At 43.9% G+C, this 144,179-nt stretch overlaps 2 protein-coding genes and 1 long non-coding RNA gene across 4 annotated transcripts in view; 1 reads left to right on the top strand and 2 right to left on the bottom strand.

The window, feature by feature from the left end:
• The window catches only part of MID1IP1 (MID1 interacting protein 1), a 2,525-nt gene extending 1,629 nt beyond the window's left edge, over window positions 1-896 (bottom strand). Inside the window, exons 1-2 of one of the 2 annotated variants that reach the window (XM_061378045.1) lie at window positions 707-896; window positions 1-296 (exon numbers count right to left, since the gene is read on the bottom strand). The exon at window positions 1-296 is cut by the window's left edge and continues 1,629 nt beyond it. In XM_061378045.1, the coding sequence (XP_061234029.1) occupies window positions 1-139 (139 nt within the window). In that variant the 5' untranslated portion in view covers window positions 140-296; window positions 707-896. The remainder of the gene's footprint in view (window positions 297-706) is intronic. The other variant, XM_061378044.1, reaches the window with a different exon arrangement.
• Window positions 897-2,023: 1,127 nt separating this feature from the next.
• Window positions 2,024-3,016, top strand: LOC133225553 (uncharacterized). The gene is made up of 2 exons (XR_009729189.1): window positions 2,024-2,199; window positions 2,465-3,016. It is a non-coding gene; the product is annotated as an uncharacterized LOC133225553 (long non-coding RNA).
• A 27,953-nt stretch (window positions 3,017-30,969) lies between these two features.
• Window positions 30,970-126,076, bottom strand: TSPAN7 (tetraspanin 7). The gene is made up of 8 exons (XM_061378058.1): window positions 125,928-126,076; window positions 47,371-47,559; window positions 45,130-45,204; window positions 43,479-43,574; window positions 41,766-41,921; window positions 37,280-37,363; window positions 32,439-32,511; window positions 30,970-32,113 (listed from the first exon to the last, which is right to left on the bottom strand). Exons 1-7 carry the CDS (start codon window positions 126,006-126,008, stop codon window positions 32,443-32,445), a joined length of 750 nt encoding a protein of 249 aa, XP_061234042.1. The 5' UTR covers window positions 126,009-126,076; the 3' UTR covers window positions 30,970-32,113; window positions 32,439-32,442.
• Between the last annotated feature and the right edge of the window lie 18,103 nt (window positions 126,077-144,179).

Below are 144,179 nucleotides of genomic sequence, written 5' to 3'. Positions count from 1 at the left end.
CCTCCAGCAGCAGCGGCACGTCGCGCAGCAGGCTGGGCACCATCACCGTCTGGTCCATGTTGTTGACGGCGCCGATGAAGCGGTTCATGGCGTTGAAGAGGGAGTACTTCTGGCTGTACGAGTCGCAAATCTGCATCATGAAGGCGGTCGAGCCGGAGGACGAGCGAGACGAGGCCAGGCCAGGCAGCTCGGACCGCGGGGCTCCTCCAGCGGCGACCTCCTCCTCGCTACCGGCACCGGCCGCCCTCCTCCGCTGGCTCGGGTTGACTCGGCAGCTGCTGGCGAGCAGAGATCTGCTGGGAGGCGGGAGCGACAGGCGCCAGGGTTAGGGGCTGCTTTTCCTCCGTTCTTCCCTCCCTCCTGGCCCGTCTCCTCCCGCCAGTGCCCTCTCCGCCTCCTTCCTCGGCCCTCTCTCCGTTTCCCGGCTTCCCCTCCCTGTCCCTTATCCTCGCCCCCCAAACCCCGACAGCCTCCCGGTGCGCCCGGTGCAGCCGCGGCGCTCGCTGCTGCCGCTTTCCCCGTGCAGAAAGAGTGAAAACGCAAAAAACACCCCCAAATCCACAGCTCCTGCCGGAGCCACGCGTGCCGTGTGCTGGGGCCGGCTAAAGGGAAAGCACACCGGCAGCACGCCGGTAATCAGGAACTTGAGCAGGCCCCGGGCGAAAAAGCACCGATTGGCGGCGGAAAAAAAGGTGGGGGCACCCACCGTGGTCCGGAGCCGGTCTCTGCCGCGCCGTCAGTTCGCTGCCGCCCGTGGCTGTGCTCCCATCCCCAGCTCCGTATTTATAGCGTCCATCTTAAAACAAGGTGTTCCCCAGTGCCACCCCCTGTGCCGCCACCATAGATAAAGGCGGTGGCCGCGCCGTCTCCGCCCCTCGCCCCGCAGCGGGGGAGGGAGGGGGCCGGGACTGGCCGGGCTGGCGGCACAGCACTACATAACCTATCCCACACCAACCCTCCCCGCCGGCATCCCTTGCTGCGGCGGCAGCCCCCTCGTCCCCACCACAAGAGCGGGGACCGGTAATCTCCTTCGTTACAGGGCGCCGGCAGCGAAGGGCACGGTGCCGAGACCGACAAATGCTTCATCACCGCCCCATCTCACACCTCCCCCCCCCACGTTAGCCCCTCCACGGCCGGGTGGAAGGCGGGGCCACGGCGGACCGGGCAGGGAGGGCGGGAGCGGAGGGGGAAACAAGAAGGGGAGTGATTGACAGGGCAGGCGGCGGGGACACGCGGGCCCCGCGTGCCGCTCGCGTTCGCCCAGCCCTCCCATTGGCCGCTGGGAGCACGGCGAGCGTGACGGCCGCACCGCCCACACTCCCCGCTTCGCGTGCACCCAGCGGCAGTTGAGGCGGCGGAGAGGGTGCCTGGTGGTGCTCGGCCAGCAGCACACCGACCGGCGGCGACGGCGGCTCCTCCGCGGCCCTCCCGTGCTGTTCCGTGCCGCGCCGTGCCGTGCCGTGCCAGCCCTCCTCGGGCGGCCTTTGTGTGCGGGCCACGGCTGCTGAGGGTCTCCTGGCAGAGGCCGCCGGGCGGCCGGCATCACCCCACAGCCTCACCTCCGGGCCCAACCAATCGGCGGGTCGGGCTCCACCGCCCCCTGCCAATCAGCGAGCTTGGGCAGCAGCCAATCGGAAAGAACAAGCTACTTCCCACGCAGCTCAGCCCGCCGGCTCGCGCGGCCCTGGTAACAGGCGAGCTGGCGGGGAGAGTCGCCGTGGGTCACGTGGGGCTGGGGGGGGGGGAGTGCGCTCGTTGCCGTGGCAACGGATCAACCAACAGGCGGAGGCGGGTGGCCGGGGTCTGCGCGGTGCCAGGGGGTGGAGCCCGCGGCCGCGGCCTGTAGGGCGCTGCGAGGCGTGGGGCCGCGGTGTTAGCGCTGCAGCGAGGCGAGGCCTGGGCTGTTAGGGGAAGTGTGCTCAGCCTGCGCTTCTCCAATGCGTGCCCGCGATTTGGCCTGCCGTGCCTCCCGGGCTGGCTGGCGGTGCGCTCCCGCCGCCTGTCTATCTGCTCCCCGGCTGCTGCAGCCTCCTGAGGCCCGACCACAGCCCGAAGGGAGGAGTAGGCCTGTTCCCTGAGCACTGAGATACAAACCGGCGGCGTGAGCGAGGGGATCGCGACCGGGCGCTCTCCGTAGGCAGCGCGGGCGCTGCCAGTGCTTGTGGTGAAGCAGTAGCAAGAGATACGGGCTGCTAAAAAGTTATCATCTGTTCGCAGAGAATTAACAATGGGGAAAAAAAATAATCATCTCACCAGGCCAGAAAATTGGCCACAACACATATTTGTGTCTTTATATAGTCATAGTGTGTCATTAATAAACCATTAACAATTTTGCTGCCTTTAGTTGAAATACAGTGTGTGCTGAACATTCAATAAATTGGAAAAAGACATAAATCTTGAGGAACAAGAAGAATTGGTTCATTATCCAATTTTCCTGTCCAGATTTAAAAAAAAAGAAAAAAAGAAAAAAAAACCCAAACAAATGAAAGCGGAAGACTTTACCTGTGATTACAACGTACTGTTGGGGGAGGAGAAGAACGTGACAGAAATAAAGCAGCCTGGAGCTGCAGCCTGGAGACGTGGGAAGCATGTGGCTGTAGCAAAAGCACTGGATGAGGAAGCGTTTGTGTCTTCAATGTGATGATACTACACAAGTTATGACCTGAGCATAAAGTAATTTCACCCTCATCTGCGCTCATCCCAAAATGTCCTTTCGTACGGTCTGCTCCCACCTCTGACTGTGAATGTTAACCTCATTTCAGTGCAGCGCTAATGCAGCACTGGAGCCTGTGCTGGCATGTGTCTGAGCCATTAGGCTGGGGGGGATCATGCTCGAGTCAAACTTCACAGCATAAGGCAATCATCTTTTATTTTTTTTTTTACTTCCTTATGTTCTGATCGATTTTGATATGCAGTGTAAATGTCTCTGGTATGTATAATGTATATCATTAACACAAGCCTGAGTAGGTTTGATTGCTCTTTGGTTGGAACGAAATAAAGGAGCATGTATTTCGAACACGAATGGTGTGGAATTGCAATGGCTGGGCACACAAGAGAAAAAGAACAACACTTTTCCTTCTCCCCCTCCTCTTAAGAAAAGGTGATCCCATTTGAGGCACAAACTTTTATGTGCAAGCAGCATTTGTTTAAAATATTTCCTCTTGAGAATGATCTGGTTATCGTGGCCTTGCAGTGCCTGGAAGTAGAATCAGCTGGAAACCCCTTATCTCGGGTCCTGAGCAATAAGGAAGCATGCATATTTGCTATCTGCCAGGCCAGGAAGGGGTAAACGTTCACCTTCACCCAGCACAGGGTCCTGGATAAGGAAACCAAAATGATGGAAGTCCTCATCTAGCGCCTCAACGGATGGAGTGCTACTGACTATGAGCCCAGCAGTGTGGGGGTAAAAATGACTTTCCACTTGAATAGATTTGGTGCTGCTACTCAGGAAAGGAGGAGTCACATATATGTTACTATATTAGCTAAACCCCTTTCATTTTCCCTGAAATGAATGAGGGCTGGTGGTGTTCAGCACTTTCTGGATGAAGGCCTTCTTTCTGTGGCTGACTCCTGAAGAGTATCAGGGGTGAACTATCGCTGTTACTATTTATCTGCTGCCGTTACAGAGCTATTACTAATATTAGCTAGTTAATTTAGATATACATCAGTATTAAGTTGCAGTATCACTAAGGCTGGTGCTACAAAGGCTCGCTGTAGAAACAATACTGCTGGTGGCCCGTCTCCTCCTGCGACATCAGCAGCTGCTCAGTATTTTCCAAGAAAAGACAGATGATTCTGTCAGCTCGTGTGGGTTTGCATACCATCTGCAAGGCCTATCTAAATTCTCTCTTCGGTGGCAACAGGATAACAAACCGCCTTTGTTAACAGTTTTCCCAGGACACATGCTGGCACAAAATAGGTGCCACTGGCACATTGCAGACCAGCGATGGCTACACTTTGGCGGTTAGAAAGTTGCTCTGCTGCACAGTGTTTGCAAAATAAGATGAGATATTGTGTGGGCGAAAAGTGATAAATATGTGCAAATATTTAGTGTTGCATTCCGCAGCCTGGGAACACCATTTGGGCCGGCCTTGTAAGAGCAACATCTCTTGGGAATTTCACTTCCTCTTTTAATTTGTTGTTGATGTGACATGGCAGATTAGAGTTCAGCCTTGGAAACTGAGAGTTCTTTCCTTCTATTCCTATCTGACATACATTTTTCTTCAAACTTGTGAACTGCTTCCATCATTTTGGGTGGCAGTACAGATGCATGCATTTAACACTTCTCTCTTCTTCTTTCTCTTTCTGAAACTGAGTCCAGTTGTACCAAACGCTGAACCAAGGAAACCCGTCATTTCTCATCCAGAAGGAATGTTATGTGAATTTATCGTCTTAATTGATGCCTCTTCATAAGTTTCATGTAATCAGCCCTTGTAGCTTAACTTGCTAATGAACAGGCTAAGTGGAAATCTAATACGTTAAAGGAATGCAGACTAATTTGTCAGAGTCCTGCTGAGACCTGCAGTATATGTTTTACAAAGATTTACTCATCTCTCTTCTATCTTTCATTTAGCTGCCTTTTATTCCTCTTTATATTGGTCTTCTGTGAGAGGGGTGATTCTCCAAAGTGGAGAGAATCCCCTGGGAAGGCGTGCAGAGGGATCAGGAAGATGATTGGAGAAGGGGGCAGGGATCGTAAATCCCCTTTCCCTCTGGCACACATGCAGATCTGAGCGAGACCACACACTGGCAGCAGCAGCACAACCAGAGTGCTGCAGCGGCATGCCTTGGTGCAGAGCAGCAGTGTTTTGTGTGTATGGTGAAAGCATGGGAGTCCAACAGGGTCTTTGCTGGGAGCAGGAGCAGGGAGCAGTGCTGAGCAGGGAGGTGACCGCCTCAAGAGGTTCCTATGAAGCCTCTCTGAGTCTCTGGGCTCTGCAGGTTGCACTCAAGTCTCTCCAGGCCTGCAAAGCCCTCACTTCCGTAGCAACATTCCTGGAAATCATTGCAAGTTCAGCTTCAATCTGTTCACCAGGCCCTGGGATCCCTTCCAAGAGGTGCTCAGCTAACACCAGGAGGTCAAAACAGGCTGACCCCCCCACCCAAATAGGGGCCGATGGGATAAATACTGCCACAACATTGTTCACATGGTATGTCTGTAGCATCCCTCTTCCCTACCTTTTGGCAGCCTCATTCGTCTCCCCTGGAATCTGGTTGGAGCAGGCACTGTGCAGTGCCTGGGACAACAGCGGCCCTTTTCAAATGACTCCTTAGTGCTGCCATAATAAGCCTGATAAATAAAACATAGCTTGCAGACACGGATTTACTGGAGAGGGCTAAGGGGGCTGTAGCTCCCTCATTAGTATCTCCCGGTGCAGCATGTGTGCTCCTCATTAGGTGGCACAGTGGCGGTTGTCTAGTCATCCATGATGAGGCTGCAGCCACTCTGAGGATGTGCCGGGGATCCCAGGGATTTTTTTTTTTCCTCCTGTGTTAGTAATAGGAATTTACAAGGTGGGGGGGGGGGCCCCCCCAAGACTTTGAATATGAAGAGGATGAAAGAGAAAGACGGACTGAATCCGATTTTCTCTCCCCCTTGCATCTCTGTAAGTCATCAGCTATTGCAGAGAAGAGTGAGTAGAATCAAGACCTTTGCACTGCAAAAACTCTTATTTTGGGGAGCTTTGTATTGCTTCAGTCTAAAATGCTGCTTGTAAACTTCCAGGCAAAGTTTAAACTTCATCCTCTCCCATTTTCCTTCTTTTGTTCAAGGGAAAAGAATCAATTTGGCCAATTTCAAGTACCTCAGAGCAGGAGACTCAGGAATCTGGGTTAATCTGCACAGAGTTTGTGGAGGTTTGATCCAGCTTGTCTTTCTGGCCATCATTTAAATCCCTCCTTCTTCCCGCATACAAGCTTGCAACTGCATCATCGTAGTAACCCTGTGACCGAGAGGCATGAGTGTCTCCTCCGAGACTGTAATCTCACTCTAAACAGCTCTCTGGTGGGTGCTCCTGAGTGGTGATACATCATGCAATTTTCTCCTTTAGAAGCTCTCTGTGTCATCTCCACTGTGATCCCTGCCCTGCCTGGCCGGTGCTGGTGAGCCAGAGCCCTGGGCTGGTCTCGGAGCAGGTTCCTGGCGCAGCACTATGTGGCTGGGGCACATGTGGGGTCATGAACACCCTTAGCAGAATCTGCCCCTTCCTCTTTGGGGCAGAAAATAATACCTGTTAGGATGGCAGGAGACTTTACTTGCATAGCAAAATAATCCTCAGTAAACTCGTGACTTTCTGTAACTGTATTTAATATGCAGATAGCCAAATGAATGCCACCATGATATATTTTTATGGATAAATATTATATATTAAGCCCTGATTTATATATTTGAGCATAATACCTGGGGCTCTGAGGAGAGCCTTTAATCTCAGTCAGCAAGGCAGCATGCATGCTAAAGCACTGAGTAAATCTGCACAGGAGCGGTGAGCTGAGCACAGCATATATCAGAGTTCTTCCACCTGATAAAATTAAATACACAGGACCACCTTTCTATGACATTACTGGTTTGATACGCTGGGCTGACATCAAGAAATACTGACCTGCTCTGCCCACTCTGACCAAAATCTGCAGTGTTCTGCTGCTTCTCTGCTCCCTATCCCAACATGTGGGAAGGGTGCCACCTAAGCCTCCTGGAAGAAGGTCCTGCTTGAAGGAAGGTCTCTGTCTGTGACTTGCTTCTTCTCTTCCCTTTGCCCCACTGCACCTTGCTTCCCTGTGACTGTCGGGGTGCAGTCGGGGGGGTGTCCATGCCCTATTTCCCCATCGTCAGCATGTGTAGTAAGATGAGCATCATCTCAGCATGGGGTTCTGCATTTACTAATCTCACCAGCTCAACTGTTTTTATCTGAATCTCCCTTCTGAACTGATAAATCTAAATTGCACATTTTCTAAACCGCTTAGCTTAGGGGTAAATCTTGCAGGTATCCTCAGATGACTAGCTCGTGTCTTCTGCACCTGTCTAGCACCATCTACTGTAGCTTTTTTATACTGTTTTCCTTTCCCTTTCCGATCTGCAGGCTTACGATTCCTTCGGGAGCTGCCTTCATCCAGAAGAATTTGTGGAAGAACGGGAACTCTGGTTTTGTCTGAAAGGCCTGGAGCTGGCATGATGGTGGAACAAATACAGTACAAGTTCATCCTATAGATAATATTTCCTCTTGTTAAACCAGTGACCTGATTTTCAGTGCTTAGCTTGCTGTTGAGCTCTCAGTGCTCAGAAAGAAAAGAAGATGGAGCAGAACAAAGGTGGCCCACCTTCACTGGAGCTTTCCATGGTAGCTGGTGGAGCAGGAATTGGGGACATGATAGGATGAGGGGCTGGAACAGAGCTTTTTGTGGGGAGGCGAGGGCCTGCATGGGAACAAATCTTCTGGTTGCTGCCAGAAGGTGCCAAGGGGGAGACATTAGTTACGATTTCTACCATCTGTTGGGGAGTTATGGGGTGGGTACTAGAAGCAGCAGGGTTTTCCCGTGGAAGTCCTACCTCTTCTTGTTATATTCAGTATTAAAAGGGGAGCTACTCTGAAAGAAATCCCACTTTCCCCAGCTCGGCAGTTCAGAGTTGACATGGAGGCGTTATGTGTCCTTATTATATGCACTCCTATTAGAATGTGGGTTTGGCTGGCAGATGTTGCATGGTTAAAGATGAACTATAACAACCAAAAATAGAATGAGAGCTTTCTGACTGCTGTGACTATTATGGATTTGTATGATTAATATTTAGTTGCTTTACTGAAGCACCAAAAGCTGGAAGACAAAATTAGAAGAAAGTTATGCTTAGGATTGCATATGGCTTTTTTGTTTTAATAATAAATCTGTTCATAATGAGAATTTCTGTAGGTGAAAGACTGACATAAAAATACTGCCAGTCTTTTCCAGGGCTGTAAAACATGAAACAAGGTACATCGTACTTTTTTATTATAGATATTGAAACTCGAATTATCTGTTTGATACTAACTTGTTCCAATGGCAAGTAACATCTTCTTCCACAGGCCCTGTGAGAACTGGAAATGAGGTAGATTTGGCAGCTTAGGCTATGATGTTCTGTGGCAAATCTGCAAATCGAAAGACCACTGGGTTTTGTCCTGGCTTTGTTTCTTGTTGAAGTTCTGAAAAGAGCTAAATTAAATCCATGCTCCAGCCATATGTGTAATTTTGTTCTACTGCAATAGCTTATAGCTGTCAGTGAATTTCTCCATACTCCCAGCATTGTGTAAGGGATGATACAAGCACCTGAAGATTACTCTCTCCAGTAGTACCATGCGTTTGAAAGCTTGAAATTATTACAACAGCATTTTTTCATTTACATGGCTGGAGAGAATCTGGTTTTGCAGTAAAATTGTATTTCAAAGCAGATTTCTGTGTCCGTCATTATTGGTGGTTTACAAGATTCCTCATTTTTTTCTCCCATTTGGGGATGTGGGAGCAAATGAAATAAACCCATCATAAAAAATAATTTTGTCCAGGTGGAACATAAATCAGCCAAAAAAATATTATTCTACGTGGCAAATAGAAAGCATATGCTGTATTATTTAAAGCACAGCCTCCATATTCACATACAAAATTAATGCTACAGTGGGAGGTAAAACTGATGGAGGCAGACAATGAAAATATTAGGAGTAAAACACGATGCCAGGAACAATTCAAGCAGAGCCACTTGCAGGGTCATGGTCGTATTCCATTTCAAATGGGCATGGAAATACACTGTGGGTTATTCTTCTCCAGAGATGCACAGATAATAAGCACCTGCTCCCCATGTCTACTCGTCCCTTTTAACTGTTGATTTATTGGATGTTTCTGAAAGCTGTGGTCAGGCTCGTGTGGGATATATAGTGTGGTGCCTGCAGGAAGAAATGGGAGCGGACAGACAAGCCGCCATGCTCCCCCATCACTCCTGTATGGTGAAGGGCTGGGTGGGGTTCAGAACAAAAGCCAGATCCTCTTCAGCTTCCAAGCAGAAGGATGCTACTGAAAGGTGGCTCAGCAGTCTCCCTGTACTCACTGTGCCTGCGTTGCACCTAGGAAAGGTAGTAAAAAACCCTGAACTATGTTCCTCGCCTCAAACTAGGGTAAATGGTAGGTTCAGAGGAGACACGTACAGTGTTCATCAGCCTGAGGCACCTAAAGGGGTCTTTTCCATCACTAGGTATTGTATTTACACAGCATCAAGGAAACTACCAGAATATATATATCTATAAAACATATTATTGCATGTGCTTTAAGGTCACTTTCATAACAGCATTAAGAATCCAATGTGCTTGCATGCATAAGAAGGTATGTACCACATACTACTACTCTGTCCTCTGCTGTAGAGAGTGCCATCAGCATCATCTCAGTTCTCCCAGGATCAATGGACAGGGTTTTGCTCCGTTCCTCCCCTAAACTGATAAATAGCCTCACTAAATTAGGGATGAACATAATCTTCAGATAATGTTGAAGACGGGTCGCTATGGAGAGACTTCAAATGGATGTTTTTTCCATGTAATTGTGCAGAGAGCTTGCCTGGTTTAAGTTATGCTCTTTCAATATTCTCGTATTTTCCTCTCTGCAGCATGAGTGGAGCTTTCCAGCTGTGGAGTCTCGAGATGTTCCAGTCATGGAGGTCCTTGAGATTTAAACAACACTGCATGCCCATTTAAGAAACAAAAGAAAGAAAATACTGTTTAATTAAAAATGTGAATCTGGAAATGTAGGGCTAATGAGGATCATTCTGAACTGCACATTTTACATAGATGGCTACGAAAAAGGTCCACTATAGCAACCAAAGTAATGTATCATTCAGTTCTCCTGTGATGGTAAGCAGTTTATTAACCTAGAACCACAAAACCATTCAAATTCACATTTGGTGATTCTGAATTTCTGACACTAGTCCCCCTTTCCACTGAGTCCTGCTGTGTCTTTAAATGGCAGGAAGAGAGGTGCACAGGGAGCCAGGGTCAGAAAGATGAAATAGCAATGTGGGAGCAGCAAACTCTACTCTTGCATTTTAACCCTGGCTTATTGACTCCTATTACAGCCCTGAGCCAGTCACCTTGCGGCAGAGATTCAGGCGTTAGGCAGTTGCAGTGAAGGCCAGGCTTTAAATAGAGCTCCCTGTGCTTGTTCCTGAGACCCTTGGACATGACTTAAGACATGATGGTAGACACCGAGGTGTTTTGAAATAGGGTCCTTAAGGCCTGATCTTGCAAGTTCATGGTGGAGTTGTGAGCATGCCTCACTTACAGCTGTACTCATGCTACCCCTCAGGCAAGGCACGCCCTGACTCTTTGTTTACTCTCAGCTGCAAGATAACACATACCTTGGCCACTGCATTTGCATCAGGGACCTGTTGGGGCCCTCTTGCAGGAGCAGATCGCAATGACCCTTCTCCTTGGTTAGACTCTGCAATGGGGAGCAACAGAGCTGCATCAGCATGGGGCTTCACCCTTGATGTTATGGTGCGAGCCACTGCGGTAGGAGGGCTTGACTGCTTTTGGGATGCTAGCTCTTGTCTTGGCATGGCACTGCACTACATTGAACAGGGGTGCCAGCTTGCCTGGGACTAGATCAGGGACCTCTGCACCGTGATCCATCCCACACTGTTCATGTGTTCTCTCTCCATTTTATATCTTGTGTTTTTCAAAATGAATTTATGAAGAGTTCCAGGGAGTACCCATGACTGTGAGGCCTCTCAGGAGATTTTACAGCCCAACAATTGTATTTTATTTTGCATAAAGCTCTCCTCTCCTTCTCAGTGCCTCTTGCAATCTATCCTTGACCGTTATGAACCAAAGACCAGGTTTTTCACTTCTGCATGTACCAGATCTTAACCAAAGGTGAGATCTGAATGACACAAAATTACTCACGTGCACAGCGAGGCAGAAAAAGATCATCTCTTCCCCCACAGGCTTGCTGACCCAGGCCCAGATTCGTCAGCATGAACATTTGCCACATAATGTGACTGGAGGGCAACTCTGTCCTCTTCGTGTTGGACCAGATGATCTCTTGAGGTCCCTTCCAACCCTTGGGATTCTGTGATTCTACAACCACTGCAGGCCTGGTAGGCAAAACTCTTCGGCTGATTTCCAGGTATGCTGCTGGGCAGATGAGTGTACTGGCAGAAAGGAGAATCAGGCAGACCTTATCGCTTGCATGGCAGGTTGGTTCCTGGTCATCAGAGGATTTCTGACTCCATGTGAATCTTTGGCAGACAGTCTCAAGGAGGACATGTTTCCCAGCCTGACCCGCACACATGCATCACATCTATGTAACTGGAAAGGAGATTTGGGGCACAGGTCTGTCAGAAAGCACTGCCAAAAGTGCAAAATAAGCATACCTCCCAAAATGAGGAGAGGTAAATTTACTCTCTGATGTCTTTCAGCATGACTAATCTCAACTGGCCCAGTCATCGCAATTGTTATAAATAACACTGCAAATGCTCTCCAGCAGAAACATTATCTTTCAGCTGATAGGGTCCCTTTAAGCACCAAGACGCTGTTGTGCAGAATTTTTGCTATAGCCAAACGGACCTAGATTGAAATAAACAGCCCCATTTCGCTTGTCACTTACTTAAGCTTGATTTGAACCCATGTTTGTAAAGCTGTAAGGCTTTTCTAGTCCATCATTATTGTGCCTCCTGCAGCCAGCCCACCTATGGGAATTTCACATTCCTACATTTAAAGATAAATATGATAGACAATGAAAACACATCTTTGTTTTGTTTTAATATGTTTAATTCAACCTATTTTCTGTTATTTCTGGGCTGAAATGAGACTGGAAAGACACATCTGCTCAGAGAAGAGATTTTCATAACTCAGAGTTATTGGTCTTACACACAATATTAGTGATAAAAATTGATTATTCATTCCCACTTGCTTCATGATCCATAGATTCTTTTTTTTTTTCCTTCATTCATATTATATGTTGGTTCATACAGAGCGGGACAGTGTTATTTAAATAGCCAAGGATAAGCATAATACATCTTACTTGCTAAAAGACCACACCAGCAGAAAGCAAGAGTTAATGTTAGTCATGTTAGCTCTGTCCTGTCCCAGAGGCAGAAGTAATCTGGACTTGACAACTGTCATAGCTTCTTTCAACTCTGAAAACACCCTTCAGTTAACGTGTGTGCACTGCCCACTCAGACTTACTGCTGCCTTTTTATCCCCATGTGCAAAGTTTAGGACTCAGTAGGGCCCTGTCATTTGCTGAACAGTTATGCTGAGCTTCATAGGGGAAGGTCATTTTGAGACTGTCACCAGGCAGGGAAAGGGATTGAATATTGCAAGAATGGAGAAGAAAAATTAAAGGGAGGGATATAGTTCAAAGCTTCTGCTGAACCTCTGAGTGAAAGCTCTGTTTTGGAAGTCACGCTTCAGCAATATGGGCTCACCTGTTCCCGAGGAAGGGGACCACACATTAGACATCTCCAAGGGGGTCACATCATGACCATTAGAATCCAGAGCCTTATACACTCTCTTTCAGTGTATAAAAGCAACTCAGAGTGACCTGCTTTTGTAGGGTAGAGGAGCAGAGTTCTACTGTCAGCTCTTTGCATTCTCAAGCATTCAAAGAGCAGAGCAGTTTGGGTACCACCTTCAGATGAAGCTGTAAAAGCTACAGTCTCCAACTTACATTGATTCTTTGGGTCCAACAGCAGATATGGTGTGGGAACAGAGGTTATCCCTAAAATGGGATAAGCTATAGTGTTGAAGTCGTGAGGGTGAGTTTATTGACATGACCATAACCTTAACTGCCTTACAAAAAATATAAAGGTAACTTACTAGAGGGCCCAGAGATCAGTGTTTTTGACTTAAACCTCAAAGATTTTAGTTATTTGATCCCAAACTGGATCCTGGAGACTTCACCTTTCCCTATGTAACATCTTTTAGCATAAATAGAAACTGTCTGCACACAAGGGAGAACAGACTCCTAAGAAATATACCTTGCTGCTTGACTGCATAGGTGGTAGCTTCCCTCACATAGTAAACCAGACAATTCATAGACTGACATAAAATTGAAAGGAGATGTGTTTCCTCTTGGGACTATTAAATGTAAATCTTTTTGTTCAATAAGTAGATGAGGAGTTTTACACCCAGTTGCTGGGTAATCTCTTTCAGAGTGAGGACTGCTCATCTTGCACAGGATCTAGAGCTCCTGAGGGCAGCTGCAGAGCAAACAACTAATGCCAGCAGCAGGAAGAAAAATAGCGACCTATACATCCGCACCAGACTTTATGGCCTCCTCTCTGATGCTATTCAAGAGCTGCACCCAAGCTCTTAGGCACGATCTCTGTGGTCGCAGGATACTGCTGTGGTTTGAAGGTGGGAGGAGGTCAGGAGACCGGACAGAGGGGTAGCCAGCCACTTTCTGCAGGATGCCAAAGGGCGGGCTGCGCCCACACGGGCCTGGTTTTGGGGGCTCGTGCGGACCGGGAAGCACCAGCCCGGGCTGCGCTGCCAAAACTGACGCTGTTTTGCCATCTAGTGCCGCGGGTCCAGATTGCAGGAGCCCATCACTAAATGGCCAGGCTCTCAAAGAAACCCCGTGCTACGGCCCCGTTAGAATTACAGGAACTTCAGCCTTTTTTCTTATTTTTAATGTATATTAATTTTCATCATTAGTTTTTGTGCCACAATGGCTGAATAACCCTGGGCTCAAAGCGGTGGTATCTCATGTTGCTGATAGCAGCGTGTAGGGGATAAATTGCCAGTGACTACGCTGTGGCTGTCTGGGAAACCCTTCCCTTGCCAATTAGCTATCCCCTAAAAGTAGACATTTAGTGTCATTTGGATGTCCTGATTTAGAGCTGAAACTGCGACAGACACGAAGCCATTATCCAAGCGCTGCTGCCGCAGCTCGACTTGTTTGGCAAATGAGGCTCCTTCGGGTTGTGAGGGGTGTGATTTACACGGGCAGGCTTGGGAGCAGAGCCAGGTGAATTGCTTTCAGTGACAGTGAGCAATGAGTCTGATCAATTCTGCAAGCCCTCCCCCTCCCCTGGTAATCGTCCATGAGGAGGTCATGATTTTCTCACATTTATTCATTCTTCTGAATTGCCTGGTGAATAATTTCAGTGAACGTAGGGTGTCCTTAAAGGATGTACAAGCAGTTTATTGGGAGAGTCCTGGAGTCAAAGGGATTTTAGCTGGTTGACTGGAAGCACAGAAACACTTTCCTAAGCCTTGTGGTGCAGACACACAGGGGTTACACACGTGTGTGAAATTACTTTCTGAAATCATTCTCCCCTCTATGTTTAGAGTGTGCTGTGTCTACAAACTTTGGAGCTGTGACATTTTTAAGACTACAACTAGATATGAAAAAATGCAGTCCAACCTAGTTTCTTATAAAATACAAATTAATATTTGCTGAACCTTTTAGTTTTAGGTGTAATTTCAGCAAATTTTAGTCACCTCTGAAATGGAGAGGGCAGAGACAAGTGAGTTTGGCGGCTCCACAATCAGTTCCAGCACACAGAACTAAAACGTCTCATGCTTCATGAAATGAAGTCAGCAGGGAGGGGAGGGATGTGGGGGTAAGGGACTGATCTGGACTTTGAATGCTACACCTTTAGAGAAAAAATAATATCTTTGTTGGTAACCAATTTCCAGAGGAGCTTAAGAAATTATTTCTGGTTTTGTTATATAAAACTTCCTTTTGCAGTTGAATCCAACACATATGTCTTCACAGGCAGAACTTGTCATAGGGGGTAGTTAGCATCGCTTGGGTAACAGGCAAGAACATAAACCATGTGCCAAGCATGTTAACCAGTAGATGATAATGGGGCAAAGCAGAAAGAAACTGATTTGAGCTGAGGACTGGGAGGTTCTCAGAGTGAAGACATTAATAAACTAACCATCTGTATTCAGAACACCTCTATCGCTCCTCAAGAAAACAGGACAACAGACGTACCATCACAAGGAAAACTTGGCAGCTTTCAAGTAAAGCCATACCACACCCCACACCCTGTAGGCTTGGTGAGCTATGAATAATACCAAGGTTTAATTTTACATGCTAGCACAGGCTATATTGTCATCTACAATTCAAATCTTTACTTAGGAGGTTATTGGGTCTGCTATCAAGAGAGAATAACAAAGAAGTGTTTGAAGACAAGATCCAGTGAGACCTGGTTTTCTACAGATTCATGGCTTAAGGCTGAGCACCTAAAAGGACTTTCTATTGCATAATAGCAGTTATGCTCACACTGTACCCTTTCCCTCAGATGAGAATGTTAATAGGGTCTTTTACGTCCACCTTCCTGCCCACGGGAAATTTCTGCCTTGGACATCTTTGGCCCTCTGTCACATTTGGTTAAATTGGTCTATGAATTTAAAAACCGTTGAGGTTACCTGGACTGAAAATCCGATGGAATGAATTAGTCTTGCTTCCTGAGCAGACTCAAAGTTAATCAACACAGAGATGGAGGGATAAAAAGTTTAGTCCTCAAAATGGGATTGAATCGCAGCAGAAAGGATGACCTTTTTGAAGCCGGGCAAGCATTTGCATCATTATCAACAATAATGACTAATAAAACAGTAACAATAACGGCCGACCTTTTATGTAATTGCTTACATCTCAAAGTGCTTTTCAAGCTTATTTCTTCTGCTTTTAGTGTAATTCTCTCAAAATGCATTACGTTTTTGCAGTGTTGCTGAAGTGCAGTCCCTCCTCAGATAGGACAAAGGCAATCACTTGGATTGAAACACATTGCACGTCAGTGGAGGGAGAGAGAATTTTAGACAAAGGCATTAGGATAGATTCTTGCTCCAACATAAAATGTCAGGATTTCTTCATAATGAAGCAAGGAAGCCAGGACTCAAACAGTAGATGTCTTATTCAGTGTTTTCTTGGCTAGACTAGGCAAACTGTGAGCATTATTGTAGATAAGTCACCCCAATGCCAACAATGCCAACCTCCTGTCAGTACAAGGAGCTGAGTTTGAATCAGAGTTGTGCAATAAATGCATAAACACAGCAGACCTGATTTTATGAGTGCAGTGACATGAGATCATACTGATCCTAAAAGACAGAGCACACATCAGATGAAGCCTCAGACCCAAACTTGTGAATGCCCCTCTTCCAAGGACCTGAGTGTGAAAGATGTGTTCAAAGGCAGAGAAGAAAACATTTGAAAGCATTGCTGCTGAGCTGCAATCCAATTTATCTTTTGGGGCAGGATGGGTTATATTTGTATTACAAATATTACAGAAATATTAGCTATGGAGTCTTCGCATATATGAGGATATATATACAAAGAGGCAGAGAGAAAAAAAAACCTACTGAATGCTTTATATTCTTCTCCTTACAAATTCTGAAGTTTGTGGTAGTTACATATTGAGAGAAGGCTGAGCTCCCATTACTCACCTGCCATGAGCACACAGACATGAGTGCTTCCTCTGCAGTTTAGTGAACACACAGAAAGGGTTCTGTAATGATTACTAATTAATTTCCCTTTACAGTATTTCATTAAGGTATTATTATTATCGTTGTTGTTGTTATTGTTACTATTTTTCTCACAGGGAGTGTACACAGAGAATGACTAAATTGGACAGACACAGCATGACTGGGAAAGAAAAGGGTTTCTAAGCACTTCATTTTCCCCCATCCTGTTCCCTCCAGCAAGAAGAATAAAATCCCATGGTTTTCATGCAGAACCTTGTGCAGGAGACAGGCAGCAAATAATTAAGTTTTTCTTTCTGACAGCCCAGCTTAGGCCTTGTCTGGAAACACACAGATAATGCCACTGCAGAAGCAAGGTGTTAGAGGCTATGTTACCTTACTGGTATGCCAGCAAGTGTAGAAAAGGGATATACGCAGTCAGTGCTTGCTCACTGACCTTGTCTCTGTCAGATGGTCAATGCCAAGCACTGCTAAAGCCTGATGGATGGGCATCAACAGCAAAGTGCAGTGGGCTTGTATAGGAGTCAACATCTGGATGAGCTTGACAAGAATTAGATGGAGAAAGGAGTGGCACATCTTTCCTTTGGTTTATATCAAAGCATGTTAATGATATAACCCATGTCCATCTTCCTGAGTTAGACACAAGGACATCTTGGAGGTGCTGGGGCAACCTCATATCCAGCTGCTGGTGTTATGCCAGCTGCAATGTGCTGAGCATGAAGCTGATGTGGAGCAATGTGAGTGGGATCCTGACTAGCCAGGTCTCGATTCAAACATTCCCCTCTGATAAAGGAAACTTGTATGGCTTCTTTAGTCCTCCTAAGAACTGCAGAAGCTCAGTTATTTTTTGGAAGGGCATAAGGTAAAATAAGGGATGAGGCTGGAGGTGGAATTGAGACGATAGAAGGATAAACTAGATCGAGGTTTCATTCTTTGTTGATGCAAGCACCAGAGATAGCTGAACTGAGGTGTAGGATGAGGGAGACAAATACAGATAAGAAAAGGGCTGAAGCAGTTTTCAGAAGGCCTGAAACACTTTTCCACATCAGTACCACTGTGTTAGCAATGTTCTTCCTTTTTTTTTTTTTTTTCTCCCAAAATAACAGTATGTGGAGTTGTATGAAGAATGTTTGGTAGGAAATACTAATTGTGTGTAAAGCTACTTCTGAAAGTTCTATAAATGAGCTTTTCAAGCAACTTACAGGGGTAAGAGGTCAATTTTCATTGAATTTCAATGGGATTTGTGCAGCTGTTGTTTCACAGTCTTGAACAAAATTCTAAAACTGTTGGTTTTCAGAGAAACAATGTTTAACTGCTTTCTGCACACTGTGGTGAAACCCATCAAACTCCTTCAGCTACAAATCAATATAATGGGAAAGATTACCATTTGAAAATTGTAGGCTACTACACTCATTTAAAGAAAACATTCTTAATCTTGCTAATCCCTGTTCAAATAAAGCCAGCAACTCTTAAGTAAGAGACATATAATGGTCTAATATACTCAGCCAGCTCTGCGTCTCCTTGAATAACTCAAGGGGAGAAAACAAAACAAAACGAAACAAAACAAACTCCAGCCAATTGCCAGATGGGGATATGGCACAACTTAGTAAATTAAAGAAATATGGGAAACAGATGGAGGCCCTTTCAGAAGTCAGATTTTAGTAGTTAGGAAGGACAAGGATTCTCAGCCTGTGATAAAATCCCAGCTACCGATCACCGGGAGCAGATTGGACCTAAAAAAGCTGTGGATATCCAGGAGTCACAGGGTTACACTGAAAGTCTGTAAATAGTTTAGTTAACAACACAGCTCTCCTATGCTTGAGGTATGAGTTATTTACTTGGGAGCATTACTGGGGTACTTGGGCATGAGAATTGCTTTAGTACTCGGGATGCCATGAGGAACAGCAAGGATTTGACAACACTGATCTGACCTCCTCAATCATCGGCCTCATGGGGAAGAGCCCCAACTTGACTGCCTTTCGGGGTAGACACAGAGGTCCTTCTCACTGCCCATCCTGGGACTTCAGGCTGTTCTCTTTCCATTTCAGTGAGTGGAGTCATTGCAAAGTGCTTTCGCACACTTCCCTTTGCAGCATTGTGGGAAATACCATGTCCACGCTTTCCATGAATACTTCCTAAATGACTGAATGTTCATGTTGGGAATATGCAGAGGGATTGACTACACCATCTTTTACTTTGAGGCTTTGTTGCTGATTACAGTATTTCCTCTGGCTGAGTTTCTTTTCCCACTCTCTTGTTTTTGATGGAGATACAGCACATCAGGCTTTATCATGCTCAGGTGGGAGGCTTCTGCTTTCTACAAATCATTTGACTGTGTTTCGTCAAGCTGAGCACACTGACTATTACCGGGTGGCACACTGGCTGCTATTTTGAATTGACGTTATTCTTCTTCCAAGCTTTCAACCTACTTCCAAAGACACTCACAGTTATTTTCCAGGGTGCTACTCCCTGCTTTCTCCTTTTCTGTGGCAATACAGTAGTTTAGGAGCAATTTCTACTAGGATGCTACAGAGTGAGGGGACTACCATCAAAACCCAGCAGTAACCTACATGGCCTTGCATGTCTTTCCAAACTGGTTCCCCATCTTTGCTGTGCCTCCTGTGAAACTCACTACAGGTTACAGCTACTCAAGCCTGTATTTCTGGGGTGACAAGCTGCCTCTCCTCTCTTGAGCTCTCCCTGTGACCATCATATTCTCTTTCAATGACTCTTTTTTTTCAGTTTAGCAGCTTTCCAGAAGCAGAGACACTTGATCATCATCTCAACTTCACTAAGCATGTTAAGTCTGTGCTGTACATCAACAAATGTCACACTGTTTGATGGATTATAGTTTAAGAGTGAAAACATGGCCATCCTAGTGAAATAGACACTTGTGAAGTGCCTATTGTGAAGGAAAGAAGAGACCATGGAATGTTTTACAGCCGTTGCCATAGCTTGGGAAAGTCCTATTATTTATTTATAGCTACATTTTGGCCTGTAGCATGAGCCTGATTGTAGTGGGTAAAGGAGAAGGAAATACTAATGGCAATGCTGGTAAATGCTCCAGGTCCTTGGTCTCACCCTTTCTCTATATCCACCACTCTAGCTGTCACACTTATTCTGTACCTAAGCAATGCAGTTTCTTTAGTAAGTGGCTTGAGCTGCACTGCTGGGCGTGAACACTGACCTACTTCAGCCTCCTTTGCAATTTCTAGATTTCCCTGTTTACCCTTTCATTGTCAGCTTGTTCACTGTTGCTTATAATCGGCAGGCTTTACCCCCTTTGCGGTTGGTTTCTCCAGACATAATTAAATTGCCCGGGATTGACACCCGGCTCTGCTGAGATTGGGATTGTATCTTCTTGGCTGCCTCAGCACCCTCCTTGATTTGGGACTCTGAGCACTGTCTGCCCCTGCATGGCACATATCAATGGGTGCTTTCATTCCTGCAACTCTCTTGTGCCTACAATAACTCTGTGAAGCATTTCTGGCTCTCAAAGGACTCCGGAAGGTTATTTCAAGACTCAGCTGTGGTGCCTGTTGTGCAAGCTGGGTTTCAGGAGGACTGCATCAAGCCAAGGTACCCAAGGGTCCCTGTCCCTTAGTAGGAGGGCCACAGGCTCTCCAGGGCTGACCTCTTCACCTGCCCACCCCCCATGGCAGGAGGTTGGAACTAGATGATCTTTAAGGTCCCTTCTACCCAAACCATTCTATGATTCTGTGACCTTCACAACCAGCCAGAGCTCTGGTTTAGAGTGTCCTGATAATAACTCTGCCAAATAGCTGATTTGAGAAGAATTGGGTGTCTTCCTACAGTCTGTGATCTTGCCTGAGGGTCAAGGTAAGACCTGGTACCTGTCCTGTGCTGCTTCCTTTCCTCCACTGTTACAGAGACTTGTTTTGTATGCTACAAGCTATGATATCTCACTACTCTTCTGCAGTGCTTCTTGTAATCCCTTAATTTCAGGTTTGTGAAACATTTCAGGTGGCAACAAGAACAGGGCTCGTCTTTTCCATTATATACATTTATGTCCCTGGGTGTCAACCCTGTGCCTTTTGTAAGGATACAGGTAGTCCCCTTGCTCCTGGGAAGGCATTTTTCTGGTTCCTGTAGTAGGTTTTGGTGATGTGCATGCTTTTGACCTCAGGCCTAACTGCTCAGGTGTATGCAGTCTTATGACCTACCGCTTCTCTTTGTCAAGTTCATTGACTTTAGTGGATTTAGTGACGGGTACCCAATCTAGAAATGTCCACCATACATTTTTACCTCAAAAGCTGGCAGATTGTCTTCTCACTCCACTTGTATTTGCTCCTATCTTTCCTGTAAAGACCCTTTACATTTTACCATCACCTTCCAGCTTTTCCTACGGTGAAGTTTTCGTGTTTGTTTCTAGTTGGAAGCTCTTCGACATATGCATCCAATCTGTCTTTTCCTCCTTTTCCTTGGATTTTGTATGTACTTCCCTCAGCCACGCGCTTTTCAACACTTTCTAGACATCACCGTTACAGTTGCCTTTGTTCATTTCTGTTGTGCATGCATGGCTTTTGCCAGTATGATCTTTGTGCACGTGACAAGTATCTCTATTTCAATAGTCCAACAAAGAGACATTCTGCATCCCCATCGGGTGATAAGTAAGGATGTGTTGCGAGCTGGCAAGTTTGGAGTTATGGAGTTTACATATGCCAGATTAACAGGGCTAATAATTTAAGGCTGTTTTAAGTATGTAGGACTTTTTTCTTCTTTCTGAGTTCTTATGCAAAACACTGATCTTTGGTAGACCATTTGTGTAAATGTGTCACCTCTTAAGTCATGTTCTTCCCTTTCTACCCTCACTCTCAGCTTTGCAGCTCTCACCAACACCAAAATCAAACAAAAAGTACCACTGACTGTGTTGTTTCCTGGTTTTCCTAACAACAGGCGGGCCTTTATCTGAATTGTTTTCCACACTACCCTTCCAGTTCCCTATATTTAATCTGATGGCTGGTGTGTAGTAAGAATTCCAAAACAAGCCAACCTAATTTGTACCGCCAGCAGCCCTCCAAGTCACCATGCTCTAGTCTGGCTGTATTCTGGATCCGCTTCCCAGGTCCATGCTCAAGGCTCTGTGGAAGTCAGCTGGAAAACTGGTGCTACACAATAATCCACTGGGGGATACAGTCAATCCAGATTTGCTGCTGGGCTTCACGCTTCACTGGAGACACTGAGCCTCACAGCACACAGCCTCTTCCAACTTGCACTAAATGAGACATCCTTTACCTGTGACAAAGTGGGAAATTGTATTATTAGCAAGATTAGTTGCTCTGATCTGAGGCATGAGGGCAATCCATTAATTGTTCATTCCTTGATTAGACAGTCTTCTCCCAAGCACCTGAGCTGCATGAAAGCTCAGGTCCTGCATCAAGAGCCCTCAAGGATCCACGGCTGGATGGTATGATGGGCAGAGCTCTTCCTGGGAGAGACTGGAGTTGCTCTGAGCTTCAGACACTGGTGAACAAGCTTGTTTAACAGAAGCAATATGTTAAACTGCAGTCTTGTGCCTGTGGTCATGACTGTATAATGAGAAACCTGTGGTTTTGGCTTTGGGTCGAGTCCGCTTGATGACTGTAGTACCTAGCTGTGTTTCAGCAGTACCTCCTTTATGCCTGGGCTCATTAGTAAGAGGTAGATTTACAGAAACAACCACTGCAGGATAATGGGGGTTTCTGTCTTCCTGCATTTATCTCCCTGGCTCTTAACCAAAGGCTCTCCTGGGATGAACAGAGTGGACCCACAAATACCTGACATCCCATGTAACTTGCTTTCCTGCAGTGGACATGGCAGATTGCTCAGCAGAAACCAAACTGGGACCGGTTTCAGGTGGCTGCCCTTTCTTTCCCACTGGTTTCAGAGCTGCCTCTGTGAAAGGCTGATGAGGGCCATGGGGTGCCCAGAAGTGCCACTGTGCATCCTTCCCTGTGACTGAACCACCACCGTCTCACAAAGCACTGAGATCAACCTTGATGTGCTCCAGAGGTGAAATGGCAAGTACAACTGTGAAGCTTGAAAGGGAAGCACCAGAAAGCAGGGTACAAGCTACTGATTGTCATTTAGCTGAGACAAACATAAGTGCAACCAAAACAGCAATGTTATCTGATTAGCAAGCACCTGCAACCTGACAGGAGGGGATCTGCAAAGGCAGGGGATCTGTCAGCTGTCATTGCAACACCAGTGCCCGTGCCACAATACAGTAAGTGGGGATAAAGAGCGGTGGTGTAACAGATGTAACTGCAATAGTGCTGAAAGGGGCACTGTCAGAGCTTGCAGGCCTGAAATGAGGTCTCCCCGTCTCCTGTGTGGGTGTGCAGGAGAAGCAATGTTATACTGCTGCCCAATGGCTCCATGCTTGCATCCAAGGGTGCAAAAATCCTGTGCTCAGGCACAGAGCTTGCAAAAGTCAGCATCCCTTTGGCTCACGGTCCAGAACAAGCAGAGAACAGCTGCTACTGGGAATCATAGATTCATAGAATGGTTTGGGTTGGAAGGATATTAAGATCATTTAGTTCCAAACCCCCTGGGCAGGGACACCTTTCACTACACAATGTCACCCAAGGCTCTGTCCAACCTGGCCTTGAACACCTCCAAGGATGGAGCATTTACCACTTATTTGGGGAACCTGTTCCAGTGTCTCACCACCCTCACAATAAAGAACTTCTTTATATCTAACCTGAACTTCCCCTGTTTAAGTTTAAACCCATTGCCCCTTGTCCTGTCACTGCAGTCCCTGATGAAGAGTCCCCCTCCAGCATCCAAAACCTCAAAGAAAGCACCTGGTATGCCATGGGGAAGAGGAGGTGCTGGATGTGCTACCCTGTGGCATCCTGGGAACGACAGTGACTACCCTGCAGGCTGCCACGGGCTGCCAGACCCGGCCCAGGGGCCACTATGGGGCAGCCTGTAGGTAATAGCCACTCAGGCTTTACATCTGCTATGACTACCTGGGATACAGGTTCCTTAAGTGCTGGATTAATGGGAGTTTTTCAGGGCAGGTAGTTTATAGGGAGGGTTTATGAGCATCTCCTACTTCAGTAAGTGCACCTGTGTATTGGGTCACAGCTCCTACCCAACCAAAACATACTCACCCCGTAACTCCACCTGTTTTCGACCTTGTAGCTGCCTTTACGTCTCGGAATCTGACCTGTCCTACCTGCAGATACCATCAGCTAGTGTTTTCATGGCACTGTGGCTATAATGATGTTAGAGGATAGTTTCTTTTCCAAGCTTCAACCTTTCCTGCAGAAATTTCCTGATATTAAAAGAAAACGACTGTTGGAAGATACACACTCCAGTGGGCTGTATGAGTCCATAGGAGACCTAGGCTTGATTTTCCTTGGTTCTATAGTATGATCACACCAAGTCTTCATCCATTTTGTTTACTGAAAAAAGCAAAAATTAACCAAAAAAAGGGGCAACTCTCTAAAAAATGAAAACTGCAAATACAAGCACATTAAACCACTGTTATGTTTCCAAAAAATGTAATCCTTGAGCACAGATATTTTAAATGTGGCCATTCAGTGATTCGTATTTCAAAGCTAATCATGGCTAGCTGAACTTCTGAAAACATCTAGATTGGATTTATTCTTTCCCCCCTTTGCAAAACTTTCCCCAGAGCTCTGCCAACCCTTCCGGCAAAAAAAAGGGGGAATAAAACTCTATGTTGTATTAAACTGAGGGACCTTTTTTTTTCCCTTTGTACTAAAATCATAACACAGCATCGGAATTAGCCTACCTGGGGGACGGGATGCTCTGTGTGAGCATCCCCTGTATCCCCACTCTCTGCATCCCAGGCCATCAGTGAGTGATCAGTGCTCAGCAAGGGGGCTGATGTATGGTTTGCAGCCCTGCTAAGGGTACCTCAGAGGATGGCGAGGGTTCCACATCAAAAAACTGTTTTCCCCCATGTACCTTTTCCTGAATTTAGGTAATTACATCAGAACAAATGTGTGCTCAAAGCATCTTACAGCTGTGAAATTTGGCATCCGTAATCTACGAAATGCCAAAATTGAGATTGCCTAAAGGAACTGTAACGCAGCCCTGTGCTCACTACACTGATCCCAATAGCCTGCACGACACCTAATTCTCTTCTCCTTATTTTCTGCCCCTGTTTGTTCCTATTCTTACACCTACAGCCTTAGCTCTACAGCATGAGTATATTTCCTTGACATATCCAGTGAGATGATGCTCTGATACCGCACTACCGCCTCCAGGCAGTACCACAATGCAGGTTTAACAGGCATTGCATTTACTGCTCATCTGAGTGTTCTGTCTCTCTGCATGCAGTGTAGAGCAGCAGTGGAGATGTGGCCACCACAGAGGCATTAGGTAAAGCTGGCTATTGAAGTTTGTGTTGGCTCCATAGGCAGCTGCCGCTCTTGCCCCCAGTGATCCCATATTGCCCCGTCCGGCTGCAGCACCATCTCCCAGGAGTGCCTTGTCCTCACCATGAGGTGGAAGATCCACTGCTCCCTAGGAGAGTGCAGGGAGGGTGGGAAAGGAGGAGAGGCTGGAGGCATCTTTTTGCCTTGGTGTAGGAACAGCTCCCAGGCAAGTTAAGTGTGAGATGGCAGAGGGAGAAGTAGGCAAAGAAGCTCTTACTTGCATCATGTAAATTAGCTGCTGGCTTCCTTAATTAGACCTCCCATTATCTACTGTCTCTCCATGGGGAAAACCCTGAGAGCCAAGTTCCCCAGCCTCATCCTGATTGGACAGCTGAACTTGAAGGGAAGATTCAGCTTTTCACTTGAATCCTCAGGTCTGTAGATGTAATGGGGAAGCTTTTAAAGCCTGGCTGCAGGAAGCTATTGCAGCAGCCCACCAGTCAGCAGTGGCAGCATGGGACCTCCACCAGACCCAGGCTGAGCAAGGGCCACATGCGAGTCAATGAATCACAGAATCATAGAATAGTTTGGGTTGGAAAGGACCTTCAAAATCCATCTAGTCCACACCCCACACCCCCCTTTCAAGAACTGAAAGACTGACATGAGGTTCTCCCTGGATCCTTCTCTTCTCCCGGCTGAACAAGCCCAGGTGTCTCATCCTGTCCTCATGGGAGAGGTGCTCCAGCCCACTTATCATTTTTGTGGCCCTCCTCTGGACCCTCTCCAGAGGGGATTGGCAAGGATGGTCCCAGGGCAGAGGGAAGGGAACTTATCATCTGCTTAGTCTGTGAAGGTATTCCTCTGACAGAGAGCACCTCCTTGTGCCGTGCTTCCAATCTGGAGAAGAACCAGTCAGATGGGCTGTCAGAGCAGGACAGCCACTGAATTTAGAAGTCAATGTGATTTTTGTATCTGTACCAATGCATATCTTGCTGAAAATGCCAACAATCAAATCGGAGCAATAGGGAAAAAGGATGCTGTCACTTGGCAACACCCCTGTGGTGCCAATGGGTAAAGGTGTGAAGGGGAGACAACAGTGGGACACAACCCCCTGCCACTCAGCTGCCAAACACCCCTCAGGCAGTGAAATCACCACATCCAGACACATTCAACAGCCAAGTCACATTCCACCCTGTCAAGCTCTCTGGACCCATTGAGCAAAAGGCAGTAGCCAGCACTAGTGCATCTCCAGTAGCATCCTAAGCTTTGCACCCAGGGACAAATGAGGCACTGGTCTTTTTGAAGACTTTGCTTCTTCTCAATGAATAAGAAGTCGAGTCTATTGCACTAATCCAAGCAAGTTATTAATGGCCTTTTATTTTGAAGCAACCAACTCCAGCATTCACCAGGGCAGGACTGCCTCCTGTTTGTGACTATCCTGCTGCCTGCATTGTCAAACAACGTTGTTTTAGACCAGCATTCATCTGAAGTGTATTATTACTGGGTTGGCTACCCCTTGGGGTGTAATGAAAAGCATTCATTAATTCTCAGGGCAGGAGAGCTAATTACTTTTTTTATAAAAAACACCCTATGCTAATTGCCAATAACTTTTTTTATTGAATGGGTCTCATAGAGATGATTTTGATTGGCTTTTTGATTTCCCTTCCACATTGTAGTACTTAAAATGCATCACCCAAACAAGAGGGAACATCTAGGCTATCCAGATAAGCACTGGGAGGAAACCCCACCATTACAAAGGGCGATGGACTATGCCAATCTAAGCTCAGTTCAGCTTGCTGTGGTGCTGGCCAGGGTTTTCCAAGTCTCATCCTTCACACTGCCTCCACAGAGCAGATGGAGCCCTGTTTTCTGTACTCTCCCAAGGCACAGCATTGATTTTGGCAGGCTTTGGTGCTGGTGGGGCAGAGGCAGAAGACAGGGCTAGGGCTGGTTCACTGTAGGGCTGAATTCCACCTCGACTGAAGGGAGCAGTCCCTGACCCCGTAACTACCAGGATGGTATGAAAGTAAACGGAGCAGCCCATAACCCACGGGCTTAATGTACCAGTTCCTATACCTGGGAGAAGGGCTCATTCATCTGACATACGGGTCACACTGAACTCCAGGATGTAGAAAATTCTGAGCAACCTTTTGTTTGATTTTAATTAGAAACGACTACAGGGCTGAAGATACCAAATAATCAAAATAAGCACAAACCAGTTCCTTTGAACAAGCAATAACTTACAAACACGACATTCAAAGTAAATCCCACAGGAGCACAGTAACCCTAGAGTAGGAAACTACCAGTGTTGCTCTAGCAAAGCTTCAGGTAATGCCATTGATTGATGCTGCCCATGAATTTCATTGCATGTACACCATGGTAGTTTCTATAAGTCTGATGCCCAAAGGCTTCCACAAAAGGCTGCTCTTACCATCAGGAGGATGTAAGAGGTGTCCTGGCAGGCAGCAGTTTCCTCCAGACTGTTCTGCAGACCCCCCTACTGCAGGCCTGAGCTACTGAGCCTGCTCAGCTTGCAGCTGGAGACGCTGCACCACCGCGTTGAACACGCAACCACGTTGAAATACTTCCTATTGCAAACCTTTTTGACTGAAAAAAAAAGTTTATATGTTTTTTTTTGCTCGTTTTTTCACCCCCTATCCCACCCCAGTAGCTCTTCTGGGCATCAGCCTTCTCTCACATCATGTTTTCTGATTCTTTACTCAAGAAGATAAAGCACACAAGCCATGGTTTCAGCCATGCAAGTCAGAAAGCTGTCCTTGCTTCCCCTCTGGAAACAATTGCAATTTAAAAAAGATTAATAATGTCCATTTTAGGAACAGCTAGGGCTTTCAAAATTTACTTCACTTCTGAGTGCCCTGAGAAGTTTGAAAGGACTGGATTCCCAAAAGGCAAATCACTGGGCCCTAGAACATTTTGGAAATACCTCAAAGGTGTGCCTGTCATCTACTGCTTCTGAAGGTCTTGGCCAAAACACTGTGTTATTTGAGCATGGTGAGTGAAAAATAGCATTCTGGTGATTTGGTAGTTGCATTGGGAATGTACACTGTTACATTAGGACAATGTATTGTATTGTAATGTGTTGTATAGCACACCAGGGATCTTCCACGTGTGTGTGTATACACCCCCCACTTATTGATGACACAGAAGGACCACAATCTAAAATAAGCAGTTGGTGTCACCTATATATAGCTTCAGCAGAGACCAAAAATAGCCACACTGTGGTTACAATGGAGCAGAGCAGACTCTAGAGCTTGAGGAGCTGCTGCCTCAGCACGGCTTGCTTTTAATACGCTCGCGTGTACCAAATATCTCTGGTCATGCCAGACAGAAAGGAGACATCCTTTGAGTAACATGTTCCCTTGCTGCAAAAGGAGCAGGTGCAATGACTGGCAAAAAGCAAAAGCATCAGATTTTTCCTTCAGAATTAGGCCAAGATGGTGGAAGCAGCTGGCAAGAAGTTGACTGGATTTCACAAGTTTGGGGACCAGAACACTTCCACTGATAAAAAAGCAGAAGTGTCACTCATATGTCAAATCATGACAATTTCTATCCTTATTGTAGAGGTTCGTACTGAAGCAGCCCCAACTCAGCCCTGGTAGATGTCTGACATCTCAATCCTGCCCCTACAGTAGGATGCCAAGTATTTCATGCAGGGGGCTCGGCTGGCAGCAAATTGGTTTGCTAAAGTTAGAGTTATCTTAAAGAGTAACGAACCACTATAGTACAGGGGAAGAGACATGGAAGACAGATCATTTTAGCCCCTGTGCTGGGTCCTCTGAGGAGCAACAGGAAAAAGTTCCAGAAGCAGTCCTGTGAAGCCAGTCTCCTCTCCAGTGATGCTCACCCAGCCAGGCCCTCCAGCATAGCCCCCTGCTCCACACTTTGATGCTACCATGAACAACCACCTTCACAGCAGTGTATTATCTTCTCAGCAGTGCTTAGGGCTGTGCTCCAAAGCTAAAGCAAGACCTGAGAGGCAGCTCAGGATGGGATGCACATGCCAGCTAAGGTCACTGGTCCACCTTTCAGCCAAACTGAGCTAGCAGCTTACTGGGACCAAAACAAGGTGGTCTCAGTGCCCATTCTTCCTCCTCCCACAGTCCAGCTCCATCTCCCACTCTCCTGGCTCCTCAACCGTGCCCTCTTTGCACCCCTCCTAGGACTTACCCAGTCACCCCATCACCTGCTTTGACTCACAAGCCTGCCCGCCCTTCTTTTGCCCAGCTCTGCTACTGTGATTGCAGTGAACAGAAGTTGCTTGGGAAGGGATCCAGCAGCCAGAGCCAGCCCAGCGCACCAGGAGCTGGTCCCCACTGATTCAGTTCATGCCAGAGGGTGGCCCGCAGCCCCTGAAGCACACACCCCCGATGTACCCTGTGCCAGCTTCACCTCTGGAAGGAAAATCCTGTATATCTGTGCTTGCTGACAGTAACCCACATGTGGCAGCTCTGGCTTTGTTGCCTTCCCACTGCCTCACTTCTCCCTCAAGGAGGAAGAAGGAGAATGCTGTGCTGAGCGCAAGGGATGCCATGGTTCCAGGTAGCACAACCCCCCCCGCCCCCTACAGCCTAAGCCAGGGGGATTTCACTGGGGAAGTCCCTGGCAGGCCCTTACCAGCCTGATCCCCTCCACAGAAACTGTCAAGAGCCCAATTAACACACCTACCCCATAGAAGCCAGAGTGCTGCTGGGCTCAGGGAAACAATTGAGCATGCACTGAAGGGCTTTGCTGAATGGACTTAATCCGGCACTTATGCCTTAAAGCTGAGCACATGCTTTAGTGAATGGGGATGGGCGAGCTGGAGCAGTTTGGGGGCCTGCTGACCTGTCACCCAACATCAGCATCTTCAAAAGAAAGAGGTCTTGGCACAAACAATGCTTTCTTTCAGGAAAAAGATGAAAAAAAGAAAGAAAGAAAGCAAGCAAAGGAAAGGCTGGAGCTTTTCCACTCCGGAAGGTCACTGGTGACTCTGGAGGGAGGAGGTGGAAACCTCACCCCTCTCTCTCCCCTCCGTGGGGTAGGGGAGACCTGCCCAGGGATGAACGGGAGGGAAACTGGGGCAGCTGGTGGACCAGCTCTTTCTGGTGTGGAAAAACATCCCCTGTGAACTTCCTGTGCCTGAGGGAGAAGGGCATCTATCCAGCATCGTGTAGCCCAGCAACCAAGTGAGTGTCTGCGACTGTCCCCTCAGAAGGGACTGCAAATGTGAGTGCTGCAACCTGAGCAGAGTGGATTTGTCCCTAGCAAAGCACACACAAACTGCCCAGCATTTATGCAGGGCCTGTATTGGCATTCCCTGTGTTTAAAGATGGCCAAATAAAGCCTAAGATGTCAGCAGGGATTTTAAGACATGCCACCTTGGCATATGCCAGCAGGTTTTTGCCTGTGCAAGGCCTTTTATAGTTGTGGGTGAAAGCACATCAATTGCACTAGCACCATGCAAAGGCTCATCAGGAGCTGATGCTGGAGGCACCACACAGAGTAGCATCGCTGGGGCAGAGGGCTGCAGTAACTGGCTGGGTGCCACAGATGGATGTGGGGTGGCCTGGGGCTCAGGCAGCTGTATGGGCTGTGTGGACACAGGCACTGTGCAGCAGCTCCACGGCAAGAAGGCTACAGGTCTTCCCTCCTTCAGTCTTCTTTGTTGCAAATGTAAGGGGTTGGTCCAAAACTTCCAGGTTTAAATTTTCAGGGGCTTTCCATGAGATCTTCAACACTTCATGTATTCAAATGAGAAAGAGGTGAGTGCCTGACTTACCATTACCCACCCCCTCAGCCCCAAATCCCTCTTCTTCTCTCTCTCACCAAAATCAGAGAGAAATGTTCAAGGCCAAAATCACACTCAGCGCTAAGGAAGGGATGATTAAACACTGCAGATCATTATCAGTCACAAGAAGCAAACCTGCAACACAGAGGGCATGTATTTGGCACGTGGTGAAACCAGCTGTGGAAGGTTTTTCTAGGAGTTCTGAAACAATTCCAGCTCTGTCTCTTTTTTCTTTTTCCCAGGGTAGTAACGTTTTCCTGTCACAAGCAAGTTAGTTGTTAAAATATGCATAAAGACATGTCACTCCAAGCTGTGCATTTGTGTTTCATGTTCACTCCCCCCTCGAAAGAGTTTTGTTACGACTAAAGAACAAAAAGGAAGCAGCTAGAAATCTGTAATGGTTCCATTTATTAATACGTATATCACAAATACTCACAATATCAATGCATTCTCGTTGGCATGCTAGACAGAGGCATTATTAAAAAAGTCTTATTTTTTTAAAAAGGTTTTAAACTTTTGCTTTCCCCCAAAAATATTTCATATGCCTGTTGGGTTGGTTTTTTTTTTTTGTGATTTTTTTTGTTTTTGCATGTGTGTGTTTTTATTTCGGTTGGATTCAATGATGCATTTGGTGGCTGCAACCTCAATGCAAAAAGAAAGAAAAAGAAAGAACAGGAACAAAGTCTGAAGGCCGCAGTACAGCACAGTTCAATTAGTTCATAACTACCTAGTAAAAATAAAGGGAGCAAAATTCCTGCCTTCACAGTAAGCAACAACACAGCTTAATAACAGTATTACACAGGGTCAGGTTCAGAGGCAAAATGCACTAGACAAAGCCTACCGGGATACGCACTAGGCATACAACACTGAGTAAGAATCAAAGATGTAAAAGAACATCAGGAATAACAGTTCCCTTCAAGCACAACATTTTAACATCATTTTCAAGTATCTTTATGTTATGTTACTGATTCCTTTGTTTTGTTTTGTTTTTTTTGGGGGGGGAGGCGCAGGGAAGAGGGAAAGGATGAAAACCTTAGTGAAGCAATAAACAAAACAAGAAATTAAGGTAAAACCAAAAGAATATATATTTCATATATCGGTTTATATGAACGTGTGCAACACTTATTAACCATGGTGAAAGGCTTATTACGCCCTCCAGTCACTACATGCACAGCCCGATCACTGCTGTTAATGAATTACCTTTGTTAACTTACGATGCAACTACTGTGTGACCAAGAACAGACATACGGTGCCGTCCTACGCCGAGCCGCGGGGATGGGGTCTGGGTCTGGAGGCTGAGGGGACCCGGCTGCTCTCGGTGGCACCGCGGTACTTCACAGAATGGTTACACTACGCATGGGACAGAGTTCGGGAGGTGGGGTGCGAGTGTGCGCGCGCACGTGCTTGCTCGTGGGGTGTGGGTGTGCGTGCGTGCGTGCGAGAGACAGTGTGTGCTATAACATTCATTTCAGTCTTTCTCCAATGCTGCAGCTCCTGGTCTTCAGACAGGCTCTGGACTTCTCACTTCTGAAAGACTAGAGAGCAGGGTGGGGAGTAAAGATAAAGAAGGAGGTTGCTTTGGCTGCTAACAGTGTTCATGGCAGGTATTGCGCCCTCTCTTTTCAAGAAGGAAACTAAAATGATAAGGCATTCAACAGTGTATCTCCTCCTTTCTTTTCCCCCACCAGACAATCAGGGTGAAAATCCCAAAGCAAAGAAACCCATGGGAGGACTTAATTCTCAATGGACATGCTGAGCATCTAAAACCTGCCTGCTATCTTCAACAGAAGCAGCACAACCATGCTAATACACCAGGGTGTATATAGCATACATACTGCATGGAAAGTGGGCAAAGCTCACCTTGTTACACCATCTCGTACTGGTTAGCAGTAATAAACCGGGACAGACAGCATGCCAGCAGCATCCCAATCAACTGTGCCAGACAAGAACAGAAGTAGAAGATAATATAAGTTAAATTAAATGAATGCAGAGCAAAGAGAGTCCCTGATAAGCAAAGATTTCATGTTCTGGAGCTATTACTGGACCCTGTCTGGCTGATCCTCCAACACATTTATGCCCTGTTTCAAGGACTGCTCTAATAAGAAAAACAGTATTAAAATCTCACGTCTTTTGTCAGATGTGCCATTTGACTTTGATCAGAGGATATTTATTTGATAGGCAGAATGCCTTTTTGCTACTTTTCTATCTCGTTGTCACTGCCTGTGGGTAGATAAGCTCTCAGGGTATCAGCATGCTACTGGCTGCGTTTCCCTTGCAGGCTTCACCTGGGTCGCCTGCCACCACCAAGAGCTGGCAGCCCCTGTAGCTTTATTAACAGTGTGCTGAGAAGAAGCTTCCTAGTGCCCCAGAGTGGTTATGCTTTCTTTACAAATGATGCAGCACCAGGGAAATGAGTGCTATCAATCTGGAAATAAACAAAAAAAAAGGTCTTTCATTATTCCCTTGGCTGTCACTCAGATTATTGAAAACAGATCCCTGGCTTCCAGTCATCAATAAGCACTCAGTCATTTCAACATTTTGCCTATCGCAGTTTGTTAGCTTTTCCTGCATATGCCAACAGCTTTAATGTACTATAAATAATTCAACCTTGCTTTTCTCATTTGGGTTGGTCAATTAATTAACTCATGAGCATATCCAGGTCGTTACAGCTCATCCCCGGCAATTGGGGTGCGGTGAGAGGGCTGTCTCTGTAAACCAATCAGCCTTCCACAGCCGGGGCTCCAAGAAAGGGTTATCAGAGTGGCTCCAGCTGCCTTGCCCATGCCCAGAAGGCACCACCTCTGCCCGTTCCATTCTGCTGTTGGCAAAGTGCATTGCAAGGGAGCAGTGCTTGAGAAGGGGGATCACAATTGTTTGGCAGCAATGGAGCTCCTGCAGACCCTGCAGAACATGCATAGATAATGCCTGGCTGGCTACTCCTCCAAACTGGCTTCTTCTAGTTCATGCTTGGGATTGTGTGTCCTTTCCCCAAGAATATCAGTGCTCCCTGTTAACAAGATCATCATCAAAATATACATCTTCTCTACCTGCCAATTGCTCGATTTGGGTTGGCATCAGCCCAGAGCAAGACCAAGCAAGGGTACCTCAAATACAGATAAACTGTTTTCTGTCTCTTAAGACGTCACATTCCTGCTCAGGCCACACTTCATTTGCCAGAAATTCATTCCCTTTCCTGTTTCAGCATCCACCAGAACTGTTCTGGGCATCTCAAAACGGCACAGAGTCACCTTTAAAAGCAGGCTGAATGCCCTGATTTAGAAGCTACCCAGCCTTCTACTAGATTTCAGGTCACATATTGGATCTCAATATGGATTCCGCTTCCTAACCCTGGTGCAAGGGGCAACAAAGGTGTAATCCTGTGCTAGGGCCAAGTCTCAGGAGTTGCAGCAGACACAGTGGGTGATGTCTGCACCAGAACTGCTTCCACTGCCAGGCAAAGCTACTCACATTAATGCTGACAGTAAAGAGGGCAGGTGGATGTTGCACTGTAAAGAGTGACTACAGCCACATGAGAACGTATCTTTGAATGATGGGAACCCTGCATACTACACAACCTGTTTTGAGCATGTGGAGAGCATCTTGCTTTGTGTCCTTCTAGAAGAGGTAATAATTTGGCCTTAACATTATACTGAGACTTCCCTACTCAGAGTCTTTACTGCAACCACAATCTGTAAACCCGTTCAGACTCTGTCTCTTGCATCCCTTAAGCCAATGCCTGCACTACAGTTTCATCTAGGCAAAACTCTTCATCATCTGTGCCGCTTGCATAATTGTATTCTCTGTTGGGCACAAGGCAGTGATCATTTTGTTGCTCTGAGGAGCACCTGCTAAACTGAAATTATTCCAGCTGGAAGTCAGCATTAGCATCTGAGTCCAAAACCAACCCAACTGCTTTTTATTGTTACTATTTCAAACCCGAGGAACAGCATAGACAATGTCAGCAATGCAGCAGGTTTTTAAAGCTCTGACTCTGACTAGGAGGTGTGTGCCAGGCCTGTAAGATGTGCAATGCCAGTACATCAAGTTTCCCTATTTCTGGGAATCAGCACATTCCCCATGCTAGTCAACACCTAACAAATCACATGAAGGAAAGGCCCTTGAGCATGCTTTACTGTAGAAGAGCAACATGATCTAATTTGTCTTTTATTTAGATTAAATCTATTCTCAGTAGGAACAGCAAAACCTTGCCTACAGCTGGAGCGCTGCCTAGCATGACTGCCAGCTACCTTTAACCTGAAATCAATCTGTAAACGCCACCCCTAATTGTGTCCAGCAAAACAGATTAGGCAGTAAATTATAACTGGCCACCTCCTATTCTTCGCAGCCCAGGAGAGCCGCACTTTCCTCCTCTATATCTCCTCTCTTCTCCCTTTTACACATTTGCAAACACCCCAAGCAGCTGGGTGTCTACTCGGAGTGCCAGAGCCCTGTGCTTAGGCAGGGGAGCGACATCCCCAGCTGGCAGCAGGGTGCACGCTGCCATCAGACAGCTCGAGCTGCCAACACCTCTTCAGAACATGCCTCAGTTTGCACTTGGAGCCACAGCAGCACAGCACCTTCCCCCGCGTGCTGCCTGCAGCCCGTCATGCTGATCTTGCCTCGTGCAAAGGGCTCCCATTGCAAGGGCCACCCTATGCCTGTACTGCTTACCCACCTTTCTGCATGGAGCTCACAATCAGCCAGTGACCTAGAGTAAACATCTAGACACATGCCAAAGTACTAATAGTTTCAGCTGCACTCTTCCTACAGTCTCCCTCTCAGCTGCAAACAACGTTCGGGCAAGTAAGTTGGTGCTTTGCCTAGCACATGTACAATACACTGATTAAAGGCTCTCAGGTAGTATTGGTCCTGACTGAGGCATTTGCCCCAGCAGCATATGAACTATAAAATTCTACTCATCCCATTTTTCTTCTGGATAGTTTCACATGAGGCACTTTAAAAGATGCTTTATAGCCTTCTGGCTGTCTAGAAATCAAACTGAAATAACAGCTCAGAGTCCTATAGCAGTATTCAAGTCATAACCACAGTGGAGAAGAGTATCAAGACAACCATGGCCATTCCACAAAAACTAGAACAGCTTATTAAACAAAACCCCCAAATTCCCCCTGATCTATGCACCAACAGCTCCAGACTGGTAGTTTCACCACTTCTGGATCCTGAAGTCCTGACTCCAATGCTCTGGGTGGCTAGTGGTACGATGAACACCCACATGAAACAGGCTGACAGGCCAAATCATGGGCTTCTCACATCTAACATATAGGCTATAAGGCATCAGGTTTCCAGATACCCCCAAGGCAAGGCAGTGAGCTCATCCAAGCCCAAAGTTAAAACTTCAAGTTGTGCATAGAAGATGTGGTGCCTATCTGGGGACAGTTCTGAAAAATCCTGGAGGCCACTGTAACTACTGAGAAAATTAAACTCAGAGAGATGTAACTAAAACACTGTACAGCCAAGCACAGGCTGATGCCATGGGGCAGCAAGGGCAAAAGGGCAACCACAGCCCTCCCATTACTTGACTTGCCTATGATCAACAACAACACTGGCAAATCGCCTGTTTCTAGCACAGCACAGTATAAACCTACCGCTTGCTAACTGAATTCATGAGGTTTAAGAAGTCAAATAATTTTTCCTAGCACCTCATCTTTTCAAACCACTGGATAAACATAAGTCATTCCACAGATGCATTACTATTTTCAGTGTTGCCTCAGGACCCAAGTTTTTAATATTGTGTGAACGAAACAAATAAAAGTTGCATGATAGTTTTTGAATATAATATTTGCAGTTGTACGATGTACTCTCTGCAGAGAAGGCAGATTGCTTCTCAGGTAGAAGTGATTTAGGCATCATAGATGTTGCCATGTGTTTTGCTGAACAGTTTTGCAAACACTTTTGCATTGGCCCATTGGTGTGTTTCCCTCCCTCCTCTTTTTGCATGTTTCAAAGGCGAGTCTTTTCCATCACATGCAAATGGCTAAAGTAAATGAGCATCTCATTGAAAGGTGTTTACCCTCCCCTTCTTGACCAGAAGATTCTGACCAGACCTGTGGTTTCCCCAGCTCCTGTCTAAGAAAAGACAGTTTGAATATCAGGGAGAGGCAAAAACCTTCTTAGCCTTCTCTTGTCCCTCCCATGACAAACTCCTTTTGGTCCAGGCAGGGAATTGCTTTAATAATCTAATTTGGGCAGATCTCAGCTCAGTGTTCTGTTCTAAAGGGGGAAAAAATATAAAACTACTGGTCATCAAAACCAAGCGCTCCCTCTATGCTCCAGGTCCAGGATGGGGAGGCCTCAAGGTGCACTCTTATTTGAACTCTAGACTCCTTTAAGACAAAATAAGAATGCTTAGAAGGTAGAAGCCTATCCATACAATGGATAAGCTATTTGTCTTCTTAGCTGTTTATGCTCCATTTAAGCCAATGTTTTATTGGGTTAACCTCTATTTGACCCAGTGGAGGGACAAGTTGTTTTCCTTGAGCTAGTCATTAGCTCAACCGTAACTGATATTCCCAAGGAGAAACTTCATTTAAGTTGAAAAAAAGAAAATCAATGAACAGATGACCTCAGGACTAATGAGCATGCTGAGTTCAGTCCCTTTCCATAATGCTTCCTTCCTTGAAGTCCAGGGAAAGAAAAAAAGAGAGGGGACAAAACAGGGGTAAGGGAAGCATTTATGCACCTACCTGTGAGAACGCAATCCCAAAAGCCACTCCAGCTATGATTCCCATATTCGTCTCCATAAAACTGGTCACCAAATCGTAACAGCCCTAGAAAACAAACATGATCATTCCTTGTATCGACCTTCCCTGCCACGAACATATACATACAAATATCTCATTTTAAATGGACTTGGACTAGACAATATTTCTGCTGTAATTTCCAGCAGTGACACCTTTTTATTTAATAGCAATTCTCAGTGAATGATGGAAAGTGGTGGAAACACCGATCGTTTTTAGAAACAAGTGTATTTCAGTACTTTTAAAAGCTAATTGTGAGATTACACTCATTTTTATAGGTCTTAGTAAAGAAAGTCAGTTCGCCCTGTTTTAAAAAACATTAAAATAGCTTTGACCTGAAACCAAACAAGTAACTACATAGGGTAATGTTATAATACAGTAAGGGTGTCAAAAATGAATAAATGGTGCAGATTTCTTATTACTCCAGATATTTAATACAAGCATGCTTCAGGCATCCAGTGAGGCATTCTGCTTGCCTTCACCTGTCAAAGGACACCAGGCAAGGTATTGAGCAGTATATGAGTTTAAACCATGTAACAATGTTACCAAGGGGTTTGTAGGAAGTTTCTTCATTCATTTGCCCTTGGACAATAAATTCCTTGTCCTGCTTCCCAAATCCAATTTTCTCTCTTTAGCTCAGACACCGACTCCATCAGCTGACTTGATTCCTTGTGCCTCAATTCACAGTCCACTCTGGGGCCAGCAGGTTCATACACGTTTCTGCCCTTCTCTTGGACAGGCTTTTTGAGGTGTTCCCCTCAGTATGACAATTTGTGACAATTTTCTGCCCTCACCTACTCTGCCCCTCAAAAAAGCATTTGAAATTAGCTTTCCTTGTTTGTGGTGCCTATATGAACCTAAACAAGGGATACTTGAAGAAAAAGAAGAAAGATGACATCTGTTTTTTCTTTCATTACTAACCCATCTGCTCACTCAGTCCAAAGCCATCTCTCAGCCCCTTTTGCCATGCTTCCTCAAATGACCATCACCACTCCCATCTTAAGGGTAGTCCCAAGGTATTTTATGCAATGCTGTAACTTTATCCACTTTATCAGAAGTTGGAATAAACAGATGTAACAGGGAGTTCCTTTTTCCGGTTTAGACTCCTGTTCTGTAAAAGAAGTGTCTCCATGTTGTCCTTCTGTCCATATACCCCTTACTTTTGCAAACACTGTAGAAGCTCTTTACATGACCTCAAAGCATTAAATGCTTGTGAGAAATAACAGTGAGAAGGACAATGTCCTTTGTTAGAGACAGGCCATTTGTGAACTAAATTGTATAGTTTCTTTAAACTCTTTTATAATATAAGAAGACATTTTATTTAATCCTGAGAATAATGAAGTGTTAAACCTAATAGTAGCTGAGGACCAGCACAGATGTAATTCATTTCTGAAATGTTTAAGGTGTACATGTTTATCCTTTATTGCATCTTACAACAGTGTACAGTATGTCAGATTCAAGCCTGCTTATTTAACACATCAAGCAACTATACTTGTGTGTGTTATGAAATGAGATTAGGTTTCTCAAGCAGCACTTTCAGTCTGCCTGTCACAGCTTAATGTTTCCCCAGCAATTCTGAGATCTGTTCTATTCAACAGCCTTCAAGAGATGCAGCGTCTAATGGTAATTGGAGGGAGACAGAATATCTCGTTAAAAAAACATGGAAGTGAGAGTTTTGATCACTCTCCTCATTTGAAGACTGTTTTCCCAACTCACAATAGTCTCTTTCCTGAATTACACTGCATAAATATGGCTTAATTGCTCAATTCTTTCTGTGCACAGAGTGAGAGTCCAAGAAGCACCCAAGAGCTGCATACACAGTACAGAAGTATGCGAAGTACCATGTGCACACATCTGGGTGCTGATCCAGAGAACAGAAGTAACAATTTAGCAAGTATCCAATAATTCTGGACTCCATGCATCTGTTCCTTTATTAAGATTTTAGAGAGAAGTAATTCTTGAGGTTTGTTGGTAATGGGCTCTGAGGATTAAAAGCACTATATGAACATTAATTAGCTAATCCTAATGACAGCCCTTCAAGTTAGGAATTAGTCTCATCTGAGATGAAGAAACAGACTAAATGATTTACTCAAGGTCACTAAGCAAGTCTGTGGCAGAACTGGCAAAGAAAAACCAAGAATGTTGTCTTTTAGTCCTGGCGTTAGATCATCAGTTTAATCCTCTTTGGATAATTCATCACTGGTCTTCATAAAGAGCTAGTAATTTGATTAGCTCATAGAGAATTTGTCTTACTGACAGTTTTGCAAGATTCACCAAAAGAGATGTATATTCCAAATATACCCATTCACAGGAATGGTAACAAGTGTCTTCCACAACACAGACAATGTATCTTTTCCTTATTCTCCAACACACAGAGAGCAAAGTTCCTGTTTCCAAGATGAGCAGTGGGCTTGTGTCAGAGGCAATGATATTTGCTTCCTACTTGAAGTCAAAGCAAAGGGTCACACAACATTTCATCCTGCTTCCTTTTTATTCTCATGCCCCTTTCAGAAACATCCCACCTTGTTTAAATGTTTGGGACAACTCTGAGATCTCACAACTGCTAAGCAGAAGTCTTTACAACCTTTGATTACAAATGACTATCTCTCTCAGAAAATGGGACAAAATATCACAGGATATCCAAACTTCCCCTAAGTAGTAATTAATCAAGTAATTAAGTCAACTGCTTCCTGAGGAATCATCAGTCCTTTTCTGTCAAGTGACTTGTGCATTTCACAGGGAAGCAAGGAGCAAGAATGGCTGAAAGTGTGCTATCAGCCATGGACTGGCATAAGCTCATTCAGCCCTCAGCTGCTTCTCACAATTCAGCAGGCATCTTTTGCCTAGAGGAATTCACAAGTGGACAGGGATTTCTGTGTGTGTGTGTGACACACAAATGGCACCTGCTCAGTTATGCAGCCAGGAAAGGTTCAGAGTGCATGGACATCCCAAACTGAAAAGCTGGGACCTGCTGGTAAAGTACCAGTCACACTAGAAAGCATTCCTTCTGGGAAGGTGGGCAGAAGCAGGGGATGAGGATGGGCGGCCCATAAAGCACTCTGCCTGCTGTGGATGATGGTTGTACTGTACATCCCCAAGATCCACACTTTCCTGCCTCTCACCTTCTTCCCACTTCTAAAACCAGAATGTTACTACAAGTTCACAAGGCGCAACTGAATGGAGTGGCTCATCCTCCATGCTCATGCAATCCAGCAAGATTACTTTGTTGGTGGTGACTGAGTTTCTTAACAGATGAACACCACTAATGTTCCACATGCCTGGAACCAGTGGCTCTGATTAAACTATTGCAGAAAAGAAAAACTTAGTGGAAAACAGTCCTCTGGCATCTTATTTAAATACATGCTATAAAATGTTGTCCACTTGACTTGTTTTCAAAGGAAGATATTTCAGGCTGTGCTCAGCTATCACTCCAACCTCCTGAGTCACAAATGGCTGAGGTGAAAAAGATAGAAGGCAGAAAGGCATTTCCATACTTTGCCTGTTACCTACTTAGGACTTTTATTTATTTTTTTAAATTCAAGCCTGAAAACAAAAACAGAAAACAAAATAATCCTAAAGTCTTACTAAGCTATGCTGCAACTTAGCACAGTGATTTGGCCACAGTATCATTCCTTTACCAACAAACTGTTGCCTCTTGCAAATCTCAAGTGAGAAAGAAATAATTGATGATGTACTAACACTTCAAGCAATAATTTGAGTTGTATTTCTGCAGTGAAGTGTCTACTATACATGCTGCATTGTTTTCTCTTTATTTCTCCCTTTCTGTTTTCTCTATTTTAATTCCCCAATTATTCTTTTTCTTCCTGTTTTCTCAAACCTGCTTTCCCAACCTTATTCTGTCCTTTTCTCAAATCCTCGTTCTGGTGACCGCATGAGGGGAGTCACTTTGGCTGTGCTATGCTTGCAGCAGCACATGTTCAAAGATTTTAAGTCACTGTAAATGTACCACCCAACCACCACGCCTGTTGTCAGTCATCCATATTTTTTCTCTAGCACTGAAATTACTGTTTGAAGACAAGAGTAAACTCCATCCTTCCCTTCATCCAGCTACATCTTTGTCCTCAGCAAAACCACACAGCATTTAGCAGGAGTGAGAGAGGAGCAGAGAAGTGCTGACCAACCTAACCCTCAAGAGCAGTTGAGCACACAAAGCACTCCTGGTCCTGTGCCTGGCCAGCGCTGCCTCTGTGTGCAGTGTTGTGGTAAGGAAACAAATTCCTTCTCATCAGAAATGTTGCTCACCTGGTCATTTGAGTAAGGCCAGCTTAAAGAATTTGAAAGCTCCTTACCTTAACTCCAGCCCAAAACACAAGTTATCAATCAGCTATTTGAAAACAAATACAACTGTAAGCAGCCACTTGTGTACTGGATGGTTTCATAACAACTGCTTCTAGCACATTGTTACTGGTACCTTCTGGTTTACTTTAGTGGCGGCCACGGTCATGTTGCGCAGATCCTGAGTGTTACAGTCACTGGAGTTCATGCAACAGCTTGTAGGGATGCCGTACTTGAAGAAGTAAGGGCTGGTGCTCCAGTTGGTGTAGCTCTGAATGCCACAGCAGCTCAGCTAAGAGGAATAAGATGCAGATTCAAACAAACAAGCAAACCAGGATTAAAACTAGGATGGAATTGTCACTGTCCACTTAAAAAGCTTATAATCAAAATAAAGATGTGTTGCCTCCAGTTTTGGAAAGAAGATACAACCCCCTGCCCCATTTATTACAAAAGCATCACAAATGCCATTTACAGAAGATTGGATCAGAAAACCTCCCGGGGAAAAAGGTATTTATGAGCAGAGCTGTTCTTTGAAGGTCTGTTGGGTTTTGGTTTTGTTTCCTTTGCTTGTTTATTTGATTAAAGATGATCCTGGAAATTCAAGACAGGGCCTTGCAATGCAGTCAAGAAAGGTGGACTTAAAAACTTCAAAGCATTACTCAGAATTACATGTAACACTAGGGACAAACTAGTACAAATTGCTAAGGTGAAACAAGCCTCTCTAACTCACCAAAATAATTTCTAGGAAAACTCACAGAGCCACAAATAGAAGGAGACCATATGTTCACAGAGTGATTTCATAATCAGCTGAAAACAACTAAGTTGGGAAGGATATTCTGCTCTAGATACTAAGCTAGAAGACAGTCACTCAAAGATATGCACTATGCGTTGAATTTTCTGCATGAAAAGGGCTTATAAATGTAGCTCCTGTAAAAATAAATGAAATGAACATTTTGCTACAACAGAAACACTGAACCATTATTTAAAACCATGTAGTTTAACCAACTCCAAGGAATCAGAAGCTCAAAATACATGTTAACATTAGGCAAACAAACAATTTGACAGCAGAATATACTCAGTTTAGAGCAGTGCAGTAATCTGCTAGGAGAAGACAGGTTAGGGGCAGTTTCAAATATGTGGATGGGTCCAACGTTATAGAAGTAATTTCTAAAGAAGATCTAGAAGTTATCAATACAATTACACTGCAATTTCAGTCATTCAGTAAGTTATAATCACATGAAAAGCAAATTGGCTCATAGAACGTATTTTGAGCTTCTTGCTATAGTATAGTTTCCAGTAGGAATTTAAATAGGAATTTGTGTTGTAGTTGGTGGGCTTGGCTCCTCGTGGTTGGCATCTCCAACCTCAGCAGCACATTTTTCCACCCCCTTTTCCTCTGGAGAAAATACACTCTCTTTCTCCCCTTAGCTTACTAGGTCTCCTTTGCTCGCTTCTTACTGTACTTGTGAACTGCTGCAGTTTATCAGTGATACAGGATGCTAAATTATTGAATCCTGTCTCATCCAGCACAAATCTACATTTCTTAATCCTTTTGACAGATTCCATTAAGAACAAGGTGTGTTCTTAAGGGATAAAACTGGCCTCTAAACATAATTCAAGATCAGGGACCAACAACAAGCAAGTGGGACAGGCCCTGTCTTCATTAGATAGCTTGTTCATTAGGCAAACATACCAGCTGAACCACTCTTCCTTTAGATCAGTTTTGTCAGCCTCTAATTTTGCTTGCAGTATGCAGCTTGCAGATTGAGCTACCCACGCTTCATGTTCTGTGATCAAATCTGAACGTATGCTTTGCTTATTAATTTTTAATATCCAGTTTTAGACTTACACTTTCCTGTACGTTATCCACTGCATGGCTCCGCTCATCATTCTTGTTGTAATTCTGGATTGCTTCGGTATATGTCCTAAGGAAAGTATCCTTGATCTATGAGGATGAGGAAAAAAAAGTCCACGTGAGCAATGAAAAGCTGAAACCTGAAGTAGTTTTCACAAGAAGCAAATGCATTTCCAAACCTAACAAGGCACCCAAACTATCCCTTCCCACTTGTGTGTTTTCAGAGTTGGCAGAACTCCCTCTTAACTCTTAGGAGTCATTCATGATATTTTTCAAGTGGGATCTATCGGGCATAGTTCTTACAGGTTAAGTTTCTTATAGATAAAGTAATTTTCTGTTTCTTTTGGTTTGGTTTGTTTTTGTTGGTTTTTTTTTAATGTAGCTGTTTGCTGGGGTACTTTTATTTTAAACTAAAGAAAAAAAAATCCAGAAAATTACTTAACCTATAAGAAAGATATCATTTGATGTTTTTTCCCCAAACACTTTGTTCCAGCACTAAGTCTGAAGGAGACTGTGTGCTGCTGTCTGCTCATGGATGCCTAGTAGGAGCCGAAGCTTGTGCAAATGCCTTGGTTACAAAAACCAGTGGCACCAAAAGAAGACACAAATCCCCTAAGTAGATAGCAGCCCTTGTCCCCAGCATCAAAAACATTTGGGTAAGGAATGAAAGGTCTCTCAGCTGGAGAAGGTCAGGCACATCACTGGTAAAGGAATTTTGACTGGGTGATAAGGAGCTGGGTATCAGATGATTTGGGCACCCCACATGGCTATGACCTTTACAGGAGACTGCCTTTTCCAAAGGGGAGCAGCAGCCTGACACTGAGGTTGCTACAGGTTACGCCAGATGAAATTCCAGTCCTTAGCAGATGGACTGGTATTTCAGGTCCGAATTAAAATTTATCCACCACTTGCAAGGGTAGACACCAGAAAAGCCTATGACAATAGAAATCTCATGTGAAGAGACCAGAAAACCAGACAATACAAAGGCAAGAGACAAAGAGGGTCTCTGAGGTTGTTCTGGTTCAGCACTAATGGCATGTAGGCCCATGGACTTAAAGCCAGAGGTAGACATGATCACAGCGGATAAAGCACAAGTGGTACTACAAATCTAGACCATCATGCTTTTTTAAAGCTTCTTCCTGTCCCTGTTTCCTACCTCACTCTAATCTCTCCTTATTCTCAGGATAGAAACAAAATCCCATCCCACTCTCTTCCCACCCTCAACAAAAGAAGATTTACAAAACATTGAGTCTGATCTGATGCAGAAGTGCTCTCTGCCTTATATAAACAAGTACTTGCCTGGCTGAAGAAGCTGTTTAAGAAAAGTATTTAATCTATTTTGCAGCCCTCAGCATATGTAAAGGAGTAAAGAAGATCTTACATGATGGACACACAGAAAACGATAGCTCCAGAGTAAATTATCAGGCAGCTGAGGCCAAGAGCTTTGGCTAAATCCCTTCATTTGGAATCGCATCAGTTTTTAAGAGCTGTACATGTTATTGTTGCACAACAGCTGCATCCCCGGAGATGAGTATGGAGCTGCCGAGCTCAGCGACCTACACATTCTCCACGCTTCAGAGAACTTCTCAGCAGCTCCTGCCCAGGGAGACACTGCCATGTGTCAACTCAGCACATTTCCACCTACCTCGTGGCGAAACACAAACCCTGAAATGCCAGCCACTAGCTCAGCCAGGAACACCAGGGACAAGAACATGGCATACTGAAAAGGAAGGAGGCAGGAGAAGTCAGAACATGACAGGCTTTTGTCTCAGCACAGTTGTACTGCTCATTTATCACATAAAATATACCTTTCTGCTCTAGACATCTGTGCACGATGTTAAAAAACCAAAGGTCTCTTAGAAGTCATACATAGGTTATTGCCTGAATATGTGTTCATCCGACTCACAAATGATATGTAGTGTTTAATTGCTGGCTTTTCTGACATTTCTGCTCCCATGTTTACTAGCGTTCTCAGGTAAATTAAAACACACTCACATGCCAGAGACGGATCCAAGTCACTCAGGTTTTGGTGGTGCAGTAAGGAATCCAAACAGACCCCTCATGTTTGCATGGCACTCCGCTAAAGCAAATAGGCTTCTGCAGGTGTTTCGCTTCATATTTATCTGTCTCATTGCTAGACTGTGATTTGCTGCCCCATTCCTGAAGTTTCTCCAATAAATGAACTGCACCACTGACTTCTCCAGAAAAATTATCACAATAATACTAGACAGATGCCTCAAATACTTTGCTGAGATAAGGCCCATGTTTGGCTTCAGGAGCAGCATTTGGATCCAGAGCTAAATAAACCTAGAAAACAAGTGCTTTCAGTATAGGCACTCACAAACTATCAAAAATAAGCCTAATCAGAAATAAAGAAGGTAAAGAAAGCAATGCAAGGTAGAATGGCAAAATTTGAAGTTGGGGCTTAATTTTCTCCGTGTGCTAAACACCAATCTAAAAGGAAACATTTTGAATGAAATTCAGTCCCAGCAGGATTTAGTGGGAAAAGGGATATTTTTTAATGGAAGGTCCTTGGGGAAAGGAGAATAACAGTGAAGGCAGAACTAGAAAAATAATTTCCTCAAATTAATGCAGCTGTCAAATTACTGCCTGCATTCTGTTCAGGAGAGAAAGAAAGATTTTAAATATATAAGTATTTCTTATGCATAAAATGAAAATAAAACCATGTGCTTGAAACAGCACATGCCACTGTTAGTGTCTTACCTTGAAAAAAGTTACGTCACTTAGAAAGCAACTAGCAGAGCCTGATTTGCTATGGATTTATATAATCATTCACCTTTATCCCTTTCCCATCTGGACTGCAGTAGCTCTGACAAGCCTCTACAAGTGCCCTAACAGCAAGAGAGAGCAGCGATGTACCTGCGACGGTGTTAGGTACATGCTGACTGTCCACCAGCATGTATCTGCAACTGGACCTCTCCCCTGCTGTGCCATCAGTTGAAGAAATGAACTCTATTTAAGATGTCCTTTTCTAAAAATCCAGTTCAAATTGGAGAAGAATTGTTCCATCTCCTTAGAAAATCAGCCCCAAAATACTGTAACAGGAGCTGCATTGCACTGTCCAGCCCTTTTCCACTATCTCAGTGTTTCACAAGTACTATTTCCACCCGTCAAATCATTACACGCATAGGCTTTTGCTCCTGAATATTCTCAGAAACACAGTTTACCATATAGGCTTGTTTAACCCTTAGTTATTTTTCCATTTTAATGTAGGCTGGAAAACTCAGAAGAGAGAAGCTTACAGAGAAGTTAAACTGGTCCAAGAGACAGCTGCTGTACCTGTGCTTAGTGTACCTAACATTCATGCTGCTTTTGAGATGAGGACAAACATATCATACAGAGCTTTGTTTCATGAGGTCGGCTTTTATTCTACTGAATATTAGGAAAAAAAGAAAGGCTGGTATGCTTTCAGAAGGTACCAACTATTTTTCTATAGATTTTACATTAGAGTATTAAAATGAACCCTTTAAATATACTTTAAATGAGCTTCACATTTATGATGCTTTGGACATTTTTAAGATTATAAATATACCTATCTCGCTCACAGAAAACCAGACCGACTGTAGAATTACTCACAGAGTAATTCAGCAGCAGGATTTTGCCCTGCTCCCAGCAACACATGGGCTTGCACACCCTGTGGTAGCGAAATTCATTCATACTCAATCAACGACTGGTTTTGGCAAAGATTTTTTTTCCCTTCTTTGTCCAAAAGACACACATGTTGAACATTAAGATCAATAAAATCTAGCTTATGTGCCTAAAAACCCATGTTAACATCTGCTGAAGCTTGGCAGGGGGTGGGGGGAATCCCACTACATCAACAATACCTCTTCCTCTCTTGCTTAAGGCACTTTGGCATACTTACCAGTTTCAGCATCCATGGGCTGCCACGACAAGTGGCAAAGCAGCCGAAAAGCCCAAAGACAATGATGGTGGTACCTGTTCCAATGAGCACATAGGGGGCATTGGTGGAGTTCTCAGCAATGAGAGAGATGTATGTGCCAAGGGTGAGTTTGCCCCAAACGCCAACTGCGAGCAGGATAACACCTGTGATCTGCAAGGAAGAGGAGAAAGCTGTCAGGAGCTAACAGGGAAGGCATTCAAATTCAGTATACAGTGATCCTGAAGAGATTTATCAGTGCTGTTGTGTTGGCAGAAGGAAGCCTCAGGATTTTTACTAACTCCAGAGGGAGGGACAGAGAAAATTAATTTCCAGCAACTGAAGATGCCTTAAGACTGCCACTGGAGGACACATCTAGGACTAATCACTGCAAAGCTGACGACTGCCAAAGGAGGATGCAGTGTACCATCTGCAGGAACAGGATCTCTGCTCCTACAGCACACTGAGAAAAAAGGACCAACTTCATCACTCTTACCAAAAGCCAACAATAACTGCTGCCACCTCACACCTCCCAGGGTTTGCCACAGAAACTGCCTGAACCACAGAATCCTGCTGCTTGGCATCCCATCCTTCTTCATGCTAAAGATTCAGGAATACCAGCATCCCTTGCAGTGCACTGCTCTGGCAAGTGAGCTTTCCCAAGGCTGTACAAGTGACCTCCCTGGCTGTACAGGGTGGGAGGACACCAGTGGGTCCTTGGAGCACCATGATGCACAAGCAGAGGCTGCCATGCCACAAGGCAGATAGGACACACAAGCTCCCACAGCAGCAGGGACATGAGGGAAGCCATGGAGTACTGTACACAGACGCCAAGCAGTGTCCACAATAGGAGTGATGTCTGCACCATCTGCTGATCATCACCTGATGCTGACATGCCTGCTTCAAGACTGTACACGCATAACTCATTCCCATGGCATGACCAAAGGTGAGACATGAAGGGCCAGCCCTGAGTGCCAGCTCTGCAAATGCTTCCTGAATTCCCCCAAAACTTCCTACTGCATTCAGCAGAGGTGCTGAGTAATCAGAAACACCTAAGAAAAATACCAGGAGGAGGAAGGGTACAAACTAGATGCTCTGAAGAAAGATACAGTGAGAGAGATGCAGGGAAAAGAAGAAACAAAAAAGGGGAAGAATAAAGAGAGAAACAGGAGGAGAGGAGGTGAGGTAGACAAAAGCACTTCCTTCTTCCCTTCCTTCTCACCTACCTCACAGAGCTGTGGGGAAGACATGCCCCCACTGGCTCCCACTCCGAGCACACCAGAGTGTAGCACTACCTGGGAAACCCATCATATCCCATCCATCCCTAAACCTTCCCTTCTTCCCCTGACCACCCATGGCAGGCGTCGTCATTTCTGTTACACCCCTGGGACAGGATTCATAGAGATCTCTGCTCTCCTGCCCACGGTGGCAATAGGAATAAATCCAGCTCCTGTCCATCTCACAATGCAACTGAGTGAAAAGTGCTGATTCCTTGCTCTTGAACATCAAAAATACCAGCAGCAGCTTACCTACCCACAGGCAGGAAACGCCCCCATTGAGTCTGATCCCATCCCCACACAACACTATCTTCACCTCTGTCCCTCTTCTCCCTGACAAAAGCGTTTTCAGAGGACGCACATTAACCAGCAAAGTCTGAAAGTGAGCTGTGGGGGACTCGGAAACCCACAGAACAACTTCTGGTTTCTCGCCTCCACTTCGACAAAGGGCTGGTTTCTGTGCCTGAGCTGCTGAAAGTTTTACCACTGTCCCCAGGGAGGCGTAAAAGCAGCCTTCGCTGCCAAAGGGAACAAGCAGCTTCACATCTGAAAGAGAACTCAAGCACGGCAATAAAGAGCATTTTTAGTCGGCTGTTTGAAACAATTACTAACCCTTTACTATGTGTTTTAAGAGTTTAGTTTCCTCCCATCTCAGGGGGGCCTATCCAATTTATGGTGCACACAGACTTTGAAAAAGAGGAACAAAGCCTCTTGGCAGTTTATTCCCCTTCTGCTTCTTAATAGAGCTCTGATTTACATGGATTTATGGAAATCCCTCAGTTCAGTTGGGAGGTCTAAACCCCCAGCAAGCTTGGCACTGTGCAGAGGGGATGGAACGTTCCCACAAAGACACGCTGCAGATGCACCTCAGGTTGCAGCAGCGCCAGCTGGAATTCTGCTTGTGAAGAGGAAAAACCAGAAGACTCCTCTGCAAACCTTTCCATGACCTTTATTTAGCAGAGCGCACGCTGTGGTATGACTAATGCCCACCTCCACCCAAGGGCAAACCTCCATTCTTTATTTTCGAGACACGCTTTTTCTCCCTCTCTCTCTGTTCCCTCACGCAATCAAGGGAACAATCTTGTTTGGGGTTTAGGTTTGTTTTCTTTAAAAGCAGGAGGGATAAGGGCAGACAGCACACCGAGATAGTGCTGGCCTAAAAACAAGGCAGCAGGAACACGTACTGCTCCTGCCACTCACCATCACTGCATGCATCTTCTACTCTATCTCTTGCCCCAACAGCCTGTGGAAATGAGCTCTGTATAGATCTGTGATTAACCAAGCAATTCCTAAAACCATCACTCCAGCCTAATTCTGTGTCCAGCATGACCTGTGGGTCAGGCCCAATAGGTGCAAGAGCTAGGTGATGTGGGTCTATTTGCATCTGAAAGGTCTAAGGAAATCCAGAGAACCTCCTGCAATCCACAATCTCTCCCCAGACATTCCTGCTGCCTTTCCACTGCAATATTTCCATTCAGACCATGAGGATTTCCTTATTTTCCATAAGGAAACCATAAAGATAAACACTGGCAGACAGATAGATGGATATGATCAATACATCTCCTCCTGGACACGTACAAAATAATCCTGGCAGTCAGAGGAGAGTGACCACAAGCCTTTCAACTTTTAAAGCCCCTCTGAGCCAAGATTCACCTTCCAGAGCAGCTTTATTTATCTGCAACAGTCAGCACCCATGGAGCAAGAGAGCAGCAGTCCCACTCCATTGGCAGACTTCTAAAGCAAAGCCTGCCCTTCTTGTGGCCACTCCAGAAATGAAGATTTGTCTTGGAAATGGTATGACAACTACAGCCTGTGCTGAAAGGGAGGCACAGCCCCACTCAAGATTCTCAGCAGACACAGGAGAAAAGAACTGGCAGCTGCAGAGCCTATGATGCCCCATATAAGACATACGGAGTGGTACAGAAAAACAAGCATTAGCAAAGGAAAAAAAGAAAAGACAAGGTTTGCTTCTGAAAAGTGACTGCAGAAGAGATCATGCCCAAATGTACGGAACTGTGGGGAAACCATCAGTAGCTGCTCTTTGGAGGGCTGGGACCCTTTTCTTCCCACAGCTCCTGAGGGGTTGAAGCATCAGGGCCGCCTCTCTGAGCCTCAGCTCCATTTTATGCAACACCAGCTGTGTCAACCACAATGAGCTGAAGTTAACCCTGGCTTTTGCCCCCTCCCTCAAGCACCTATGACTTTGTGGGTTGCTGTGTTTTTAATGATTTCAGGCTCAGAGTCTGATACGCAGAAAGGCAGTTGATCGAAGGAAGGATGCACAGGGAAGGGCTGCCCTGACAGCTCAGCCTTCTCCAGTGTTTACCAGCTGTCATGTACCACACCATCCCCTTGCCCAGAGGCTAGTGAAGGGTCTGTCTCTGCTTCTTTCGCTTGCTGTCACTGCTGGGACCCCTGACATGGAGATCTTGTCCTCTTAAAGCAGGCAAGACCTCTGACCACCCCCTTGATCACAGCCTTGGATCCCACAGATGATGGGGGAGCCCAAGACAGAGCCACTTACACTGCACACAGTTAGAGCCAGGCAGGTGAAACACACTCTCAATGCTCATGGATGTAAAATTCACAGAATGGAGGGAAAAACAGAAGCTGTGATTATCACTTAATGAGGTTATCCAGCTTTTTGTGCTGTCCTGTCCTCTAGTGTGGTTAAGGGAAAGCTAAAGGGTAAAAACCCCCGAACTATCAGGTTTTAAGGCCTGTCACAAACATACCCAATGCTTTGATTCAGAAAAGGGCTCTGAAGTTTTCCTTGGACTTTATACAAACCTTGGATTAAGTAGTAACAGCCCACACCTGTACCAAACAGTAAAGCATGCATCCATTCTGAAACAGATAACACCATTAGAGATGCATGACAGCAGCCAGGGCAGTCCTGGTTTATCCATGCTTAGGGCCAGTTCCTACTGCCATACAAACCCCAGAAACTCACATGGGGTTTGTGTCCATGAACAGGCTCACAAGTGATTTGTCGTGGCTGTTAACAGCTGTTCTCAACGCTTGTGGACTGTCCTGCCTCTCACACTGTTGTGATGAATGCTCCCTTTCTGCACACGCTTCCAGGACAAAACACTTCATTTCACCTCTTCCAGCCTTGCGTATGGCTGCTGACAGGGACAGCCCCTGGCCTTGGAGTCCATCCAGCAAGGAAACATCCTGATCATGAAGGTCTCATGCCCATCCCCACACCCCAGCCACCACCAAAGCAGTCCTTGCTTTGCTTTGGTGACTGCCAGCATTGCTGAAATGCTGCTCCAACACCAGGGCAACCCTTCTTGACATGGGGGGCACAGGCTCCTGTTCCCTGCCAGCACAGCACGTACCAGACTGGGCAGCACAGACATCTTCTGCTTGCCTCTGGGTGTGAGAAGTCAGTCAGCCTCAGCAGAGAAAAGGTTTGCAAGTTACTGGTGCCTGCTCCAGGCCCATGGGCTGAGACATGCCGAAGTGAGGGAAGATGAGCAAAGTAAGACAGCCTTTGACACAGTGTCACTGCACTGACCTTTCAAGACCAACAATCTTGAATCACTGTTTCTTTTGGGGACCAGAAAGGTAAAAAAAATTCCCCAACCAACCCACCTGCAATTTCTGTTTCTTTTTCTGTGCTCTTTCTCCAGCTTTCAACATTATTAGAAAGCTATTTCATCCTGGATTTCATCAAAGGTAGATCATGTCTTCCTTACAAACATTCTCTGAGCTGGAAGCCACTCATATCATGTTTCCTCAATCAGGAAACCCAAGATACGGCATTCAATAAAACATTATTAGGTCTGCCCTTCATTCAGGTCAAACTTCTTAAAGGTTAAAAAACCAAAACAACATAGCAGATACCCAAGCAGGGCAAGGACTGTAAAGACTCCACAGTGCTAGCTGGTCTCACATTTCACAGCGTCTGAACTCGGGCTTGGCAAACACACCCCAGAAACCTTGGACTGATGAGATGGCAGGAAATAAAGCAGGTATGCCACCTGGTGATTCTCTAAGAAAAACTCCATCAACATGTTCCCATGCAGTGCTTTAAACTGGATGAATTGGCATGTTCGGACATCAAAAAATATGTATCTAGGACCCCTTCCCCCTTGCAACCAGCTCTACCCCTTGCCCTGGCCATGTGCATCGTGCCGGAATCTCAATGGCCTCCTAAGCACTGTTACGATCCCCTGCTTCTTCCCAGCTAACATCTCTGTGTATCTCACATCTACTCTGTGTATCTCACATCTACTCTGTGTATCACTGTGTAGCAAACTCTGATTCAATGGATAATAAATTAAACTACTTTCCAAAAGTCTAGCCTGTTTTGTCCTTGATGGTAATTGCTGAGTGATCTCTTCCTGACCTTACCCCGACCCATGAGACTTTTGTTCTATTTTCTCTCTCCTGTCCAGTTAAGGAAGGCAGTGATAGAGCAGCTTTTGGTGAGTACATGGTGACTAGCCAGGGTCAACTCACCCCAATCACCCATTTACTCTCACAACTGAAGGAACTGGGGCTTGTCAGTAGGACAGCAAGGCTGTGCATGGCCCAGCAAAGCATCTCTCCATGCCTTGTTCCTAACTCTCCTCAAGCATAGTATCACATTACCAATCACTGATTTTGGTCAAAGACAGGCTTTCTGCCTCTTTTGCCTTCCTTCAGCAGCAGTACAGATGTTTCCGATCTTATCTATCTCTAGTATTGCCCCCCGTTCTGGAGCTGATCAGATGTGGTGAAGAAGTTAACATGCTGCAGGCAGGCAGAAATATGACTGAACCGAATGCCAGGTCTAATTTCACTTGTCCAATAAACCATGACACAAAGATGTAGCCAACAGTGCTAATACAAGGGTATGGGCTGCAGCTTTATAGGAGGCAGGGAGAGTGATATTCTGATAATATTAGGCATTGCTGAAATCAGAACTAATGCTAAACACAGGCAGTTTTGAAATAAAGAGCAACAAAAAAATGTCTAAGAATTGCTTCTTTTAATAGAGCCATGACAAAGATTAAATGATGAACAGCCCCTCCTTCTGGGTAACAGCAGCAAAATACGTAAATAAGAGAAGAGGATTCAGAGAATAACTTTGAAAGTGGACTCTCTTTAATACTGTTTGAATTAGGCAGGAAATCACTATGTACTCCTTTAAATTGAACTCATACTACATCCTAATTGAGTCTGTTTCCTCCACACCCCACATCTCACAGGGCACTGACAGCACGGTATGAAGGTCGCTGCTGCCCTAAACTGAGATAGGAGACATGAAAGCTCCTACATCTCACACCCACAGAGATTCAAGAGGCCCATATGCAGAGGAACTCATACATACACAGGGCTTCCATATGGAACACTTAAAGTTTATCAGTTACAGAGGTGAAGATAAATGTGCAGCAGTCATTGCTAGCTTATATGTCTACATAATTCATGTCCTCCTCTTCATTACAGATGTCCGCTGTTTTGATTCCTAAGTTCTGACAAAATAAAACTTGGAACCCAGTCCTGATTGATATGGAGCACATAGCAATCCCTACTGCTTCCAAAAGCAGTGGGAAGAGCTGAGCGTTTCCCTGGACTGGTTCTTTATCCACAGTACTGAGATGCAGGAGGGCAGATTCATTAATCAGGATCTCATTTTAATAGTCACTTTTCTACTCCATTTTGTATTTGCAACCTTGCTAAATGAATGTAAAATGTGTGCAACTTAAAAATTGATCTGAAGTGGCAGCAAAGAGTCAGATGCAAAGCAAATGCCCATGTTGCTGGCATTTTCAGCTTTTCAGTTTCAATGCGTCCTTTTTCAAATGCCAGCCTCTCTGCATTTTGGTGAAGGCACACTGTCTCTACACAGCTCTACTGCAATCTTCTCTTCAAACAGCTAGAGAAAGAGTCTGTACATAAAATGGATGAAGCCAGGGCAGGGCAGACAAGAACTAAGGCAGTTCATCTTGGCTGAAGCTGACAGGTCTAGCAATAGGTTTAACAGGCTCAGGACCAAGGCACACAGCTAAGTAGATCTACCAGACATTTCCCCAATGGAGGTAAACTTTCTCACTAAGAAAACGGGTCGACCTTGACAGCATCCAGAATGACTCCTACATTAAAAGCATGTCCAGAGCAGCTTAAAAATAACTGGCCTACCTCTGAAAATTTTATAACTTTCCCAAAATAGGCAAGGGATCACATTCAGAATGTTCTTGCTTTTACAGCCTGCCAAGCAAAGGGAGTGGCTGGCTTTGAATCTTCTCCTGCCTCAGCCACTGGGCTCTCATCATGCAGGCAGGTGACTGAATCAAACATAAATCCTCCTTTGAGCTTCCATGTCAGTTCTTCACAAGCAAGAGAGAAGCAATAAGAAAAGAAATGATGCAACAAGGAGATGCATGTAAGCCAGCAACATAGCTGAGTTCTCTGTGCTCACATCTAGCAATTCTGACTGCATCTTCAGAACCAGCTTCTGCACAGGATCGACCTCTGCTGGAGCTAACGAAAAATGAAGATGCCATGAGCTGTACTTTCGGAAGACAGCAACACTTATCTCCCTTTTGGAAAAAAATTAAGCCAATTGACAGAAAGAAGTCGAACATAAAACCATCACCAAAGGTGCAGTCACCAACAGTGCTGCCAGCATTTCCATTAAAAATGAAGATGCTTGAAAAAGAAATTCTGATTTTTTTGGTAAAACTTCCCTGTTTTTAAATCCACTGTAATTATTCTCTAGTCAGTGAAGACTCAAGAAAAAATTGCAAGCCATCTAATAGCCATTTCTGCACCATTTTCCAATTGAAAGACAGTCTGTAAAGGTCACTGTGTTAGGAGAAGACACCTTCAATGGCCACTCTGGTACATAACTGCTCTAGCACTTTGCAATCCCTGACTTCACCATTTCTTAATACATCCCCTAGTACCTGACATGACAATTGTCTTCCTGCTATGCTAATTCAGGCCCTCCCTTCCTCTTCCTCTCTTTTCTGGCCACAGCTTCCCATCTAAATAATTTCTTCCTAAGAAAATCCAACTAGAAGAATTTAAAGAAAAAATTCTGTATGATTAATTTGTTAGATTACATTCCTCTCTATGATCATTACCTGTCTCACCTGAGTAGGCTGCAACTCTCTGGGCTCAGGGTTGCCTTTTCCTGTTGCATGTTCAGGATGTTCACTGGCCTTGCTGCATCCCTTCACCCCAGCAATCTATTTGAGTTATGATCCCTGCTGCTCAGCATCCATCTAGTACTAGCTGCTGTCACAAGATTGATTATCCACCCTAGCTTGCTGTTTCCATCTGAAACTGCAATTCCTATGTATTAAAACTACTGGCCTATGTTCTGCCTGCAGGAACTGTCATCAGGGATACCAGCATACGCAACAGGGATGCTGCCTCTGCTCTCATGTCACCATCCGGTCAGAGCTGAGTATCTACTGCACCAGTGTTAGGGGACAGCCATTAGATTTGCCCTGAAACACAGTGGAGGAGATTTTGATTAGACACACTGATGTCAAGCTTAACAACCTGCTCTTGCACAGCTACTTCTGAGTGGACTATTATCCTATTTTCTTTTCAAAACTATTGTGAAGGTTCACTGCTTTTCCTTTCTGGGACACTATTACAAGTACATGAACAGTTGTCCTGAGTGATCTGCCACCAGATCAGTATCTTCAGAGGTCAAACTGTAGCGTTGCTAAAAGAAAATTATGGAAAGAAAGTAAAATACTGACAGATAGATGCTGAAGAGAATATGAAGCTATCATTGGCTACTCATTACTAACTTTGAAGAAAACAAAGTGTACATTTAGCCTTAACAGTGCCTATATCAACTACAAGAAAGTTCAGTTAAATGACCTCTGATAGGAACTAAACATTTTATATAAACCCCAGGTTTTTCCCAGCACCCCCACCCATCCATGCACTAATGATACATCAGGGTTTAATAACTCTTTCCATGCAGGCTAGGGCAGAAATGACAAGCAGGGCTGTGTAACTGATTCTGTAGGGAAACCAGGTTAAAAATCAGATAGGTGACTGCAACCTTCTCCTTGTAACCAGAAGAGGCCAGTGATCGTTTAATGAACAGCAGGGAAGAAAACATTAGTCATTTTGTTTGCTGCAGGATGAAGAATTGGATATGGCCCAAGAAGTCCTAAAAGCACTAACAAAGACTGCAGTGTGTGTGGGGACACAACACAAGGGCTTGAAAATACCCTTGTAGTATGGCTCAAAACTAATAATTTCTTGCTAATACAGTAGCAATTACCTATTCTTATAGATTTTTTCCTATAAGAGAATAATTAACTACATGCCTCTTGTAGGAAGATTCAGGAAGAATACTGACGTTTGGGGCCTGATGTCCATATGAAGACCATACACATAATGAATGGTAATAGTAAAAGGTTATATTCTTATGGTGAAAACTCAGCTTTATTACACCTTGCACTTACAGAAAAATACCTGGAAATCTTAGTACAGTTCAATTCTTCGTCATGAGGCTTATGCTTATTTTCATGTGAGACACATCATTAAATGAGAGGAAATATTCTGGTTTTACAGTTTAGTCACCAGTGGCTCTATTAATTGATGTATCTTTCAAGTCAGCTGCAGACAGAAACGTGGTCATTTTTGGATAAAACCAGAATGTAAAAAATGCATCTCTACTGGGAATTTTCAGACCTAATTTCTTGAAATGTAGCTTTAAATATGCATGACTGAATGTCTAAGGAAAAAGAACTTACAGTTTGGAGACATCAAAAGTGGCATCCCACTCTGCAAGCCAAGGTATGCAATTAGAGAAAAGAGGTGCCTTCAGCATCCATTGTTACCTTGTGGAGCATGTTTTAGAGCCCTGTGGCCATTTACACTTCCCCAGTATGGATTATCTGCATGTGCCGTGGCTCTTATGTATGTCAGTTGAGGTCACTTGTGAAGAAATTGCACAGTGGTCCCTGGCCACCAGAACAAAAACTAGGGTTGGGGGCAAGCCTGCTTTGGACAGAGCTTGCAGAGGCATGGGCTGTTTACACAGAGTGGTTGGACCGCTTCAGCTTTGACCTGCTCAGCAGCCAGAGACTCTGTAGAGCTGCGGCATGGACCAGGAACCTCAGGTGTCTAAGGCACAAAGCCAGGACTGAGAACACTGCTCAAGCTTGACATTGCACCAATGGGTGTTTCACATTCCCTGTCTCCATCCCCTTCCAAGAGGCACATGATGACAGCAGAGGCTAACCACACGGACCTGATGCAGCAGTGAGGCAGCATCTTTGCAGCAGGCATCTGGTCAACACACCTCCAAAGTGCTGCACCTGCACAGCTGAAATCTCATCTGCAGCTTAGCTGCTCTTTCCTCTATGTTTATTCAGAATATCTTTTTTTCCTCTACCATGTATTTGCCCTGAAGAAGGCCTGGTCTGTCCGATATTTGGCTGAAGGTATACCTTTGTTACCCAAAGTCTGGATATGGCTTATCTGTGAATGTCTAGTTCAAGATGTCCCTGCTCATGGCAGGGGAATTGTTCTAGATGACCTCTGAAGGTCTCTTCTAACCCAAACTATTCTATGATTCTATGACAACCAAACTCACAGTGTTCAAGGAGTGCTCACTACACTGCAACTGAATTTCAGCAAAAGGCTAATGAATGGGAAAGCAGAGATAGTGTTCCTGTACATGACAAAAGCTCTGACTAGGAGCTGATGGGGCCTTGCCCTGCCCTGCCCTGACTGTGAGCACATGGGATGGCACTAGTGGTGCAGCATCACAAGTCAACAGATTGTCAAGGTGGATACAGACCAATCTCTGCCCCTTCAGATGATTAAAACCTTCACTTTTGCTTGGTTAAACAAACCAGAAGGTCCTTGGCAAAGTCATGAGTCTCTTTTCACATCTGTAATCCGTGGCCACCATGTGGCCTTTTTTTCTGTGTACTTGCTTGTTTAACAAATACTTAATGCAGGCTAAACTTACTTTATTCCAGATGTCTCCCTTATAGAGATGTCTTTCCTTCCTCACTGAACTTCCATGCTTTTAAAAATGTCAAAATCTATTTTGGAGTGACTAACATAGTACCGAAAATTACCAAGTCTTCAACAAGAATAACTTTTAACATGTGTACATTCAGTTCAATATCAATGAGAAAGCACACTCCTAACCAGAGAAACAGTGGTTGTTTTGAAAGTCTATTATATATAGCTACTGTATATAGTACTATATATAGCAGAATAGAAGGAACTGTCTACTATATATAGTTATATATATATGTAACTATATATAGCAGAATAGAAGGAACTAACTGATCATCAGCAAACTGATATAGCCAGAGAATATTTACCTGTGGGACATGAAAGTTTTTGGAAGATTAAATGCAGCAGCTGTCCCTCATTCTCAAACTTGCAAATCCATGAAGTAGCAATACACAAAGATGACACAAATGTTGTTTACAAGGTATAATATAGTTTGGCCTCAAATTTTAAAACAGTTCTCCAATTTTACTGAGATATAAGACTTCAAAAGAGCAAAAAATGCAGGATAATCAAAACTAGATGTTTTGAAACAGGAGTATCCCCTATTTAAATCCTTTATTGTCTTTTACGTGCTCTTGTTGATTGCTTGCCTCCTAATAAATCCATGTAAAACCTAAACTTCTATAATCTCTGTGTGAAGAAAGTAAAGGAAGAAAATTAAACACCCTGAAAAACATCCTCTAATGCTATCCACAGCCATCAGACTAACACTACATTCAAAGCACATGCTGGCACAAGAATAATCCAGAATTCAGTGCATTTGTACCTTAGAATTGACCAGGGTAGAAACCACTTTTGAGTGAGTCTCTGATGAAGGTGTTGTAGAGTCAGCAGCTCAGTCAGTGCAGGAATTCCTACCTCCATGTGTAACAGTCTTCAGACATGTAGCAACACACTACAGCATTGTACTACACCACCTTAAACCCAAGTGTATCATCAGAACTTCATCTCTCAACAGGAATAAAACACAAAACAGAACATGCAGTGAGCACACAGTGACCATGTGGTGCAGCTCATCCATCTCTGGAGAGGAAGAAAATACAGTGTGTGCATCCTGAGCCACATGTACAGGAAAAAACATACTTTCCTGAAGTAGCACAGGTGTTGGATAACAGCAGACACCGTAAAAGGTCTCAGAACAACTCTAAAGGGCAGTTGCCGCAATGCAGATTAGGAGAGGAAGCTCCTCCAGGGAATTTTCACATCCAACAGACACACACACTCAGCACATACAAAAAGGATCTTCCACTGCACCATCACCAGCAGTGTGCCCAGAGGGCAAAGGTAGCAACCAAACCTGTTGGGCACACACAAATTCTTGGGCAGATGCAGAGCTGTATGAGTGCAATCCCACCCTTAACCAGGCATCATTGTGCCCCGTCCACATGGCTATTATATTTCTGTAATTATGACTTTGCTGATCTTACATAGCTTCCTTCTGAACCTAATGAGATGCAGTAATGCAGTCCACAGCAGCACAAGACCCAGAGGGATTTCTCATTTTGCTGGCTGTGGGAATTGGAGGAAAAGCAGAGTTATCAGTTTAGTTATCTCCTGGTCTTACAAAGTTAACATTTATCAGTAAGAAAACTCGAAAAAAATGAAAAAATTATTTACAAACTCATTAGTCACTGCACATAACACCAGTGGTGTAAAACACTCTCAGAACCACTTTGTATTCAAGTGTCTATGCGCCAAATAACCTTCAGAAATAGCAGAATGCAGCTTTGAAATGTGCAATAATAGATATGCAATGAAATTCAATAGTACCAAATGCAAGGTCATGCTGCTGGGACTAATGCCAGAAGTTTCAAGCTCCTAAAGTTGCAAATAATAATGGAGGAAAAGCATTTCTGAATCCTAGCTGACCGCACTGTCTATGAGGAATCACTCATGGCACATACATAGAGAAAAAGGCACGTGCAACCCAGTGATGTATCTCCAAAGGCAAATTACTTTCAGAAGAGGCTGCACATGGGCTGCCACTGTACAAGGCACCTGCGAGATCCATCTGCAATGCTGTAATGCAATCTGCCACGGATGTAAATCTGGTTATCCCCGTTCAGGAAAGGTGAGGTGATACTGCAACAGGTTCAAAGACAGACTCCCAGGATAACAAAGCAATGGAGAGTCTCTCTAGCAGGAGGTGAGACACGTGGCTTTCAAAGACTCACATGAAATGGATAAAGGTGGGTAAGGGGATATGAACCTGCCTGTAAGGAGATTACACAGCAAGGACAAGAGTGAAATACTTAAGCCACAGGACAATTGCACTGGGAACCAAGTGTGCACATGCTGGCCACAAATATGTTTGGGGTGGAAATGAGAGTAAAAAGGTTTGGAGCAGCCTCCTCCTCTTGGAAGAGGGAGATTGGAGGGAAGGAGGTGAAGCTGGCAACACAACCACTGCCTGCAACAGGTGACAGCTGGGCAGCTTTCATCCCTTCACCCGCAGGAGGGGGTCCATGCTAAAATCCCTACCTGGCTGGAGCCTGTGAAGGGGAAGCAGGGGACCGGGGAGGCTGCCGCCTCCACCGCTGCAATGCCAGGCCACTGCTGACAAGAAGGCCATCAGCTGCAGCGTTCATTTCAGTTCAATCCATGCAAAAAATCCTCTTGGGAGCACATGTAATGATCTGATAATGGCTTTATTTAAAGTTTAAAAAGGATTTTATCACAGCAACCAAACCCCTAATGTACTGAGCCCATTTTACAGAAAATCACTGGTTATTTACATTCTCCTAATGATACTAGGAATGAGCTGAGAGCTGCTATTTCTACTGTGTGACTGCTGCTTCTTTCATAATTGAGATTTTTGGTTCTTTCCTTTTCTCCTTTTGCATGAACCATGTATTCCTCTCCAGATCTTCCAGGCACTGTGTTGCAGTGAACTTCTCCTGTAGATACAGGCCTGCCTTCGTCAACCAGTGCACATATGGTGGATCCTCACTATGCTGCTGTACAGCTCACGTGGGCCATCATGAGGAAGCAAGTGTTCCTGTTTCAGCATACCCAAGTCAGTCTTTCAAAACCAGTGATGTTCTCTATAACCATCTGTATTTCCTCTCACCCACACCTTGGCTACTGCCCCTCCTCACAAACACAGGTAGTAACACAGCCAAGGAAGCAAAAAAGGTAACAAAACAAGGCTAAGGAGAGCAAAGTATAGTTTGTTCCAGCCTCCATAACACAGTTTTGTGCCACCCAAGGTCCAACACTCTGGCCCTGTGTCTACACCACAGTTTTTCATACTGCTCTGTTTCTCATTCGTGTATGTCTCTGTTTTTTCATGTGCTTTTCCTACTAAAGAAGCCAAAGTCAAATCCAGAAGTCACTTTAAATACTCGTATGATTTTTTAGAGAGAGAAAGGAAATTTCTGCCCCAAATCCCAACAGGAAGGCATTCCCATGGACCATGGTGTGCAGATGCTCTGTTCACTCTCCTACATTGCTGGGAGATGGATTTAATAACCAAGGCTGTTCTCTCAAGTTTTATCTTCCTAACAGCTAAAAGGAGGAGGAAGAAGGCAGATGAAATTCAGATTTGTCAGTTCCTCCAGGGCCCACACAGCAGACAGGCACCATGTGCATCCAGCTCATAACTTCTACAAGGTTTTGGAAACGTGTTAAATGTGCTTTTTTAGACTGTACAATCCTTAGAATCAGCACCTGCCTACAGATAAATCAGTCCTATGCACCCCTGAAACAGCCACGTGGATGTCAGGGGCCCTCTGTGTGAGACCAACTGCCAGCTACAGTGACCACAGACTCCCTTCTTTGCAGCTTTAACAGGGATACAACATCTTTATCCACAAGCAAGTGGGATGTTCAAGGAGGTGATGCCCCACTGTGCGTGTGAAGCTATATGATCAGAGTATCCTTACCCTCAGCGGAAAAAAAGATGACTGCTCCACAAGCCAGACTGGTAGAAAGGAGCAAGCGACAACATGGCAGCTTTGATGGTCAGCAGAAGAGAAGCTACAATTCCCTACCATGCTCCTACCATTTAGCACAACTCCACAAGCCAGACTGGTAGAAAGGAGCAAGTGACAATATGTCAGCTTTGACGGTCAGCAGAAGAGAAGCTACAATTCCCTACCATGCTCCTACCATTTAGCACAAAGCATCAGTGAGCTGGCTTTGTAGTACACCATCTTAAAAAGATAAATATATTTTCAAGAATCAAACTCAATACTACCACCACTCACACCCAACACACCAGAGCTTATAAATATTATTTCAAAATAGTTTATGACCTGTAACCCTTCATCAAATGTCCCTGGGTTACATTAGAAGAAACAACTGAATTGTGATCTATACTTCTACACATACATACATACTGCTGTTTCAATGGTCGTGATACAGGAGTGCCTGCTTGTGGGTATTGCACTTGCATGCATGTCTGAAAATAGAAGCATATCCCCTCACATATAAGTTGTTTTTTGCTACACTTTAGAGTTGCTTGATGAAAATACTGACACTTTTGGAGTGTGTGTATGACTGTATGCGTTTTCATGTCAAAAATGTGGTTTTATCTAGCCTTGCACTCAAACTGCTAAATTCCAGCTGAAACAAAACCAAAAGAAGTCAGCAAGGGCAGGAACAAAACTCTAAAAATTTAAACCCAGATGTTTGAAGTTATGAAGTTCTGTGGTGTTATTTCTTTTTCTTTTTTTCTTTATTTTTCAAAAGATTGTAGGAAATACCAAATAATCGTAATACCAAGTGACACCAACAGATTGCTGATAACACACCTGTGACTATGCTGCTGGTACTTTGACGGTCCTTTGAGACACAAACTAAGCTGCAACTCTATTCTTCAACAGGACAGTCAGGCCAACAGGAAAGGTTTTTAACCATAGGTCATCCACCACTTAAACTCATCCTACATTCTGGTGTGGATCCAGAAGACAGAAGGCACATGCAGGATTCCCTTGTGCCACCCTGAAGCTTCACCACAGGTCCTGTGGGAGCTCAGGGACTAGCGCCCTTGTGACCCGTGGTTGAGCTGCAGTGAGGCCTTTCAGAAGAGCCTCAGGAGGCAACTGCTGCAGAGTCCATCTGCAGACCACACACCCACTGATGTACCTCCATCTGGCCTGTAAAACGCCCTTCGTAAAAAACAGTAAAATACCTCAAATCTTCTGATATAAATATCCAAAATAGCTCCTACTATTTGAGATGCAGTGTGAGATTTGCAGAAGGTACACATTCTTATTATTTATTTAATCAAACAGATTTCTACATATAATACATGTGGCTCACTTGCCCCTTTCTCCTTCAAGTTTTCTTTTCTTGGAACAACTACAGAGATGTCCTATATGACAGATGGGACAGACTGTATGGGACTTTGCATATCTTATTGCTACGAAAGATCATTAATTTTTAAATACTTTAACACTTCTTTGTTCTTATTCATCTCATCAGCTCTAATCAGGTTTTGATATACCATTAACATACTTACTAACTGAATCTGCAATCAAAGCAGATAAATGGAGTAGATGGGTTGTTTAAAAGAGAGAGGAGAACCTCATTATGATCTCTAGCCCTGGCACACACTGTTTCAGACTCTGACTTGCCAAGCCTTGCTGTGCTGCTCAGAGCAGCCACTGGAAAGGCAGAGGTGAGCAGGCATCCCACTGGCTCTTGGTGCTGCTGTTCAGTTCCCCAAACATGAGATAAATTCCCCACAGTATGAGAAAGAGATGAGCTTTGTTCTGTGTGGCAGCTCCTCTGAGTTTCCCTTAAAGCATCTGTAACAAAGACAACTGGCAAAAGCCTCTCCATGCATCAAGTGCTTGTGCACTTTCAGCTTCACTGGAAACAAGGCTAATAAAAAAAAGCCCATGTTTACATACAGCAAAGAAAAAATATGTTGAGAAAGCAATTTAATTTTCAAGCTTGAATGGAAGTACTGCAATTAATGGAAAGTAAAAAGATAAATATAAAAAAGTTGGCATAAACCCCCCTGTTATATATATTAGAACAGCAATTAAAGGAAATGGTTCAGTGTAGAGCACATGGGAAAAGATTAAAGAAAACCATTGCCTCTTCCTCAAAAAGAATTACATCTCGAAGGGAGGTTTCATGCTAGCATAATAATAGTTTATTTACAGATATTCAATATTTATCTTACTAGCATTCATAATAGCAGTAAGGCAAGCTAATGCTACCATCATTATACACATAATTCTGTTTTATTTCATTTGACTGGTTGTTGTGAAATTCGTGTTTGCATTGTTGCCAGTCAGTCTTGTTCAAGCCTCATCTATGATCTTTAAAGGTTCCAATTGGGGAAGCCACCTACTAACGAGAGAAAACAGAAGGCATTAAAAGGCTGAGCATGAGCCATACAAATTCCTTGTTGATTACTCTCTTACATGTATGTACCAAGCTCTCCTATTTTACATCACCAGCTCTTACTACACCCTGCCAGCAGCTATCACTAGGACTGTACTGTGACTGGCTGCTGGCAGGGACATAGCTCCTGAATTTGCCAACCTATGTGGCTGTAGCTGATGCTCACTCTTTATCTAGGATGACACACTGGCAACACGGTGGCTTACCAAATGGGCAACACTAAGCTTAAGGTGTCAGAGCCTGGCAGCCCAGGAATGAAATAGTAGCAGCATCAACAAGTGTCCTGGAAGGCTACAGCTAATAAAGTTGCTATACTCACCCATATGTAACAAAAAAGCAAAACAAAACCCCTTGACACAAAACTATGGGAAAAGACCAGACATACTTTTTCTATTTCATGTTGCCAACCACTCTATTAACACACATTCCAGAGCTTTCACTTCCAGACTCCAGGCATATGCAAAAGGAAAATGTTCTCCTACTTAATCAGCATAAAAATATAAAAACCTGAATTTCAATATGAATTACATTATCTGATGGACCTTGTGGCATCCAAGCATGCTGGGCTGTTGAGAAGCTATCCTGCTTGAACATTGCTGAGGACAAACTGGGGGACTGTGTACCTTCCTAGGATTCACAGGGAGAAAATGTACAACAGAGGCTGCTTCCAGCTGTGACAGCCCTGACAAACAGCTCCAATGCATTCTGCTTGCTCAGAAACGGGAAATTTACTTCCATCTAAGTGTTACCAGCAGGAAGCACTCCAAGAGAAACCTCTGGAGAAGAAGACACAGCCCAACAAGTGACAGGAACTTCTCTACATCATTGTTGACTTCTTCAGCCTGTAAGTCTTTCTTGGACTTCAAGACTCTGCCTACAGGTGTAGGTTAATGTACCAAGTGTAAGACTTGAATGTGCATGGTGATTTCATTTTATGAAACTAAGTCTGGCCAGGATCACCTGCATGCACACACCACAGGGGTCAGGAGGTGCTAGCTGCCTAGTCCTCACAACATCTCTTGGCTTCTTCTAATGGGACACAGAAAACTGAATGGGTGTCATCTTCCATACCAATTTAGGAGTGAATATTGTTCAAAAACTTCTGTCTCGCTATTTTGTTTAACTCCTCTAAGAACTCTTAACCAAAATTTCCTGAATTTCACAGTTCTTTTGTTTTCTTTATCAGGGCATCTTATGGCTCCAGTCTTGTTCTTGTCATAGCCCACTTACAGTCAGGTTTTTCTTTCTTTTCTTGCCATTTGGTTCCTTGATTGAACCCACACAAAGGGTGCTCCATAGGAAAACATGCTGTTCCTTTTACCCGTGTTATGTTGTTCCTTTTGGAAGTTTCACACATACTTCATACTTCACCTACATTGGTTTTGGTATTCAGTGACAAGTTTCTACACTGACAAGACTTGATGTATTTTGCAGAGCATTTTGCTGAACTGCAGCTGCAGAGATGCCTTCATTATCTGTAGAAAGCATCCCAAAACATGCCACATCAAGAAACACAAAAATCCAGAATTAACAAGCATGATTTCTTTTTTGTTTGTGCCAAAAGGGAAAGAATTTCATAAAGACACTTCAGATACACTTTCAATTAAGCACAGAAGGGCTGAAACTCACCGACCTGTAGGTTACCCAAACACCATGTGTGACATGAATGAAATAGCAAATGAATGCCTTGTCAATGAAAAAAATAGTAGCATTCTGTAATATAGCAAGAAAGAAAACCACTCTGACTTAGAGTTCTTTGCACAATGCAAATCACTTACAACTAAACTCTTCCACCATTATACCATCCCAGCAGACCAGGCAACTAGATTTGTCTCTCAGGCCACTTAGGTTCCTAGACTTGAGGATCCAGGTTCCCAATTTATGCCTTACTAGAGAAATTACAGGAGAAAGAACTGTTTTCATGCCCTAGACATTGGACAGGGAGTAGATGCATCTCCCCCAAGAGCAGTGTAGTACTGTTTAGTAGCCTGCAACAGAAGGCAGATGACTGGGAGCTCTGGATGCTCTCTCTGGCTTGAGGGAGAGGAGCACACTTCGGTTAGAAAGTAACATGACCCAGACTTATTTAAACATTAAAATGAATGACATTCAAAAAGCCATGGCTGGGTACTAAGACACAAATGGACAAATGCGCGTACAGATAGGAACACATCACAAGAATACTTCGTATTGGTTAAACGATGCCACTGCAAGATGAAGCTGCCTACAAAAAAAGCTTAGCAAGTGCATACCCCAAAGGATACCTCTCCTTTAGTCAGAAAATTAGTTTTTCTGACACAGCGCAAGGGTCACAGCTCTGCAAAACTGATGAAGACTGGCTCACGGGAGCCAGAACAAGTAGGCACCATGCAACACTTGCTGCATTACTCACACAGAGCAGGGCAGGGAGTTCAATGTGGCTGCACGGGCATCCCTTTGGCCCACACTAGGAAAAGTTGTTCAGCACATCCTAGACAAGGCTGAACACAAACCTGAAGGAACTATTGGAACAGTGGTCTGTTCTGGGTAGCTGCTCACTGGATACACCATGCATTTAATAAAAGGATGTTAAGTTCTCAAAAGTTAGGTTTTTCATTTCACTGAAATAGCCCTTGTAGATTGGGAAGTCAGGTAAGAATGTTCCACAGTACAAGTATGGTGCTCCATTTTAAGTAAATATTATTTCCAGCACAATCCAAGTCCTGGCTCTAAAGTACTGAATGCCTGGGAGAAGTTTCATCTTGGCTATTTTCTGCTGCAACTGACAGCAGAACAGAACACTGTTACCGAGAGAGCAAGAACAGAAAGAAGGTAAATAAAGAAATATGGCAAAACATAAATAGAGAAAAAAGCATAAGTAAGTGCAAATAAAGAAAATCTTTAAAATCAAATGTGTTCTGATGAAAATTAGCTGAAGTTTATTATCTGGCAGGAGCAGCTTTGGTATATATCTTCATCCACCAGTGAAAAATAAGCAAAACTGTTTTAAGAAGGATCTGCCATCTTTCTCCGATCCTTTTCCATCTTTGTCTGCTATTTTGCTCTATGCCCGTGTTTCATACTCCGCATAGGTGCCTGGACATCCACTTCTAGGCATGGCTGCTTTGCACTTGGGCTTTGCAGCCCAGAAGTAGGCTTGGTCTCTTCTAAAAGCCAGCCCAACACAAAGGGGAAGACAACAAAAAACAGGGGGAAGCTGTCAGATCTTTTAGTGCCTCTGGATCCCCTCCCTCCATGGAGTGTGATTCAAATGGCACTGATGATCTGCTGGGTACAGAACAGTAGAACAGAATGTCTCTTTTTCACTGCACTCTATTACTTACTCTCTTAGACCATATAAAGAATACTTAAAAGTATTCCTCAAAGCAAAGCAATGCTTAAACTACAATGAAATCATGGCCTTTCTACATACTTTGCCCTCTCCCTCAATGCCACTACTCAAACACAGCCAAATTCCGCTTCCTGCTAAACTGACAAAGTAAGCAAAACATACTTGGATCAAATTTGCTGATAAAGTCAGATCTTTAAAGGGCTTCTGAAATACATTTACAGATATTTACACATTGAACACATTTACACGGTGAAGATACGTTGAAGAAATCATTTTCTCATTCAAATGGATATTTTAACACAAGTAAATATACCCCTGCTGCATCATTACAGGAATTGCACTGTTTAAGAAAGCAAATGTAAGAAGAAATAATCTATTAGAAAATGCTGATTATTGTTTTCACCGTCCAAGTGCCTACAGATATGGAAACCCAAGCCTCACCTGCTGAAAAGAACCAATTCTTGAAGCATCTCTGATCAGACACACCCCTAGGTGTGAGCTATTGCCTCCTCCTTTGGAAATGGCTGGCACCTGGTAGAAAGCCATCAGCAAGGTGTTGTCTTGACTTCTAATGCCCCATTAAGATGCAACAACATTACAAAAATGTTGCTTTCAAAACTTAAAACCAGCATTAATTTTCAAATCAAGCTCAGCAGTGCACATCTTCAGCAGCACTCCCTGCCATACTGCTGCTAATGAGGAAAAAAAATGGTTTATTAATTTAAACAGATGTCCTTTTCTAACACTTTTTTTCCTATCTTGCCTCACTTGCTTTATCAAACGAAGGCACAGAGGTAAGTGGGAAGTGGGATAAAGCCATGCAGTATGTCTCACTGAAATTACTGACGTTACAGTAACTTTAATTATTGCAAATTAACCCAAATAACTCCTTCTGAAAAGCTGAATTGCTTTTTATACAACAACAATACTGCTGGAACCATCTAAGTTCCCTTCAGCAAACCTGCTGACAGAGCATCAACGCAGAAAACACAAAAAAAGCTGTACAGAAACAGTCTGATGTTAAAGGAGATGGCAACACAGGGGAAGCTGCCATAACCTTTGCCAATAGGAGTTATTAGAGGAATTCTGGAAGCATTGGAGCTGACTTAAGTGTCACAAAAAATTAGGGATATCCTAAGGAAAATTTATCGGTGATGAAACTGGCCAACACTTTCACACAGAGGACACTGGAGGAAATGAAGGCGTTTCACACAAAAACAGAAGGAACACAATTCCATTTGTAATATCCTCAGCACATGAATAGGGCTCTGCCATATGCTGGTCTGAGTCATTGGGAATTACAGATGACAGACCTGTACCAAATGCTCAGAAGCTACCAATGCAATGCAGGTGTGAAAAAATGGTTGTTCAAATGAGGTACTTCCAGTAGGAGCATGGAAATACGGTGCTACAGAACAAAGTATTGATGAAATCTCCTCTGGAGTAGAGTGTGTTTTTGGCTTTCCCTGTTCAAGTATGGCATAATGATAACATGGAAGATCTAAAGAATAAATGCTCTGTTCTTCCACCTCTGATAAGCCTACTGCATGACAAAAGAACAGAAGAATGTGATTTGCTCTGCTGAGCACAGCAATACCTGAGAACAAGTCCAACTGTCTTTGGACTCAGCTTGCTTCCCTTCTTCTCCCAGGGAACTGCATGGGTATGAAAGTACGTCCATATTGTCTAAGGATAAAATGAGGTGGCTAACCCTTCCTAAAAATGAGCTTCTGAATAACCTTTCAACATGACTTTTGGAGACAGCAGCCAGGTAGGTCTGAGAGAGAGTTTGGTCAACACACGAAGGCACAACGAAGCATCTACTGGTAGCAGAGAGTCAGGTTCTTTCCTCCAGGAGGCGCTTTCAATCCCACATTTCTACAGTTACAAAAATACCTACATACCACAGAATCCATATTCGTGTTAGATCTTTTTCAGTGTTCAAACGTACCAATAATCAGTCTTTTAACCTGGCCAGCTGCCCCCAAATCCCGTCTCTCTGCAAGAGACTTCTGCTCTGGCTGACCTGCACTCAGCACAAAGAAGAACCTCAGCCAAGAAGTGGACTAAAGCTTGAAGTGGTCTGTGCTGCCTAGGAGCCCCTGGTAATCATGTTTTCAAGACGGACAGCAGCAAATGTCCACAACACTACTTGGACAATAAGTCTAACACTTGCATTTCCTGGCAGCAAAACCTAGAAAGGGAACAAAAGTGGTGTGAAAAAGCAAGGTCTTCATATTTTTTCTTTAACATCTTCATCAGGATACTGAAGCTTCTCAAACCCCAGTGTGTGACTCCACACCAGCATCACTGGTGCCTGCAGGGAGCCACTACGAACATCATGACTTGCAGAAAACCGCAGTTTCCCCAGCTGTCCCATGGGCTCCTCCAGCAGCAGCATGAGTCACACTCACAACAGTGCAAGTACAATAGAGTTTCCAGTCATGCTCTTAACTCTTTTTTGCAAGCACGCATGGCCCATGTGACTATGCGGACCAGGCATAAAACTGGCTAAACAGCCAGTTTACATTAGAGCTGGCTGGAATGAAAAGCATGGGTGTCTGTGGGAAAGATCTCATTCTGGTTTACACATTTTATCTTCCAACTTAACAATGCTTGCTAAAATTTCAGCCCCCTGCTCTGAAACATCAAGCATCTGGGTTCCCTCTAAATCCATCCAGCATTACTTCTCTCCCTGGAAGTGTTTAATGCCAAGTTGGATGGGGCAACCTGGTCTAGTGGAAGGTGTCCCTTCCTGTGGCAGGGAGGTTGGAATCTATGATTTTTAAGGTCCTTTCCAACGCACAGCATTCTATGATTCTATGATACTTTAACAGTTTTCTGATCTCACTTCTCCTTTTTTACATCTAAGCAAGTGTTTAGCTGCTTCAAATACAAGTACACCCACACCTACAAAGGAATGCGTGTCTGACACTGCAGAAACACTAAAATAAAGGCTCAGAAGTCTCCATCCACAGAGGCACTTGGTAGACTATAGGCCGCTTACTTTAACAGATTTTAAGTAACTATGCACTAAACCGAGCTATCATAGAACATGAGCTCCCACATCCTCTATTGCCTTCGTCTATCTCTCAGTCCAAAACCCCAGCGTTGACACTTGGCTGTCAACACTGCTAAACCACAAAGACTGAGACTAAGAATGGGCATCATCATAGGACAGAGGATAAAATAGAGAGACAGCAGCTTTCGCAACTACTATAAACCAGATTACCAGAAGTTGTAAGAAGCCCAGCATGTAAATAGGGACATTTTCATACACAGCAAGAAATGCACAAGGGATAATGCAGTAGAAAATAGGCACCCAATTTCCAGATTGCACAGAAGCCCAGCAACCAGACCATCTGAAAATCCCAGAACTCATCTGCACCTTTATGAACCTGAACACTGTTAGAAACCTGTCTTTATGCAAGCATCACATTTTCTGAACACTCTCTTGCCTGCATTAATTTGTATCTTTTCCTACATCCCTTGACATATGTTCCTTTTTTTCATTTACTCCATCTTAGAATAACATGCAAAAATATTTGGTATCTTAGTTCCCTACCTTCAGCGTTTTCATGTAGACACAATATATATAGAGTAGAATTTTAATATAGATGTGTAACTAGAAACACCAGCAGAGATAGTTCCTGTAAGGAAAAGATCACATTAAGTACACTCTGCAAAGATCATAAAATCAGTGACATTTTGACCATCAAGCCTTGAGGAATGAGCTGTACTTCCTGCTCACAGTGCACTGGCTGGTGCTGGGCTGATGCTGAGCAGATGGCTTCAGAACAGTTTTTGTTGGTGTGGAGCCATTGTATTGTTTGTTCTTGCTTCTGAAGGTTGGGTTATTTATTTATTTATTATGTGGCATTTTACACTTGTGATCAGGGCATGATGGAAATGCAAACACATGAACAACACGATGATGTCGCAGTTGTGAGGGGCTATTCATGATTAACCTTTGATTTTCTGCTGTTAATTTTCCATTTACCACCTCTTGCCTAATAAAGCCTTCCCTATTGTCTCTCCAGCTTACAACTGCTAATGAAATGCTTGAGTGTTTCCATGGGAGCTGATATTAATGTGTTTTCCCTGGTAGTTTTCTTTCTTTACAAATAGTACTGAGGATGTCAGCAATGCTCCTGCAAACCATTTTTAAGAACAGAGATTAGGACTGCAAATTAATTGGTGTGAAGACAAAAGAGTCTGTAATTAAAAATCTGTAATAGTGAAAAAGGACTAAATACAGTTGCAGCATTATTAGATGCTATTTTTCATACAGTTCCTTGGAAGATGTATTTTTAGTAACTAATAAGTCATCCATTTTTCCCTTCTAAATCAATTCCGCTAAAAATGGTAACTTTTTAATCTTAAACTCTTTCCTATCACCAAGCTTCTCACAGATGCTCTTTTCACATTATTTTTGAGAAAAAGCAGACCAAGAACCAAAACCACATGAACTAAAGTAGAAATAGAACCCATCTGACTCTGAACAGAGACCCACACAAATTATGCTGCACAGAATCAATAACCATTCTGCTTTTTGCATACATATTTTAACAGACCTAATCCCATACATAAAGGCGGCAGGTTTAACAATTACAAGATAATCATCAGACAGACTTTAGATCAGCCAGATGTCCAGAAATACACTGTTAATCTCAGCTGTAGTTTTACCTCCAAAATTACGATGTATTCTATCTTCTGCCCCCCATGCTTCATTTTTAAATCCTTCCATTATTCACTCCATAGCTTTTTATTATCCTCCCTTTAACTCAGTGTGATCAGTTAAGTTCCAGTAGATGAACACATTCTTCATATAAATAGGAAATCCAACATAGCCACATTGCTGCCTGGTATTTACATGTAAAGTGGTAAATCTTATAAGAAGAATATTAAAATGGCATCAATTTATACTTTACATTAAGTGGATCAGACATGTCCCCTTTCCCTTCTCCTGTTCCCTCCTACTCTCTCCCCCACCTCAAGCTTAAATGACGACAGCAGCACTTAATCTTTTTTGCTAAAGGATGTTGACAGCGCTGGGCTCCTCTAAGTTTCTCAGTTATTAAATACTTTTCATGCTTGGTTGCTTTCAGGCTTAGAGTCCAGTTAAAAATAAATTAACACAATGCAATTATTAATACCCAGTTCTGAATCAACTTTAAGAGTCTGAGAGGTTCTGGGAGAGAGCAGTAAATGTTGAATGGAAGCTCTGATGAAATTCATTTTCTTTATTTTGATTTAGAGGTGGAAGACAACCAAAATCAAAAATTTCTAATGACTGGTGTCATGTAGCAGGGCTATGAACACTCAGGGATACTTTATGTAATGGAGCACCTGCTTCTAAAAATACTTTGATCAAAACTGAACGCAAAGACGCTCCCTTCACCCTATACTAAACCTAGCACATTTTGCTGAAATGCTTTGTATCCTGTGAAACCCCAGATGAGTCTATTCAAGTGGCTTAAGCTCCTGCCTTGGTTCTGGACCCTGGTCTGTAAACTAAGATAGGTTTCCCATCCTCTGTTCCCAGGCCAGCTTCTAAGGGAATTGTGATTTTTCCCCACAAACACCTCTGGGTGGCACAGGGGTAGCGGGGGAAAATGTTCCCACCAAAAATTGCCCATCCTGCTAGTAGCACCACATATAGCCCATCAGTTTGCTTTCTCCACTCTCTGCCTCTTCCCCCTCCTCTCCCCCCTGCCCTCCTGGGAAGAAGAGAGCAAGACAAAAGCAGCACATTTTCTAACTGCACAAGCCTTGTTTCTTGACAGTCTGTGTCTTGTTTGACAACGAGGAGGCAGGCAGAAATAGGACAGCAGGAGAGAGGTTGAAGCTATGCCAGGCAATACCTACAAGAGTGTGTACCTACTACTCCAGCACATCTCGTCATCTCCAACACTGATGGCCACCAGGAACAAAGCAAAGCACAGAGAGACGAGACCAAGGTGAGGGCCAAAACAACCAGGGCCACTATGCCAGACACTGTGGAGCTGCAGCTGGGATGCTTCTCTTGCAAGGAGTTGCCTTCTTCAGGTCATATATAGTCCCTAGGCAGAACAGATCTGACCAAGATCTCACGTCCTGGAAACCAGGGACTTAAATCAGGCCTTGGTGGGTCGAGTGAGCACATGATAAACTCTGTACGTATGGAACTACACTGGATGGCTGAAGGTAGGAAGCTGGGGGTTGCAGCCTTGCTTGGGTCACAGAGGGCTCTGTGTTCCATGGCAAGGATTCAGTGCCACCACCGCTTGGCTGAGCATTGCTCCCACAACACAAACTGCATGGGCAGATATGCCAAAGAAGCCAAGGAAAAGCAGCATGTTAAAGAGAAGGCCGGAGGAAAGGTAACCCACTGTCCACAGAGGATTAGAGGATTAGGGAAGAAGAAAGGCCCTACATAAGTTTTTACCAGTAAGGACACAATGTATAGGAAGAGGACTGTTAAGGCTGTTCTTCCATCAGCCAGAGAACAAGAAACAACAGCTTCTATTCTCTCACTTTTGGGAGAAAGAGGGAGGCAGAAGCATGCAATGAATGATGAGGGCACAGCATGCATGTGGTGTGGATCACAGGCATGTCTCCAATACCATGCAATCCTTAGCCTCACACCAACAACTAGTACCTGCTGTCTCCCTGGAAGAGAAAGCAATATGATTTGTACTCTGCTGAATAAATGAATAAATTCCTCATTTCCTTTTCCAGCTATCTCAAGTGACAATCATTCTTCGTATTGCAGCAAAGCACATTAGCAGAATGAACACGACCCAAGGTAATTGTGTTCATTTTTTCATGGAGGAGGAGCTCACGCCAGAGTAACTAGCAGGAGGGATACTGTCAAGAAGGTATAACATAGCTCCAGGGGTGGCCAAGAGGAACCTGATGACTAAGGGAGTCCCCTCAGGAAAGCTTTGGGTTATTCTGTGCAATGTAGCCCATAGCAGGAGGAAAGCAAAGGGCAAAAAGCTTTAAATTAAGGAGGCAGGTCGGTATATGTTGAAGTGACACATATATAGGCAGTTAGTTGTGCTGCTAATCAGTCATTATCCTTCACCCTCTTACATATGCTGCTTTATATCAAATGCCATCTATGAGCTTTTTACATTATGACAAAGCATGTGGAGAAAGATGGAAATGACAGTAATCTGTACCTCACACCACACTGACATCTCTCCAGTGTGAGATTTGGGCTGAGTCTGTCAGCTCCAAGCACTGATTTTCCAGTAAACATACTGGTCTCACACCACAGTTCCCATGGCTGTAAGTCACCAATAAATCCTTCATTTACCAGGAATACTTAATACAGCATAGACTTGACAAAATAAAGATGGGTGAGATGCAGTTCTGATAGGATCAGAATACATCTTTTCAGAGAATGTGTAGTAAGCATGTTCCAGAGGAGACTGGCATTCACACCAGAAACATGCCAGTGCAATGTGGTGTTCCTGGATGGATTATTATAGCTCTGATCATGTGTTGCTTTTCTTCCTCTTAGGAGTAATTCAAACCTTTCTCACAGCTTCTTTCTCATGCCTGAGCTGAATTTTATCAAAGCTATACCTCTGCAACAGCTTTTCAGCTTAGGTAACTTAAGAAAGATAACCTTTTCATAGCCCTCCTCCTCTTTGCAAGGGAAAGCCTCCAGCAGGTCACCACAGCCACCACTGTCCCTGCAGCATTGTCAACCATTCCTGATACATGATTAGTAACTCATGTTTTTCTGGAGGTCTTTCCCTCTCTGTTTTCTGATACACTGCTTCCTCCCACTGGCATCCAAGTGTCCTGAATAAATCTCTGGAAAAGGATCCACTGCCATAATGACAGCACACTAAATTCTGTCTTCTGGCTTACCTTGTCCTTATCCCTTATTTTATCCCTTATCACTTACCTTATCCCTTGTCCATTTGGTGGACTGCATTTCCTGCAGCTCCCATACAGCCAAGCTCAACCAAGACTATGGGCCACTGGTTTTGAACAATCTGTTCTAGTGTAAGGTACCCATGTCCATGTCCAACCCAAGGGGGGAGGAACTAGATGATCTTTAAGGCCCCTCACAACCCAAAGCATTCTATGATTCTATACTGCATATGCATCACCATGCTGGCAGCTAGTTCCACTTGGAAATAACTTTGCCAACAAGGAACAGAGGAAATAAGAAACTGAGAAAACAAAAAAAGAGGAGCAATAAAGTAAGGCAGCAAATTAAGAGACGGAAGGAAATGAAACAGCAACACCACCACAATGTTTCTATTGATATTTTACAGCCCATCTGTGAAACCCGAAACCCTATATGGTTTACTAGTGCATCTATTTTGGAAGAAGAGAGATAAAGAAAATCAATCACTGTATGCAAATACTTATTTCTATAACTACAACTGGTTAATATCCTTGTTGTACCTTTAACTGGCCCCTGTTCTACTGTGAACCAACACTACCCTCTAAAACAATACAGTCAGCTATTCAACAAAGAAAATTCAACGTTTGGGTTGTAAGATCATCTAGTTCCAGCCAGTTCCAGCCCCCTTGGGCTGGATATGGAGATGGATACCTTCCACTAGACAATGTTGCTCAAAGCCAGTGGCCCACAGTCTTGGTGAGCTTGGCTATATGTCAAGTACACGAGACAGCCCTTTGCCAAAAAAGTACAGAAACCCTGTTGCCCTCTAAAGACAGCACCAGTAATTTGGTTTATGTCCTTAAATGCCTAGGGGATTACAGATAAAGTTAATAATCCACCTTTAAGATGGCTAAGTGACCATTCTGTCCTCAGACATTTGTGTATGATGTAGGATATCATCCTGTGGTGGTCTAATATCTTCTAAGCAAACGCCAAATCCCCTCTTGTGTTCCAAACACCAAGAGATAATACAACCATTTGGGTCTTACATTAAGGTCCAAATTTCTAGCAGTCAGTGCTAGATGCACAGCAACCTGCAAGCCAGTCTTGTTGAAGAAGACTTTCCCATGGCAGCCTCATCACCAGAGCTGGCAGCTCCTCCATCAGTCTGCTCCAGCCACAGGGCACAGAAAACAGTCCAGAAGTACCATGAGCCCTGGTAAGCCTGTGTCCAACTCACTGATTGGGTACCTCCTGTGGCAGGGATGGTGCTTCCCTCCCTTTGGGGTGGCTGGGAGGTGAGGAAGGCAGACCTCAGGAGGCACCACGCCGGGTGGCCTTGGCTGCTTGTCAGATAGAGGGGCCTCTCTCTGCCCATCCATTGGGCTCCCAGGCCCTGTTGTCACAGAAGGCTGCACAAAGCCTCCAGGCAATGAAAGTAACAGCATTTTGTTGGGGCATGTTCAGAACACTGTGAAAATAGAGGGATTAATTAATCCCCATAACCGCAGTGCAAGGTAAGCACTGCTCTCCAGGTGGAGAAAAGTGTGACAGAGGCAGTGCAGAAAAGCCAAGAATAAAATGCAGGTCTGTGTGCCTTGTCAGACTCAATTTCAGTCCCTCAGGCCACGTAGGAAAATATTTGCCTTTAAAGGGGAAGTGATTCACGATCATCTGGATCTCAACCTTGACCTGTTTTAACAATTGTAACTCGACAGGAGAAAATCTTTCCCAAATGTTAAATTAAGGTTTTAGATCAAAATTTTATCTTCCAATGAAGAGAAATTTTCTCTACAAAAGGAAGCAACTGCAAACCCCTCCTGGCTCAGTGGTGGCAGGCTCCTGAGCTCATTTTACCCAGAGAGATGCTAAAAGCAAGCTGGAACATTTTTACAAATAGGCCATGCTAGTGGCTCCCAACTCATAAGCTGTGTATGACAGCAGAGAGCTGTCCTGTCTCTACTTAGACCCAATTGCTAAACTGCAGCAAATGTAGCTAAAGTACAAGAAACCAGCATTTTTGTACAGAAATGGGAGGTGTAAACACTCCAGGGGTGCTACACAACACTGAAGTTCCCTGAAACAACCCCTTTGCTCAGGTGCAGGCTTCACTGCAGAAGAATTTTGAGGCACTACACTACATGAAACCCAACATTTCAGCACACCAAGTTTATTTCACAATCACACGAATTCCAGCTGACAGGAAGGAGAGCAGAAACTACTCTGCTACACAGAGGAGATAGTGATTGATATGAAGGGAACACCACTCTCCAAGGCAGGAGGTAGGCCAAGACTCCCTTGGGGTCAGTGAAACCCCAAAAGCTATGCACTTGCTCTTTCCCCATACTCTCATATGATCACTTATTCACTGGTGAGCAGGAAATTACTGCTATGTACATTAAGATTAAGTCACCTTGAATGCAAGAGATTGCAGCCTGCAGGTTATTGCTAGGGAGATTTAGCGGCAGTTCACTGGCTCATATTGTCCCTTTTGCTGCCTCTACTGCCAACCCCGAGTTTCTTCTCGATTCCTCATTCAAAACATCTGAGCATTTAAACATCTAATCAGGTCTAGCTGTCTTTCACAATGGGAAAACACATATGGTAGATAATTTACCAAATAAGCTATAATGGACTTGGGTATAATTCAGACTACTAAGCATCCTTGTAAAATGCAGGTTTTAATTTTTAGGGGCTTTTTTTCCTACAACATGAGACGCCATACTGACACTATGAACAAGGATGAAATATCTCTTTAACAATCTAGCCAGAAAAAGGCTCTATGCATGTTATCACCAAAGTTCCTGTGTGAAATACTTCTAGAATAATGGATTAAATTCATGGTTTTACCAGGGACAGGACAAAGCAGGAAGTACTAATTTGGGCACCTTCTTATGGTGTAATTCCTGTTAAAACTTTTTGAAGCTAACCACAAAGGATGGGGATGATAAGCTCAAGGTATCCTGATATTACTTGCTTTTTATACCCTGACATCTTTCTCTGGAGCTCTCAGTCCTTTTGGTCACAGCCTGGCTCCATCAGCCAGAGCAAGAGAGGCAACATGCAGCTGCCATTCAAGATGAAATGCTTAGTCTAGAGGCACCATCCCCACTGAGAGGTCGCACTATTCTCATCCGGCAAGAAGGAAGAAACAAGTATTAAAAGAGGAACCTGTTAACAGAAAACAAAGCATTACCAAGCAAGCTGCCCTTCCTATTTACAACTTCTTATCCACCTATTCTGGCAGCTATTCTTCACGCTGAAACCACATTATTTGTTAGTGACAGAGCATGCAAGTATCAAGGGGAGGTTCACTGACACCCTCTTGGCAGCCAAACACAAACTTCAAGTCCCTGTGCTGGAGCTGCAGTGAGATTGTATATTGCCAAACCTGCCACACACATATGTGCATCTACTGCCCATTTTGCTGGTTTTATCCTCATTTCTGTCTCTACTCAGCACTTAAGAAGGGGAGGAAAGGAAAAGAGAAAAGGAAAAAGAAAGACAAAGGGGGAAAAGGAGAAAGGGGAAAGGGGCAAAAGGGGAAAGAAGGAAGGGGTAGAGGAGAGTAGAGGGAAAGGGAAAGAAGGGGAGGACTCAGTCATTTCTAGCAAAAGCAAAAATATGTTACTTTCTAGCTGAGAATGACAGTGTAATCTTGTTTCTAGACTTGGCTATTTTCTCAGAGCTAACCAGCAAACTCAGACTCATTTGGGGAATTAATTGTTGGAGAAAGAAAATACCAAAGAGCCAGCCAGTGGCTTTCACCTCTTTTGCAGTATTGCCATCATCAACCTTATGCTCTCTAAGTATCAAAACAGTTCTTAGTGGAATTTTACTGGCAACGTTTTAAATCAAAATGCACCATGTTAATGGAAGCTTACCATTTAATTTAAAATGAGATATATATATGTATGGAGCACTTCTCCTATGAAGACAGGCTGAGAAAGTTTGGGTTAGTTCAGCCTGGAAAAGAGAAGGCTCAGGGTAGATGTTCTAGCAGCTGCCAGTACCTGAAGGGGCCTACAAGAAAGATGGAGAGGGATTTTTTACAAAGGCAGGTAGTGACAGAACAAGGGGGAATGGCTTTAAGCTGAAAAAGGGTAGATTTAGATTAGACGTTAGGAATAAATTCTTCATTATGAGGGTAGTGAGACACTGGCACATGTTGCCCAGAGAAACTGTGGCTGCCTCATCCCTGGCAGTGTTCAAGGCTAGGTTGGACAGGGCTTTGAGAAACCTGTTCTAGTGAAAGGCATCCCTGCCCGTGGCAGAGTTTGGAACTAGGTGACCTTTAAGATCCCTTCCAACCCAAACTATTCTATAATTGACATATTAACACAATTTATTGGGAGCATCTGGACTGCTCAAATCCCATCCTTCAGAAGACAGCTTGTACTGGACAGCTCCTCATGAAGCTTATCCCTGGACTTAAGCAATTCCTACCCAGGTTAAAAGCACACCAAAATACATTACCAAGAGTCAAGTTAGTTTCTTTTCCAACAAAGTTACTGAAGCTCCATAATCTAATGTTTGAGGTACCCTCTTCGCAGGATTTTAAGCAAATTAACTGCATTACCTGGTGCTGCCACCAGATGTCAGAGACCAATAGAGAAAAACTAGTTGTAACTGTCCTAAATAAAAAAACTGGCACTACAAAGAGGAGGTAACAAAGTCAGCTCAACCGTGCCATCTCTGTGACAGTGATGTCCACATGAATCTGCCCCTATTTACTGCAGCATGTCTTATCACACCGTCATATCTTATATGCACTGAGTCTTCTTTCAAATAGACACCCTCAGGTTTTGAGAGTGCTGTCTGGAAGGAAGGGGGGAAAAAAAAAAGAAAAAAAGAAAAGCAAGCTTGGCTTTTCTGAAGCTGGAAATTCAAAAGAAAAACCCTAAGGTAATGTAACAGCTTTATGTAGGTCTTAAAGGCACACGGTTTAGAAATACCCAACTTCGAACATTAAGATCAGCCCTGCTTTGTGCACATGTAACAATATTATTACATATACTGCTATCTCCTCTCTTTTAATTATGATGCTGTTGGCAGCAAATTTTACACACTTTATTCAGATCCCCACCCTCTCTAATCCCCTGTCAGTGATGAATATAATACAGAAGGATGCATTAGAGACTCTTACAGCAGTCACATTCTTCCTGCCAAATTTGAAGATTGCCTTTAAGTCACTCTGTAGCAGAGTTTGAGGATATGAACGGCAATATGTGGTGGGGAAGGAGGGCATATAAGGTAATTGCAGTACGAGTCTGAAACGATGGGTTGTAGACAGGTGGTGAAGACGCAATTGGGTTTGATTGGCAAGGCAGAAATGCTAAAAATAAGCTACCTTACACTCCACTGCCCTGCATACTCCATATGCCACCTTGGTAGAAACACATCAGATGGCTTTCCAAGTCCTACTATGGCTTTTTTTTTTATCCTTTCAATATGATGGTTACAAGGCTTGGGGGATGCTGAAGTCTCTTACAGGATGTAAAATACTTGCACTTTCTTGTAAAGAGAGAGTAAGAATGTTAAAAATGTCTATCTTGTGTCCTTTCCAAGTTAAGCTGGAAGTGCTACAAGTCCCAGGGGAAAGGAAAATTCCCTCTTCTCTTGCACTGCAAACCTTGTTCAGGAGCAGCCCAATAATGTGATTAAAGCTGTGTCTGCTTAAATGGCACCTTTGACTGACTTCAAGCAGAGAAATTTGGAAGTCCAGAAGAGAAAAAAATTGTATGGCAGGTTGAACGACTGAAAAACATGTCTAACACTTGAAGACATTCAAGGACTGAAACAGGGCTGGGAGTGCACATCAGCTGAGGAGACAGAAGCCTGGAAAAGCAAAATAATTATTTTTCTAGAAATTCCACATATATCATTTTATATATCGCATGAGACGGACCTACTATGAATACACATCTGCATCCAAGTGCAAAAATCTAAGTAGCTGCATTTTGAAAGGGTCATTTGCCAGCCCTTAGGATGGAGATACTGGGCAACTCCTTATGAAGCCCATCCCTGGACCTGAAACATACGTGAGAGGACCAGCAGCTGGGTACAGAGCTAATGCCCTAGAAACCTGTGAACAGATGGAAACTGGAACGCTGGATGTCAGCAGGGGAACAGTGTGGATAACACTTTGTTCCGGATGCTTCGTGCTGAACATAGATTATTGGTTATGTGAGCAGCAGATATATGGGCAACAGTTCCAGCTACAGTGGATGCTCTGCTTCCCCTCCTAATCCCCCTCCCAGGTGATGAGAGCAGCAATGCTTCCCTTTGCTATCTGAACACAGCGTGGTATGGCGTACATGATAAACAGAGCATCAACAAATTGGTTTGTGCCAGCCTCAGCATAAAACACTCCTTACACAAGGCACATGGTACAGTCTAATGAAAATTGCTTCAGAGAGTTTGAGTACCAAATGTCTCCGTGAGAAGACGGCTCCATCCTTCTGTTGAGCCATAACACTAGGGAATTCCCATGACACTAAAGAACAGTTCTGCTTGTTGTGGTGTATCTGGCTGTTCCACGCTATAAATACAGCCACTAAGGTTGTACATTTAGTTCCACAATATGCCAGGCACCAGACATTTCCAGTATCATACACTGAAAGCAGTACTTCCTCCTAAAAATTCCTTTGGGTTACAGCAACCTGGGTGTGATGCAGGTGCTTAGGATTACAGTGTTGTTATCTGATGACAAATGCTTTTTAGAGCTATTTTTTGTACTGAACAAATTTATTCTCTAAACAGCACTTGCAAAATCTCCCAAAATGTACTTGTGCCCTTATTTATTTATGACCCAGGAATAATTCATGAAAGAGGGCAGACAAAGGGAAGAGATGGGAACAAACAGGGTGTTCAGGGTTATAACATATGTAAGGATTTGAAGAAAAAACATTTGACTTCGAAAGGTAAGACTGGTAAGTTATCTGACAGCATCGGCTTTGAAGTCTCATGATGCCATTTCAGGCTTCCAAACACACATCAGCAACCACGGGAGAGATTAACGGTTCAGAGTCCCAGCACAGAGATCCAGGCACCGGCCTGCTGAGCCCTCTGTGTGCTTTTTCATATAAATGGCCTTACCCTTACACCCAGCCTTGTGTAAGAAGGCTGGAGGCTGTACGAAACACACAGCCATTAGATGAAACTCCATGCAGACCAATAACTGGAATTCAAGGCCAAGCCTGGACAGCTGTGCACTAAGAGCTGGTGACAGCTGCAAAGAAGGGCCATCAGGGCACAACCTAAATTTGGTGAAAAGCAAACCTGAGCACTTTGACATACTGAAAAAACCCTGAAATAAAAGCCCCCAAAGTTCATTAGTACCCAGTAAACATCCAGATGCATTTTGTCCAGCTCTATAACCAAAAGCAGGGCAAGCCAATTGCACTCTGCAACTGCAGACTGCAAAAGGAGTTCAAGTTTCAAGTTCTTGCTCTCAGCATTTGAGTTTGATAGAATCAGGTTGAAATCAATCTTGCTCCATCTGATATGATGCAGACTTCTGGATCCTACCCTGCTCACCAAGAAGATGTGAGACCTCATTCTCTTTCCCAGAGTCATGTTGTTTAAAACTGCCAGAGAAGTGCTAGAGCTGTAGGATGACATGGATGACATGCCAGCAACAAAAAACCCACAACCGTTAAGTGTGATGAACATTTCCAGAGAGGGGAAGCAGATTTCCTACCACCACAGGACAAAATAATGGAAATGGAAAACATATCAGATAAGGCAGTGTCCTAGTTTCAGCTGGGATAGAGTTAATTTTCTTCCTAGTAACTGGTTACAGATTTAGTCTGAGAATAGCATTGATAACACACTAATGTTTTAGGTGTTGCTAAGTAGTTTTTAGTCTAAATCAAGGACTTCTTAGTGTCCCATGCTCTGCCAGTGAGGAGGGGCACAAGAAGCTGGGAGGATGCACAGCCAGGACAGCTGACCCAAACTGGCCAAAGGGATACTCCGTACCATAGAATGTCACATGCAGTATAGAAACTGGGGGGGACTTTTCCTGGAGCTGCTCCAGGGATGGGATGGGCATCAGTCAGTGAGTGGTGAGCAATTTTGTTGTGTGTCACTTGCGTTTATTGGGCTTTACCGTTCTCTTTTTCCTTTCATCATTATTGTTATAATTGTTATAATTTAATTAAACTGCTCTTATCTCAACCCCTGAATTTTACTTTTTTCTGATTCTCCTCTAGGAAGGAGTGAGAAACTGGCTGTGTGGTACATAGCTGCTGGCTGGGGTTAAACCATGACAGGCAGGTACCAAACCATTCAAGTGAACTGCACCCATAAAGACCCATGTCTTTGGGGTACAAATTCTGATGTGCTGGCTTGCCATGTGGTAAATAAAGAGTGAACAGGATGCAGTATATCCCTCCCCTAGCTTTAGCTCCTGCAAAAACATTTAGTGGCATACACTGTCATGATCTTGTCTCCAGAAAACAGGCTCAAGTAAATGGTGCAAGTCAAAGAGTTGGTAGGTACATAGTTTTGCTCATCCACCAGTGCTGAAAGAAATCTTACCTCAAAATGACTCAGGATCTTATTACATAAAGAAACTGCCTTCAGTGAAAAAGGAGCTTCTAGCCTCGTATGGGTTCCTATACTAGGAAAAAATTTTTCCCTGTGAGGGTGGTGAGGCCCTGGCACAGGTTGCCCAGAGAAGCTGTAGTTGCCCCATCTCTGGAAGTGTTCAAGGCCAGGTTGGACAGGGCTTTGAGCAACCTGGTCTAGTGGAAGGTGTCCCTGTCCATGGCAGGGCAGTTGGAAGTAGGTAAGCTTGAAGGTCCCTTCCAACCAAACCATTCTATGATTCCCAAGTGGCTCAAGCAGAGCAGACTAACATGGTAAGGCACGGGTTAAAGGAATGCACTGAGACCATCTTCAGAAAGGGATCTGCATATATTCCAATCAGTGAAGTCTTTTAATTAGCTGAAAGATTACCATAAATTGAAGGGGCTGCACTGAAACGTCAATAAGGCCTCTTAATGCTTCAACACATCTGCAATTTACGCAGGGAAAGCAAAGACCAATCTACTGCTGAATTACAAAAATAAAGCCACAAACTAGTCTGAAATCCAGGTAAATAAAGCCAGCTGGTTTTGGCACTGGGAAAATACTTACAGTCATTAAAGGAAAATCCCCATAGCTCTGCCTATTTACTGCTTCAGATGGTCTGAACCCCTGTGACAGAAGAAAGCTGCTGCTGATTGCCACCAGCTAATTATAGCACAGCTCTTACGCCAGGGCCGCCACTACTGCCGGGGCAGTGTGAAGGTACACAGCTCCCTGACACATTCACCAGCAGCTCTCCAAAAATGACTTACTCCTGCCTGCCTCCATTTCACAGCCACCATTTAATTGCTGACTGGCATACAAGGAGCGATCTGCCCTCCCCAAGCAGTGGCCCATTTCTGCTCCTCCAGCCTCCTGTCCCAGCAGTCATGCTTGGCTGACAGCAGGTAGCACAGTGATACCCAGTCCTTGATGAAGAAAACTCATGGCAAGATCTTACAGCAGGGGAAAGGGACGTTTATGTCAACTCACTACAGATGTGGGGGATCATTCACAGAAAGTGGAGCCAGAGCTGCCTGCAGTTTCCATAGGAAGGCAACAAACACAGCTACCAGGTTGCACCCACTTCCTAGGGGCAGTGGCCATAAAACAATAACTGCTGCCCATTTTATTCTTCAACCCCCAATGTTTCACAAGAATGAAAAGCAAAACAAAGCAAGGGAGTTCGCTCCTAAAATATTTTCCTTGACCTGGAGGAAGCAACTGCTACAGACCTCCTGCTGGTCTACCCTTGGTCAAAGCAACCAAAAGGGCTGCTGTATGACTTTCCATCTCAGAGTTGTTTACGCAGTTTTGTCCTTCCCTCAGGCACTTTCCTTCCCATGATTAGCAGCGATGTGTGAAGATACTTTGGTATCAGTACCCTTTCCCTGGAAGTGTTCCAGTCCACCATCCCCAAACAACTGTTGTGAACACAGTGATAGCCCAGCCACTGCATATCTCATCCTGTACAGGACACCCGTGTTTCTTCCAAAGCAGCCAGAAACGGGCAATTAGGCACACACAGTTTGCAGCAATAAGCAGGTGGTTTTTCAGTTCAATTCTGCCAGAACAACACTGTGAGACTCATACATGACAACCAAACTGCTTTCCCTATACTTCTGATAATCATGCAACCAAAAGGATGCCATACAACCTTAAAATTTAGAGACTGCAGAACAAGTAAATTCTAAGGAGCTACTTCACATAAAATCAGTGCTAAGTAGATGGGGAAACAGAGATGGAGAAGGAATGAGAAATAAAGACAGGAAGATTATGCACCCAGCTGTATCACATCTTAGTTACTTTTCAGTCCACGCAATCTGCCTCTATTGGAATCAGTTCCAGTTGCACCTAAACTAAATCTGATCAAAGTTGCTGTAATTACTTGTATCCTTAAAGTATCAACTCATCAGTATGAATGAAACAGAGTGAGCTCATCAAATGCTTCTCATTATTACCGTCTTTCACAGCAGGAGCCTGCATCTTCCATCCCTGCAGACATCTGCTATTATCATCAGAAACCCAAAGACAAAGTGGCACAAGGACTCTCTTTTTCAGGATTACTTCAGTTTGAGCATTTGTCAGTGCCACATACGCTTATCTCCATTCTCACCAGCTGTCGCATCTAAGACATGCATAAAGAAGTACAAAGCTACTACGAAAAGTACTTCCTGTAAACCCCACGCATTGGCAAGGGATTTGGGGATATATAGTACTTGGACCTACATTTACCTTCAGTCTATGAAATGTATCAGCTTTCAAGTCTATGGGGACATTTAACATGGGCACTTGCAATGCCAATGTTCACTGAACCATATAGAATGGTTATGGTTGAAAGGGACCTTAAAGATCATCTAGTTCCAGTTCTCTGCCATGGGGGGCCCCCACCTTCTACTAGACCAGGTTGTCCAAAGCCCCATCCAACCTGGCCGAAAAATGTTCCCAAATGTCAGCATCTGGTTGCATGTTCATGAACATTCAGAGCCAGGATTGTAACCATACCAGTATTTGCTATTTAGCAGGTTCCAAAATGCTTAGATTTATGATTAATGTATGCTTCACTGCACGATTTTTATGTGAAATTACGATTTTCAAGTGAGGAGCCCATACTTACATCAACATCATTTTGCACAGTCATTCACTGCTGCAACCTGACTGTAGTCAAACTGAAGAGAAAGTCAGTACATCAGCATCCCATGAGTTTTCACTTCCACAGGAAAGCTCCAAACCCCTCTGTACAAAAATATTTTTGCTTTTTTTTTTTTTTTTTACCCCTAAAGCCACACCTCTTTGAGCTCTGCATCCACAGACGTTCTTGTAAGCAATAGAGGAAGAACAGCCTTAACGCAACAAATGGAGGACTCATACAAGTGTCATTAATGGACCACTGTAAAATCAAAAAGACATGTCAAGTTACCCCCTTTTGCTCTCGGTTCTAGTCCACACTGACATTAGTGAAGGAGAGGAGTAAGTAAAGGACATGCTTATTAAAATTTGCAGCACACAGGTCTGGAGGGAAAGCAATTATATCTGAAGACAAGATTATATGAGATTATTTCATCATTTGAAGACATGCTTTGAAATTCAACATGGCTAAGAGTATCATTATTTCACATACCCGGAAACAACCAACTGTACAAATAGAGGTTGGGGAAAAGTGTTCTGACAACAGCTCTTCAGAGGAAGATTTGGAACAGAGCAGACTGTAAGGTGTGACTCAGTGAAGTCATATTGTTACAAAAACTGAACACACTGGGATGTATAAACAAGAGCATACATCACCTACAACGTAGGTCATCCTTCTGCCCTGCTCTGCTTCATAGTGCCCCAGTACTATCTCCTGCAACAAGTGATTTAAAAAACACACCATATGGGGACCAGAGGAAGAGAGGTCAATGAACAAGAAAGATATCTAGAAAATATGACTTGTCAGGAGAGGTTAAAGAAAACTGTGTTGTTTTCATCTAGAGAAGAAAATGCTATGGGCAGGGTGATAATGGATTTCTATGTACATAGAAACATGCTACTAAAGTAAATAGAATAATCTGTTCTCCATAACCATGGCAGATAAGGAATAATGGGCTGAAACTGGAGCAAGAATGACTCAGTTCAAACATTATAAAAATTAAAGACAATAAAGCACAGTAATAGCTTTTGTGCAGAGTTCTCCAAACACAGGGTAGATTAATGCCAGTGATGAATGACTGAAGCATTGCTGATCATAGCCAGGAGCAGGGATAACAATTTGATAACCTCCTGGCATTCCCCCTCCAACCCATTTTTTCCTAGTTTTCCATGAATCTTAGCTTTACAACCGTAAGCACTAGGAGCTACAATCACATTATAACTGTAAGAGCTACAACAAACCCCAGTGAAGTTTACATGCATCAAGTACCTCATGAATACCAAAAATTAAGGAAAAAAACCCAAACAGTCTGTGCTATCTAGTCAACATCATGAGAGGGAAATGCCTTTTACTAAGGACAGGATTCAACTGACAGATGTTTAGCAGAACAAGAGAAATTTCAGCCACATAGCACTCTCATCCCCCGGCAGAGTCAGTGGAAAGAAATGATTATGGTCAGAGCCTACTTTGGGATAAGGCAAACTGCGACAGGCACGTGCTCTGTGCTGGCTGGGCACAAGGCTATCTCAGGGCCTGGCTGCAATCACCAGATTTGTTGTACAAATAGTGCAGTAAGAACTGTATGTATGCACCACAATATCTACTCGTGTACACTGCACCTTACCCAGAAACCCATGCTTATACTAGTTATTCCCTGATAAATGCAGCCAGCCACAAAGAGAAGATGCTCTATAGCACCGGTACATGAGGTCTTAGGTGGATTTTAGTCTTCCTAAAAGATTTTGGCTACACCCTTTACTACATAAGGGAGCACAGCATCCCAACATGCTTCGGAGTTATTACTGCTGTTAGTTTGTATGGGATGTCAGCATCTTTTTAGAGTTAAGATTTTAGCCCTAGCTCTAGAGCCTTTCCCCCAGCCCTCAAAACATAACTTAGGGTACAAGCAAAGGACTTACAGTTCATGTTATATCCTCACTGAAACATCAGGCCTAGCTTCTTGCAAGTAAGAAAAACATAATGTTTCAGATTACATTTCAGGTTTGGGGTCTGCCCATTTTCACTGCATTTTCTCCTGGTGGGGCATGGCCTCTCTGGAAAACTTTACAAAGCCAGGGCAGTGCAGTCCCACAGCTCATGGGTCTTTCACATGGTACAAGAGATCAGCAGTTGCTTTCTTATACCGCAGCATTCATTCCAGCCCCCTTAGGGCCAGGAGGGTGAAGAAGGCATACACAATCCCCCTACTGTGGAGCACAGAGATAATTTCTTCTACTTAGAGAAGTCCAAATATTTGGAAGTCAGCAGATGTTATTATTCTGGAAACTTCATATGGCAATAGAAGATGGGTTGACTCTGGCAAAATTTCTTCATAACAGAAGAACATTACCACAAAAACACGAAGACACTTTCCTGGGTTTCAGTGTAATAATGCCAACAGATATATTACAGCAGCATTTCTGCAGCCAGGCAGACAGCTCAGCTAGCTGTAGAGGGGAAGAAAGGCAAACTTTTAAATGCGAACTTCCCAAACAAAGTGAATTCAGATATCCCCTCTCCTGCCATAGCTGAGGAAAAGATTTCTGCCAAAAGTGGCACAGAATATCAACTGAAAAATAACTGAATGAATATTCATCTGTGTCTTTCAGATCCTAATACAATTTATGTGACTTCTCTTCCCTGAAATGGCTTCAGGAGAGAGGAATAGAGAAAGGAAAGGGAAAAAAAAAAAAAAAAAAAAAGGGGGAAAAAATAATTGTACTGAAATTGACTTTGGGAACAAATGTTAAATCAGCTGGAAGAAACCCATAGTAGGGTTGAAACAGCACTTTGCTATATTCAACTGTACAGTTTTATCTGACTGGAGATGGCTGCACTCAAGGACATTGCCATAGTAATTGGGAACATGCTGACATCTACATCAGAGGCTCAGTCTAGTCAGAAGTCAAAGTACTAGAAAGCAGCGGTGAGATCACCCTTAAAGGTCTTGAAAACTTGCAGGTCAGGAGAGCATTCTGGGGAGAGTTGCCTATTTAGTTCCAACATGTCTCCCAAGCCCACCAAAAATGCTGCAGAACGGAGCTGACCCTTTACTCAAACACTTGTCTCAGAGCAACCCCAAGTTACGCTTCACTTCACTGAAATGTAGTTAATTCACAGACTTTGCTTAGCCACTACCACAGACCACATCTGTTGGCCTATTACTGGGACTCATGAAGCAGGGTGACTGCTTTACCTGTTTATCAGTTTTGCACATGCTTAGTTGTGGTTGAAGGATTAGCTTTGAAATAGCAAAATTCCTATGACAGAAAACCAGAAGGCCTAACAAATAACAATTTGAGTCATGCTCTCTTCTCACCATTAATTTGCATGTTGGGAGAAGCAGAAAAGGAAGACGCATAACAGAGATGATGCACAGAAATTGCCCATCAACCCAAATCCTAATAAGCAGAGGGGCCAAGAAGAATTTAATTTCAAATGAAAATTTATAATGAAAAACATCAAGCCGCCAGCACATAAAATTACTTTACAAGAAGTGACATTTCCAGTTGCAGACTGTGTTCTGCTTAGGCACATAAAATCCATGAGTATTCCTCATCCCCTTGGTATGTAGTGAACACAAAAATAGGAATTGCTGCTGAAGAAATTAATTTTCTCTCAGAGTTGAAGGTGATTTTCTTCCTCCTAACTATGTAAGAAAATTGCACTGACACAGTGACTGTCAGTACAAGAATAAATCTATAATGCATGGAAACAAGTGTTTGGCACCTCAACAGATCACCCTACTCTGCTTTGAGGATGCTGTGGCATCTTTTTTTGATACTCAGTTCCAAATGAATCAGGGACAAAGACACCCACTATTTTTACCTTGCCCACCTGCATTGATGTGGCTTCCTTTAAGCTTCTTTCCCTGCATCCATCATTGATGAAGCAAAGAGCAACAGGATTTCGCTTACTGTCATGATGCAAAGAGGTAATGAAAGTTATAGGGTAGAAGTTGGTGAGAATATTGCATCATTATTCGAGATTTGCACATAGGATCTGCATCCCTGCTAGGGTACAATAAATGGTTTTCTAACTGTAACAGCATTTATTTTTCCCCTTATAGCCACCTTTGTTTTGAAATTAGGAACCACTTATATTCATTCACAGCCTGGGACAATATGGGCCATCACATGTGTCTGTTCAGTGTCAGATACATTTATTTGCTGCATTTGTTTGAACTTTATTTTGGTTACAGAGTTTTCACCCAAAATGAGCTTCAATAAGAAATTTCTCTCTTCCTAATACCAGCAGCAACATAATCAGTACCCTGAAGCACCCAGTATATCAAAAGCTGGTGAAACTCCGGAAGAATACTCCCAGTTACACATCGAAAGGACCAGGGAAGTGGGACTGTAAAAACACGGTTTTTTAGGAATTAGGAGTTTTTACTGACCTTCACTTGACCTGTGATTGTCTAAGTCTAGAAATAGATCTACACCTTCCAGAACAGGCAGGCAATGAGAGCTTCAAAGGAAATTAATAGTACAGTACAAGAAATGGGCATCTTTATTCTTGTCATAGCAATCCCTGGGATACCAAGGTAGGAACAACTTTGTACTGTTCCTAACGTGGCTCACACAAACATTCAGGTACTGCCCTGGCCAATGTCCAGCAACCTGCTCCTAATGTTAATTCTCCTCACTTGAAAGAGTTTGGCACCAGATGAGTTTAAGTGCAGAGTGGGTTTGCAGGTAGCCATGCAGATGACCCAGAAGCAACCAAAACCAGCCATGGACCTTGCCTCAATAAACTGCATTTACTTTTGCAACGTTACATTTTTGCTGTCTCCACTGGGGACTGATTTGACCTGACGTATGACCTGCAACCCTCACCAAAATTGCCTTTCCTCTGCTCTGCATTTTCCTTCCAGGGTGTCTGTTTGAGCTGGCTTTTACACAGAAGTCTTCAAGGGCAGGGGGCACAAAGGAAGCTGCAGCAAGGACAGAGGAGAGAAAAATCACACCAGCATGTGGACCGCAGCACAGGCTGGAGATAAGACTGAAACAGTCAGACCTTTCTCTCACTGGTGGGGATGACTTGCATTGCAGAAAGTTGGTGTCATTGAACTTTACACTAATCACAGGCTGCTGGGAGATCAGCAGCAGTTGCCTGGCCCCTGCTCTACAAAGGTGTTACCTAAGGGTGGCTAGTCTCTCCCACCATGGCTGTATACTGCACCAGCAGTCCCGAAAACGGGACCATCACATAACAGACTTGGAAACTGCTGCAGTTAAAGCTAGGATGACAGCACGTAAAACCAGTACCCTTCACTTTCCAGGAAACCACAGAACAAAGCCAGAAGACTTTTCACAAGTAAGTACTCAAGAATTCAGGAGCGAAATTACATCATATTGTTAAAATGTCTTTCCTTCGCTCTGTGGGCTGCCACTATCGCAAGCAGCAAAGCAGGCAAGGACTCCACACTTGGTCTACACATTACCTCATCACCACTGAGGATGCATCACTGCATCATTTTAGGAGAAACATACTGTACTAGCAAGACAAGTCTCAAATATGCAGCCACTTGGATTCAGAGCAAAACTAACTCTTAATTTAAAAGAACAGCAGTCTGGGACCTTTTCATTCATGAGTTTCCAAAAGCCTGTGCCATTCCCTGAAAAGCTGAAGCTGCTCAGAAGCATGCACAGGCCACGCACCCACATTATACTTCTCATTCTTCTGCACACATGAATCCCCCTGTGCAGACAGGAAGAAGGCAGGCACCAGATGCTCTCAATGCAGCTTTCTGTTTCCTAATGCTGTGTTTCACAGCAAAAAATAAAACAGCTCAAAACAACTGACTGGTTTATAGGTACTGTGCATCCTGTCTGCTTATCTAAAGCCAAGCTCTGTGGTGCAGAAACAGCTACACCTTGAAAAAGAAAGGTTCATGAGGTTAAGTAGTGCAAGGGAAAATTAAAGAGGGCAGAGACTCCTGTAAGGAAAGCATTCTGGCACGTCTCTTCCTCAGTGGCTTGGCCCCCTGAGCAGCATACAAATGAAGAGCATCAGTGACAAGCCAGTATAACATCTCAGTTCCCTTTACAAGTCGTCCATTCGTCTCACGGCACAGAGACAGTGCAAGCATTGTCAGAAATACACTGGTTGCAAACAGAATAAGAGGGAGGCCCACAGACAAACATTACCCTATTAAGACTGAACACAGCCTTAAAAATATACTAACCGATACAGCTATTAGCATGCCTGCACAAAATGGAATATGGGCAGAGCACTCAAAAGTGCTTGTTCATTCCTTATCCTTCATTTCAAGCTATAATGTCACCCTGTAATTAGCTGAAATAACCTCTATTCTGTTCAGCTTCTTTACTGATGAGAAGCTCACAAGAAACATGAATCGTCAGGAAAGGTTTAAAAATACACCAACATTTTACAGCAACAGCAAGAGAAATAAAGCACTTTCTTTCTCTGTACTTGTTTTGATCTTGCAAGTGCTGACTAGCAAGGGTATCACAAGTTTGGCTATGCAAGCTAGTTCATAAAAACTAAGTGGGAATAGACTTTTCCTAAGGGAGAGTAGACTTTTCAAAGCTTCAGTTCTAAACCAAAAGGACCTTGCCTGGACTCTACAAAAGGACCTTGCCTGGACTCTACAAAAACAGGCTAAGGACCAAAAGTTTACCATCAAGGCAAGAGAATCAACACAGCAGAATTTCCATGAGAAACAAAAAGTTGAGGATGTCATATGTTTTATTGGCTGATCATTCTTACAGAAAGACGTGTGTGGGAACTAACTGTGAGCAAAAAAGGGAGCCCACATTTCAAACAGCATTACTATTCATAAAGCTTTTCCCCCCACCCCTATTACTCTGTGAACATCTGATTCACTGCGCCCTTTGTGTTTTTTCTTTAATTAAACATTTCAAGCCATTCACCACATCTGACTAATGAACCCTGCATATTTCATTCTCGTTTTGTGTGCAGATGGGGTGTACACATAACTGTGAACACTGTGGCCTACGAAGCTTAAAAAATACATTTAGATGTAAAAAGTAAGAAAAAACCTCCAGTGCAGTTTTTGAAGCTTCGCAGAAAAATATAATTCAAGTACTGGGGAAGCTCAGGCTGGCAGAATGCCAGGAAAATCTCTAAGAGTCAATGTGTTAAGTTGCAAAAGATAAATATATTGAGATTAAAAAAAAATCAGAATACGTGAGAATTATTTTTGTAAAACAAATGATGGGCTGCACAGGAACAGTAAACTACGCTCATGCCCAATTCACGTTCTTTAGGCACCACATTTATAGAGGCTGCAATGAGAAAGGTATGCTTAATTATGCTTTTTATTTAAAGAAAGCACTGATAAAACATGAAAAAGAAACCCCCACATCTCTGGTATTCATTCCCCCTTCTCTTAGTTTTGCTTGCTCAAAAATCAAACACAGAGAAAATTAATGTATTGGTTGGAACATAAAACCAATTAAATAAATAAACAGCCTGTCACTCTGGCTTCAGAATGAATCTAATGGAAAATTTTTTTCCTAGGAAACCTATTTTGGGAAAGTAATAAACCACTGGGAAAGGCAAAAGCTAGCGAAAAGCCTGGAGGCATTAAAAAAAAACAACAACACCTGGAGACACTGCGCTGTTCCTGACATTACTGAGGATTTTTGTTTGGTTGCTTCATCATTGCAGGTGTCAAGCAGTAACACTGATTCTCAGAGACAGCACTTTTCACGCATAGCAGCCAACGCTGGATCATCTGCTGTAGAGCAACTGCAATGAAAGGGGGTGAAAGGAATTACCTAACGAGTGTGCCAGTGCAGAGTGGGGAACACCACCCCACACATCCTACAGCCCAGTGCAATGGCTTGACTCGCTGCAGGCTGCTCATGTCCAGCGGCTCATGGCCAGTGCTTGTTCACCACAGTGCTGCTGTGGAGGAGGGAGCCTCACATCCTTCTGTAAGCGGCCTGAGTGTCTGGGGAAACAGAGGAAGGTCTTCTCTTCCTCCTGCTGTTGCATGCTGGAAGGGGATGGCAAGGGTGGGTAGGTCACAAGTGGAGATAAAGTATGCATCAGGGGTGTCTGAGTGCTGCCTCTGTCACCCAGGGGGTGGCGGGAGCCAAGGAGCCTTGGGGAGGGAGCCTGCAGGAGTTGTATGCTACAGCCCCCAGCTACAAGAGGAGACCACAGGCTCCGCGTGCCAGGCCACCTCACCTCACCCACAGCCAAGCAAACACCCTGTTGTTCCCATCCAGCTACCCACTGTCTATGGTGCTTTTCTTCCAAAATAACTTTTTCCGGTATTATTTTGCTCCTGATCTATATAGCAACAGCAAGGTGGTGGATTCCTCAGCAAAGATATGGACCAACTGAACTGTGCTTAGGTTTAGAAGGAAGCAAACCACTTGTGAAGGGTCCTCTGTGCCTCACTTCAGTTAAGCTGCACCATTACAAATAAGCTTCATGAAAAGGTGAGAAGCAGCTCTCTTCTGCTGCCAGTCAAGACACCAAAGTGGAGAAAATGACTATACGCAGCATAGAAAATGTTTCCTTTGGCAGCAGTTGAGAAAATGCTGTTCATCCTGTATACAGCCTGCATGATCCTGCATAATAAAAAGAGCGATTGAACAGTCTCTTAAGAAGTTTACTGGGTCACATTTCTCCTGGACTAAGGCCAGCACTCACGTTATTCCCCAGTGCTGGGTCCACATTGCAAATCCTTTACTGGTCTCAATCCTTATTTCTTACTGACACTGACAGCACCTGAAACAGAAATACAAACTCTGACATTATTTATAATGTAAAACATGCTTCCAGAGGGTTGTTTAGGGCAAATTAATAAACCCACTATCTTTGCTTCTCAGGTGGCCAAATGGCCACAAGGAGTGGTGCCTGTGCATTTCAGTGTCAACCAGCATTGGTTTGTCCTCAGCCAAAACAGCACAAACTGTTCCTTGGAGGCTTGGATGAGAACAAGAAGCAAAGTAAAATACAGTGAGGGGCAGGATAATGTGACAGCTTGATTATGCAAGCCATTAAAGTTAATGGCACTAGTCATATGAGGACAAATTATGCTAGGGAGTATGGTTTTGCAGAAAAGAGCACTGAGGGTAAATTGTACTTTCCAGCTACACGTTCATGCAGCTTTCGAAGGCAGTCAGTCCCCTACCACCACAATCAAGGAACCACATTTTCCAAAAGGCATGTGATGCAAAGTGCTGTAGGCAGGAGCCTGTACAGTGGCACTGCCATCATCTCAGCAGATGAGCTCAATGCCTTGAGAAAATCATCCACTGCAATTAGTGGTTCTCCAGAGAACCAGCAAAACACAGAGACATCAGCAGTTGCACAATCAGTGTCCGAGGCTCTCTAGGTTAACTGGAATTGCTAACAAGCAACACATCTTTTGCAAAATGAAGCAATTTGTTATAGAAGAAGGTGAGAAACAGATACAGAACACATCCCCAAGCAAACGCTGCTCTCAGTTGCACATCCAGAGGAGGGCAGGAGCCAAAAAAAGACCATAAAACCCAACATCTAATACAGCCACGGAAAATGAGCCTTGCCCTGCACAGTGTCGCAGCCAGCTCTTTCTGGCTGTTGTGGGCTGAGAGGTGCTGCTAAGAAAAGGTACAAGGCAGCTCATTCAAGATCTCTGCACAGCCGACCAGCTTGCAGAGTCCTTGGTATAGTGACAGGGGAACTGGCTTCCCCAGCCCGTCTCAGTATGAGACCTCAGCTCAGCCAGGATGGTGAGCTGTCCCCTCACAAGCACAAGGCATGTGTGGAAGGTGAAGATTCCACAAGACACAAAATAAACAGACACAGGAGAACCTTGGCAAAGCCTGGCCAAGAATTTCACTCTTCACTCCCACTAGACAAATGAGCAGAAGCACAAGGAGATATTCTTTAAGCTGCCCAGGTTTAGGCAGTTTCAGATAATTGTGCCCAGAATGTCCATCTGGGGCATTTTTAAATCATTTCAGATCTAAAAGCAAGAAAGGGAGAGTGAGGGAGGAAAAACACAGAAAAAGAGGAAAGGAGCCTTTGAATCTCTCCTATTAATAGTGTTAAAGAGCCCAAATAGCTTAATTTCAGGCCCAAGACCTAATTTACTATGTAGTAATAGCACTGTCACTGTACTTAGCCAGAAAGAGCCATTTTGTGCTGTACTGGTGAAATGTACCCTTTAAGGCATTGCTGAAAAGCCAGCCGGAAAGCCTCACTTTCTTGTTTTGAAGAGCCTTGCAACAGTTGACTCTTTTACTGAGGCAACTATGAAAAGCTTAGCAAAATTATGAGCAGCCTTTTGCAGATGCTCTTGTAAGGGCTGTAAATCAGCAGTGCACATACTTGCCTAGCACCTCACCTACTATCAAAAAGGCAAATGAGCATGGCTTCACTTCTGCAAGAGTCCAAGAGCTGGCAAGAGCAGTGGACAAGGTCCCACCTGCAGCAGTGCTGACACCTCTGGATGGCACTAAGCCTCCCAGTTCCCACCAGGATGGGTATCAGAAGGGAGGGGTCTTCTCAGCATCCTTCTGCAAAAGCCTCTCGTCTTGTGCAGCTTCAGAATCAAAAGGCCTCCCTCTTTATCCCCTGCACAAGCAAGGAGCAATGGCAGCACTCTGAGCAAGAGTTCCCTCTCCCAAGTACCCTGGAGCTGGGAGAGCTCAGATCCAAAGCGGCAGCCTCCCAAAGAGATAGATTTAAGAGCAGACATTTGTCTAGGCAGGAGGCAGCACAACAGGTGCTTCATGGTTTTTCTCATTGCTCTGAAGTACATTCCTGAGTCTCCCTTAAGCCTGCCCTGCTGGGACCTCCACCAAACACTTGGCTGTGAAGAGGCTGCAGCTGCACTGAACGGCACTGATATCTGACAAAACCCCCAGCTCCAGGACAAGGACACAATAACCCACCAGCAAATGTAGACACTGCCTATAGGCACTTGCAGTGTGCTATCTCTCCACTTTGCACAGCAGTGGTTCAGCTCCTTAGTGCTCCTACAGATATGCCAAAAAATGGTGTTCAGCCTGGAGAAGAGAAGGCTGTGTGGAGACCTCACAGCAGCCTTCCAGTATCTGAAGGGGGCCTGTAAGGGTACTGGAGGGGGACTCTTCATTAGCAACTGTAGTGATAGGACAAGGGGTAACGGGTTAAAACATAAACAGGGAAGTTCAGGATAGATATGGTCTAGTGTCTAGGGACACTAGTGGTGTCTCTGCCCATGACAGTGGGGTTGGAACTAGATGACCTTAAGGTCCCTTCCAACCCTAACGATTCTATGATTCTATGATACTCTCCTTATCTGCCTGTCCACTGATACAACCCAACAGCATTTATGCAGTACCATTAGCAGTACAATGTTTGTTCCCAGAAGAAAATCCGAGCAAGCTCAACAACTCTGACATGCTTCCCACAAAAGAGGTAATTTTAACCACACTGGGTATGCTACAGGCAACAGTTACATTTGCATAGGTTTAAATGAGCAGAGTTCAGTTTCCAGTACATGTAGATTAGGTTGTGGTAAAAATTTAAGCTTGTGACACTTGTAGGAAGGAGGGCTGGGCTGATAAGTGGTGACTCAGACAAGCTGGCACTGAGAAGCAAGCTGACAGAACATTTAATTAACAAATTAACTTTCTACTCTCTTAAATAAGCATTACAGTCTTACAAGAGTCCAAGAATACTGCATTCAATTTCTACCTAGAAGGCTATGCCTGACATTTTTCCAAGCCTCACTTACCAGTTTCCATTAAAAACAAGTTTACCTACTGTACCATTGGATGTTCTGCTGACAACATTTTGCTCTGTATGCTTCTTTGTGCCTACAGGATGCATTAGCCAATTCCTCTGAGTCACTTCTAGCAGTGGCTCACTCTATCAGCAGCACCAATTTGTGTGTCTGTTGGCTGTCCACCAACCAAACCGGCTTTTCTGTATCTCTCCTGGTCCCTTTCTGAGCAAATAAGAGTCGGGAGGCTTGCAGAAAGTCTTCCTCCCCTTGGGAGAGGGACCGAGCAACGGAATCTTGGAGATGTTCTTCAGAACTAACTTGGGAGAAGGGAAGGGAAATGGACAGTAATAAGAGATCCATGTATCTCACCACAAGAGTCTTAACACCTCTGTCCGTTCATAAAAATACAAAACTTCCAAATCTGGAGCTGTGTGTGGAGTTAACCAGCACCAATATTGACTGTTGACATTTCCAGAAAACACACAGCTTTGAGAAGAAGTGGCTAAAGCCACAAAAAGGCTTCTTCATGTGCTAACCTGATCCATTAAGGCACTGGATTAAACATCTCTCCAGATACTTTGAACTCATGTTCTGTTTTTTGGTTATTGTCTTCTCCCCTCTCTTGCACACAGACCTCGCCTCCTATGTTGAAAAAAACTTACTAATAGCAAATTTTAACAGCTTTTACAACAAATTTCACTCATGTTTTCTAAGCTAAGCCATTTGCAAGATCAGATGGACCCAAGCACCCATCTATTTCGTTTGAGCATCTGCTCTTACATCGGCTGTTCCTCAGAAACAATGGCCCCAATTTCTCCAGCAGCCACTAGTCAGGTAAAATAATGAGTGTTAACTTCACATGGGAGCAACAGCTCCAAACAGTGGTCAGACAGATCCCTTGGACCGGAACCCTTCTGTAGCCATTTCAAAAGCAAGTCATTTACTACACACTTACAACAGGAACTGGTAACAGACATTTAATTGTAATTACCAGTTTGCTGAAGGAAAGACGGCGGTAGCAAGGCCAGAACACAAAGGAAGGAGACACTTCCTCTCTTTCCTGGGACATGGAACAAAAAGCAGAGAACTCCAGTGATTTGAAAAAGCAAGCTGCAGCCAGCTGAAGTGCCTTGGGGAGTCCTAGTATAATAGGGAAAAGGTTCCTTGGCCAGGAAAAGCAACCCGAGAAGGCGGAACTTCTCATCAGACAATGCTAACCTTAAATGCCCTGGTGGACACTCAGCAAGGAAAGTAGGAAACAGTCCTGTCTCTCCTCTGTTTTCCTCAGGGCACTCTTTCCATCCTCCACATCTCAGTACCATCTCAGCACCCTGTGAACACTTCCTCCCTGAAGCTACGGGTTTGCTTACTGCATTACCATCAGCAGGAAAATCTGGGCTGTTTATTGTCCCTCTCAGGGAGGGCGATCCTGTATTAGGAAGATTAAGGTCAGCCTGTAAGCGCGTGACATGATAATCTCCTGCAGGCGCCAAAGGGGCTGTGATGGAAAGGCAGCACACATCCTTCTCCGGCTCTGTACCCGCAGACAGCTTCTGTGCCAGCCAACCTCTGTGCAGCTACCACACGCTGGGGTCGCTCTTCGGGTGCTGCCTGCCAGGGTGCACCCTGCCTGCATTAACAACACATCAGTGCTGAAGCTTGCACCCTCCACCCAGCATCCTGCAGCTCAGCTGCTCAGCTGTGCAGCACAAGCCCACAGGGTCTGCATGACCTACACAGGCTGATGGACTTGTCTGCTGCCAACCCCACCACCTTCCCCACCAAGACACAGTATTATGGTCAGGGTTGCTTTGGTTTCCCCTCCATCTCCCCAGCACCACGCAGCATTCTCTCCTGTACCTTCTGAACAGCTTGTGAGCTAGGCTCCTTTTTCAAATGTTAAACAAATTACACTGGGAAAGTCACGAATGATTACAGTGAAGGTGGTGGTGAGGGTGAAATCTTTGTTTTCTGAGAGCAGCAGCTGTTATTTCCCTCCTGAGGGAATAACACCCCCCCCCCCCCATACGTTTTTGGAGAGCAGGTTCAGGACTTTTAAAAATTATTATTTACTTCACAAAACTAAAGGTTAGTTTAATTTCACCCTCAATAAAATAACTAAATATGAACCATGGTTTAAGGCACAGCAGCAGCGACAGAAAAAACCCACCAAAACCCTCAAACCCCAAAACTTATTTCTTGCCCAGAATATCACTTTACTGCTGACTTAGGAGAGAAATATTAAACCATTCTGAACAAGTCTGGTCAGAACCATTTTCTTCAACAGCAAAGCAGAATTCATGTTTCTGGGTCTCAACCACTGCAGCTCACAGCACTTCCAGTATTTTGCAAGCAAACCCACAGACTTCCACTTACGCTCTGTCCCGATGGGAGGCCTTACGGGGCAAGAACTGCCCCTCATGCAAACCAGGCACACCATGGGCAGGCAACACAGTGTCCAGTTACCCACTGCCTGAATCCCCTTGATGCTTGTGGTTGCTTTATTTATTTACCAACTGCTGCTCCCTACTCTACTTAGATCAATCTCTTCATCATCCCTCCCTATGCTGCCTCCATTTGCAGGGGAGACTCCAGCCCATAGCTCTTGTGCACCCAGGGGACTGCAGCACTGATTTTTAGCAAGCATTATCGCTCTTGCTCTCGTTTCATGGCTGAGCAACAGCTTTGAACGCTTGTCTTCCCTTCAAACACTTAATTGCTTGATGTATTAAGAAACTACCTTTTAAAATTATTATGTAGCTCTCTATCACTAGATCTCCATCTCCCAGCATCAAAACCCGTCATGCACAATCAAGCCAATGGAATCTTCTATCACAGAATCGCATGGAAAGGAGTAAACCCCTGTGAATTGAGAAAACTGCTCTTATGCAGCGAGTGCAGAATGGTTGGTGCTTCTTGTCTCAGCCTTTCTTCTTTACAGCCAAAAGCAATTTTTCCAGACCTGCCTGGTACTGATTTTCCACCAGCATCCCAAGTGAGGAAATCACTATGCACATTTGCACAAACCCAGCCTTATCACAGATTTTGTGCCTAACAGAGAGAAGGAAGAAAACAGCCCTCAGCATGGTTTGGAAATCAATGCAAATGCAGTTAATATTTAAATAAGAAAACCTTATAAAGTAAATCTTTACTTACAGAAAAAAAAATCTAACCTGTTCTGATTCTCCTTTTCCAATCGTATTTCTTGTTTTCCCTCTAAGCTAGCAGACCCAGCCAGAAAGATCAGTCCATGTGATGGACAGAGCACAACAGTTGACATTCACTGTACAAAAGTAGCCCCTCCAGCCCAAACCACTTCAGTTTCCCAGGGCTGTGTAAGAGGCTGGGTATTTCAGGTATCTTCTTAGCAAATTTTCTTTTAAGATCCACTTCCTCCAGAAAATGATGAGCTCACTCTACCAAAGGTAACTCAAAATTCAAGCATCTTGGCTACACCCAAAAATACAGGGGTGTCAAGTGAGAAAAGGAATGGAGCCCCCTTGGAGAGAATCACAGCAACTGCTGAAATATTAATGAAGCTCTTTATTTGAGGGAGTCTAAAAAGGACTTTGAATAATGCATTGCAAGCAACGGTACATCAGAAGTGGCTTTTTTATGCGAGAGGCAGCTGGCATTTTAAAAATAGACAACTTTCAACTTGATGGGGGTAGCTTACCAGCGGAGGAAATTATCCACAAATGCGCCATCATTTAAGGGAACAAAGCAGATAAACAAGTAGAGCACAAAGAAAGTTTATTAGTACAAATGTTCTGAAGCAATCCTCTGCTGTCAGCACAGGCTGGCCCACCATAGGCACAGCTTCACTATTATTGGGCGTCTTCAACATATTCTGCCACTTACTGTCACCAGAAACATCTGTTTAAGCAACTTTGCAATGGGCATGGTCTGGCAAAGATCTAATGATTTGCTCCTGTAAACAAGAGACACTGTTGTGTATCTCCCCCTCCCAAGCAGCTCATGAATTTCCATTTTTAAAAATAGGATTATTAGTGATACTGGCTTTCTAACTCAACAGAAGAAAAGGAAGTGGGAGAAAATGGCATTATAATAGGAATGGGGTGGAAAATAAGACCCTTGGAGCCTGCTCAGCTGTACAGCTAACTGGGAGCGGGGGTCCTGTGGCTTTAGGATTACAGTGAAGGTCCGACTCCTACAGCCCAACCACCTTTAGCAGAAGCATATTAAATGTGCCTCCTGGCACACTTGGGGTTTCAGTGTTTAGACTTACTAACAGCAACATGACTGACAGACAAAGATGTTGCTGTAGCTGGCGTTGTGACAAGTCCCTCAGAAGGTGACACAAGTCTTCGCAGCCAGAGATGTTTTCTCAGTATCCTTGATATGTGCTCCCTTTTCCTAACAACCAAGATACAAACTACAGCTTTAAAATACAGTCCTAAGGTGCAGGGCTTGATTCCAGGTACAGGTGCCATTGTAGTGGGCTCTGCCTGCACATTTACATTGCTACTGGCCAATGCTACTGCCACCTTAGCTTTTGGTTGAAGCACCATGAATCTTGATGCTTCCAAGAGCCACAACATTATGAAGCTGTTTAAGAAAAGGGCTAATGGGAGTTTTGTAACTGCCTAACCAGAGGTTTTCCTCCCCCAACCTCCACAGCCTGCTGCCTTCCCCCCCCCCCCATCAGCTCCCTGATTCTCCCCTGATTTTTCCTGACAACTGGAAGAAGGGAAATATAACCCCCATTTTCAGGAAGGGGAAAATAAATGACCCAGGGAATAACAGACCAGTCAGTCTCACCTCTGTGCCTGGCAAAATCTTGCAGCAGATTCTCCTGGAAGGCACGCTAAGGCACATGAAAAACAACAAGGTGCTTGGTGACAGCCAGCATGGCTTCACTAAGGGGAAATCCTGCCTGACCAATTTGCTGGCCTTCTATGATGGGGCTACGGAACTGATGGACAGGGGTAGAGCAGTTGATGTCATCTACCTGGACTTGTGTAAAGCGTTCAACACTGTCCCACACAACATCCTTGTCTCTAAATTGGAGAGACATCAATTTGATGAACGGACCACTCGGTGGATAAAGAACTGGCTGGATGGCCGCACACAAAGAGTTGTGGTCAATGGCTCGATGTCCGGCTGGAGACCAGTAACGAGTGGTGTCCCTCAGGGATCGGTGTTGGGACCGGTCTTGTTTAACATCTTCATCGCTGACATGGACAGTGGGATTGAGTGCGCCCTCAGCAAGTTTGCCGATGACACCAAGCTGTGTGGTTCGGTTGATACGCTGGAGGGAAGGAATGTCATCCAGAGGGACCTTGACACGCTTGTGAGGTGGGCTGAAGCCAACCTTATGAAGTTTAACCATGACAAGTGCAAGGTCCTACCTACACCTGGGTCGGAGCAATCCCAGGCACAGCTACAGGCTGGGCAGAGAAGAGATTCAGAGCAGCCCTGCGGAGAAGGACTTGGGGGTGTTGGCTGATGAGAAAATGAACATGAGCTGGCTTCAGTGTGCGCTTGCAGCCCAGAAAGCCAACCATATCCTGGGCTGCATCAAAAGGAGCGTGACCAGCAGGTCGAAGGAGGTGATCCTGCCCCTCTACTCTGCTCTCATGAGACCTCACTTGGAGTATTGTGTGCAGTTCTGGTGTCCTCAACATAAAAAGGACATGGATCTGTTGGAACAAGTCCAGAGAAGGGCCACGAGGATGATCAGGGGACTGGAGAACCTCCCATATGAAGAGAGGCTGAGAAATTTGGGGCTGTTCAGCCTGGAGAAGGATGTGTGGAGACCTCCTAGCAGCCTTCCAGTATCTGAAGGGGGCCTATAGGGGTGCTGGGGATGGACTCTTCATCAGGGACTGTAGTGGTAGGACAAAGAGTAATGGGTTAAAACTTAAACAGGGGAAGTTTAGACTGGATATAAGGAAGAAGTTCTTTACTGTGAGGGTGGTGAGGCACTAGAATGCATTGCCCAAGGAAGCTGTGAATGCCCTATCCCTGGCAGTGTTCAAGGTCAGGTTGGATTGAGCCTTGGGTGACACAGTTTAGTGGGAGGTGTCCCTGCCCACGGCAGGGGGGCTGGAACTAGATGATCTTAATGTCCTTTCCAACCCTAACTATTCTATGATTCTGCTGCACAGACTGACCTGCAGACAAAGGGGTTTTATACCATGATGGCATGATGCAAGGCAGCACAGGAATATCTTCCCCTACTTATTCTCAGGGCTGCTTCTATCTCAATGCATCCCTCTGAGACCCACTGATCTCACAGACCAGCCTGCCCCCAATCCCATCTCTCCCCCCCCCCCCCCCCGAAAAATTAGCAGGGGCAGCTGGGCAGAATCTCCTCATCCCAAGGGATAGGGAACTGAAGGGATAGCAGAGAGGGGCATGAATTGGCTCCACAATCAAGGATACAAACCAAATCCTACAGCCTTTTAGAGTTACCTGGTGTCTCATACATGCAGAACAGCTCTACTCCCATCGTGCCAATATACCGCCCATCATTGCACCCACATAGGCACACTGCTACTGATGCAGGCATCTTTAGCAAAAGTGAAATGTACCAGAAAGCAAATGCAGAGGGCAATAAAACAACATGCCCTGCCAGCCTCATCTCCTCTTCTATCTGCCTGATTTATTCTACCTAGCCATTCACTTATATTACCGGCCATCAATTGACTGGTTGGTTGCCTCAAGCATCAGTTTCCCTTTGCTCTTCTCTTCTCCATTAACTTTTACCTTCCTCCTCCATATGTCCCCTCCTCTCTTTCCATCAACCCACCATTTTTGCTTTTATATCTTTGCCTGCACACCAAATTCTGTCAGTTGGTGGTGTCCACATTTCACACAGCTAGAAACAGGCAGCCAGCAGCACTAACAACCACACTCATTCCTGGTGGGTGGAGGAAGCTGTGTGAAGGAAGAAAAGCCCAGAGGAAAGAAAGAACAACCCCTGGCCAAAGGCATTACGTTAATACGGTCTTAAAGAGTGAAGGGCAGGGATGCCCGGTGCATCCAGTCTCCTTGCTCCCACCCCATACGGAAGGGTAAGCTGCTGCTTCCTGGCAGCCGCCTGACACTCCCGAGACCTGCAGCATTCCTGACTGCCGCTGGAGGATTATGCATGAGCACAACACAATGCAGCACTGGACTTGACTTGTTTGTTTTCAAAACGAGCTTTGCCTTGCCTGGGCGTGGGGGGAGACACTTGGTCACTGCAAACACCACAGGCAACCTGCCTGCAATACTGCCTCTGGGGAATACCTGGATGGTGCTGCCGATAGCCACACAGCAAGTCACGATTCACCTGTTTGTTTGGAGAGACCATACTGTCCAGGAGGGTTAGTTGTGAATGAGATGACAAGAAACCTCTGTAGGACTCGCAGCCCAGTTTGCACTCTGACACCTCTGCGCATGCCGGTGCCTCATCTGATGCTATGCAGTGCGTCAGCACACACTGCACCAAAGCTTATGCTTTTGCAATCCCCTTCACACTTTTATTTTCCATTTTTTCACCTCACCTCACTCCTCCCCTCCTTTTTTTAATGCAGTGCAGCCTTTTTTTTTGTTCCCCCTGTATGCTGCTGAATGTAGGAAAAATACCCAAACCAATGCAGCTCAAGGGCAGAAGAGGACCTGAGTGAGAGGGCAAGCAATGCTACTCAGGGCGCAGGTGCCAAGGGCAGGGCAGGCGGCTTCACTGAGCATGCACACTAAATAACCACAGCCTCACTGGCAAAGCATTGCAAATCCAAGATACAGATGGCACAGAATGGATTTAGTGTGGTTATACTCTTCAGCACTGGCATAAACTCCCTCTTGTCCCATGGCTGCAACCCCTGACACTGCAGCGCAGTTGCCCCCTCCTTGTCTTAGCTGCGCCAAAGAGGCAGATCTCCCCCAAACACATAACTCTCCAAAACTGCTGAACAAGGGTAAAATCACAGGGAAAACAGCCTGCAGTGAGTGCTGGGACTTCCAGAGTGTACCACAGCCCAAAAGCCCCAGCAGCATTTGGATTACTGACAAGCTGGGTAGAGTTTCAGATAGAGGGAGCCCGGAAAGGGGAAGGCAGGTTCATCTAAACCAAACCAGAAACATATGTTAAACCTTTAAACTGGGTGGGGGGAGAAATAATAAAATGAGAGAGAGGAATATGATTTCACCAGGAGTTTTTAAATAAAAGGCAACAGGGAAGCACAAAAGCATGGATGATGCATTCCCTGTGGACCAGGTCATAAAATCTCTGCAGCCTTAAGCTGGGGTCAGTACATGTGCTGGCAAAATGCAGAAGGGATAAAACTGAGAAGTCTGAATGAATATCCCCATTTAAAAAAGACAAGGGAAAATAGGGAACTAGAACAAATATATATACTTGCACATAAGATGGTAGAAGTCTAAAACACACGACGAAGACTAAACTGGGGGAGGATGAAGTGTTTGGTTTTAAATGAGGATGCCAACACACTACCCGCATCAGGAACTTGGTTAAAGGGAGGTAGTAATGGGGATTCTTTAAAAACAAGCTATGTATCACCTAGGAAAGAGAAACTGGATTATATCAGTGGGGAAATAGCACTGCCGTAGCCATGTGATGACCAAAAGTAGAAACAGTCATTACAAAAGCCAAAGAAATCCACTGCCATTCTCCATAAGGATCCCAAATCATGGGAGCCAGTATGAAAGAAAACTAAAGAGAGCAAGCAGCTGCAAAGGTGGTACATTTGTGGGATGCGGCAAGATTGTTTAAACATACACATCTAGAAGTACAGGGCAAAGAGTAACTGCCAGAGGGGGCATCAGAAAAACCCAAAGTAAGCTGCCACCATGAAGGAGCAGTCTGATGCATGAACCTTTGTGGCTATCCTTACATCAAAAGACAAATGCTACCGGTCCATCTCTTGTGCCCCACTGACACCAGGGCTGAGTCCTGGGCAAGCTTCATGGCAGCTGTTTGGGAAGGGACTCCCTGATGGGACAGAGAGAACCTTTTAGTTAGCGATAAAGAGGTATTAAGAATGGGATACATGTTTTGATCCTTATTCTACTAGAACATAAGCTAAAAGCATCAGAAGCAGAGGAAAGTCTGAATTTCAGGATTATTTCCAGGATGTTTATTATTATTATTATTACTACTACTTAGGTTAGGTTTCCATACAAATACCATTTTATCATTAGGCATTTCAGGACAAACTGTTCACCATTTGTCTTTCTATTCCTGAAGCTGGAAGCCTCAAAGGCTCATCCTCACTTCCTCTGCCAATTTGAAATATGCATCAGTAATGTAAAAATCCACAGTCCCTTCTTACCGCAGGAACCAAATGCAAACCTTTACACTTCACAGTCATCCTGTGATTCTCTTGCCAGTTTCAAAGTCATAAAAAGTTCATGGTTCATTGTAAGAGCCCTCACAAGTGATCCAGAGAAAAGGCCAGCAATGGATAGTGTTATGACACCAATATTCTTCTTCCTAAGCAGGTAATGAAATGTCTTTTCCTCTAGCAGTGCTTGCCAAGCCCGCACAAAAGGAACCTGCCAATTACTATCTAGCAGCAAGGATGAATTACGAGGTCAAAGTATTATAATAAAGATCGTTTTTGTCTGTTAACTTGTGATCTATCCACAGATCTTTGAAAAGGAAAGAAAGGAACTACATTTAATCTCTGGTGTGAAGTTTTGGGAAGAAGGAGGTCGTTAAATTTGGAATCTGTGTAAGCTATACAGCCCTTACCATAATTTCTTAGGTAACCTCTCATGTCTATCAAGATGAGATTTTATATATAGCAGCCAGCATGTGAGCAGCCCCCAAACTAGTATATTACACAACAGTGAAGCAACTTCCTTATCATCCAGCTCCTAATCTCCCCAACAGAACAAGGAGGGAAAGAGCAGGCTCAGAACAGGATCCTGACTGCTATGGGAAGACCTGACCCGGAACAAATTCATTTGCTGGTGGCTTTCCACCCCCTCCTTCCTCACCAGGCCTCTAACAAATTAATGAGCTATTTCTTAAGAGCAGAGCTTAAGGAGGGAAACGCGAGGGAGAGTTAACATTAAATACTTTGATCCTTTCAACAGCTTAGGTACAAAAACAGGGAGTACCTCCTTTGTCATTCTCCATAAAGTATGCCACAGCACTCCATCACAGAGCTAACAGAGAACAGGAGAGCCAGAAAAAACAGCTGCCAGATGGACAGCATGTCCGTTTAAGTGCATTTGACTGTTTTGCACAGTCATGTATTCTGTGGCCTCTGGAGAAAGAGGGGATAAACTCAAACTTTTCTTCCCCTGAAAGACCAAAAATGCACTTCTAGTCTTGTCTCCACAAATGAGATCACTGGTGAAAAGCAGGGCATGGGACTGAAGCGGTCATCCAAGTTCAATGCTCTGAAAATATGCTGCATCAATTCTAGTTGCTACAGGAGGGACAAACTCATATGAGTTCTATACCTGGTCAATTCAAAAGGAAAATCAAACTCCCATTAAGAACTTTGCAGCCAAACATCAGTTGAGAGATTCTGAACAAACTGGGAAAAAAAACTCAAACCAAACCAAAAACTCATAAAAGCTTTTAAAACCCTCTGATTTATTAGTTAAATTATAGAATAATTTGCTCCTGAGGATGAAAAATAGATATATCAATAGATATATATAGTGCTGGAGCACCTCTCCTACGAATTCAGGCTGAGAAAGTTGGGCTTGTTCAGCCTGGAGAAGAGAAGGCTCTGGGGACATGTTATAGCTGCCTTCCTGTACCTAAAGGGGACCTACAATAAATCTGAAGAGGGACTTTTTTAAAACGGGAGGTAGTGAGAGGACAAGGTAATGGCTTTAAACTGAAAGAGGGGAGATACAGAAGGAAGAGAAATTTCTGAAGTATCTTAGCCATTCTTTGGAAACTTGGCAGAAGACAGTAGGGTCACTAGAGTCCTGAAAGCTATTCAGTTCTCTAAGCTGAAGTGACTGCTTCAAGGAAGATTACCTTCTACAGAAGAAAATGAGTTCACAAACACATAATGGAACAATGATTTTACTTTAATACCAAATGAAGCAATAGATGCTTTAAATGTAGGGAAGGCAGTTTCCAAAATAAGAAGTCCCGTGTTAATTTAGCAAGAGATATTTATCTGTATTTCTTGTATGACCAGAAAAGCTTCTAAGTAAGCCCATGCAGAATTTGGCTTTACCCTAGATTCAAGTGTCTTTGTATGTGGAGCAAGGGGAGAGGAGGAGTCTCCACTGCCTTACTTGATTTCCTCTTCTCTCCCAGAGCATCCAGAGGCAGTCCTCATGGATCTTTTCATAACGCATTGCCACTTTTTCTGCTTATGCTCAAAAGACAGATGTTAAGATGGTAGAAACTACTGTCACTGCAGTGATGCAGCACTAGGAAAGTGCAACTTTAATAAGCCAAGTTGTGAGACAAATGTTTCCGGGTCAGGCTGAGGAGAAGTGTTTTCTCCTTGCTCAGATGCCCAAGGATAAAGCCTCAGCTCGACAAGATCACCTTAGTTAATCTTCCTCGTCATTCTCTGGGCACTTGTAATGTGTTTTATCTACTACAGGTTATCATCATACTGTTGAGAAAAGAAGTCAAATCATTACATTGTCCCATGGTTCACATAAGCTCTAGTTACCTTACATGAAGCAAGGACAGCTTAGTGTCTGTCCATCCAGGGTTAAGATAAAGGATTTAAGTTCAAACTGTGCCACAGGGAGAACTGAATGAAATGTTATCTCCTAAACTGCACGCTCCTAGGACAACAACAGAGAAACAAACAAACAAACAAAACATACACAAAAAATACCACCCCCCCCAACAGAATAAAATAATAAAAACAACAAACCACAACAAAAAACAAACAAACCCCAAACCATTAAACAAAAAAAAAAAAAAAACCAACAAAACACAAAACAAAGATTTTCCCATGTCTGACAGGGGATTTGAAGATTTTCACATCTTTATTAATGTGAAAAGGGACAGTTTCCTGCCTCCCAGATACGTTTTCTTAGTGCAAAGAGGAGACAGATCATAATCTATATATTAAGAGCCCTCTGAAAGGCCTGATTTACCAAATCACAATCACACAGCTACATCTAGGATCTCTTGGCCTTTGCCTGCTGCCGCCTTGACAAGCAACCAACATAATGCAGAACACAGAGCAAACTCTAACTTCAGTGCTTGTGCCTAAACCTTAGCCACCTTACCAGAATCAAAGATTTACCTCCACAGACTATGTTTATGATCACAGCTTTCTTCATCCATGCTTTTTCCCTCCCTCTTAGAGATATGCCTACTGCTACAGATGAACACCAAGGCAGAGTACAGAGGAGGCTGCCAGCCCAGCATTAGTAAGAGATGGCTCCAGAAGAGGAGCTCTGCAAAGCAGCCATTTTCTGACATATACTCTTCTCTTCAGCCTTCTGCCCATCAAGGTACCTAAACATTTTAGTGCAGGAGCAAAGCTAGCAGGTAAAAGCTGGTCTGAAATGTCTACAACTAATTCTGGTTTTCCTTCAGTTTTGCATTAGTTACTACATTTTAAAGCTATCCTGTGGTAAAGTGTAAATGCAAGCAAGATTACATCATGAAATAGGCTGCTGTCTTCTGTGTACTTTCTCACGCAGTGCTTTTGATTACAGGATAAGTCAAAAAAGGGGAGAAAACCAGCAAGCACAGCAATTTTATCCAAGAAGATGTATAATTTCAATATCATTGATATACTCCAACATGAACCACATATGTTGATTTTCAAGTATGCCAAGACTTGGAATAAAGAATGCCAAAAATCAGGTTTCCACAATTCCAGTGCCAGCTGTGCTCCCTCCTGGGAAATACTCACAATGCAATCCAAAATACATACGTAGATAACACTGGCTCCCACCCCTATGATCCTTCCTGTCCTAGCTAGCATGGGCCATCTGTTACTTCTTAGCAGGCAGCCCCACTAGCTACTAGACTGATACTACTTACACTAAAAGGATGAAATGAACTGCCAGCAAAAATGGCATTAAGGAGTTTTTCCTAAGGAACTTGTAATTTACCATTTGAAAAGTGTAATTTAAACGGAGCCACATAAGGTGATAAAAGATACCAAAACATGAGCTGAGCCACACAGGCCAGTCTGTCTCTGCATGATACCACATATGGAGAAGTGGGAAACAGAAATCATGCTGTAGCTTACCTGAAAATTCTTTTATTGAGGTAGCAAGGTCCAGGAATGGCAGAGAAATTAACAACATTTTGATGAGTACCTGATGAGCCCTTTCCCCTCTTGTTCATCAGACCATACATGAAGATAAGAACAAAACAGTGACTGCTCCAAATTACTCTGCTCTGCTCGCAGCCTGATCAGCTGAGTAATAGCCATTGCAAGAGGTGTTAAGATAAAACTGCACAGGGACCATCAGAAGAAAACCAGTCTGTCACTCACCTAAAGTCACTCAGACTCAAAATGCTGGTGAATGGTCACTTCTTTCTCCATGCGCTGTCCCCACCTACACCCACCAAACAACACCAGCTTAATCTATGGCTAGTAAAAACCCTTAACTTAACTGACACAAAACCAGGGGCAGCCAGCATTAACTTCTTCCAGAAGGGCCTCACTGGGGTGTGTATAGAAAGAAAATACCTACACTATGGGCTACAGTATAGGCTGTCAGCATGAACAAAGCCCCTTCTTCTTGAAGAAGTCCCCAGACTAGATGCTTCCTCTATTAAGTCACTCTATTAAGTGACTTGAAATCCTCACAACTTGTTCGAGCCTTAAATGGCAGCTTGGGAAGCCCACTCTGTTCTTTCCAGCACAACTCAACCTCACCCTGATAGATGTTGGTGTACTTTTTCTGTGCTAAAGCAGACTTCTGAGAGCTGCCATCCCCACATAGACTGTACTTTGTAGCTGTCCAATTAAAATTTAGCAAAGAAAACTGCTAATAACTCTTTGCAGCTGTCATAGCATCCACTGCACAAATAAATTAGAGAGAAATCCTTCTTTAGCTAAGAGGTCAGTCTAATTGCTAGGATCACTTGACAACCTCGCTTAGAAAATGTGGCAGAATCCACTAATCACAAAATTCTGCATACTAGTCTTTAACCAGAGCTCCATGTTAGCAAAATCCTCTCCATATGACAAAGCACAGTGAAAGTAAGAAAATTAGCTTGTTCTGGAGGTCAGCATTTAAACTCGGTCTTGCCTGCCACATTTGGTATATACTATGGAGATAACAAACCACTGACACTTAGCACGAAGAGGATGAGGAGGACATTCTTAAGCAGGCACACTGAGTTTCCCTCCTTTGGGGCCAACGTGCTTGCTCCCAAGCCAAATGATCTTTCAAAACAGGTGGATATCCACCTACAGATGTGCACCTACTTCCTTGAAGGAAACCTATCCCCTCTTATACGCTACATGAGGGGATTTGGGGTTTTTTTCCCCCACAGAAGGGCTTGCCTGATCTGTGAAGTCAGGAAAGTTGCCTGGATCATTCCCAGCTGTGGAAGCCCACTCACCTGGGGGCTTCCTGTCATGCACTGGTAGCTCTGATCCCTCTTGCAGGATATTGGGCAACCTGAAATGCTTTTCCCAGTGCATTGTGCATGCAACTCCAGAATAAAGAACATGATGGTCTACTAATTTCATGGTTCAGATAAAGCCAGCTGCTCCTTCCAACAGCAGTATTCATTAGACTTCACAGAAATACTCCCATACTCTACAAGCTACATTAACAGCAGGTAAAATGCAATTTTTATTTCAGCTTGCTGTTTCTGCAATTGAAGTAAGTTGTCAATGTGAGTGCTACAATGTAGTAATTATTGCAGTCAGGGACTTAAAATAACTGATTGACAGATGTGCCAAATTTGACCCAGCTGTTCCTTAGACATATTGCTTGACTTATATCGGTGTCTGTCTATAAAATGGGCATGACAACTATTACTTTTGAAGGACTATCACTGTTAAATAAATCCAAACATTTTGTTTTCCCATGAGTATTTACATAATGTGTCTTAAGGACAACAGCATTTGAAGAACAGGGAAAACACAATACACAGCTGTCGATGTAAAAACCCCACCATATTAACATAGAGGAAACACCCAGGCCTCATTTTTTCCTGAATTTAATCCAAACAACGTGCACTCTGCCATGCCTTCTGATTCTGGCCATAATACTCAGCATTCATTCATCCACCAGCTGTCTCACGTGCAATCCCACAGCACACTACCTCATAAACATGTCTACAGAGCAGGTCTTTTGCTCTCATGTTCTTTAGTTTAGGCTTTGTGTCTATAGAAGCTGCAAAATTTTAAAGGTAATTCTACCTCTTTTGGGGTAGTGGAACAACCACCATGGAGGAGCAGCCATCTTCTTGTGAAATGATGTTGTGCTGCAAAATCAGAAGGGCAGCCAAAGCAAGTATAGAGATAGGAGGCAGAACTTAACAAGTTTTCTGTCTTGACAGAGAAAGGGAAAAAAGGTTTATCCTTCCGAGATATCCAGCACAAGAATGAGTGACAGACCCTCTCAATCACAACTCTATGGGAATTCTGTGGGTTCCAAACCAGAACAACCTTCTGTTTCACTGAACCTGAATATTAAGCATAGGTGAGTTTAAAAAACAATGAGCTGACTGCGTAAAACAGTCTGGTCATCTATGATTCCCACTGATGTTAAGCAGAGCAAACTCAGTCTACCCATATGTACTCATTAACCTCAGCTGATTTAATTAATCTTAAAATGTCTTTTTTATATCATATCATTTTGCCTACCAGTATAGCACTAACATACGATATAGAGAAAATATGCTTTCCAAAGGCTAATGTTACTGCCACATAAGACTCGGACTTGGGTGCACAACTGATCAGCTGGTGAATGGTACTAGAAGAAAAACTGGTTAAATGTTTCTCACTGATGAGGTGGCTCTCATTTTTATATCATTATACATGACTGACTGCCTAAAAGCAAAGACTTAGCCTGAAATTCTTCTTGATATCCTTCAGATTTAGAGGTCTGCCATCTTACGTACTTTACATATTTGATGGTGCTGGAAAAAGCAGGAAGTCATTCTCGTCTAACACCAACATGAAACTGCAAAGCCAAGCACCTCATGAAATTAAAAGAATAAATCAACTAAGTGGTTGGGGCTCAGTTATATCCTTCATCTTGCAGAGATTGCTCTGCTGTACGGAACAGCCGAGCTCCTTGCTTTTAATACTGGATATTCTTCAGGGTATAGGGATTATTCCTGTCTGGTCCCCTGGCACTCTGAGGCCAGCAAGTGAGGGGGGGGAGGGAACACTTTAAATCTGATACTTCTGTTAAAAAATAGCTATGGTGCAGCATGCTGAGGTTTCCCTACAGGGACCGGGTTTGTTTTGTGTTTCTCTCTTTCTCTGCATAAGTATCCCATGTGTGTCTTGCCAGCTCACAGAAACTGAGGCAACTTTTCCATATTGTTCTGAACAATTTCACTAGCTGAAAATTCTCTCTCCCACAGAGGTACCTATTTTAAGTACAACCATCTTTCACATCAGAAAGCAACTAGCTGTTGCTTACAAAACACAGCCCTCCTGGAAGTGGGAGGTTTTATTTTTATTTCTGGTTTCAGTTGAAAATAATGCAATTGCTGGATGTAACACTTGGTTTATTTACCACCCTGCTTGGTCCAGCACATCTCCTGCAGCTTGTAATTTCATGGACTGGTGAGCTCCATGGGACAGCTCACCCCACAGCTGCCCAGGGCTGGTCCCTGGCTATGGCAGGGTCCACCTTGGATAGAGCAAGGACCAGTGGTCCTGTCTGGCATGCCTTTCCAGTGAGTGTGCTGCTAAACATGGCCAAGAGTAGGTGAGCTCAGGAACTTAAGTGGACAGAAAGCACTGGTTGGTCCTTTCATAGAACCATACAACAGGTTGGGTTGTATGGAAGCTTAAAGATCATCTAGTTCAAAGGCCCCTGCCATGGGCAGGAACACCTTTCATTAGACCAGGTAGCTCAAAGCCCCATCCAATTTCTCCATGTTGGAACAATGCTCAGAAAAAACACTGCTTTGAAGCAGGGAGACAAAGGGGAAAAAAATCTAAAAAGAAAGAGTATTTTTCCATAAATTAAGAAAGAAAGTAGTTGTCTACAAGGTCATGGGCAAAGAGAAAAGTTTCCCCATCCTGACAGTGAGAGTTCTGCACCAGCACTCTGAAAGCTGCACAAAGATCCTGCACATAGTAAATAGAGCAAGGTCTTGCTGCCTCCTAGAAAGGCTGTATGCTTCCCCAGTCCTACTGCCATGACAAAAATAAACCCACAATGCCATCCTCATGAACTGCTTTTTCTTTGATGTCTGAAAGGTGTGACCTCCCATGGATGGGAGTCCTGACTCCATCCCTTCGCACCATCCCCTGTTTTATGAGAACAGACGGCAAGGAATACACTAGGGCATGACTTGTGTGTTCCAGGAAGGAACACTGAAATACTCCTGACAGACAGCTCCCTGACGTCTTGAGATCTTGATTCTTTCTTCAGGACCTTTTAAACTATGCTTGAATACAAAAAGACCCCTAAAGTCCACAGGTGATGCATAGATGGCCTGCAAGTTGCTCTGGGACAAGAGAAATTAATTTAAGCCTCTAGGTCATTTGACCTGCATAATTTAACTCAGCAATCTACTGGAAAGAGAAACTCAGTCCCAGATAATGCATACATTGATCTCAGTATTAACTAGCAACTGCAATCTGGGCCTGCTTCAATTGACACAAAGATGCAGCTGTACAAAAAATAACTTCTAACATAGTATCAATGACCTGGAAACCAAGAGGAAGTAAAAAAAAAAAAAAAAAGTCTCTAAACATGCAATAATATCAGCTGCTGCTTTCCTATAAAACATTATTTTGCAGGCAATTTGAATCATGCTCTGTCTGCAATCAGTGCGCACATCCTACATTCAGCACAGGGGAGCTGCAGCAGTGAAAATGATCCCAACGATGAGATGCAGCCATCAGTATTGAAGCACTGCGGGTAACCAACTTATCTGTATTTTTGTTTCCTCTTTGTTTTCAAGGGGAAACAGAAGTGGCATGTACTTAATTATGTTATCATTACAAGTCTTATTAAAGCCAGTCAGATGTTAAGTGCTATTGAAGACCGTACAGCGGAGGATTGAGTTTCCATCCTTTCTTCTCTTAATACATACCTGGAAAGTGTCTTCTCCTTTATCTTAACCCATTCTTACAAGAATAAAAGCCGCAGCTTTCCTGATAGTTTTCTGGTGTTTTGATTGTCTTTTGACACAGTGGTGGCAATTGCAAGTTGTAATGAAAATTCTTTGGCCAGCAGACTATTAGGGAGCACAATAGAAATAATGTTATCTTCCCCTCTTCCCTTCACCAGAGGAAATTTGCAGCAATTCTCCACCTCAGATAGCTTTTGGAATTAATCTGCATGCATTTCTATAAACTGTATACAATGTCCTTCACATTTTCTTTGGTGAGGTCAGAGCAGAGCATTTGGAGAGCCCCAGGCAGTCACTCACCTTTGCATTATCTTATAACATGGATAAAAAGCCCAGTCCAGGCATACATCCTTGCAGACTGCATGGGTCCCAGATCCAAGGTTCCCTACCTCTGTTACAGGCTTTCAACTCTGGTTGGGCCACAAGCCCCAGATGTGACTTTGAAGCCAACACACTTCATAGATCTCCAGAAGGGCAAGCCTTGGTTCTGCCTAACTGGACTGATTTAACATATGCCATGACACAACCCATGATGGCATAAACTGGCCTGAGTTTCAAGTCTACCTACAAAAAAGAACATTGATGTTACCTAGCATATTCAGGAAATCCTTGCTTCTTCAAAAACTTCATTTTTTTAGGATTTCCCAAATCACTAACAGTTTCCATCACTAAGAAAACTACCAAAACTTCAGATTTTGATATAGCTCCTATTTATTTTTAGAAACATACAAAATGAGCACTTTTTCACATTTGGTTGCCAAAAATGCTGAGTAATTTATTCTAAACACTTCAAAGTTGTTGCCAGATGGAGGCCAACCCATTGGAAACTCCATTCTAAATATAAATGTTTTTAAAACTTACCAAAGGATAAAATCACACTGGTCTATCTGAAACTTCAGTTGCAGGGAATGTATTTAGGTCCTTGTAATACAAATAATTCCTTGTGGGCTAGAAATTTCTTGTGGGCGAGTTGTAAATGTACTTTGCTGGTGGTGGTCAGTGTAATTTTTTGTTCCCGTATACTGTATTCTCTGAAGCAGCACATGTAACCTGGGCCAGGAACAAGACTCTGTAGATCTTGTTGGCTTCATTGATAATTTCAGTTATGTGGTATCTGCAGACCTGAGCCACTCATTTCTATCTGAAGGCATTAAGGCATTCAGTGGTTGTAAGGGCCATACAGCAGGGCTTCTATCACTTCCCAGTTTTAGGGAAATGTAAGTGGTCTTCTTCCTATGATATTTGCAGTGTTTAATCCATTCCTCTTCTCTCCTTTGTCTCTGCTGCACCATATAAGTATGCCAACCTTTTCCTTAGGTCTAGCCTCAAGGTACACAGACTTGCAGATCAAGTCCACTACATCATTATTAACACCATCACATTATCCTAGCAAATAAACTCTTTAAAAGACTGCTAAAACCCTAAAAAAGAACATTTCAACTTGATCCATCCAAATCCTCATACAACCCAAACCAAACCCAACCTTTTCTCAAAGTTCACAGCAAATAACTCTGAGAAATAAATGTTCACAAGACACAATTTCAGCCTTCTGCCCAGCCCAGGAAGCTCTGCAGGGTCCTGCTGCCTTCTGGTGCATCCAGCCTGATTTCCAGAAGGGGTCTCCTTGGACACTGCACACTAACCAGTCACAACCTGAACACGGCATGGCAATTCCCAGAGATGGGAAAAGTGAGAAATGGAGAGGGAAAAAGAGGTGTCTCCTTCTTTGAAGGATTTTAGCACTGTCCCCAGAATCTCATAGATGAAAAAAGAACATCTGGAAAATATCTTGCAAAGCACCACATGGAAATTACAGCAAAATTAACAGCATCACTTCCATTCCAGTCCTAAAAATCCTGTGGCCTACTCCCAGAGCTCAAAGAACCAGCTCAGCTATGAAATAACGTTAATCCTGTAAGGCATGAGCATGCCATGCTTCAGAGTCCCTCTAGTACAAGAGAAATTTAAATGCTTCCCTCTCATAACCCAGAACTATTATAAAGACAGAACATGTAAGCCGTCTGCCCACCGTGGTGAATGAGATCTAAGATGGAAAGAGGTCTGCTCTACCGATGTGAAGGATCTATTCTCCGATAGATTTTTAAATGCTAATTAATGGTGATGAGCTTAAAGAAATAACATCACACAAATAAAACCGGCATTACAGTAACTGTCATCTCCTCCTTGTAGTCACCTCTGGAGTCTTGTATTTTATTCTGAAGATTCAGTCACCTAGGTTTGGAAGACATTGAGGTCAGAAGGATTTTCATCCACAAATTTGGTGGATGTAGAACAGACTCGGTATTGCAGTTTAAAGCTAGCATTTCTGTAACAAGTATCACTGCACTTTAAAAGGATGAGAAGATTGAAGATGTTCCTGCAAGCTCACATGCACAAAGAACCTTTCTGGATATTCATCTATTAACTCACTGGCGCATAAATTTGTAGGGCAGTTGCAACAACCGAAGAAATGATGAGAAAAATCCAGAGATGGAGACAACTATTGGTACCAGGCAGCCTAATTTACCACCCTGACAGCACAGGGAGTTGATAAATAGTCACATAATCAGAGATGAAATCAGATTCTTGGAGCCACTTTAAATTCCCTTGGTTTACCTACAATAATTGCCTCCATTTCCTTGACAAGCAAGGCTGGCATGAACCATCACCTGTGAAAAAGGACTTTACTGCCTTTTCCACGCAAAAGTACTGACTCTTCCCTAGAATTTGTAGCTACACTGTTTAGGCCACACAACTGGTTGCTTAGAGCAGGAGTGAATGCTGAACAGCAAAGTGTTTCCTGTGCATACCTCGGTACTCTTCCACAGCCCTATCCCATCGCTTGCAAAAAGCAAGGACTTCTGCCACTGCTTGTTTATGAATGCATCCTACATCTTCCAAAACATAATTTCAAGTCATCTACTATCCCTCTTCACCAGTCCAAACCAATCTGCTAAAGTGAAAAAGTTTCCATCCCCAAACTAGAGAACTGACCAGACACAAATTCCAAGGTCAAGGTGTAGCAGGTACCTTGTCAAGATGCAAGCATAGTTACACAAGCAGCATGAAAAGAAGAAGCAACAGCAAAGTCAATTACTGCTTTATACCACAGAATCATAGAATGGTTTGGTTTGGAAGGGACCTTCAACCTCACCTAGATCCAAGCCCTGCCATGGGCGGGGACACCTTCCATTAGACCAGGTTGCTCAAAGCCCTGTCCAACCTGGCCTTGGACACTGCCAGGTATGGGGCAGCCACAGCTTCTCTGGGCAACCTGTGCCAGTGCCTCACCACCCTCATAGTGAAGATTTCTTACATAGGAAAATCACAGCTTTACCTTCTTCCTTTACTTGCACTTAGCAGAGCTCGCATGGTGGCATGGCTCTCCGCTATCAGGACTGTCATTAAGGGGGTTTATACCACAGCTGAGATAAAAAAACCCACAAAAGTAAGCCAAGTTGGGTAAGTACCCCAACAGGGAAAGCTTAATCTGTAGCTGTGTTTTCAAACACCATCTAGCCCTTTTTATTTTTTTTCCTGCTTTTAATCCAGTTATTTATTACCCAACAGAATTCACCTGGGGCTACACTCACAAGAAAAAACAGTTATCTTTAATCTTCCTTGTATGTCATTATGAAAAACAGAACAGAAAACAACTAACTTAAGGAGGCAACTGCATGAAGTTTGTGCCTAAACAATGGAGCAGTCCAAATCCAGCATAATGAGGATATTGTGCATTTTTGACAGTGTAATATTTCTGGATTCCAGGTAACTGTGCAAATGGTAAAACTTATTTCTAAAAATATAGCAATGATGACTTTGCAGTCAATGGAACTACCAAAATATTAAGGAATATAAGCCACATGGGAGAGCTAAACCATTTCCAAAATACTTCCTTTAAAACCAACTGCTATCAGATATTTAAGAAAAAAATAAGAAAAAATATAAGCATGGCAAAAGTTATTAAAAAGACCAGATACATGCTGAAACCAGTGCAGAAGCACTGGAAAGAAGTTCTGGGGAGAAAAACAGTAATTTCAGCAACCCAGCTGGACACCCATAATGAAGGTGACTAATGGCACCAGTAACTCAAAGCGACACGCAAATTGAATCCCATATTAAAGTGTAAGGCTCAAACGGCTGCATGTGAAGATGGGTCAGCAGTTCAACCATAAATTTCTGTTACAGAGCAGGCCACTGCGACTGCTCTTTGTCTCAGGCATTTCCCAGAAAATGGCTTTATGAGCTCCTGAAATGGTGGGCGAATGCCACCTCTACTGTACGGCTGCAGCTTGAGCAATGCAGCTGCCTGTCCCCCACCAGTGACGTCCTGCTTGAGGAAGCCTAAGAGAAGAGGGAGGTGGGGGAGATGCTCCTCCAAATCAAACGCCAGCTCTGCCCGTGCCTACTGACCAGAGGGGGTCCTGAGTCTGTCGTTCTGTATGGGACCATCTTCTGACCACTTGGCCCTCCACACAGCCACATTCATGCAGCCACCAGAGAAAATAGCTGAAAGAACAATGCTATGGAAACATGCCGTTTCGAGCTGTTTTAGAACTGTGCTGGCTGAGGCCTCACAACCAAGTGGCGCTTCCACCACACTCTAGTCCGTAGCTCTCCTGCCACCTGCTCACCTCCATGGGGTCATACCAGGATGCACAGGTCCATTTTCCAAGCAATAAAACCTTGGAAAACTGAACTATTACTCTTGCAAATAGGTATCTTAGTTCTGTTTATATCACATAGCAAAAACCAAGCCAAGTTCTAAGAACCTAATTCAGTATCCAAAACATTGATCTTGGTCAGAAGATATTCTTCAGATCAGTAACCCGCCTTTGAAATATAACTGAATGGAAATTCTACTCATATGCTTTTATTACATCAATTAACAGCAGGAAACACCCATACGAGCAGGACAGCACACACAAAGCATTTATTTGAGAGCCAAGTGTCTCACAGTGCCTAAAATCAGAAGCTACTCACTGCTACAGTGCCTATTTGGGGCAACAAGCTTCACATGGAAGTTGAAACACACTTTCTGCATCCCGATAACTCTAAGGACCACTACATGCATCCTTAAAGCTCCCCTCCAAAACACATTGAGATAGGCTGTTAATGTGATAACAAAACATATTTTAAAGCCTACAGTGAAATGTTAAGTATTCATACATTTTAAGACATAAGTTCACTTAAGAAGCAGGTAAATGTAAGGTACTGAGGGGTGCTTAAAGGTTTTAGTCCTCTACAAAAAATTCACTTTGAATTGTAATCCAAAATTCATCTTCCCTTAAAAGCAAGACAGATTATATGTTGAGTTTCTATGCAAGCAATTTATGATGCCCAAAAAAAAAATAAAAATAAAAATACCTAACAGCCAAGCAGTGCTTTTTATTGCCTTTTTTAATCTACTAGTTACAAACCAGATGCGTTCAGTACAGAATTCTGATTAGGAAAAAAATGGCTGTAGAATTTTTATTACTATGTCCCTTAAGGACCAAAAGTGGTAACCTTAGGCATTTAATGTGTACTATGAATAACAATACATATGAGCACATAAAAAGCTTGTTATCTCGGTTTATGGATTTTTTTTACCATGTTGATACATTTACGGAAAGAAGTCAGGAAGCATGGTGATGGGGAGGAGAGGAAGCTATCAAAATAACAAATACCGTTAAATAAAACCTATTTGGAAAGAACAAGCTACGCAGTATGAAATTTGAATGAACCATGTCTCTTCATTACCGCCCTGCAGTTCCCATGTAGTCAGTGAAGCCCCATTTAATGCTTCTATTAAAAGCCTTCATCTACATACATCTCACTCATTGATACAAATGCAATTCATATTTAACCCTGACAAATAATCACGCATGACAGAAACAGTCTGTATTGTCTTCTTTTATCTCTTTAATAAGCAGAGTAAACACAGAGAAGTCCTTCTGGACGTTTCAAAACAGCCTACTGGGTTCAAAGAAGCATCTTCTCCCTCTGTCCCTTCACATCACAATCCATAGCCACCTGGCCAGATATATCTTAAGGTTTCTGCCACATACCTCCCTGTCACAGGATGGCTTTCCTCCCTGTGTTATACCGCAACTCCTTCCCCACAGCTAGAAAAAAACTCATACAAAATGCAGCTGAGCAATGGAGGGTTTTCTGCTTCAGAAATCAGCTTACAACCTCTCCAAAACACATGGGGAAGCCATCAGAATAAAATTCTACAAACCATCCAGTTGTGGCACTGGCATGGTTTCCTCCTGGTATTCAGATAGCTGCATGTAATAGATTTTTTAAATAGTTCCTCCTATTGAATCCTTCCCATGTTTTCAGCTCTGAGGATTCATGGGGACCCAATCTGAATTACAGTGACTCCAGAGCCAGCAGCTTGTGAGAGTACAAAGAGTACCCCAGAAAATAATGGGAGGAAAGGGGGAAAGGAAGCAAGAGACAACTCTGTGCATCCCTCAGCTCTCAAGCTTGCCTGTATAAAGAAAATGAGGGTACGGCCAGGGCACACCATGTTGCTACTCTACTCAGGGCATCTTGCTCCAATTTAAATGAAATGGGCTGATTCAAAGCTCAGAAAGGGACTGGAAATGGAAAATAGATTCTGTTCTTCTGTGCTGAAAGGAAGACCCACTGATGAAGATGTAGGGTCTGCTGTCCACTACTTTGGACCTTTACCAAGCTCTCTGTTGTGTTCTCCTAAGGAGATCTGCCTAGGTTTTCCTAGGCTGGGGCCTTCGGAAACCAGATGCAACAGCAAGAATGATTTAAAAGAAATTTGTTCTCTTTTGCTCATGGTTGCAGGATTCTGTCTCCAAACATTTATTTCTTCCTCCTTTTGTAGGCTCAATGAAGAGGACAGACAAACACTCTAACTGCTGTCGGGTGTTAAGTAACTGGAAGAGCCACATTAAGTGGGCCATGCCCTTGGAGAAGACTGGGATGCAGGAGAGCCTGACAGACAGTTCAGTGGAAAAGAATTTGCAGTAGAGCATCCCGGCAGCGCAGATGTATCACTGTCGCCCAGACTGGAGCTCAGCTGTGTTATTTACCCTATGAGGTCCCAGCTGTCAACCTGGCCTGGCATCACGACAACCTACAGCACAGATGCCCTTAGCCAGCTGCTTGGCTCCACATACAATTATCTCTTTTTTAATGAGATTAGTGTTTGTGCAATGTGCTAGCTCGACGGGCATGCTGATTTGAGTCCTCTGTTTAGTCAGGCTGCAGAGGATACAGCGGTCACTTTCTAAAAAGACGCCATTTGAAAAGATTGCGTGAATTCACCAGAGCTCCTGCAGTTGCTCATCAATCACAGGAAGAAGAGGGGTTTCTTATAGATCCATTGCGAACAGAAGGCTATAAAAGGTAAATATTGGAATTGTGGTAAGTGTATAAGCCTAGCAGCCTACCTCGAGACTACCGTAAAGGATCGACTTGCCAGCAAAAAACCCCAACAGACGATTCTGGCTTTGTATTCATTTCAATCAGACACATCTGCTGCAGTTACCATCAAAATTGTTAAAAAAGAAGGGGGGATATGTTCAATGTTAGGAGGGTTGATAACGCAGAGGTACTGCCGTAAGTCTGGATTAGCAAAATGACTTTTGGTTATGCTGCTTTAAAAAGAAAAAGCTTAAGAAGTTACAGGTGAAACAGTTAAAGCCCTGTGTTAGCTGTTAAGACGTAAAACATTATTGCCATGAATAAGCAATTCTGTGTTCAGAATGCTTTTTTAAGCAGAGTGATGAAAATGTGAGTTAACTCCCTTTCACCGACACTTTTCATGGCAAGCTATTAAACCAGTAACGCACAATCAGCATCGCTTGCTAGGAAGTGCCAAATCCGCTTCAGCGCATTTCATCAATGATGCGCAGATGATGGTCTCTATCAGTACACGGTGGGGCCATTATCGGCTGCTGTCACCATGTACCACGAAAAGCTCTCCAGGCTGCAGACCGCCGTCACCAGAGGCTGCTCATGCCCGGGATCTGCTGAGTAACCAGGTCGTTGCAGAATCCCCCAGCCTCGGGGGTCTCCTGAAATCCCCCGGCTCCCCCTCCATCAAGTGCTGCAACTCAATTAATGCATCTGGGTCATAAACACGGGTTACGGGAGCCTGGGCCAGGTTACGAAACACAGCGCGGCGGACACAGCGGGCGGCAGCCCGCACCCAGGTGAGACAGGGCCGAGCCTCGGGGGACCGGGAGGGAGGCTCCACGTCGGGACGGGGATGCAGGGGACCCGCACTCCCGGTCCAGCCGACCTGGGAGGCGGCAGGGAGGAGGGCGACCACGGCGGCAGCCAGGGAGACCCCCGCAACTTTCCCCCGAGAGGAGTAATTTGCTCGTCCCCAGAAGAGGCAGAAGAACTGATTTATATACATATGTGTGTATGTGCATGTATATATATATATATATGTGTGTGTGTGTTCATACACATACATATTCCGGCCTCATCAGAGCTACGTCCCCGTACAGTTCAGCGGTGACACCGCGGCGGAGCCCCCGCAGCCCACCCCGGGGGTGCTGGGCCCTGCCGGTGTGTCGGTTGGTGGATGTGTGTCCGCGCCGCGCCGCGCAGCACTCACCCAGAAGACGAAGGAGTAGATGATGAGGAGGGTTTTCAGACACGTTATCACGGGTTTGGTCTCCATTCTCCTCGATGCCATAATACTGAGATCCCGGCTGCGGGCTGGGCGCGGGAGGAGGAGGAGGAGGGAGGGAACAGGGAGGAGGGGCGGGGGGAGGCGGGCGGAGGGCGGTGAGCTCAGCGCTGGGCTTGGCTCGGGCCGCTGCGCCTCCCGCCGCCAGGGGGCGCTGCCCGCGGGGCGCCACTGAGGGGATCTGTGGGGGGTGCGGAACGTTGGGCGGCCGAGGTTTGCTGGAATGGTTCAGGGAGTGGGGAAAAGCTTGAGGTTCTGAGGGATGCAGCGAAATACACCCCCACCAGCCGCTCCGTTTTCTTGTGGAGATGCTCGCAGGCGTTCCTTGACCTGCTCAGCGAGTGGGAGCCGGATGGGGAATTGCCAGTACGGGAGAAAACGTCATTCAGTGTCATGGTGAAAATCTGTTTGTGTTGAGGCTGCAAGGCTGTGGAGACCGTGGCAAGTGCGAGAAATGCAGGTTTAACAGCGCTTTGACTGCAGCCAGATCATAAGGGTGAGCCAGGCTGTGCCTAAGAGCCAGAGCTCTGCACTGAATCCGTTTGGGAGCCCCGGCCTCCCTCTTCACATCTCTGCCATGCCTCCGTCGGCAGCCCTACTGGATGCATTGAGGCAGTAGGATTTTTTGACGTTACCTTACAGGAGCAGGTCACAAAGCTGGGATGCTGCTGGAGCCTGGTTCCTAACCTTGTCATCACCTCAGCCTCAAATATGAGCTCCATCCTAAAACTAATCTGGGCACTGAACCCCAGCCTAAAGTTATCAGAAACCTTGTACTTCTGTATGACTTTGAGACCCCTGAGCTTCATCTGGAACAGACCTGGCTCGCCTCTGCCAGGCCCTGATTGGCCTTGATGGCAGCACACCTTGGCGAGAGCACAGAGCTCCAGAGACAGCTTGCTTCTTGTTATTGACGCTGCATCTACCAGCCCATTGCATAATCCATCGAGGGATGGAGAGCAGGGAAATAACCGTATTAGGCTTGGAATAGAAAGGGAGATGATCCTGTGGAGCCCTGCAGCAGAGTGGTGGGTCTCACCAGCCTCCTCACAGTGGGGATAAGACGCTTGTGGGGCAGCTGCCTTCAGGGAAAGCATGGTCAGAATGAGTGTGCACATGTACCTTGGCAGCCTGAACTGCTGTGCCAAGACCACGGGCAGGCATGGAGGGAGTACCATCAGGGTTACCTTTCTGTAGTTCATGTTTTGGAGGAAGGTATGTGCACACAGGAGCAAACACTGGAGCACAGCGTGTCCCTCCCTGCACCACCACCCCTATATAATATAGTGCTCCCAACTATACCTTTACTGCATTAAAATTGAAACAATGTCAATTATCTCCTCAGAAACAATGAAGTTTGTGCAGCTGAGACATATCAAAGTGCTAAACCAGGCTTTGTCATTCAAGGGACAGCATTTAATAACACAAAGAGAAAAAATGGTCCCTGAGCAAGTGCTTTTGTAATATCCAAAGTTTTGTCATGAAGATTGCTGCAAGATTCTGCTGGGTTTGACTTACAACTGTAAGAATTGGTTATTTGAATGGATAGCCCACTGTTTCCCAGAATGATAAAGGCATTTAAAGGATGCTTGGAGGGAGAGTATTCTGTAGGAGATACTGGGGTTTTTAAGCGTTCACCACTTTTGTGGAAAATTCAGATGGCAGGTGGATAAATCTTTATTGACTTGGCCATTAAAATGTAAATAAGTGCAGTAACTGCAAAAAATGATGTTGGCACTAACAGCAGTTATAAATATCTACTGTACAAAAGTTACAGTAGGAATCTGACAGAAAATAGCTAGGAAGAGCAGGAGAGCCTTCCATTCCTGCCCCTTGCATGTGAGCTGTAGAAAAGAGAAATGCTGCTGTCACAGGCCAGTAAGAGGACAGTAACTATTTATTTCAGTAACAATGGTTTTACTTCCCCTCCCCTTCAGGTGTTTTAATAAAGTATGAAACAAAATGTAGTATCAACCAGAATTTAAATATCCAACCAACAGGAAGTATGTATAGCTATTCTGATTTTGACAAAGGTTTTGCCATTAGCATGTGATTTGAGGTAACTCCATCTTGTACTGCCCAATTTGAAATAAGCCCCTGAGCCTTCTCACAAGGGTGTGCTGGGGATTTAAACCGTATATATACCCCAAAGCCTCCCTCTACAATGTTGTTAAATCTCAGAGGGTTTTGCATCAGGGAACTTGCACCAGGGAACCAAAGAGAAAACAGAGGTGCAAGAAAAGAAGTTCACATTAGGAAATACAGTTCCTCCGGTAATGTCAGTGCCTAGAAGGGATAATGTCTTGAGAACTGGAAAACAAAGGCTCCATGTTATCTCCACTCAAACCTACAGTCTCCTGCTGAGGAGCACTGAGCTGCTTTTTGACAAACGGTCAAGCATATATACTCCATTGGCCGTAGGTGAAAATTTTGCATTAAAAATGGGAATATCTGAAGGGAGCTGGATATTAATCTTGCCTGGTTACAGCAAATACCATTACAATATGACAAGAGCACCAAGCCATCATACATTTTAGGCTTAAAATGCTGAACAATTGCTAGCCTTCATGTGTGCATTGGAAACACATTTACCTTTTTAAATCATCATATTTTTGCAGGTTTAGGAGTGCAGATTTTCAAGTATTTCTTGAACAGAATCAAAGCAAGTCTTTCTAAAGCAAAATACATTTTCAGTTCTGTAATCCATGTTTGCAAAGTTGGGAACATAATTGCTCTTCACATCTCCCTGCAGAGAGAACATTCTTGTAGTTACTCAAAACAGGACATTTCTGCCTAGCTGTATTATTTGAAAAATATTTCCTTAAAATACCAGCAGTTTGCAGGGGATTCTTCTCACAATCAGTGCCAGTGAGCTCCTTTTTCTTCATAATGCACAAGGAATATCCTCTCCCTTATTAAGTCTGTTTGGGGAGCATTAGTCTAGAAGGAGCTCCTTTATCCCACAGCAGGAGATCCTCCTATTACAGAAAGTGAAAGTGATGACTTCCATCCTTACCTAAAGCTGATATTGGTTATTTGATGGTTAAATGGGAACTTTCTGGGGAAAGGGGTGTAAAGATGTAAAGAGCTACTGTATCAAGTTTGATAAGGCCTCACATCCTTCTATATAGCAGGTGTAATGAAATGTGGTGCTTTCTTCTGTTCATGCCCACTCTGTCCTTCCACGGATTCCCTGTGGTCCTATTGAAGGAAAAGGCTGAAACCTCTGCGGACCTTTATTGGGCATTCAGGTTTATCAATCTACACCTGCTTCTGTCTCCCAATGTATGTTTTCTAAAGAAGCCTCAGGCTTTATACAGGAGAGCCACAAGGAGTACACAGCTAATGTGAGATAATGATTTATCAGAAGAAACCCTGTAAGGAGACAAATGTAGTGCTGATAAAGTCAACTGAGATATGCCCATTTACAACAACCAATGAAGAAGACCCAGTCTCCTGCAGCACAGACATAAGGGAGCAAATATAAGCACCAGTTTCAGTAGTTCAGCAACAGGTATGAGCTAGGATGAAACGCATATTCAGCAGGAGTTCAGGAAGAAGGGCTTGTGGGATGACTCTGTAGTATTGAGAATAGTGCCATCTCAAACTGATAAGCAAGCAGTACATGTTTACAGAAGAAGAAGCAGTAATACTACGAAAATATCGTAGACCTTTTAAGAAAGACTTAGGATGCTTTATAGGAAAGCACAGCATGCTTTATGAATTATGCTCAGTATATGCGTGCTCTTATGTTAGGCCAAAAAGAGATGTCAAGGGAATAAGATCCAGAAGAAGAAGGCTTAGGAGAAAAAAGTGGTAAAAGTAGTGAGCTTTACACCTCTAACAATACCAACTAACCAGATACAAGATCAAAACTGGTACAGAGATTATCAAAACTGAGGTAAAGGTTGCACTCAGTCCTCCCAGAAGCCAGATGGCAACTAGATATATCCACTTTGCCACATTGTTTTAGTGCTATTTTATAATAATCATTAGATTATAATGAAAGGGCGCTGCCATGCTGTGATCTTCCTTTGCCCCTGGATTATTCCTTGCCGTGGGGGGAATGAAGTTCTTGATTCATTCTGTCCCAAGAGCCAATCAACCATGTGGAGGCAGGAAGGAGTGTGTGGTATTCTTCACCCTGTTTTCTTTCAGAGTAGGCATTTAATATCTGTCTTTTATCGGTAATGTCGATACAAACATACTTCTCATAACTTTTTCTATTTCTCAGGAAATACCTTGATTTAAAGGGAAGTTCCTAGCTGTTTTTTAGGCAGGCATTTCTGATGGCTTGTGATGACTTTCCTGGTTACTCCAAAGCTATGCAATGTGTCCTCTCTGAAGGGACTGGAACAGAAATGTATTTCTGACTAAGTATAACTACCAGAACAGGACAAATTAAGATCACCAGCAATTACAGAGAAAGGGGTGAGGAACTGGAAAAGAAAAGAGGTCAGAAAGCAGAAAAATACACAAAGAACATACCTATATTATTTCAAGAGAATCATTGCTGCATCTCTTTTGTTTTCTTTCTTTGTAGCTCTGAATACAGTGCCAGATTCTGTTCTGATGTCCCTGGAATACTTGGATATTATCTTAAGGTCAGTAGGTAATTTGCAATTACGCTGGGAGTAATATGATAATTTCTTCTTCTGGAAAGATCAATGTGGGGGGTTAAGAAGCATCTGTGAGGTCAGACTTGTCCATGGTTTTCTGTTATTTAGCTTCTGCCAAGAAGCATGATGGAGCTGCACCTTAAAATTTGACCACCACAGCATTCAATACTGTTTGGCTTTTCCTCCTTTTTCTTTCTTGATTGTGCCACAATTTGTTTCTCCTAAGTCTGCCCTGAAGCAAATGCAGGCAGAGGTGGGGATCCTGGCCTATTCCTTAGCACTGGCAGAAGACACCTCTTGTCATCAGAGGTTTGTTAAGTGTTCATATAAAAAGTAGGGGCAAGCAAGCAAATTCCAGTTTTTCTGTTAAGCAGGTACAGCTGTCCCCTTATGTGACACACGCAGTTTCTTGACTGACATAGAAGTGCCTGCATAATACGCATTATTTTCTGCCCATCAAAACACCAGGGTAAGAGACCAGGCATCCTGGCCACCTGCAAGGGTCTGCACGGCCCCGTACCTTGTACCAATAGGTACCTGGGGGAGGACCCTAACAGACCTCTAGCCTGGGGTGCTCCTAGTCTGTTGCCCCAGCTGCAGACACTGAATTATTTGTGTCAGCTATAACAGCCCTTGAGCAACAGTGTTTACATCCTTTGTTTGGAGCAGATACCACTCCAAACAGTTATAACTGCTTGGATTTGCAGTGGTTTTCCCCCCAGTTTTGGAAAACCCTCATTTTCCCAGAGGCTTGCTTTTCCTTACATTCATCTCAGGTCTAGTTCCAGAAGAAGAGAGACCATAACCTATGCCTTGTGCAGCTATCTAAGCAGAAAGGGAATCCTGAATATCCTCATCTTCTGGACAGAGGTGTGGGAAGAGCTCAGATGTGAGACAGTTGGCGGACTATGACCAGCATGAGTGCTGCTGAGGGAAGTCAACATGTGGAGCTTTCACTGCAATGGAAAGTGATACTGCATTACTGTAACACAACAGCATAGGAGAAGGTGAAGCACTGAAGGAAGAGGGTCACATCAGGGAGCTGCTAATTCTGTTGCTGACTGCAGGGTGCAGCTGGCAGGACCCAATTCCCAGTGGGAGGATGAAAGAAGATACCCTTAGAACTCGCACAACCCTTACTTTATACGGTGCAGAGGAGCGCAAGAGACTATATGAAGAGCCCAGAGAGGACACAGTCAGCCCACGAGGTCTTTGATCAGTTGCATTGCTCAAGGAGCAAAGTGAAACCATGTATACAGTGAAAGAACTTTGAGGTACACTGCATGAATTTTGAGCCAGTGTTTTCTCTTGACTGTGGTGCGTATGTTTCCTTCTCCTCCTTTAAACAATGATTCCTCTTCATGCTTTCAAAATACAAGAGGACTTATTTTTAAAGTAGCCATATATTTTACAACAGCATGCTAGTGATAGACATTTAATACATATTTTAATGACAATTTTACAATTTTTCAACAATTTAACAACAATTTTAACAATAATACAATTTTACAACAATTTAACAACAATTTTAACAACAATTATACAACAATTTAACAACATATTTTAACAACAATTTTACCATTTAAACAACAATTTAATAGCATATTTTGGCAAATAGAGTTAAGCTGTATAAAGCAATAATGTTTAAAGATAATTAATTACAGGTAAAGTATAATGACAACAAATCTTAAAACAGTAAAGGAAACAGGACTAATACTTAAAGCATATCTTGTGCCTACCTCACTGCCAGTCTAGGCAGAAGTCTGGATTTTTAAGGACACCTTCTTGCAATTTCCTAAGCCATTGTGTGAGGAAGTCTGGTCTTCTAAATGGAGGAGCAGCAAACAGTCAGTGACCCAATCCATGTCAGTCTTCCCATCCATAACAAGCACTGCCTGCCAGGCCCCTACCAAGCCCTTCTACCCTTCCTAGGGCCTTGGCTGCTTGGACGCAGGGTCACCTTAGGTAATGGGTGCAGGCATCACATCTTGAGTCAAAGATGTGTTTGAGAAGCCTTAATGGGAATGGCTGCCCTCCTGTCAGAAGGTGCTTTTAAGCTGGGGTCTCTACCCATGCTCTCTGACTAAGCTACACTGCAGCTACATTGCAGCCATGCCCATGCCTGTGCTCCAAGATCATCCAACCTAGATGGACTCAGGTCAAGAAATGCAAGAAGAATATGCAGCTTGTTCACAAAGTCTCCCTGGCACTGGAAAAAAAGTACCATATGCTCAAGCAGTAGGAGCAAAGGACGAGCTCCAGGAAAAGGGAGTTGAGAACAGAAGAGCAAGGAGATGTACAGGCAAGGCACAAGGATGCCTTGCTTCATGTTTCCCCCTTCCTCCTTATGGGGCAGTGCTGGATAGCACACAGCTACTTCCTTTCCTGTCAGCTCCTAGAGTTCCTCTTCCACTTCACCCTCTGATATCCTGCCCCAAGGTGGCTACTGCTTATAGGCAACTTCCCCTCTCTCTTACTGCTTTTGGACATCATCATCCCCACTCATCTGTGCCTTATGGTCTCTCCTGTGCCCTTGCTGTGTTAGCTGCCTGCTCAGCCCACTGTGCAGGTGGAACTAATAGCAGTACCAGTAAGAAGCATCTAGGCAAGGAAAGCAGGAGCTGCATGTGTGCCATTGTCCCCAGCACAGAACACAGCAGGCAAGCCCTGGTGCCACTGTCACTGATGCATAAGGCACAGAGGTTGCCTGCATCACTGGCCCATCACAGTGGGCCTGCTGCAACCGGGCCTCTTAATTAACACAGGATGTGCTAGGGCTTTCCTTTTAAAATATCTATGGTCAAGGCTGATAATGTTTTGTAGCAGTTAATCATAAGCTTGCCAAGCTGGTGAAGAGGGCTTTAAACTAAAGTTGCTGGCTGAGGAAAACCTCAGTCCATCCCAGTTCAATGCCAGCACCCAGAGCCTGGAGAGGAATTGCAGGTCAGCAGAAGAGCACCTGAAGAGAAGCACAAAGAAATTTCAGCGACTCCAGCCACCAACTCAGCTTCACTGGGAGCTCAACTTAAATGCCTCTATGCAAACACATGTTGCATGAGGGACAAAAATAGTGAGTTAGAGGGCTATGAACTTATTGGCATCACATAGATGTGGTGGGATGGTATTGCCAATTAGATCCAGTCAGTAGCTAAGTACCCAACAGCCAGGAAAGCAGGACTCCATCATGCATAAGGGCTACTTGGGAAGACAAACACCATCATCTGCCATTTTATTTTTCTTCCCCCAGCTTTATATGTTGAACATGGCCCTATATAGTATAGGATATTCCTTGTGTCAGTTGGGTCAGCTCCGCTGGCTGTGTCACCTCCCAGCTTCTTGTGCATCCCCAGCCTGATCACTGGTGGAATGGTGTGAGAAACAGAAAAGGCCTTGGCTATGGTAAGTGCTACTCAGCAGTAATTAAAGCATCTTTTTATTATCAGTACTGTTCTCAGTATAAATCCTAAACACAGCCCAATACCAATTGCTATGAAGAAAATTAACTCTATCCCGGCCAAAACCAACACAGATGGCTATTGTGACTGGGGTGTTGAAATGGAAGAATACAGGTGTTTTGGGAAGGATAGGCAGGGGAGACAAGGAAGGGGTGATGCCCTTTATGTCAAAGACCATCTGGAGTACATGGCACTCTGCCTGGGGATGTATGAGCAGCTGACGATGGGTCAAGAAGGCCTGAGTGGACGAACAAGGAATTCCTGGACAAACTCAAACACAAAAAGGAAGTCTACAGAGGGTGGAAGCAAGGATAGGTAGCCTGTGAGGAACACAGAGAAATTGTCTGAGCAGCCAAGGGATCAAGTTAGGAAAGCTAAAGCTCTGATAGAATTAGATCTGTACAGGGATGTTAAGGGCAACAAGAAAAAGAAGGCTGGTGATAAAAGGAAGACGAGGGAAAATGTGGGCCCTGTCTAGGAGACCTGGTTACTCAGGACATGGAGAGGTCTGAGGTTCCGAAAAACATTTTTGCCTCCGTCTTCACTGGCAAGAGCTCCAGCCACACTACAAAAGTAGCAGAAAGCAAAGGCAGGGACTGGGAGAATGAAGAACTGCTCACTGAAGAAGAAAGGTTTGAGACCATCTAAGGAGCATGAAGATGTACAAGTCCATGGGACCTGCAGTCCTGAGGGAACTGGCAGATGAAGTGGCTAAGCCACTATCTATCATATTTGAGAAGTTCTGAAATCTGATGAAGTTTCCACTGACTGGAAAAGGGGAAAAACAACCCCCATTTCTAAAAAAGGGGGAAAGGGAAGATCTGGGTAACTACAGACCCGTCAGTCTCACCACAGCGCCCAGTGAGATCACGGAGCAGATCCTCCTGGAAACTGTGCTAAGGCACATGCATAACACCTCGACAACACTACTGGCATTCAGAGCACTGCTGTAGTCGGTAAAATAGTATCAAATAAAATTGAGAGTTCTACATTTATTTTCTCTTTAAGATTTTTCTGTCAAATTTGGTCAACTTCTAAATAAAGAAAGAGAGCATTTTCATCTGTCAGCACTGCAAACCTAGCCTCAGATTTGAAAATTACATTTGTGCTTAGAAATGTTGTGGACTCTGAATTTGGCAAGCAATATTGCTGATGCATAAGATATAATGGTATATAATCTAAAACCTGATCCTTTCTGCTTTGCTTAGCTTACCATTATTTTAGGAAATATTTGCTTTGGTGGGTTTTGGAGGTGATATGAACAAATAAAAGCTCTATAAAGATATTTTTGCCAACATTGAAAATAAAAAATAAACCAACATTCCCCCAGTTTTTTAGGCAGTAGCATTTGTCCCCTTTATGAAGATATTCTCTACTATAGACATGAAGGCAGATCATAAAACTGCGCTGGCCGGATCTGCAGGGGAATCAAACAGATAGCAGAGTCCAGTGCAGTTTGGATGAAGATTTCATAGCTAGTAAAGCAGTTCTAAGGTCAGCAATGAGGTGAAAACTGTGGCCAAATTTTCTTCATATGCTCAACATTTCTCACGTTTAAAGGAAATGCATCAAACGCAGAAATTCCTTCACTACCCAGGAGCAAATGCCCTTGGTGCAAGACTATATTGCAATAGGAGAACAATTCACTTGTTTAATTGGCATTTTTAAATGCATATTGTACTTCTTTTTTTTTCAAGTAGTTGTTCCAGACTATATATGTGTGTCTATGTGAGTATGTATTTTGTAAATTCAGTTAGATCTGCAGGTGGTGGTCATAAACCAGATTGCAAATAATAGTAGTTGTGAATCTTGACAACAAAAGTGGTTCTCAAATTATTATTTAGTTAGGTCTGGGACCAATGCGCATCTAGAGCTTTTGTCAGCTGATTTTTTTCCTTTGTGCTTGTGTCTTTTATGCCCTCACAAATCTCTGAATCGAGTACTTACAGCTTTAAATGGAAAATGTTCTCCCTGATTTGTTACATTCTTTTAAAAATAAACCCTCTTAGCAGTCTAGCTTGTGATATCCATCAGGCTCAGCTACACAGATCTGGAGACTGTGTTTTTCTCTTGTTTATGTCATTAGGCTGTTTTTAGTTAATTTTCACTTCCAGATGTCTCTTGTGCACAGTTGTTTTTCCTGGTTAACAGGATATAAATTACCTTGATAGGTCAGAGCTGTTTGCTCTGTTTTACTTATTTGATTTCTGGATACGTTTTACAAAGCCTGATGTCTCATTATCACAAAATAGCTTTTACTGGCTTACAACAAAGATTTTACTACAGTTGTTTAGTGGCATGAAATATGTACAACTGACTGAGGAATCAAGCTTGTAGTCTGAGAACTTGTCTCTTCTTCATGAAAAGGGCACAAAGACCTGGCCTGGTGAGGGTTGGATTCAACTCTCAGACCATGAGAAATACAGAGACCCTGGTTAACATGGCTGAAAGAATGAAGGATGTTATGAAGGATGATTCTTACTTGCTATGTTAGGATGTTATCTTCATAAAAGAATGATTGACTGAAGATTTTTCTTAAGTATCTCCTTCTGTTTAGACTGAAGATCATGTTTAGTATCTCTGTCCCATGAGAGTAAAGGTTTTGGCTTTACTCATTATCAATGAAAGAGGTGTTGTAGAGCAGCGTTAGTGGACCTACAGTGGGGTCGCTGCCAAGGAAATAAATTCTGCACTGCATCATCATCTGCTGAATCACTTCTGGTACCAAGGTTTCCTTCTGAGGGAGTAAGAGATGAGGCCAGGGTGCAGGTTGCTCCTTCAGGTTTGTTTTTTTTCCTGCAGGGGTTTCTAAAGCAGGGTGTTTGAGTGCCGTGGTGTCAATTATGTCTTAGTGGAGTTGAGCAGATCCCCACGATGCTTTTGCAGTTGTGGGTGGGCTAGATGCCTTTGCATATGGATATTGCATATTCAGTTATTGGATTATATGAAGCACTGCAGCTATCAAATACTTCCTCCCACTTTTCCAAGAAACTGCTACAGGGACACTCATGCATTGCATACAAGGATCCCAGGGCACCTTACACTTCCCTCTAGAGGCTTTAAGAACTTAAAGAAGTGACATACAGTGATCTTAGAAAAAGCCTGATAGCTGGTTCTCATGTATTGAATTTGAGTGTCAGGGTCAGCTCCTGTCCTGTCCTGTGCTGCCATTTCCCTGTTGGTAGCCCAGGGCTAAATAACATTCAACCATAGACAGTCAAAAACAGTAGAAATGCTTCTAAAATTTTCCAAAGCTCACAAAAATATGCAGAGTCCTTACTACTCTCTAGCCGAAAAAGCCCGGATTCAGGTGCTTGCTCTTTGCAGTTACCATCTCCAAACAGTTCTTGGTGGGACGAGTCAACTTACAGCAATATTTGCTTCATTGAGGGACCAGCTGCAGGTCCCACTTGTGCACCTTCTTCCTACTGAACAGTTCACCTGAACAGAGACTGAGAAAAGCAGTCACAGCTGATGCACATGAGAACTGTTATCACTGAGATTGCATTTTGTTATTCAGCCTTGCTTTGTCAAACACACTATTTTTGGTTTATGCTAGTCAGCTGAGGTCTTGGGCTCATGCTGATCGAGGATCACAAAGGAGACTATGCAGCGAGTGAGATTTGTATGCTGAAAGTCACTCATGCTTTGAGAGCCTGCCAAAAATAACGTTTCAGAGGGCATGTATAACACTGCCAAAATCAAGCTGATGAATGTCTGTATCATTGAATTTGGATGCAGAATGAGGGTTGCGTTCAGAACAGTCTAGCAGTAGGCTATTCACACAATCTAAGCAGGATGGGACCAGGGCATTTTGCAACCAACACTTATTAAAAACAAGTTATTTACACCTGCTTTATTTTAAAGTGCAGTAAAGGGAGGGCAGAAAGAAATTAAATCTTGAGGGTAAATGACAACAGGAGTTTAGGGCCATACAGTGCCAGGCTTCTCTGGGCATTTAGGAGTTTCCTCTAGTTAGGCACAGTAAAACAAGGAACTGAAATGCTCATGGTCTCTTCTGGAACCTGAACACATCCAGGAGTTGAGTCTGCAACACTATTCACTTTTTTCTTCCAAAAATAAAGTTGATCATAGTTAATATTAATTCAAAACACAGGAATAAGAAGTCTGTAGATGAAATACTGCATGTTATTTTTCTTGAAGATGAGAGTTTGAATTTAAATAATGAGACTTAGTTCTGAAAGCATAAAGCCCTGCATTTCATTTTCATATTGAATAATTTCCTCTTCCTGGGTAACAGGCAGGTGTATCATTTTTTCCTATCTGGAGAAAGTTGGAGAAGAAAGAAAATCACAGAGCAGATACAGAAAGTGTCATGTCTCGGCTGAATACCCTCCTGTCTTAGCTTTTGCATTTCAATTCCATTTCCATTCTCCTTTTCAACCACTGGGTGCTTTCCCATTGCTTTTCACTGAAAGATATTTTTTATGGCAAGTTACTTTGGGCTGAAACCAGTTTTAATCAGTTTTATAGTCAAGGACCATGTGACCAAGAGAGATACCACAGTCATTCAAGTCTTGAGAAAAAAACTAAGCTTACCTAAGAGATAATCCTTCTGAAAGTAACTGACAACCGTGACACTGTTATTTGCTATTAACTTATGAAAAGTCCAATATAATTTCTAACACACACAAAGGACAGCACATGGAGGAATGCTGGGAATGCCATGGAAAATTTAATTAAAATACCTGAATGGTAATTCTGGCTGCATGCTACTATTATTTTTGAACCTCAGTAGTGTTCTTTCTTCTACGTCAATCATAAGCTCTCAGATTGATGACAGCCAGTCCAAATTCATGGAAGAAGGCCCAGTCCATGGTGTGGCACTATGTCCAGATAGCAACATAATAGACAGATAACTAAGAAAACCACTTACTGTAAATTAGTTGTTTGTAACCAGAAAGCTCATGTGAGAGCTCACAATACACATGGCTCAATGGAAAAAAATCCAATAAGAGAAGAGCAAACTTGTAAGCAAGTGGAGTTTAGAGCTGAGGCTATCTATCCAAGATAATCTGTATATTGTTGCCGTAATATCTAGCATTGGACAAATCAACCCCATCGGACCAGGACATACTGTTTTAATAGACATTTGTTGGTACTACATCTGTGTTTAGATCACTAAGTGGCTTGTACTAGGTAAATTAAATCTCATGGCAGAAGATTACATTAGAAACATTAGCTAAGCTTTAAAGACCCCAATGATTGCAGAGCTGTTCCAAATCATGGGTGATGATATATACCAATCTTTTTATTAATTTCTTGCCTCCTCCCAAATTGGAGAACTGCTCTTCAGATAAAATGTCTCAGTTAAAAGAAGAACTGAACTCCAGAAAACAGAGGACCTTGATTCAACAGAGCAAACAGGGTAGTAAGGATTAAAGAGTTTGTGAATTATGTATTAGTTTGCAGTTTAAATTCAGCTCCAGCAGAAATCTTGTCAAGATGCCCAATTCTCTTCCCATGCTTATCTCTGGACAGCAAAGCTGGTAGCTGTCCATTTCATTCACTGAACAGTCAGATTTTGAACCACATACTAAACAGTTAACAGTGTCTTCCTCTTCCACCCAAACAAGTCCATTTCAGTTCTCTTTCAGGCCAGAGATGAAAACAGGTATGTGCATATAAGGATTTGTCTTTAGCTGCATATGTCCATACACTCACATAAGGAGTCTTTAGCTTCACCCTTCTGCCCAGCTGCTGCTCTGACACCTAATTGTGTTCTCCTGGGATGGACCACAAACACCTCATCTGTGATCAAGGACTTCAGCACATTTCAAGGTTCCCTCCTCTTCCACACTGCCACCAGCCATCAGTCATGTGAGTCTAAGCTAAAAGTGTTGGCTGCTTTGTTCTTTGGTGTCCCTGTGCTTCCTCACGTTCTCCCAAACACCCCTGCCTGCACAGTAAGGGTTGTAAGTAACTGGCTGGTACTAGTTTCTGCAGTGTGTGTTTGCCTGTGTACAAATACTGATGAACTACAGCCTCCCTCCAAATAACCCCTTAAACATTGTCAATTCAAATGTTTGCTGAAAAACAAAGGAAAGGGCTGCAAGCCTGGCTGAGCAGGATCTCTGCTGAGAAAAAATATTGAGGGGAGCTTTCTCCACTGTTTTCTGAGCTCATTTCCAGCTATTTACTTAACTGCTGACCTAACTGATCACTCACTGTCAGTGTCTATGATCAAAAAATATCAGTGGGCTCCAGAGAAAAGTATGCTTCATTCTCTTGGGCAAAACCAAAGTTGACAATTCTGGAAAGCCAGGTGGGTGAAGGTCGGCCTTCGTAACAGGGAGAAAGAAAAGGTGGCTGTACTTCCGTTATACAAAGAGGTCACATTTTTAAAGGTCAAATCTTTCATCATTCATTTCCTAGGTACAACCTGACCAGTGCTTTGAAATGTGTTTCTGATCTAGCTGTAAATAAAGAAACTCTAATTTAGGCCAGTTTATGAAGCAGCACTGAACTCTATAGCTTACATAGTAGCTCCTCCTTTGAGACTCGTAAAGAGCAAATTTATACCAAGAAATGTTGTCTTACAACTGGTATCAGATTCTTTTAGAATTAGAATTTGGAAATTATCATCTTGGCAATGGTGAAAAATGCTTTGTGTTTGGAGAGCAGGAAGTTGAATGGCTAGACTACATCAATTTAAGCACTTCTTTAGCTGGGCAGCAGTGCTAAAAACAAGCACCAACAGCTTGCCTGCTTGTATGAATTCAGGTTGTTCTAGCTCATATGGCTGTATGTGCATGTACCTATGTATGTGTGAATGGAAAGCAGAGCTCCATCTAGAAAAACCACAGCATATTTTGGGGCTATTACAGGCTTAGGGGGACACTGGCCAAGGTTGGTTAATGCAGCTGCAAGCAATGTGGCTCATAAATCCAAAAAAAGGACTGTGATACATTTGGAGTAGTCAGCTGTGCTTTATGAATAGGGTACACTGGGGGAGTGAGTAGTGCTCCTGGACAGGGAGTACAGCTGTATATGCTGTGTATAGATGGTGCGGAAGAAGACCCACATGGCTGCGCTTGCCTTTGCCATATTAGGAAGATGGTTTTTGGTGAGGTCTAACCTAACTAGCTCAGTGGCCTTAATAGCTTTTATCAAAAGGAATAATAGAGCAAAAATGAATTGGAGCAAGCATACTGCTTAGTTTATTTACAAAACTAATAAAAATGCAAAACCCCACAATAATTAAATTATGTTCTCAAGTAAGAATGAATCAATAGATTAATAAGCTTCGAAGTGCTTCCATACCAAATTAACACAATAAGCAATCAAATCAAATTATGAGGTTGTCACTTGCACTCTCAGTCCTCATCACTAATGAAGTTGTGCTGAGTGACTAAGAAGAGTTGTTTGCTATCAGATCAAAATTAGGTGGCATCCTACCCAAAACACTCCTTTCACTTGGCTGGGGAGCAGCACAGGTCCCACTGTGCGTTTGATTTGGACTTAGACCCTTACCAAGCAAGAATGACAGAGCTGAGTGATATTCTCCTTTCAACATTAGTTGTGTGCAGCTATCCAGATTTAAACAGCATGTCTTGCCATAGTATTTCTTAAAGTCTTGTGGCAGTTTCAGGGTGATGGGAGTCATTTCCAATTCCCCTGCCCATGCACACAGTTTGCAGGATAGCAGATCTTAACACAGGCAGGATTGATTAATACTGTATGGTGGCAGCTTTTCAACAGCTTTAAACCCCATCAGAACTTCCTAACTCAGCAGCAGGCTGACATTTATTTTTATGAAGCTGCAAAAGGTGTTTCTCACTGAGATGTACATGAATGCTCATTTGTAACTGGGTGAGGAGGGTGGTTGGAGGGAGAAAGAAAGAAAATGTTTGGACTGAGTCAACCTGCTGGAACAATTCAGTGAAGAGCCAGAAGCTGTGCCTGGGAGCTGGGCAGGTGCCTGCTGGCCTGAGCTGGATCATGCGCAGGAGCATGTTCTGGGCTAGACTGTGCTGGGTCTCTAGCGCAGAGCTGCTCAGGCACCACCTGGTTATTGCCAGTGACACACAAATTAATGGGAGGCAATATGGGGAAAAATAGAGAGAGATGGAGAATGTACTGCTCAGGAAACTCCAGGAAAATATGCACTGGGAGATTCTATGCTTTCTGATGGCTGTAATATTCCTTCCTGAAACAAAGCTGAACCCCGGTGAGTGCTGGAGATAAGAAGGGATTTGTCATGTATAGAGATATGCTGGGAAATAGTTTCTGGATATTTCTCTCACTAAAATATCTCACTAGGAGAGTTAAAAGGCAGACAGTAGTAGGCTGGCTTTATCAAAAGAAATAGCTTTCAACCCATCAGAGAGTAACAGTGTGCTGCCCAAGGAATATGAAGATAAGCTATTATGATTTCATGCTGTGTTATTTTCTTCCATAAGACAAACTATTATTTGCTTTCACAAATTTATGATGGCAACTATAGAAATTATGGTTTGATGTCACATGCAGTCTCATGATTTGGCTAGCAGAGGAGAGAAAAAGATAACTGCAAAATGTACAATGACAATAAAACAGTAAATCTAGGTGGTTATGTTAGCAATTATTCCTGATGTGTGAATGTTTCCAGTATATGACTTTCAAGAGGAAAACTTCCTTTCAAGAAAAATCCTTCCCAGAATTATAATAAGGGCCAGAGGAAATGGATGGTGAATCTCATGATGAGTTGGGTGAGCAGCATGAATGAAAGGCAGCAGGGAAGATAGATTAGATGTCACTTGGTGCTCCCAGACAGCGTCAGGGAGACAATATCATTTGCTCTGAAGAAAGAAGGCATTATCCTCGTTGTCACTGCTAGGGAAGTAGCTGGAGTGTTGAGGTATCTGGTTATTCAGTAAACAGCAAGGCAAGAAATCAGTTCAACATCACAACTCTGAACAGATCACCGTAAGTAGCAACCAGAAGGCTCTAGTAGGCATTGAGAGGAAAGCCCCCATAGTAAGTCTGTATAGGTGGCTGCAGGAGCATGATGGCTGGCTTCTTTCCTGATGTTGTTCTAAAAAGTTGTGAGGACACTTGAAGGCAACCTCTCTGGGACAATGGATTGACTCCAGGAACTTTTTTGAAGTGGGGATGAGCCAACAGAAAATGGTTCATGGGACAAAATAAGATGCTCTAGGGCATTCTGACTATTGCAGTAGGTGCTTGTTTAACATGGCTGGGAATACTGTTGTTAAAATAAATATTTGTTGCTAAGATACCCTGTTAGTGTAATACCCTTGAAATCTAGTTTGTGTCATTAGACTGGAGATGCAGATATTTTACAGATATGTGATTCCAGCAATCGCAGGCAGACCTAGGAGGCAGGGAGGGAACTCTTCAAACACTAATAAGAAAAAAAGCAGTTACTAGCAGCAGTTCTGACCTGGAGGACAAAGGTGCCCTTGGAAGTCAAGCAGCTTGCTGAGTAGGAGCAAGAGAGAAGAGCAAGCAGGAAAACAGTGATAAAAGAGGAGGGAGAAAAGCTGCAGGATGAGCTACAAGAGAAGGGAGCATGCTGCCTGGTGAATGCCACCACAGCTGCAGCACTGGTGTCTTAGGCTGTGTTCACATCAGCCATTGAGGAGAAGCAGCGGAGGCAGACTTTGGAGGCTGAGGGGTGGTCTTCTGACATCAAAATTCTGTCATCCTAACTACACAAATTTCAGGGTTTTTACTTGAATCTGGCTCTGGACTTGTTGCATGAGCTTAGGTCCAGTCAGTGGCTGGAGCACCATAGATGCTCTCCTACGGAATGACTCCTGAGTTAGTGCTGTTCAAGCATAAACAAGCACCCAGAAATATCTAATTTAGGTCAGCACAAGCCTACTTTTTAGGTATCTAACCCATGGTGTAGAAACATTTATGCCCAGCATCCTAAATCAAATTCTGTATATCATTAGGAGAGGGGAAAGAGGTATCCCTAGAAACTTCCAGATATAAATTCAGAGTCTTTGAGCATATCTCTCTCTCTTTCCATTGATAATTGAAGAAATGAGTAGGAAATGATGGATAGCTCATTCCACCAGGAGGCACTGCTTTTCTGAGGATGACCAGTCACTTTTTAAAGGAAACACAGTGGC

Source organism: Neopsephotus bourkii, unplaced genomic scaffold (genome assembly GCF_033783945.1).
Source record: "Neopsephotus bourkii isolate Nb327-2 ecotype Australia unplaced genomic scaffold, CSIRO-AGI_Nbou_v1 NB_1763, whole genome shotgun sequence".
NCBI lineage: Eukaryota > Metazoa > Chordata > Aves > Psittaciformes > Psittacidae > Neopsephotus > Neopsephotus bourkii.
Note: the sequence above shows the minus strand (reverse complement) of the source record. Positions and strands in the feature narration are given on the sequence as shown.

What these genes read in the sequence shown, in the direction of transcription:
- TSPAN7 (XM_061378058.1), bottom strand. Translation starts at nt 126,008, where the DNA reads ATGGCATCGAGGAGAATGGAGACCAAACCCGTGATAACGTGTCTGAAA. An exon ending in TCTACTCCTTCGTCTTCTGG is followed by an intron (nt 47,560 to 125,927) that starts GTGAGTGCTGCG and finishes TCTTCCTTGCAG; the next exon opens with ATCACAGGTGTTATCCTGCT. An exon ending in TGGATAACGTACAGGAAAGT is followed by an intron (nt 41,922 to 43,478) that starts GTAAGTCTAAAA and finishes TATTCCTCTTAG; the next exon opens with CTGAGCTGCTGTGGCATTCA.